Raw genomic sequence first — 115,012 nt, 5'->3', positions numbered from 1 at the left:
ACCGTTAGAATCAAAATGCCCCAATGTCAAACTTGTCTGAGGTCTTTCAGAGGTGATGTACACCAAGTTTCACTTGGTACATGCTGACCACATGGATGCGCGCATACACACATTCAAGATGTTCCTATACTTGGCCTGCTTTCGGTGATGCAAATAAGGGAAGAATCTCCTGAACGTGCAATTTATTTTAAAGAGATCCATAGTAAATTAAGATTGGAATCTCCAGCGTACTACCAAATGCAGTGATAATGATACTCCTGTATGATGCATGTCTGTATAGTTTGTCTTTAGCTGTAATTCTGTTACGACCACCACCGAATACATTTAATCTGTGTTGGGCCACAGGACAGAGGGCAGGCTTTTGGCTCTGTAGTGAATCAGTGTCTCCATATTGGGCAGCGCAGTCTCATTTGAGGGCGGGCGCTAAAGGGGTAAAATATGACACATATGACATACTTTCTGACATAATAATCACCGGCCTTGAATTACACCCTGCCTCGTTTAGTTCCTGTGTCTGAGCGCAGTTTGAAAAAAATAAACAGCCGGCCTTTTAATCAAGGAAACATGGTCCCATGTTCCTCGACTTGGCGAGTGTCAGTGCTAAACTTCATTTTGTACCTCTGTTACTGGGCATGTACAGACTGCTCTGTCCAATACACGCGATGGGTTTTTAATGGAGTACATTATGATGGGGCGGGGTGTTTTGTCCAATGTGAGTGAAAATCCATTAATACAAAATCTATTATATACGGTGTTTATTACATGGAAAACCATACAAAAGCATTGGGACCTTTGGGTTTTGTCTGGGTAGTGAATATTCGGTTTATACGATGACCGTCTAGGCTAGTTTTGCTGCATTGTTTGTCACTCAAAATATTTTTAACCTAGACAATTTGTTTTTAGATGTTTTTTGGGTTAAACTTTTCATTCTGGAGGATCGTGGTATGTGGGTGTGTTTTTTGTTGTTATTGTTTTTTTGTTTGTTTGTTTTTATAAATTGGCCCAGTAATGATTTTGAATGCAAACACTCACAAGCAAAATGGCTATACAGTGTAAGCTTATGGGGCAAGCTTAAAACTTTGTAGTAAAATGTTTTTGTTGCCATTAAGTAGATAACATCAGAAGTGTCTATTAGCATGGACAGAATCACAATGGTACACATTTGCATTTGCCTCCGTAAATGTTAAGAAATATTTTAAAACGACTTATCTTAGCTTGCGTCTGTTTTGGAAATGCCGTGTTGTAAAAGGCATCACAGGTTGATCGTTGAGGGGCACATTCTTCTGCTCCCAACAGGAATGAGCACCTCATTGACTGACTGTCCAATGAAAAGTTACAACCAAAAACATCTTTTCAAAATGGGATTTTGGGGGGGGGGGGGGGTGTCCAGGTTGAAAAAAAAAATCTTGATGTGCTCCTTTAAATCCTGAGATGGTAATATAGGCTTTTATTTTGGTAATTAAAGCCATAGATTTGCTCTCTGTAGATAATGGTTTCTAAAGAATGCTTAGCTGAATGAACCTTAACCTGTAAAAGAACTGATAAATTGTACATTTAGGTCTGTATGCATTTCAGCATTTAACATTATTTTAGCTATTTGAAATGAAATTGGTGAATAACACCTTTAAAATCAGCTATAGACTTTTTACCAGCTATAAAGTGATGTATGTTTATGTGATTTGGATGAAAAGATCCTTAAAGCTGGCAGTCTGAACTATGGTCTGATCTAAGAGTGTGCACCAGTGCTGCATAACCGTCCAAGTAGATCTGCAGTCCAGGTCTGTTTGCTTCAGTCAACTGTTACTTGTCCATTTGGCTTTGTTCAGTTTTTCAACAATTGCGCACCTATTTACTGGCTTGGGCTCAGGAAGACAAGCTCATAATTGCTATTTATTTTCAACTCTTAGTGTTGTGTGAACCTGTGTCTATGTTCACATGCATATTGACCTATCTGTATAAATAATCCTCCTGAGACCCAGACCATTCATTATGTCCTCTGTAGTGGGCAAAAAAAAACAAAAAAACATACTCTTTCTCTCCACCCAGTTCTCAGGAGGATATTGGTTTTGATGATGGTATGAAAGATTCAAAGATGAAAACAATTGTAATTCTATAAAATAAAATGGCTTATCTAAATGATAATCATTCAAGATGAGTGTAGTAAAATGGTCAAGGGAAATAAAATCCTTACTCATCTCGCTGCTTATACAACTAAGAGAACAAACAAAAAAAATTAACCCCCTGGTTTGTCAGTGGCGGCAAACTGAATTTCATTGTGCATTTTATTTTGAAGGAGTTGTTCAAAAGTAGTACTTGGCAGGTTTGTGATCATGATGCTGGTCAACCTCTTAGAAACTGAAAACATTCTATCGAATTTCTGGATTATTTCGTGACAAAGTGTTTAAGTTGTATTGCTAACAGGGTTTTAGTAGTAACATGTCACACTGGATGACAACCAAAACATGTCAATATACAAGATGAAAAGTAATGTTTTGTGTTTTTAAGAAATCGTTGGCCATTTCTGCAGACTTCCAGGACTTTTTTGTTGTTATTTAAATACATTTGATTTGCTTAAGAATTTCATCAAATCTCTTCATGAGTGATTTACTCCTGTTGGACCCTCCTTTCTAATGGTAGGAGGTGTATTTGAACATTAACTCAAAACTGTTTACTCAAGATAATTCGGTACAGAGACCACAGGAACATTACTGTAGTATGCAGTAATTTTATTTATTTATTTTTTTTATTATTTTTTTTAGTTATTCTTATAAATCAGTCAAGCTGCAGCTCCATCTTACATTGTTTACAATGTTGACTGAGTGTAAAATCAGAAAGAGGGGTCTGTTTTTAATCGGTTTGCTCAGCATTTTCAGCTGTATGAATCTCCAAATGTTGATAGTTTTCTATGGTCTGAAATTAAATTTATATTTTGATATCAGGATTGGATAGCTATTTAAACATCAACCTTTATTTCAATGAGTCCTAAGTCTTTTGTAGCCCAACCTTCTGTGAGGCTGAACAAAAAATGAATCAACCAAACTTCATTGTTAATGGGCTGTTTGTATTGAAGCAGTGCAGGAACATTTTAAGGGTCCTTCACTCTGGTGTGTGAAACAAGTCTGTTTTCTGTTTGATCCCTTGATGATAAACATAGGAGTTAGAGGTAGTCAGACTTTGACTGTATCTTCTTTCTTATCTTCAACTGTTCATTCTGTTTCTAGGCTAGAAAGTCTTTTTTGATGTTTGAGTCAATAACCAAATTTTGTGCAGTAGGTAGATAGATTTTTGTTTCTATTTTAGTAAATAATCAGTGTAAATACATTTGAAGATTTGATTTTAAAGTTGGAAATATTAACTGCTTTTTTTTTTTTCTTTTGAGTTTCTTTCTTTTTTCTTTTTTTTTATAAGTTTTCAAATGTTTGCTGCCAGTTTGTACATCAGTCACAGGTGCAACGTTTTGTGCTAAATCGCAGCTTTCTAACAACATGAATATGTACATTGCAAAGTGTTTGCCTTTATGTTCTGGCAGCCACATGTTTGATTAGCTCTTTATTTTTTTGTATAAACTGTTCAAAAAGAGTATTTGTGTGCCTGGGGTTTTTTGTTGAAGATGTTGACTCATACAATCTGCCAAAAATAGTAATACATTTTGAATAGTCCAGCAAAAATCCTCAGTGTGTTGACTCATTCAAACATTATTTTTAAAGCTGCTTTAAAAATAATGTCTGAACCCACAAACAAAACAAGTGGTATACAAAACAGAAGATAAACATAGTTTTGAATACTACTATGCTAAGTTGTACGCCCAAAATGAAAAATGACAATGAATCCCAAATAGAAATCTACCAAAAATAACAGAAGCAGAATAAAAAGTTAATGGCTAAAATAACAGGGGAAGAAAAATTCTGCCATTTCCAGACTCAAAACTAATACAAGTCCTGGCACCGATAATGGTGCAATTTGGTCCCCCAGACGCACCAACTCAATATAGCTAGCTTTCAAGCTCACCTCTCTTTTCAAAGAATTTGGTTAGCAGCTGTTTTCCCTCATTTAGTTTTCTTTCCCTGTCCTTTTTTCGCTTCTTTTTTGAAATCCGGATTTTGATTTTTTTAGGAAAGACATTTTATTTCAGCCTAAACACTAAGGCTGCAACTAACGATTATTTTATTAATCAGTTCACTGGTCGATTATTTTTTCGATTAATCGTTTTGTTTTTTTACTAACGTGAGTTTTGCCATTATTTCTTTAAGTGAGTTATTATTAAAAGGCCTTTATCACACATCAACATTTGATCTTGTAACAAAGTTATGATATATTCTCATCAAAAACATACCTGGAGTAGTGTTTGTTTTATTTTGCACATACATACATCACCAACACACCACAAAGAGATTTCCATCAGGTTTAGATGCCTACAGAAACTATCTCAACCACTGACAACATATTACAGCAAAAGTCCACAAAAGTATTTTAGAAGCCTGACAAAAGTGTAATATGTTATATTTAATAAGATATGTTCATGAAAAAAGACACAAATGTGCAGTTAATTGCATTTTATTTTTTCTTGTGTAAAAAAACGTGGTTTGACCAAAACAAATTGTCATTAAACTTAATAAAATGGATGAAGTGGAGGTTTAAGAGTCACTATGTGTTCACAGGAAACAGTTATTTCTATATTTATGTTCATTGTTAGTTGGTTTAATCTTTTCTGTTTTGTCTTATCAGATTCTTTTTGTCCGTTTCTCTAAAACTGTCTTGTGGCATTATTAGTCATAATTACTGTTATTGTTGCTTCTATTATTATTGATATAAGTAAAAAATAAATGAATAAAATATTACAATCTGTAATACGAGGTCTGTGAGAAAAGTATCGTACCTTTTTATTTTTTCCAAAAACTATTGATTTGAATCACGTGCGATTACATCAGCCAACCTTGAACCCTCATGCGCATGCCTGAGTTTTTTCACGCCTGTCGGTTGCGTCATTCCCCTGTGGGCAGGCTTTGAGTGAGCACTGGTCCACCCCTCCCGTTGGAATTCCTTTGTCTAAGAACTTGCTGAGAGACTGCCGCTTTGCTTGATCAAAATTTTTTCAGAAACTGAGAGACACATCCAAGTGGACACCATTCGAGAAATTCATATGGTTTTCGGTGAAAATTTTAACGGCTGATGAGAGATTAAGGAGTGTTGCACAGAGAAACACCTCCGTAATGATAACCATTCAAAAGATTCAGGCGGCTTTCGATGGCTTTCAGTCGAGTGAGTATCCGAGAAATTGTTTAACAGCTCGGCACGTTCCAACTTGTCCCGTAAGGCTTCCAACGGAGGTATTTTCCTGTGGCACCGCATCATGAGCGGCTGGGTGCCGACACGCTAATCCGTCCGCACGTCTTTCATTACAAAATCTCTCAACAGTGGAATGTCCGGATAAACTGCTGATCCGACCTCTTCTGAAACTTCTCGGCTCTCTCACGGCGTCCTGGGTCAACAGAGGCTTAAATTTTGAAGTTTTCAGCTTGAAACAGACTGACGACGGTGGCGTGGTGCGCCATCCGGCGCCGTGGGCTGTCCTTAAAGCGATAGTAACACTCCTTAATCTCTCATCAGCTGTTAAAATTTTCACCGAAAACCATATGAATTTCTCGAGTGGCGTCCACTTGGATGTGTCTCACAGTTTCTGAAAAAATTTAGATCAAGCAAAGCGGCAGTCTCTCAGCAAGTTATCAGACAAAGGAATTCCGACGGGAGGGGTGGACCAGTGCTCACTCAAAGCCTGCCCACAGGCGAATGACGCAACCGACAGGTGTGAAAAAACTCATGCATGCACACGAGGGTTCAAGGTTGGCTGATGTAATCGCACGTGATTCAAATCCATATAGTTTTTGAAAAAAATAAAAAGGTCCAATACTTTTCTCACAGACCTCGTACATTTGACTCTTTTACAACAAACGCTGAGCCCTGAATTATTATACAGAAAACAAATGTGCTGACATCTGCAACAGCTTAATGCTAACTTCAACATTGAAAATGCCATAGACATGCTAACGCATTAGCATCGGTCCAGTTTTTAAGTTATAAAATATATCAACTGTTTTAGAAGACCATAACAGGTCAGATTAACATAAAAAGGTAAATGTTACTCACAGACATATGCTCTTTGGGGTTTTAGTGGGGAAAAATTAAGATGAAATAAAACAATGTATCAACAAAGCACCAGATCGAAGCACTACTTCGATCTGCGAATCACTACTTCGATTGGTTCAAGGTTCAAAGCAAAGCCGCGCTGCAGAAACAGTTGATTTATATGGAAGAAACGAAACATTTGCGGTAAAAGTTATTTAATAACTAATTGATTAAATTAGTTGACAACTATTTTAATAATCCATTAAATCGATTAGTTGTTTCAGCACTACAAAACACCTCTTTCTGTCAAAGTATTCACAGCGCTTCACTTTTTCTACATTTTGTTACATAACAGTCTTTTTTGTTGTTGTTGGTTTATATATACGTGTGTGTATATATTTGCAAAAATCTCAAACTTTTTTCACATTGTTATTGTGGGATTGGATTGATTGCCACCACCATGCTTCACTGTGATGGTGCCTGGTTTCCTCCACACGATACCTGAATTCACACCAAACAGTTCAAGCTTTGTTTCATCAGACCAGAGAATTTTATTTCTCATGGTCTGAGAGTCCTTCAGATGCCTTTTGGCAAACTCCGAATGGGCTGCTGGTGGGCTGCCATGTGCCTTTTGCTAAGCAGTGGCTTCTGTCTGGCCACTCTACCATACAGGCTTGATTGGTGGGTTGCTGTAGAGGTGGTTGTCTTGCTGGAAGGTTCTCCTCTCTCCACAGAGGAATGCTGGAGTGCTGACAGAGTGGCCATTAGGTTCTTGGTCACCCTCCCTGACTAAGGCCTTCTCCACAATTGCTCAGTTTAGATGTGTGGCCAGCTCGAGGAAGGTCTGAACTTCCTCCATTTACGGATGATGGAGGCCATCTGCTCATGGGACCTTCAAAGCAGCAGAAATGTTTCTGTACCTTTCCCCAGATTTGTGTCTTGGGACAGTCCTGGTGTGGTTTTGTGCTCTGACATGCACTGTCAACTGTGGGACCTTATATGTAGACAGGCGTGTGCCTTTCCAAATCATGTCCACTCAACTGAATTTACCCCAGGTGGATAGAAACAACTCAAAGATGATCAGTGGAAACAGGATGCACCTGAGCTAAATTTTGAGCTTCATGACAAAGGCTGTGAGAATCTGGAGTGGCAGCTGCAGTTAGAATTACACAAATGTCAACATTTTAAGATATTCCAGTCATGTTCAAAACTATACCACTTGATTTGTCTGATTGTAAATATGCCAAATAGGTTTGTATTGTACAGCCTAACAGAGAGTTTAGGTTAAAAACTGCAGTTAAGTTAGGTTTAACAAATACGCAAGTTATTGGTTAAAAATGACCACTTTGAATATCTGGTTACCAAAGTAAAGGGCAAACTTGTCCATTGATCCTATAATTTATTTATTTTTTTTGCTATTTAAAGTGGTAACTAAGATAACAGATGGTGCCAGCGATTCCGTTTTCACTCCATTAGCTCGGCTAATAATTTGCATTGCTTGTTTCAACCAAAATTGGAGAAACTAATGTTTTGACCTTTTGTACAAACGGAATTTGGTATTTGTTTCCATTTTGTTGTTTCTCCCCAATAACTCAAAAATCACCAGCAGTAGATTGTACAAAATACCCCTTTTTGACAGTGATTTGATCAAATAATGTGGTATATGTAGTTTTACAACATGATCGGTGCTTTAAAAAAAAAAAAATCATTCCTGTCTAATCCTTCGTCTGGTTATTGTTGGCCACTCTTGACAGGTGATTGCATGTTTTTTGTGTAGTGCCGTGGTATACGGCGACTGGATTGTACAGTTGCTTTCCTGCCTTAGGTGATACTGAAAACTTACCTAACACATACAGTGTGAACAGTAACATGATAAAGCAGCACATCAGGCTTAAGATCAGTTGGAGTAATTTTCCAATTCCAGCAGAGTTAAACTGATGCCAACAGAGTCTATGATGAAACCCAATAACAAATGGAGGAGGGTGGAGGTTTTGCAGCAGTCTTCTTTTGAGAGATGAGCCAAAGGTGTGGACAGAGTGAATTAAATTGAAGCAAATTCACTGATCTTAAATTCATTATAATATCTGGCCACTAATTTGTCTTAAATCATTATTTTTGCTGGAAAAACAGCAAACAGATTGTTGTTGCTGAAAGACAAAATGACAATGAATCTGCAGGTGTGATTGTTGGATTGTGGTGATTGTGTTTTTCAGACGCTGTTGTCTACACAGGCACAACGAGATAACAGACAGGACATATGATTTCATTCATAAAAGCTCCTTTCTGTCACAGTGGCTTGAAACCAAACCACCATTAAATGGCAACTAGTGTGTTGCCTGTGGGGATCCACAGGCTCTAGATTGGGTAGTTTTTATAAAATAGGTAGCTGACATTTTTCAAGGGTGGTAATAAATTGTGCAAAGTTTCTATGAGTTGGAATGGTGTGTGAGTCTAGAAGGTTTTTAGAACCTTAGACCTCAATAGTTTTTTGAAGAAGAACTCAACCCTTTTATTTCCTGTTATCTACATATTTTTTAATGTTAATTTACTGTCTTAAATTATTTATAAATTGTTTAGGTTCTTATCATATACACACTATTATTATCATTATTATTATTTTATTATTACTTCTATTTTGTCATTTGATTTATAAATGGACCACAACAGAAACAAGTGTTTTCACTTTCTTGTGTCTTCCATGTATTTACAATTATATAATGTACTTTCATTGAACTTAATAAATAGTATCACGCATGCACTCATGCTTTTAATACAAAAGATGATTGACTGCCCCCTGTTGGATTGGCGTGTGAGTTCAGAATGTAAATATCAATGTCCATTGTTCAGTGTTGTTAGCTAATATATGTAGCTTCTCTAAAAATATTAATCCTATGTCAATGTTCAGTTTTGTTGCCATTCAGTCTTGACCTAAAATACATAAACACACCAAACGGTTCTCCACAGTTTGTGCGTGATCAAAATTGCACACATACACACACAGCTTTTTGTCTTTTCTGCAATCTACTGTAAGCAGGTGCTTTTAATGTGACAAACAGATGATGGCGGAAGACATTAAAAGCAATACACATTTCACCAATACACTTTGGTACCAACATGACACTTAAGTCACTCATGGTAACAGCACCAACACATAACTAAAGTGACTAAACCAAATGAACTACAAAAACACAATAACTCAGCAACACTAATGACACTGTTAAACTAACATGAACAAAACAACTACACTCAACAAAAATATAAACGCAACACTTTTGGTTGTGCTACCATTTTGTATGAGATGAATTCAAAGATCTAAAACTTTTTGCACATACACAATATCACCATTTCCCTCAAATATTGTTCACAAACCAGTCTAAATCTGTGATAGTGAGCACTTCTCTTTTGCTGAGATAATCCATCCCACCTCACAGGTGTGCCATATCAAGATGCTGATTAGACACCATGATTAGTGCACAGGTGTGCCTTAGACTGCCCACAATAAAAGGCCACTCTGAAAGGTGCAGTTTTATCACACAGCACAATGCCACAGATGTCGCAAGATTTGAGGGAGCGTGCAATTGACATGCTGACAGCAGGAATGTCAACCAGAGCTGTTGCTCGTGTATTGAATGTTCATTTCTCTACCATAAGCCGTCTCCAAAGGCGTTTCACAGAATTTGGCAGTACATCTAACCAGCCTCACAACCGCAGCCCACGTGGAACCACACCAGCCCAGGACCTCCACATCCAGCATGTTCACCTCCAAGATCGTCTGAGACCAGCCACTCGGACAGCTGCTGGAACAATCGGTTTGCATAACCAAAGAATTTCTGCACAAACTGTCAGAAACCGTCTCAGGGAAGCTCATTTGCATGCTCGTCGTCCTCATCGGGGTCTCGACCTGACTCCAGTTCGTCGTCGTAACCGACTTGAGTGGGCAAATGCTCACATTCACTGGTGTTTGGCACGTTGGAGAGGTGTTCTCTTCACGGATGATGCGAAGGAGATGTGTTGCACTGCATGAGGCAAATGGTGGTCACACCAGATACTGACTGGTATCCCCCCCCAATAAAACAAAACTGCACCTTTCAGAGTGGCCTTTTATTGTGGGCAGTCTAAGGCACACCTGTGCACTAATCATGGTGTCCAATCAGCATCTTGATATGGCACACCTGTGAGGTGAGATGGATTATCTCAGCAAAGGAGAAGTGCTCACTATCACAGATTTAGACTGGTTTGTGAACAATATTTGAGGGAAATGGGATATTGTGTATGTGGAAAAAGTTTTAGACCTTTGAGTTCATCTCATACAAAATGGGAGCAAAACCAAAAGTGTTGCGTTTATATTTTTGTTGAGTGTACGTACATTTAAAACCTCAAAACCCCAGACTTACATGGTGCGTTGTAGAACAACATCCATTGTTTACTGGTTAACTAAAATTGCTATTTTCTCAACAAAATATTTATCCTGTCAACTTCCCGTTTTCACAGGGTTCATCCTTGACCCAAAATACATAAGTATACCAAATGGCAAATGTCAGCTCTCCCCGGTTTCGCTGTGATCGAAGCCAAACACACGCACACACAGAGGCCACTTGGCTATTCTAATATAGATATGCTATATGTTAAAAGATCAGTACTATGTCAAAAAAAACTGGCATCCTATAAGTACAAAGGATAATAAGCACAAAAAAAAAGTTATATTCACGCATTTAATGGCAACACTTCATTTCAGACATTAACATTAACAGCTTCCTGCTGGGACATCCTGCTGGCATGAGACTGTCAGAGACTACGACCGCATAGCACAGCACCTGAAAAGGAACAGATTACAGGTCACTATATGTACCTTCACCTTTATGAATATATTTGAACTCACTGAGACATGCAGCCATACTTGCATTTTCCAATTAAAACATGCAACACACTGCTATAGACTTTTGTGTGTTATCAGCAAACATACTTGTATCTCCGGGGACAGCCATGATGACCAATGATGTACTCTTGTGCATAGCAGACCCGTCTGCAGAGTCCTCTGTGCCCACATGTCCAATAATGCATTTCTGCATCGTCTCCTAAGCATCATTATTAAAGAATCACAGATTGCTCAGCTTTCCATAATCTGCAATACATTATGTAATGTGCAAACTTTCTCTAAAGCACCAATTTGCTGTTTTTGAAGTTGTGCAAAGGAGGGATGGTGAGCAAGACATGTCAAAAAGGGGTGCATGGTTTTGTGTTGTCTTTATTATCAGTTACTTTATTGTCAGTTATTATCAGCCACGTTTTGTCCTTGAAAGGTCAAAGCCTTGGCCTTTGCCTGCGTCTGGAGTAATCAAAGCCTTGGTCTTTTGTGGTTAAAGCTTTGGCATGGGCATGTGTGTGTTGGATTTTACAAATAAATGTGTATTTGTAAAATGTATTTTTTTTTTATAAAAGGCATTTGCAAAATTGAAAATTCTGTTTGTTATTCAGAGCAATAACTGTGTGGTATTTAGGCGGGCGCTATTCACACTGCCAAGCAGTAGATGGCAGTGCTCTGTGAATAGCTCTGTGCATTTTGACCCATCTTTGTAAAGTTAACTTTTCAGTTAGCGGCAGTGGTGGGCACAGTTCCACTAATCCGCTAACCGCTAATTATCCAAGCTAATGTTTTCATTATCATATTAGCTTTTCAGATAACTTTGAAAACCATCGGCAGACTAATTATCTTCCGATAAATTTTGGTCCAATCAATTTTAGACTCCTAACATATTTTTGCAGGAGTGGTGAACAAACCTTAACATTTACAAAATTTATGAAGTTTGAAGCCCAAGACTTGAATACCTACATGTTAAATGTTTTTAGTTTTCTCTGGGCCCCTCCCCAATCGGACCGGGAGTGACATGTTTAGCCGCATGTTCTCCTTGAATTGCTGGCTGTCTGAGTGGTGTCCAAAAAATGAGGTGGGCTTCATAGATAATTGGCAAAGCTTCTGGGGAAAATCTGGTCTTGTTAGGAGAGACGGCATCCATCCCACTTTGGATGGAGCAGCGCTCATTTCTAGAAATCTGGCCAATTTTCTTAAATCCTCCAAACCGTGACTATCCAGGGTTGGGACCAGGAAGCAGAGTTGTAGTCTTACACACTCTCTGCAGCTTCTCTCCCCCTGCCATCCCTCATTACCCCATCCCCGTAGAGACGGTGTCTGCTCCCAGACCACCAATAACCAGCAAAAATCTATTTAAGCATAAAAATTCAAAAAAAAAAATATGGCACCTTCAACTGCACCACAGACTAAAACAGTTAAATGTGGTCTATTAAACATTAGGTCTCTCTTCTAAGTCCCTGTTGGTAAATGATATAATAATTGATCAACATATGATTTATTCTGCCTTACAGAAACCTGGTTACAGCAGGATGAATATGTTAGTTTAAATGAGTCAACACCCCGAGTCACACTAACTGTCAGAATGCTCGTAGCACGGGCCGAGGCGGAGGATTAGCAGCAATCTTCCATTCCAGCTTATTAATTAATCAAAAACCCAGACAGAGCTTTAATTCATTTGAAAGCTTGACTCTTAGTCTTGTCCATCCAAATTGGAAGTCCCAAAAACCAGTTTTATTTGTTATTATCTATCGTCCACCTGGTCGTTACTGTGAGTTTCTCTGTGGATTTTCAGACCTTTTGTCTGACTTAGTGCTTAGCTCAGATAAGATAATTATAGTGGGCGATTTTAACATCCACACAGATGCTGAGAATGACAGCCTCAACACTGCATTTAATCTATTATTAGACTCTTGGCTTTGCTCAAAATGTAAATGAGTCCACCCACCACTTTAATCATATCTTAGATCTTGTTCTGACTTATGGTATGGAAATAGAAGACTTAACAGTATTCCCTGAAAACTCCCTTTGTCTGATCATTTCTTAATAACATTTACATTTACTCTGATGGACTACCCAGCAGTGGGGAATAAGTTTCATTACACTAGAAGTCTTTCAGAAAGCGCTGTAACTAGGTTTAAGGATATGATTCCTTCTTTATGTTCTCTAATGCCATATAACAACACAGTGCACAGTAGCTACCTAAACTCTGTAAGTGAGATAGAGTATCTCGTCAATAGTTTTACATCCTCATTGAAGACAACTTTGGATGCTGTAGCTCCTCTGAAAAAGAGAGCTTTAAATCAGAAGTGCCTGACTCCGTGGTAGAACTCACAAACTCGTAGCTTAAAGCAGATAACCCGTAAGTTGGAGAGGAAATGGCGTCTCACTAATTTAGAAGATCTTCACTTAGCCTGGAAAAAGAGTCTGTTGCTCTATAAAAAAGCCCTCCGTAAAGCTAGGACATCTTTCTACTCATCACTAATTGAAGAAAATAAGAACAACCCAGGTTTCTTTTCAGCACTGTAGCCAGGCTGACAAAGAGTCAGAGCTCTTGAGCTGAGTATTCCATTAACTTTAACTAGTAATGACTTCATGACTTTCTTTGCTAACAAAATTTTAACTATTAGAGAAAAAATTACTCATAACCATCCCAAAGACGTATCGTTATCTTTGGCTGCTTTCAGTGATGCCGGTATTTGGTTAGACTCTTTCTCTCCGATTGTTCTGTCTGAGTTATTTTCATTAGTTACTTCATCCAAACCATCAACATGTCTATTAGACCCCATTCCTACCAGGCTGCTCAAGGAAGCCCTACCATTATTTAATGCTTCGATCTTAAATATGATCAATCTATCTTTGTTAGTTGGCTATGTGCCACAGGCTTTAAGGTGGCAGTAATTAAACCATTACTTAAAAAGCCATCACTTGACCCAGCTATCTTAGCTAATTATAGGCCAATCTCCAACCTTCCTTTTCTCTCAAAAATTCTTGAAAGGGTAGTTGTAAAACAGCTAACTGATCATCTGCAGAGGAATGGTCTATTTGAAGAGTTTGTCAGGTTTTAGAATTCATCATAGTACAAAAACAGCATTAGTGAAGGTTACAAATGATCTTCTTATGGCCTCGGACAGTGGACTCATCTCTGTGCTTGTTCTGTTAGACCTCAGTGCTGCTTTTGATACTGTTGACCATAAAATTTTATTACAGAGATTAGAGCATGCCATAGATATTAAAGGCACTGCGCTGCGGTGGTTTGAATCATATTTGTCTAATAGATTACAATTTGTTCATGTAATGGGGATCTTCTTCACAGACTAAAGTTAATTATGGAGTTCCACAAGGTTCTGTGCTAGGACCAATTTTATTCACTTATACATGCTTCCCTTAGGCATATTATTAGACGGTATTGCTTAAATTTCATTGTTACGCAGATGATACCCAGCTTTATCTATCCATGAAGCCAGAGGACACACACCAATTAGCTAAACTGCAGGATTGTTACAGACATAAAGACATGGATGACCTCTAATTTCCTGCTTTTAAACTCAGATAAAACTGAAGTTATTTTGTTGTGGCCCCACAAATCTTAGAAACATGGTGTCTAACCAGATCCTTACTCTGGGTGGCATTACCCTGACCTCTAGTAATACTGTGAGAAATCTTGGAGTTATTTTTGATCAGGATATGTCATTCAAAGCGCATATTAAACAAATATGTAGGACTGCTTTTTTGCATTTATGCAATATCTCTAAAATTAGAAAGGTCTTGTCTCAGAGTGATGCTGAAAAACTAATTCATGCATTTATTTCCTCTATGGCTGGACTATTGTAATTCATTATTATCAGGTTGTCCTAAAAGTTCCCTGAAAAGCCTTCAGTTAATTCAAAATGCTGCAGCTAGAGTACTGACGGGGACTAGAAGGAGAGAGCTATCTCACCCATATTGGCCTCTCTTCATTGGCTTCCTGTTAATTCTAGAATAGAATTTAAAATTCTTCTTCTTACTTATAAGGTTTTGAATAATCAGGTCCCATCTTATCTTAGGGACCTCGTAGTACCATATCCACCCCAATAGAGCGCTTCGCTCTCAGACTGCAGGCTTACTGTAGTTCCTAGGGTTTGTAAGAGTAGAATGGGAGGCAGAGCCTTCAGCTTTCAGGCTCCTCTCCTGTGAACCAGCTCCCAATTCAGATCAGGGAGACAGACACCCTCTCTACTTTTAAGATTAGGCTTAAAACTTTCCTTTTTGCTAAGCTTATAGTTAGGGCTGGATCAGGTGAACCTGAACCATCCCTTAGTTATGCTGCTATAGACTTAGACTGCTGGGGGGTTCCCATGATGCACTGTTTCTTTCTTTTTTTTTGCTCTGTATGCACCACTCTGCATTTAATCATTAGTGATCGATCTCTGCTTCCCTCCACAGCATGTCTTTTTCCTGGTTCTCTCCCTCAGCCCCAACCAGTCCCAGCAGAAGACTGCCCCTCCCTGAGCCTGGTTCTGCTGGAGGTTTCTTCCTGTTAAAAGGGAGTTTTTCCTTCCCACTGTAGCCAAGTGCTTGCTCACAGGGGGGTCGTTTTGAACCGTTGGGGTTTTACATAATTATTGTATGGCCTTGCCTTACAATATAAAGCACCTTGGGGCAACTGTTTGTTGTGATTTGGCGCTATATAAAAAAAATTGATTGATTGAATTGATTGATAGTATATGTACATTTCGGTCCGCTGCAAACAGACGAGAACTAGTTCCAGGAGGAAACTGCTCTATCCTCTGCAAGTAAAGGAGAACTGGTCACAGAAAAGAAAAAAAACCTAATTTCTTTTGACCCCATACTGATGCGCTGGCAATATCTTCCAAGTCATCCAGAGGCCTACAGTTTAACTTATGGTTAATATTTTAACCAAACTAATTTCAGACAAGTTATTTAAATTAACGTCACGTCTGAAGTTTTATAAAGTGAAAATATCAGATATATGTTTTAGTTTTAAAGTAATGCACTAATTTTGAAGGTTTTAGTGTGGACATGCTGTGTCCAGGTGCATTATGGGTAATCTCAGTACATTGACGACAGGAGAAATGCATTTGAGATGCTCTGATCAGGCTCCACATTGACAACAGCATTAAACCCTTTGTATATTGTGCCTAAACTCTTGTGAATATATTCTCTGGGTTTATAGACATTGTTATTGTTGTTTTATGTAAAAATGCCAGAAGAAGCCCAGGTTGCTTCTCCATTATTTTCAATTGGATTAATTGTGAGCTGCAATCGCTTCTTTTTGCTCTTTAGAATCCTGCTTATGTCAAACTCTGTCACCTTTGTTCCAGAGCCATATATAAGATGTCTGAAATTCAGTTTACGTTTATTAAATTCCACAAAAGTAGCAGACACGTATTATCTGGAATATTTGTTTTGGCACATTTTCACGGTCTCTACTGCCATCTACCGGCCAGTAGTGTTCATGGCAGTATGAGCATCTCGACGTCAGTAGAAGGCAGTGTTCTATTTATTTTGACCCTGGTTATATCAGACGGTTGTCTTATCACAACTTGACTTTTTGGCTCTTTTTTTTTAACAAATAAAAAAGGCATATTTTACAAAAGCACATTTATATGTAAACACCAACACACACCTCCATTAACGTGTTGGTTTTTACATAGAATGAATGAGTCAACCAATCAGTGTTCGTGGAGGCTCATTTACCCATAAACCCTTTGGCATCTGTCTGTGTTTGTTACAAAACTTCAGAATTAGTGCATTATTTAAAATCAAAAGATATGTGTTATATTTTAACTTTGTACAAATGACAGAATTGACATTAATGGAGTTATTCTATCCAGATTATTTTGATGATTATAAATCAAACCATAAGTCAAAACTGCTTTATTTTCCACAACCGCTGCCTCACTGCGGCACTGCTGTATTCTGTTAAGGAATAATGACTTGTTTTATGTGTGTAGAATTGAGCTAAGCTCCTCTCAATTGCTTCACTCCTACAAAATATGTAGTAAACAGGAGCTTCCAGCAGTGGGCAGGACACACAGACAGACTTGCTAACTCATTGTTTGGGTCTGTGGTCGCCTTTGATGCTACCAGAAGCAGTCATGGTGTTAAAACTCAAAATCAGCTTGTTTGTTGCAAGGGTACCAGAAGCAATACTGAAAGTTATTGGTTGGCTGTAGCTTCTGATAAATTTTGGGTGGTTTATCAGTTTAGCTTTATAAAAGATAACTTTTCAGTTAGCTGAATAGCTGTTATCGAAGCTAATTTTTTTTTGTTAGCTGTGCCCACCACTGGTTAGTGGGTTAGCGGTTATCAAAGCTAACTGTTTGGTTAGCTGTGCCCACTACTGTCCGTTACATATATATAACCGGTTTTTGTCCGTTTTATACATAATGGATTGTGTCCGTTTTATGATTATAATGGACAAAATTCGCTGGTCCACCCGAATCCATTATATGTGAGTTTTACTGTATTTGCATTGTCTGACAAATGTGTCCTTAATAGCAAACTGTCTGCAGGTGTCCTCCACGTCCATCTGCAGTTTTTGTTCCCAGGTAGGGATGGGTGTTAAAATGTTATCGATATCGATTCCACTTATCGATACCTCTTGTGAATTTTCTGTCAACATTTTAAATTGGTCACTGTATCCTTGACCTCTGGACATAAATAAAAATAAATAAAATCTGTAATGTCTGTCAAAAGCATTTCCTTTCAGACATTTTGACATGAATGTCACTCCATGCCTCCAAAACAGGGATGAAGTGGAGGTGTAAGAGTCACTTAGGTGTTCACAGGAAACAGTTATTTATTTCTATATTTATTTATGTTCATTGTTAGTTGGTTTTATGTTTTCCCAACTGCAATTGTTTTTTTCCCTCCCAAAATAAGACGTCCTGCGCTGACGTGCAGCAACCTGCTTAACTCAGCTCAGAGATATGGAGTGACATTCATGCCAAAATGTCTGAAAGGAAATGCTTTTGATGGTTGGTGGCCATCTTGGATATGCAAATTGGAGTATCTCACATCACTCACAGATCATTTACATAGTAACATTACATAATTTTGCAAATTAGCTAATTAAATATGCAAGATACAAAAATGGACATGGTTTTAATAAATTCTACAGAAAAAAATTGCCCTAGAAACAGCTGAGAAATCCTTGGGAGACTCTAATCGAATCGATAGAGGCTTTGCCCTGTCTGAAGTGGCATTGTTTCGCCAAAGTTGTGAATTGGTTGTACACATGTAAATGTGATGCTTTAATATTTATCCACTCTGCGACCTGAAAACGCCAGATAAAACATTGATACGACACAAAACTTTTGCAGATATGCCTGAATTCATTGCTGTGTAGATGGGCTCTTAGCTCATGCTGTTCCAGGTTTGTTTTGTTTTTTTTTCAGAAGTAGTTGGTGTTTTCTCTGCTGTTTGAGACATTGAACTTTCCATAGGATGCCCCCCCCCCCCCCGCCCCTTCAGTTGCACCCACTAAATTGGTCTCTGTTTATAAGCATGTACATGAATTATTTGCCATAAATAGGCTACAATCATTACATATTTGTAAGTCAAATGATTTCATATACATAATAGAATCGTCTTTATTGTCATTGTTGCAGGGTAACAATGAAATTGGGAAATGCATTGCACTTTGAGGAGAACATTGCAGGAACCTCCTCAATAATTTCTATTTATGGTCTCTTGCTCAGTGTTCACAGCAGCTGTCAAGTCATAGACTATTAATATTGTAATTGTCTCACAAAAGATGTCTGTCTGTCTGTGAGTTTTGATGACAGGTCTTATCCCTCAGTGATGGAATTTCTTCACCTCAGAGCCTTTATTCTTGTACAGCTGCAGCAGGCAGTGCCTTCAAAGTTTTTTTTGTGGAAGTCGAAGTGCTCAGCACAGCTCTTCTATCTTTCAGGCTAATTATGTGCTGATGAATGATGATCTTCTACTGACTCAGCAGCCAGAGTATGATGTGATCCTGTGCCTAAGTGTGACAAAGTGGGTTCACCTGAATTGGGGAGACTGTGGACTCAAGAGGCTCTTTCAGAGAGTCTACAGACATCTCCATCCTGGAGGACTGTTCATCCTGGAGCCACAGTCCTGGGAGTCATACACCAGGAGGAAGAAACTGACTGTAAGAAACTGTGATGTGGGCCATGACTTCAGAAACAACTTTGTGGTCCAAGTTGTTAAAGTAAAATTCAAAGCACTTTATTTGTCAAAGGTTATTGATGTACTGAAAATTATTGTATATAAAATTAGCAGAATTGTAACAGATACCTATTTTCTGTCTGACTTTGCAGGACAATATTCGCAAGAATTATCACAGTATTCACCTCAAACCTGATCAGTTTACAGAATACCTCATTAATGAGGTGGGCTTCACAAGTTTTCGGTGTCTTGAGGCCCCCAAGTGTTCAGTAAGAGGTAATTCATTGGTTTATCAGATCACATTCTACACTATTGTAGCTTCATACTGTGCTTCTCTCTCTTTCTTTCTCTCACCCCACCCCCACCCCACCCCAATCATTACAGGCTTCCAGAGGCCAATCTACTTATTTCACAAATAAACACTTCTGCTTCAAGTGTGGTTATGAGAAGCCTAAACCACCACCATGACCAATGTATAAACAATCCAGCCAGCTGCACCAGACTGCAAGGAATCATCTGATTGCAAACATTATTGCATCTTGAAGACCAGAACCAGAAAGTAAAGTTAACAAGGGCAATATTTGCCTTAAATTGTACCAGTGAACCCACACCTTAAACTTGTGTAAGATCTTCGTAAGGCACAATCTAGATAGCAATTTTGATCACAATTCACGAAGACCTCATCAAATTATCCGGGTTTCAGACACCCAGCTCCTTGGGGTCAAAATTAGAATGGGGGGCAGAGAATGTGCCCAAAATCAAACATATCCAAGTGATTAGTGAGATGACCTTGTGTACAAATTTTCACCTTCATGTAGCCTGTGTCCTTGCATATAAACAAGGTCGTCCATGACCACCGTTAGAATCAAAATGCCCCAATGTCAAACTTGTCTGAGGTCTTTCAGAGGTGATGTACACCAAGTTTCACTTGGTACATGCTGACCACATGGATGCGCGCATACACACATTCAAGATGTTCCTATACTTGGCCTGCTTTCGGTGATGCAAATAAGGGAAGAATCTCCTGAACGTGCAATTTATTTTAAAGAGATCCTAGTAAATTAAGATTGGAATCTCCAGCGTACTACCAAATGCAGTGATAATGATACTCCTGTATGATGCATGTCTGTATAGTTTGTCTTTAGCTGTAATTCTGTTACGACCACCACCGAATACATTTAATCTGTGTTGGGCCACAGGACAGAGGGCAGGCTTTTGGCTCTGTAGTGAATCAGTGTCTCCATATTGGGCAGCGCAGTCTCATTTGAGGGCGGGCGCTAAAGGGGTAAAATATGACACATATGACATACTTTCTGACATAATAATCACCGGCCTTGAATTACACCCTGCCTCGTTTAGTTCCTGTGTCTGAGCGCAGTTTGAAAAAAATAAACAGCCGGCCTTTTAATCAAGGAAACATGGTCCCATGTTCCTCGACTTGGCGAGTGTCAGTGCTAAACTTCATTTTGTACCTCTGTTACTGGGCATGTACAGACTGCTCTGTCCAATACACGCGATGGGTTTTTAATGGAGTACATTATGATGGGGCGGGGTGTTTTGTCCAATGTGAGTGAAAATCCATTAATACAAAATCTATTATATACGGTGTTTATTACATGGAAAACCATACAAAAGCATTGGGACCTTTGGGTTTTGTCTGGGTAGTGAATATTCGGTTTATACGATGACCGTCTAGGCTAGTTTTGCTGCATTTGTTTGTCACTCAAAATATTTTTAACCTAGACAATTTGTTTTTAGATGTTTTTTGGGTTAAACTTTTCATTCTGGAGGATCGTGGTATGTGGGTGTGTTTTTTGTTGTTATTGTTTTTTTTGTTTGTTTGTTTTTATAAATTGGCCCAGTAATGATTTTGAATGCAAACACTCACAAGCAAAATGGCTATACAGTGTAAGCTTATGGGGCAAGCTTAAAACTTTGTAGTAAAATGTTTTTGTTGCCATTAAGTAGATAACATCAGAAGTGTCTATTAGCATGGACAGAATCACAATGGTACACATTTGCATTTGCCTCCGTAAATGTTAAGAAATATTTTAAAACGACTTATCTTAGCTTGCGTCTGTTTTGGAAATGCCGTGTTGTAAAAGGCATCACAGGTTGATCGTTGAGGGGCACATTCTTCTGCTCCCAACAGGAATGAGCACCTCATTGACTGACTGTCCAATGAAAAGTTACAACCAAAAACATCTTTTCAAAATGGGATTTTGGGGGGGGGGGGGGGGTGTCCAGGTTGAAAAAAAAAATCTTGATGTGCTCCTTTAAATCCTGAGATGGTAATATAGGCTTTTATTTTGGTAATTAAAGCCATAGATTTGCTCTCTGTAGATAATGGTTTCTAAAGAATGCTTAGCTGAATGAACCTTAACCTGTAAAAGAACTGATAAATTGTACATTTAGGTCTGTATGCATTTCAGCATTTAACATTATTTTAGCTATTTGAAATGAAATTGGTGAATAACACCTTTAAAATCAGCTATAGACTTTTTACCAGCTATAAAGTGATGTATGTTTATGTGATTTGGATGAAAAGATCCTTAAAGCTGGCAGTCTGAACTATGGTCTGATCTAAGAGTGTGCACCAGTGCTGCATAACCGTCCAAGTAGATCTGCAGTCCAGGTCTGTTTGCTTCAGTCAGCTGTTACTTGTCCATTTGGCTTTGTTCAGTTTTTCAACAATTGCGCACCTATTACTGGCTTGGGCTCAGGAAGACAAGCTCATAATTGCTATTTATTTTCAACTCTTAGTGTTGTGTGAACCTGTGTCTATGTTCACATGCATATTGACCTATCTGTATAAATAATCCTCCTGAGACCCAGACCATTCATTATGTCCTCTGTAGTGGGCAAAAAAAAAAAAAAAAAACATACTCTTTCTCTCCACCCAGTTCTCAGGAGGATATTGGTTTTGATGATGGTATGAAAGATTCAAAGATGAAAACAATTGTAATTCTATAAATAAAATGGCTTATCTAAATGATAATCATTCAAGATGAGTGTAGTAAAATGGTCAAGGGAAATAAATCCTTACTCATCTCGCTGCTTATACAACTAAGAGAACAAACAAAAAAAATTAACCCCCTGGTTTGTCAGTGGCGGCAAACTGAATTTCATTGTGCATTTTATTTTGAAGGAGTTGTTCAAAAGTAGTACTTGGCAGGTTTGTGATCATGATGCTGGTCAACCTCTTAGAAACTGAAAACATTCTATCGAATTTCTGGATTATTTCGTGACAAAGTGTTTAAGTTGTATTGCTAACAGGGTTTTAGTAGTAACATGTCACACTGGATGACAACCAAAACATGTCAATATACAAGATGAAAAGTAATGTTTTGTGTTTTTAAGAAATCGTTGGCCATTTCTGCAGACTTCCAGGACTTTTTTGTTGTTATTTAAATACATTTTGATTTGCTTAAGAATTTCATCAAATCTCTTCATGAGTGATTTACTCCTGTTGGGACCCTCCTTTCTAATGGTAGGAGGTGTATTTGAACATTAACTCAAAACTGTTTACTCAAGATAATTCGGTACAGAGACCACAGGAACATTACTGTAGTATGCAGTAATTTTATTTATTTATTTTTTTATTATTTTTTTTAGTTATTCTTATAAATCAGTCAAGCTGCAGCTCCATCTTACATTGTTTACAATGTTGACTGAGTGTAAATCAGAAAGAGGGGTCTGTTTTTAATCGGTTTGCTCAGCATTTTCAGCTGTATGAATCTCCAAATGTTGATAGTTTTCTATGGTCTGAAATTAAATTTATATTTTGATATCAGGATTGGATAGCTATTTAAACATCAACCTTTATTTCAATGAGTCCTAAGTCTTTTGTAGCCCAACCTTCTGTGAGGCTGAACAAAAAATGAATCAACCAAACTTCATTGTTAATGGGCTGTTTGTATTGAAGCAGTGCAGGAACATTTTAAGGGTCCTTCACTCTGGTGTGTGAAACAAGTCTGTTTTCTGTTTGATCCCTTGATGATAAACATAGGAGTTAGAGGTAGTCAGACTTTGACTGTATCTTCTTTCTTATCTTCAACTGTTCATTCTGTTTCTAGGCTAGAAAGTCTTTTTTGATGTTTGAGTCAATAACCAAATTTTGTGCAGTAGGTAGATAGATTTTTGTTTCTATTTTAGTAAATAATCAGTGTAAATACATTTGAAGATTTGAGTTTTAAAGTTGGAAATATTAACTGCTTTTTTTTTTTTCTTTTGAGTTTCTTTCTTTTTTCTTTTTTTTTATAAGTTTTCAAATGTTTTCTGCCAGTTTGTACATCAGTCCAGGTGCAACGTTTTGTGCTAATCGCAGCTTTCTAACAACATGAATATGTACATTGCAAAGTGTTTGCCTTTATGTTCTGGCAGCCACATGTTTGATTAGCTCTTTATTTTTTTGTATAAACTGTTCAAAAAGAGTATTTTGTGTGCCTGGGGTTTTTGTTGAAGATGTTGACTCATACAATCTGCCAAAAATAGTAATACATTTTGAATAGTCCAGCAAAATCCTCAGTGTGTTGACTCATTCAAACATTATTTTTAAAGCTGCTTTAAAAATAATGTCTGAACCCACAAACAAAACAAGTGGTATACAAAACAGAAGATAAACATAGTTTTGAATACTACTATGCTAAGTTGTACGCCCAAAATGAAAAATGACAATGAATCCCAAATAGAAATCTACACAAACTAACAGAAGCAGAATAAAAAGTTAATGGCTAAAATAACAGGGGAAGACAACTTCTGCCATTTTCCAGGACCTCAAAAACTAATACAAGTCCTGGCACCGATAATGGTGCAATTTGGTCCCCCAGACGCACCAACTCAATTATAGCTAGCTTTCAAGCTCACCTCTCTTTTCAAGAATTTGGTTAGCAGCTGTTTTCCCTCATTTAGTTTTCTTTCCCTGTCCTTTTTTCGCTTCTTTTTTGAAATCCGGATTTTGATTTTTTTAGGAAAGACATTTTATTTCAGCCTAAACACTAAGGCTGCAACTAACGATTATTTTATTAATCAGTTCACTGGTCGATTATTTTTTCGATTAATCGTTTTGTTTTTTTACTAACGTGAGTTTTTGCCATTATTTCTTTAAGTGAGTTATTATTAAAAGGCCTTTAATCACACATCAACATTGATCTTGTAACAAAGTTATGATATATTCTCATCAAAAACATACCTGGAGTAGTGTTTGTTTTATTTTGCACATACATACATCACCAACACACCACAAAGAGATTTCCATCAGGTTTAGATGCCTACAGAAACTATCTCAACCACTGACAACATATTACAGCAAAAGTCCACAAAAGTATTTTAGAGCCTGACAAAAGTGTAATCTGTTATATTTAATAAGATATGTTCATGAAAAAAGACACAAATGTGCAGTTAATTGCATTTTATTTTTTCTTGTGTAAAAAAAACGTGGTTTGACCAAACAAATTGTCATTAAACTTAATAAAATGGATGAAGTGGAGGTTAAGAGTCACTATGTGTTCACAGGAAACAGTTATTTCTATATTTATGTTCATTGTTAGTTGGTTTAATCTTTTCTGTTTTGTCTTATCAGATTCTTTTGTCCGTTTCTCTAAAACTGTCTTGTGGCATTATTAGTCATAATACTGTTATTGTTGCTTCTATTATTATTGATATAAGTAAAAAATAAATGAATAAAAATATTACAATCTGTAATACGAGGTCTGTGAGAAAAGTATCGTACCTTTTATTTTTTCCAAAAACTATTGATTTGAATCATCGTGCGATTACATCAGCCAACCTTGAAACCCTCATGCGCATGACTGAGTTTTTTCACGCCTGTCGGTTGCGTCATTCCCCTGTGGGCAGGCTTTGAGTGAGCACTGGTCCACCCCTCCCGTTGGAATTCCTTTGTCTAAGAACTTGCTGAGAGACTGCCGCTTTGCTTGATCAAAATTTTTTCAGAAACTGAGAGACACATCCAAGTGGACACCATTCGAGAAATTCATAGGTTTTCGGTGAAAATTTTAACGGCTGATGAGAGATTAAGGAGTGTTGCACAGAGAAACACCTCGTATGATAACCATCAAAGATTCAGGGCGGCTTTCGATGGCTTTCAGTCGAGTGAGTATCCGAGAAATTGTTTAACAGCTCGGCACGTATCCAACTTGTCCCGTAAGGCTTCCAACGGAGGTATTTTCCTGTGGCACCGCATCATGAGCGGCTGGGTGCGACACGCTAATTCCGTCCGCACGTCTTTCATTACAAAATCTCTCAACAGTGGAAGGTACCGGATAAACTGCTGATCCGACCTCTTCTGAAATTCTCAGTGCTCTCTCACGGCGTCCTGGGTCAACAGAGGCTTAAATTTTGAAGTTTTCAGCTTGAACAGACTGACGACGGTGGCGTGGTGCGCCATCGGCGCCGTGGGCTGTCCTTAAGCGATAGTAACACTCCTTAATCTCTCATCAGCTGTTAAAATTTTCACCGAAAACCATATGAATTTCTCGAGTGGCGTCCACTTGGATGTGTCTCACAGTTTCTGAAAAAATTTAGATCAAGCAAAGCGGCAGTCTCTCAGCAAGTTATCAGACAAAGGAATTCCGACGGGAGGGGTGGACCAGTGCTCACTCAAAGCCTGCCCACAGGCGAATGACGCAACCGACAGGTGTGAAAAACTCATGCATGCACACGAGGGTTCAAGGTTGGCTGATGTAATCGCACGTGATTCAATCCATATAGTTTTTTGAAAAAATAAAAAGGTCCAATACTTTTCTCAAGACCTCGTACATTTGACTCTTTTACAACAAACGCTGAGCCCTGAATTATTATACAGAAACAAATGTGCTGACATCTGCAACAGCTTAATGCTAACTTCAACATTGAAATGCCATAGACATGCTAACGCATTAGCATCGGTCCAGTTTTTTAAGTTATAAAATATATCAACTGTTTTAGAAGACCATAACAGGTCAGATTAACATAAAAAGGTAAATGTTACTCACAGACATATGCTCTTTGGGGTTTTAGTGGGGAAAAATTAAGATGAATAAAAACAATGTATCAACAAAGCACCAGATCGAAGCACTACTTCGATCTGCGAATCACTACTTCGATTGGTTCAAGGTTCAAAGCAAAGCCGCGCTGCAGAAACAGTTGATTATATGGAAGAACGAAACATTTGCGGTAAAAGTTATTTAATAACTAATTGATTAAATTAGTTGACAACTATTTTAATAATCCATTAAATCGATTAGTTGTTCAGCACTACAAAACACCTCTTTCTGTCAAAGTATTCACAGCGCTTCACTTTTTCTACATTTTGTTACATAACAGTCTTTTTTTGTTGTTGTTGGTTATATATACGTGTGTGTATATATTTGCAAAATCTCACACTTTTTTCACAATTGTTATTGTGGGATTGGATTGATTGCCACCACCATGCTTCACTGTGATGGTGCCTGGTTTCCTCCACACGATACCTGAAATTCACACCAAACAGTTCAAGCTTTGTTTCATCAGACCAGAGAATTTTATTTCTCATGGTCTGAGAGTCCTTCAGATGCCTTTTGGCAAACTCCGAATGGGCTGCTGGTGGGCTGCCATGTGCCTTTTGCTAAGCAGTGGCTTCTGTCTGGCCACTCTACCATACAGGCTTGATTGGTGGGTTGCTGTAGAGGTGGTTGTCTTGCTGGAAGGTTCTCCTCTCTCCACAGAGGAATGCTGGAGTGCTGACAGAGTGGCCATTAGGTTCTTGGTCACCTCCCTGACTAAGGCCCTTCTCCACAATTGCTCAGTTTAGATGTGTGGCCAGCTCGAGGAAGAGTCTGAACTTCCTCCATTTACGGATGATGGAGGCCACTGCTCATTGGGACCTTCAAAGCAGCAGAAATGTTTTCTGTACCTTTCCCCAGATTTGTGTCTTGGGACAGTCCTGGTGTGGTTTGTGCTCTGACATGCACTGTCAACTGTGGGACCTTATATGTAGACAGGCGTGTGCCTTTCCAAATCATGTCCACTCAACTGAATTTACCCCAGGTGGATAGAAACAACTCAAAGATGATCAGTGGAAACAGGATGCACCTGAGCTAAATTTTGAGCTTCATGACAAAGGCTGTGAGAATCTGGAGTGGCAGCTGCAGTTAGAATTACACAAATGTCAACATTTTAAGATATTCCAGTCATGTTCAAAACTATCCACTTGATTTGTCTGATTGTAAATATGCCAAATAGGTTTGTATTGTACAGCCTAACAGAGAGTTTAGGTTAAAAACTGCAGTTAAGTTAGGTTTAACAAATACGCAAGTTATTGGTTAAAAATGACCACTTTGAATATCTGGTTACCAAAGTAAAGGGCAAACTTGTCCATTGATCCTATAATTTATTTATTTTTTTGCTATTTAAAGTGGTAACTAAGATAACAGATGGTGCCAGCGATTCCGTTTTCACTCCATTAGCTCGGCTAATAATTTGCATTGCTTGTTTCAACCAAAATTGGAGAAACTAATGTTTTGACTTTTGTACAAACTGGAATTTGGTATTTGTTTCCATTTTTGTTGTTTCTCCCCAATAACTCAAAAATCACCAGCAGTAGATTGTACAAAATACCCCTTTTTGACAGTGATTTGATCAAATAATGTGGTATATGTAGTTTTACAACATGATCGGTGCTTTAAAAAAAAAAAATCATTCCTGTCTAATCCTTCGTCTGGTTATTGTTGCCACTCTGGACAGGTGATTGCATGTTTTTGTGTAGTGCCGTGGTATACGGCGACTGGATTGTACAGTTGCTTTCCTGCCTTAGGTGATACTGAAAACTTACCTAACACATACAGTGTGAACAGTAACATGATAAAGCAGCACATCAGGCTTAAGATCAGTTGGAGTAATTTTCCAATTCCAGCAGAGTTAAACTGATGCCAACAGAGTCTATGATGAAACCCAATAACAAATGGAGGAGGGTGGAGGTTTTGCAGCAGTCTTCTTTTGAGAGATGAGCCAAAGGTGTGGACAGAGTGAATTAAATTGAAGCAAATTCACTGATCTTAAATTCATTATAATATCTGGCCACTAATTTGTCTTAAATCATTATTTTTGCTGGAAAAACAGCAAACAGATTGTTGTTGTTGCTGAAAGACAAAATGACAATGAATCTGCAGGTGTGATTGTTGGATTGTGGTGATTGTGTTTTTCAGACGCTGTTGTCTACACAGGCACAACGAGATAACAGACAGGACATATGATTTCATTCATAAAAGCTCCTTTCTGTCACAGTGGCTTGAAACCAAACCACCATTAAATGGCAACTAGTGTGTTGCCTGTGGGGATCCACAGGCTCTAGATTGGGTAGTTTTTATAAAATAGGTAGCTGACATTTTTCAAGGGTGGTAATAAATTGTGCAAAGTTTCTATGAGTTGGAATGGTGTGTGAGTCTAGAAGGTTTTTAGAACCTTAGACCTCAATAGTTTTTTGAAGAAGAACTCAACCCTTTTATTTCCTGTTATCTACATATTTTTTAATGTTAATTTACTGTCTTAAATTATTTATAAATTGTTTAGGTTCTTATCATATACACACTATTATTATCATTATTATTATTATTATTTTATTATTACTTCTATTTTGTCATTTGATTTATAAATGGACCACAACAGAAACAAGTGTTTTCACTTTCTTGTGTCTTCCATGTATTTACAATTATATAATGTACTTTCATTGAACTTAATAAATAGTATCACGCATGCACTCATGCTTTTAATACAAAAGATGATTGACTGCCCCCTGTTGGATTGGCGTGTGAGTTCAGAATGTAAATATCAATGTCCATTGTTCAGTGTTGTTAGCTAATATATGTAGCTTCTCTAAAAATATTAATCCTATGTCAATGTTCAGTTTTGTTGCCATTCAGCCTTGACCTAAAATACATAAACACACCAAACGGTTCTCCACAGTTTGTGCGTGATCAAAATTGCACACATACACACACAGCTTTTTGTCTTTTCTGCAATCTACTGTAAGCAGGTGCTTTTAATGTGACAAACAGATGATGGCGGAAGACATTAAAAGCAATACACATTTCACCAATACACATTTGGTACCAACATGACACTTAAGTCACTCATGGTAACAGCACCATAACACATAACTAAAGTGACTAAACCAAATGAACTACAAAAACACAATAACTCAGCAACACTAATGACACTGTTAAACTAACATGAACAACAACAACTACACTCAACAAAAATATAAACGCAACACTTTTGGTTGTGCTACCATTTTGTATGAGATGAATTCAAAGATCTAAAACTTTTTGCACATACACAATATCACCATTTCCCTCAAATATTGTTCACAAACCAGTCTAAATCTGTGATAGTGAGCACTTCTCTTTTGCTGAGATAATCCATCCCACCTCACAGGTGTGCCATATCAAGATGCTGATTAGACACCATGATTAGTGCACAGGTGTGCCTTAGACTGCCCACAATAAAAGGCCACTCTGAAAGGTGCAGTTTTATCACACAGCACAATGCCACAGATGTCGCAAGATTTGAGGGAGCGTGCAATTGACATGCTGACAGCAGGAATGTCAACCAGAGCTGTTGCTCGTGTATTGAATGTTCATTTCTCTACCATAAGCCGTCTCCAAAGGCGTTTCACAGAATTTGGCAGTACATCTAACCAGCCTCACAACCGCAGCCCACGTGGAACCACACCAGCCCAGGACCTCCACATCCAGCATGTTCACCTCCAAGATCGTCTGAGACCAGCCACTCGGACAGCTGCTGGAACAATCGGTTTGCATAACCAAAGAATTTCTGCACAAACTGTCAGAAACCGTCTCAGGGAAGCTCATTTGCATGCTCGTCGTCCTCATCGGGGTCTCGACCTGACTCCAGTTCGTCGTCGTAACCGACTTGAGTGGGCAAATGCTCACATTCACTGGTGTTTGGCACGTTGGAGAGGTGTTCTCTTCACGGATGATGCGAAGGAGATGTGTTGCACTGCATGAGGCAAATGGTGGTCACACCAGATACTGACTGGTATCCCCCCCCAATAAAACAAAACTGCACCTTTCAGAGTGGCCTTTTATTGTGGGCAGTCTAAGGCACACCTGTGCACTAATCATGGTGTCCAATCAGCATCTTGATATGGCACACCTGTGAGGTGAGATGGATTATCTCAGCAAAGGAGAAGTGCTCACTATCACAGATTTAGACTGGTTTGTGAACAATATTTGAGGGAAATGGTGATATTGTGTATGTGGAAAAAGTTTTAGACCTTTGAGTTCATCTCATACAAAATGGGAGCAAAACCAAAAGTGTTGCGTTTATATTTTTGTTGAGTGTACGTACATTTAAAACCTCAAAACCCCAGACTTACATGGTGCGTTGTAGAACAACATCCATTGTTTACTGGTTAACTAAAATTGCTATTTTCTCAACAAAATATTTATCCTGTCAACTTCCCGTTTTCACAGGGTTCATCCTTGACCCAAAATACATAAGTATACCAAATGGCAAATGTCAGCTCTCCCCGGTTTCGCTGTGATCGAAGCCAAACACACGCACACACAGAGGCCACTTGGCTATTCTAATATAGATATGCTATATGTTAAAAGATCAGTACTATGTCAAAAAAACTGGCATCCTATAAGTACAAAGGATAATAAGCACAAAAAAAAAAGTTATATTCACGCATTTAATGGCAACACTTCATTTCAGACATTAACATTAACAGCTTCCTGCTGGGACATCCTGCTGGCATGAGACTGTCAGAGACTACGACCGCATAGCACAGCACCTGAAAAGGAACAGATTACAGGTCACTATATGTACCTTCACCTTTATGAATATATTTGAACTCACTGAGACATGCAGCCATACTTGCATTTTCCAATTAAAACATGCAACACACTGCTATAGACTTTTGTGTGTTATCAGCAAACATACTTGTATCTCCGGGGACAGCCATGATGACCAATGATGTACTCTTGTGCATAGCAGACCCGTCTGCAGAGTCCTCTGTGCCCACATGTCCAATAATGCATTTCTGCATCGTCTCCTAAGCATCATTATTAAAGAATCACAGATTGCTCAGCTTTCCATAATCTGCAATACATTATGTAATGTGCAAACTTTCTCTAAAGCACCAATTTTGCTGTTTTTGAAGTTGTGCAAAGGAGGGATGGTGAGCAAGACATGTCAAAAAGGGGTGCATGGTTTTGTGTTGTCTTTATTATCAGTTACTTTATTGTCAGTTATTATCAGCCACGTTTTGTCCTTGAAAGGTCAAAGCCTTGGCCTTTGCCTGCGTCTGGAGTAATCAAAGCCTTGGTCTTTTGTGGTTAAAGCTTTGGCATGGGCCTTGACAGGTTAAAGCCATGGATGAGGACTTGAAGGTTCAAACCCTTGGCCTGGGCCTTGAGGGTTCAAAACGTTGGTCTGGACTTTGAAGGGTTAAAGAATTGACCTGGGCCTTGAGAGGTCAAAGTTATAGCCTGGGCCTTGAAAGGTCTAATCCTCTAATCCTCTGGCCTAAGCCTTGATGGGTCAAAGCCTTGGTTTGGGCCTTGAAAGATTAAAGGTGTGTGTGTGTGTGTGTGTGTGTGTGTGTGTGTGTGTGTGTGTGTGTGTGTGTGTGTGTGTGTGTGTGTGTGTGTGTGTGTGTGTGTGTGTGTGTGTGTGTGTTTGGGAGAGAGAGAACCTTTGAGTGATCGTTTATTTAGGTTTAGATTAATGAACCTCATCATCATGTCTTACATTGTTTGTCTTTATTGGTCTGTAATTTTTCAATGCCAAAATCCAACTTTTTTTAAAGTTTTGTGAGGTGCTTCTGTGATTAGGGAAGACATGACTAAATTAAGTATTTCTGTTTAGCTCTTCCTATAACATTAGACTGCCCCAATTTATGACATCACAAAGATCTTTAATTGCCACACTTCTTGACTGGTGTTCCCTAAGACACGATCCAGGAGAGATCTAAAGCTCAGAAACGGATATACCACATGCAGTCTGAATCCAAACTGTCCCAATCGTTCCACAATGTTGTAACTTGGTGTTTGCAGTACTATGGATAGTGCATTCAAATATCTATCTAATATCTATTACTGGTGAGAGGTATTTTATGCCCTTGATACAACATATTCCACTGGAACCTACAGTGTCATTATTGGGGACAATTCCTGGAGGGTAGGAGGGCAGGGCCACATAATATCTACTGAATATTCTTCACAGCTGCACTAAAATGTATAACCATTAGATGACTGAGACCAGATCCACGAACTTATAACATATGGATCCAAAAGTATGGGATCCCTTTTTCAAATGGAGCAAATTACATACACATTAAGACTCCAAAAATCTATTTTTGTTGGGCGATGGAGCCCTGTCATGGCTTTGATAATGCAGAGAGAGTTTCATGCTTGTCTCTCCATCTAACCTTTACTTTTTGCTCCCTTTATGCACATGACATATACCATCCTTTCTGTGATACATATACACCTTTTTTCTTCCTTTTGTTGCTGTAGTTGTAGGTTTTTCCTCTTTCCCTCCCTTTTCCCCGTTTTCTTTGTGTGTTTTGAAGTGGAAGTTTAAAATTTTGTCTAATTTTAAAAAATGTGTAAATGTAATAGATACAGAAATGTATACAGTACACTGTATTGTCGTTGACAAAAAGTAAATAAAAATTAAATGGAAAAAATATTTTTTGCAGAGGTAAATAATAACATAACTATTACTCTTTAAAAACTGATACAAGGCAGGTAAATAACCATTACTGCATTTTTTTTTATTAACTTCTGCTCCATTTTTCCTAATGTGGAATGTGGAGCTACTTTTCATCTGCAGAATTTCAAGTGGCTAAAAAAGTAGTTCCAGTGTAAACATTCCATGTGTTTATCTCATGTTTTTTAATGCATAAAAACAGGAGTGTGAGGTATTTGATATTATTTAACATAATCTGACAAATGCACAATTAAAAATCATGATGTCATTCACTATTTTATAACAATGTAATCTGAGAACAGCTAAAATAAGATATTCCTTTATTAGCACCACATGGGCAAATTTGCGCAAAAATGTCAGCATTGTCCTTTGATATTTTATCCCAAAAATCACTCAAACAGGCTTATTATTTGCACTTTGATAATGTGCCCCACAGTGTTGCCACAAATACTTTGAAAAGTTACTTTATTAGTTACTTCACACAGTTACTTTATACAGTCACCTCTTTAGAAGCTTTATGCAGTTACTTTATTAGGAGCTGCCAACAACTTGTAACTAATAAGTAATGTAACTAGTAATCTAACTTGGTTACTCTTAAGATTGAGTAATCAGCAAAGTAATTAATCAGCAAAGTAACTAATAGATACTTTTTTGAGTACTCAGTGTTAAAAACAGTGACAAAAACATTTCTACTCTTTTTTTTTTATTTAAACTCTTGAGCCGCTCTGTGTCCTCGCTAAAAACAGCTGAAGACCCACAGCATGTTAACATGGAAGCATATTGCATTCATTGGATTAAAAAAATTAGACCGCTAAGCTTGTAATTACGAGAAAAGATGTCATAATTACGAGATCAAGATCTCTCGTACGAAAGATCCTTTGCTGTCAACAGTTAGATATGAGGTCAAGAAAGGTGTCTTTTTTTATTTTTTATAAAACAAATATTTATGTTCATTGAAGTTAAGAAAGGGTAACTATAAAGTGAGTATTAGCAAAATGGGTTATCGTTTTCATGTTAAGGGGCAGGGGGTTGTTGTTGGCAGCTGCTGGAAGTAACTAATAAAGTAACTAAGTTGCTTTTTCAAGGAGTAATTAGTAATTGGATTACTTTTTCAAAATAACTGTGACAACACTGCTTAAAATAACCAAGTTAGATTACTAGTTACTTTATTAGTTATGTTCAGCAGATGTTGTCGCAGCTGCTAATGAAGTGACTGTATGAAGTAACTGTAAAATGTAACTTTTTTAAAGTAACTTTTCAAAGTTACTGTGGCAACACTGGTGCCCCATGATGATTTTCTTGGTTTGATTTGAAACAAAGCAGAAAATATCTGTATCCTTTGCTTACCTTCTCCAACTGACAGCATCAGGAGGAGCACAAGAACAATCAAGTGGAGTCTCTTCATGTTTGGTACCAGTGAGCTGTGCTGTTGGCAGGCTGATGATGCATTTATACAGCGTTTGACCCTCGGGGGGGTCTGACGGGCAACGTCCAGATCACAATAACAACTGAAAGATGGGAGCTCATCAGAAGCTTACACAGTTTACAGCTACAGTCTCTCTGAGCTCACTTCAATCATTTTACACTCATACTGGAATAGATACTTCTTATCTGTTATAGTCGCTGATCACTTTGTTTTGCAGTAAGTTCTTCCACTCCTGTTTCAGTGTTGTGAATATTATGGTTCATGTGATGTTGCTGATGCTGTAAAACAGAACACACAGCTGCACTGACGCAGGGAGAATTGTTAAGCAGAGCATAACAGTAGAAGCCATGTGTATGTGCACCAAGCTGACAGTTCCACCCACTTTGCTCAGGCAGCCAATAAAGTCTGCAAGCAATCCCTACAGTTCAATGGTTTCTGGTTTATTCTCTTCTCTATTCATGCTAATTTGTTCCCAAAATTGTTCCCAAAATTATTTAATGGTGCGTTTACACATAGGCAGCACGCATTGCGAATGTCATATTTGCGTCATTCTTGGCACATTCCTGACATTCTTAACGTAACTTAACGCATCTGAATAGGTTTCTTTATATTGTGTGTTGGTGCGTGATATTCGTGATTTTTGTGGAGCATGTTTTTGGCTGTCAAAAGGTCTTCCACGAATGTCTCGCACCACCCTCATTTCATCTCATGTCATGGAGGTCACAACGGAGTGTGTTGATCCGTCTTGATTAGTGGTGATCCTTAACAGAGCATGACAGCGTTCTACGTGCGCACAATTAAACCCTGACGTGCGCACAATTAAACCCTGCTGCACCGCATTCAGTTTCATTGCTGGAGTACGCTGAAGAAGGACAGTGACGCCAAGTTGGCTAAAAGTCTCGTTCCAGTGCTCCTCAGTGCGCTCCTGCAGGTGTTCCACCTGCTGCATGTGCCCGATGTTTGGGAAAACGAGCAAGACGAGAGCCATGTGAAGCCACACATTTGGCATCAGTCTCCTCCTTCTTTCTGCATCACTCCATGGCACAGAGCCCAACTAAGCATGCAGTCACAAAGTTCTTCTGCTGTGGATTTTGAGGAGCAAACTGGAGCGATCTGAATTGTTCAGCAACTGACGGTTGGATGAATATGGGGTGTATGTGGAGACAATTCGCCTCATTCACAACGTGACAGAACTTAACAATGCGCTGTTATGTGCGATAGCGCGCAACAATGTGGAACATTATTCTTGACCGCGCGTAATGGTTCCTGATAATTCTCCAGTAACGTGCCATTAATCGTAACGCGTGGTAACAGGTTGCAGCAGTTCCTGAGGACACCTGATGCCTCTGCCTTAAATCATCACATTCGTGATCAGGGGCTCAGAATGTATACTTTGTGGCATTCATGACGTGCTGTCGTTATGTGTAAATGCAGCTAAAAATGGTAGGAAGACAAAAAGAGGATCATTATTTAATGTGGGCAGCCAATGAAAGCACTTTATCAGTAGCTTATTTCCACAAGGGCCCATGGCACGTGTCTCTCATTCCTCCCCAGCACATCTGTTCAAGGTGCCAGTTGGGAGCTTGGCTACAATTGATACGCGAACCCAGATGCAAACTGTTATGCCACTACCTCCCTAAACTCTTTTAACCCAAACTCAGTACTTTTTTTTTGATCTGGCACATCATTACATCATTACTAACAAGTGTAATTATAGTACATCAAATCATAGACAGAGTGCTGATGCTTTAACACATAAAGTATTAGCATTTTACATAGTGTCCACTGGCCCATTGAGTTGACTTTAGGGGAATAACAGTGGGGGAAGCACTGAAAGCCCTGTGGATTCAGGCCGGCATGCTGTCCCAACACAAGACAATAATGGTCAAGTGACTGAGCCAGTTGCCGTGATGGAATAGAGCTTTTGTGAATGAAAGTGTTATGTCTGTTGTCTGTGTTTATGTTTTCTGACCGTTGTGTCTGCCTGGACAACAGGTGTCTGGAAAACACAAACGTCCACCAATCACCACAGCAAAGTAAATTCATTGTCACTCCATTCATTGCCACTGAAAATGTTTTTTTTTTGTTTTTTACCTTTGAGTTTGTCACTTATTGTGCTTAAATGGAGGTTTATTTTAGACCTGTTATTAATGGCCTTGGTTTTAAGGTGGACAGTGATTTTAAATTGGACAGCCAAATTAAAGCTGTGGTTAAGTCAGATTTTTATCATTTACGCCGGTTAGCAACTGTGAAATCTTTCTTGTCTAGACAGCACTTTGAAACAGTGATACATGCTTTTATTTAATCTCAGATGGATTATTGTAATGCACTTTATGTGGGAGTCAATACTGTCGCGTCTGCAGTTGGTTTGAAATGCTGCTGCACGACTTTTAACAGGAACTTGAAAGCGAGATCATATATCTCCTGTATTGGCCTCACTTCATTGGCTGCCTGTATGTTTTAGGGTACATATTAAAATTTTTATGTTTGTTTTTAAATATCTTCACATTGTTGCCCCGCCTTACCTCTCTGAGCTTCTTCATCCTTATGTACCATGTCATCTCTTAGGTCAGTTGACCAGCTGCTCCTGGAAGTACCAAGATCCAGAAGGAAGCTCAGAGAGGACAGGACCTTCTCTATTGCTGCTCCTAAATTATGGAACAGCTTGCCCTTGCCTGTGAGAGAGGCCCCTTCACTGTCCATTTTTAAAGGTTGTTTAAAAACCTATTTTTTTCTCCTTGGCTTTGGGCCCCAGTGAGACTTATACCCCTGTCACACATAGCCAGAATCACGCAGAATGGCATCAGAATGACTAATTGGTGCACATCTGAAAAGTGTCGGGTTTTAGTTCCTAAACGTTCTGTCAGCCATCTGCGAGAGTCCACACAGTTCTCTCTCTCTCGATCTACTGGTTTACTACTTTGTGACGAAAAGGGAGCTGAGCCAAAAGGTGAAGCTCTCAATCTACTTGTTACTACTTTGTTCCAACTCTCACCTATGGTCATGAGGGTTGGGTCATGACTGCAAGAACTACATTGTAGGTACAAGAGGCCAAAATGGGTTTCCTTAGGAGGGTGGCTGGTGTCTCCCTTAGAGATAGTGTGAGAAGCTCGGTCATCTGTGGGGAGCTCGGAGTAGAGCCACTGCTCCTTCGTGTTGAAAGGATCCAGCTGAGGTGGTTTGGGCATCTGGTAAGGATGCCACCTGGGTGCATGTTCAGCGAGAATTCAAAAGTTTGTGTATTATAATACTCATGGCAATAGTGGGGTAGCGATGTCTCAAAACCATTCAGATGATTGATTGATTGATTGAACTTATTTAGTACAATAATGCACAAAATACATACGTATTTGCCCATGAAAATACACGGATAGCACAAGAACGCGATAAACACTTGTTTCCATTGTGGTCCAGCATGTGTTTTAAACTACGCCGTTTTGATATACAGAAATTTGGTGCTCAAGTTTGCTATATGTTGTAGTGTAAAACATTGTTGACATTTCAAATTAAGACAAAAGTAATGAATGCTGTGCTGTTGTGCAGCATCTGATATGATGTCATTATATACAGTAGTCAAGACCAAAGATGAGACAAACCAGCAACCTGTCCAGGGTGTACCCCACTTCTTGTCCAATTACTGCTTGGATAGGCTCCATCCCCCTGTGACCTTTAACCTTAACTAGAAAAAGAGGGTTCAGAAAATGTTGGGATGGATAGACCAAAAGACATGAGAGCTCCACTGTGTTCTCAGTACCTTGATATTTTCATTCATTATCCTTCTATAGCAGGGTATTGTTTTCACTGATGTGTATGTGTGTGCGTGCGCACGCACCAATACAAGATAATTCAAAAAGGGCTGGACAGATTTCCTTCAAACCTGCTATTAATTGAATAGATACAAGGTCTATTAGAAAAGTATCTGACCTTATTATTTTTTTCAAAAACCATATGGATTTGAATCATGTGTGATTACATCAGACATGCTTGAACCCTCGTGGGCATGCTGTTGTGTGGGCCGCTGAAGAGGAGGTACTGCTGGCCCACCACCACCAGAGGGCGCCCTGTCTGGAGTGCGGGCTCCAGGCACCAGAGGGCGCTGCCGCCTCACAGGAGCAGCCGGGGTGACAGCTGTCACTTATTGCCTACAACAGCTGTCACCAATCATCTGATCAGCAGTGGTATATCAGCAGGACGACATCTCCACCTCTTTGCCGAGATATCGCTCTACCTAGAAGGTACCGTACTCAGCTGACTGTGTTGTCTTTTTTGACAGTAACCCTTTATTACTTTTGTGCGTTATAGCAGACATTCTTCCAACGAGAGGTGGAGGTGGTTTTCCCGCCATACGGGTTGCTGGGTGCAAACGCACCCACATTTAACTGTTTTTGTTCCTCGCCAGCAGTACCAGATCCGACACGCGGAGGCAGTGGCCACCTGGGAGTGCGGGACTTGGCGGCTCCAGTATTCCCGGGGTTCGGTGGCGGAGGAAATCGTGTGGTTCCGGTTCTGCTTTGGATAGACGTCTCTTATCTTCAAGACTGCCCACGTGACACATTTTTGTGAATTGACTTCTTTGTCTATTGTTGTAATCCGTTGTGTTTGTTGTGCTTATTCACAACAGTAAAGTGTTGTTATTTGACTTCCTCCATTGTCCGTTCATTTGCGCCCCCTGTTGTGGGTCCGTGTTCCTACACTTTCACAACAGGATATCTCGGCCAACGTCATGGACCCCGAGGGGCGTCAACCGGCTGTTGAACGGCCAATGGAAGAGCAGGGTGCACAGGCGTCTGCAGGAGGAATGATCGGTGAGTTGCAGCGAATCCTCACCGCTTTTACGGCTCGGTTGGATCTAATGACCGAGCAGAACGTCCTCCTTAACCGCAGGGGGAGGCTCTCGCCGCGCAGGTGGAAGCTGCTGCGGCTCCCCCTCCTGTCGATCCTGTGCGCAACAGTGACGTTCCACAGGTCGTTCAACGACCCCTCCCACCTTCCCCTGAAGCATACATAAGCCCTCCAGAGCCGTACGGGGGTTGTGTGGAGACATGCGCGGACTTTCTTATGCAGTGTTCGCTCGTCTTCGCACAACGTCCCGTCATGTACGCGACTGATGCTAGTAAGATAGCTTATGTAATTAATCTGCTTCGCGGCGAGGCACGCGCTTGGGCTACAGCGCTCTGGGAGCAAAATTCACGGCTCCTTCTGACATATGATGGGTTTGTGAGGGAGTTCAGAACAGTGTTCGATCACCCAAATAGAGGAGAGACCGCTTCAGCCGTGGGTATGTTTAGGTTCCTCGGTTCCTCCCGGTTCCCAGGCTAAGGAGGAGGTCAGAGTCCCGCCCAATCTTGGGACGGTGCCGGTGGAGTACCATGACCTTGTGGATGTGTTCAGTAAGGATCTGGCGCTCACCCTTCCCCCCCACCGTCCGTACGATTGTGCCATTGATTTGGTTCCAGGCGTTGAGTTCCCGTCCAGCAGGCTGTACAACCTCTCACGACCTGAGCGCGAATCAATGGAGACCTACATCCGGGACTCTTTAGCCGCCGGGTTGATCCGGAATTCCACCTCCCCGATGGGTGCAGGTTTCTTTTTTGTGGGTAAAAAAGACGGCGGACTTCGTCCATGCCTTGATTATAGGGGGCTGAACGAAATCACGGTTCGTAATCGATACCCGTTGCCCTTGTTGGATTCAGTGTTCATGCCCCTGCATGGAGCCCAGATATTCACTAAGCTAGATCTTAGAAATGCGTATCACCTGGTTCGGATCCGGAAGGGAGACGAGTGGAAGACGGCATTTAACACCCCCTTAGGTCACTTTGAGTACCTGGTCATGCCGTTTGGCCTCACAAACGCCCCTGCGACGTTCCAAGCATTAGTTAATGATGTCTTGCGGGATTTCCTGCACCGATTCGTCTTCGTATATCTAGACGATATACTCATCTTTTCTCCGGATCCTGAGACTCATGTCCGGCATGTACGTCAGGTCCTGCAGCGGTTGTTGGAGAACCGGCTGTTTGTGAAGGGCGAGAAGTGTGAGTTTCACCGCACCTCTTTGTCCTTCCTGGGGCTTATCATCTCCCCCAACTCCGTCGCTCCTGATCCGGCCAAGGTTGCGGCGGTGAGAGACTGGCCCCAACCCACCAGCCGTAGGAAGCTGCAACAGTTCCTCGGCTTTGTGAATTTCTACAGGAGGTTCATTAAGGGCTACAGTCAGGTAGTTAGCCCCCTGACAGCCCTGACCTCTCCAAAAGTTCCCTTCACCTGGTCGGATCGGTGCAATGCCGCGTTCAAGGAGTTGAAACGGCGCTTCTCGTCTGCACCTGTTCTGGTGCAGCCCGATCCTAGTCGCCAGTTTGTGGTTGAAGTGGACGACTCGGACTCAGGGATAGGAGCTGTGCTATCTCAGAGCGGAAAGGCCGATAAGGTCCTTCACCCGTGTGCCTATTTTTCCCGCAGGTTGACCCCGGCCGAACGGAACTATGACGTCGGCAATTGAGAACTCCTTGCGGTGAAAGAGGCTCTTGAAGAGTGGAGACATCTGTTGGAGGGAACGTCCGTGCCATTCACGGTTTTCACTGACCACCAGAACCTGGAGTATATCAGGACCGCCAAGCGGCTGAACCCCAGGCAAGCCCGCTGGTCACTGTTCTTCGGCCGTTTTGACTTCCGGATCACCTACCGTCCCGGGACCAAAAACCAGAGATCGGATGCCTTGTCCCGGGTGCATGAAGACGAAGTCAAAACGGAGTTGTCGGATCCACCGGAACCTATCATCCCGGAGTCCACTATCGTGGCCACCCTCACCTGGGACGTAGAGAAAACCATCCGGGAGGCCCTGGCATGGAGCCCGTATCCCGGAACTGGGCCGAAGAACAGACTTTATGTCCCACCAGAGGCCAGGGCTGCAGTCCTGGACTTCTGTCACGGCTCCAAGTTCTCCTGTCATCCAGGGGTGCGTAGGACCGTGGCAGTTGTCCGGCAGCGCTTCTGGTGCGCGTCCCTGGAGGCCGACGTCCGGGATTATATCCAGGCCTGCACCACCTGCGCCAGGGGCAAGTCATCCTCAGACCAACGGGCAAGCAGAACGGGTAAATCAGGAGGTGGAACAGGCCCTGCGCTGCGTGACGGCCACGCACCCGGCGGCCTGGAGTACCCATTTGGCCTGGATCGAGTATGCCCATAACAGCCAGGTGTCTTCAGCCACCGGCCTCTCCCCTTTTGAGGTGTGTCTGGGGTATCAGCCCCCGTTGTTTCCGGTGGTTGAGGGAGAGGTCGGTGTGCTCTCGGTCCAGGCCCACCTGCGGAAGTGCTGTCGGGTGTGGCGCGCCGCCCGTTCTGCTTTGCTAAAGGCCCGGACAAGGGCAAAAGCCCATGCAGACCGTCGGCGGACCCCGGCCCCTGCGTATCGGCCAGGGCAGGAGGTGTGGTTGTCCACGAAGGACATTCCCCTGAAAGTGGACTCCCCCAAACTACAGGACCGTTACATCGGCCCCTTCAAAATCCTTAAGGTCATCAGTCCAGCCGCAGTGAGGCTTCAGCTTCCGGCCTCACTGCGGATCCATCCTGTTTTCCATGTGTCCCGGATAAAGCCGCATCACACCTCACCCCTCTGTGCTCCGGGTCCGGCGCCGCCTCCTGCCCGGATCATCGATGGCGAGCCGGCTTGGACTGTGCGCCGGCTCTTGGATGTCCGTAGGATTGGCCGGGGCTTCCAGTATTTGGTGGACTGGGAGGGGTACGGACCCGAAGAACGCTCCTGGGTGAAGAGGAGCTTCATCCTGGACCCGGCCCTCCTGGCCGATTTCTACCGCCGCCACCCGGACAAGCCTGGTCGGGCGCCAGGAGGCGCCCGTTGAGGGGGGGGTCCTGTTGTGTGGGCCGCTGAAGAGGAGGTACTGCTGGCCCACCACCACCAGAGGGCGCCCTGTCTGGAGTGCGGGCTCCAGGCACCAGAGGGCGCTGCCGCCTCACAGGAGCAGCCGGGGTGACAGCTGTCACTTATCGCCTACAACAGCTGTCACCAATCATCTGATCAGCAGTGGTATATCAGCAGGACGACATCTCCTCCTCTTTGCCGAGATATCGCTCTACCTAGAAGGTACCGTACTCAGCTGACTGTGTTGTCTTTTTTGACAGTAACCCTTTATTACTTTTGTGCGTTATAGCAGACATTCTTCCAACGAGAGGTGGAGGTGGTTTTCCCGCCATACGGGTTGCTGGGTGCAAACGCACCCACATTTAACTGTTTTTGTTCCTCGCCAGCAGTACCAGATCCGACACGCGGAGGCAGTGGCCACCTGGGAGTTCGGGACTTGGCGGCTCCAGTATTCCCGGGGTTCGGTGGCGGAGCGAATCGTGTGGTTCCGGTTCTGCTTTGGACAGATGTCTCTTATCTTCGAGCCTTGTTGAAAGCCATCAAAAGCCGCCTGAATTTTACAAATGGTTTTCAACACGGAGGTGTTTTTCCTGTCGCGGCGCACACAGATTTGCGTCGTCATCACGGAAACGACTCGGCGAATTTGCGCACATGTTCTTTCATTACAAAATGACCTTTAACAGTGGAATGTCCGCATAAACTCCTCATGCCGGCCTCTTCTGAATCTTCTCTGTTCTCTCACGACGTCCTGGGTGAATTAAGCCTTAAATTAGGATGATTTCAGCTCGAAACAGCCACACGACGTCGCCTGGGAGCGCTGCGCGACGTCCTGCTCTGTGGGAAGTCCTTAAAGCGACAGAAACACCCCATAATCTCTCATCAGCCGTTAAACTTTTCACCGAAAACCAGCTGAATTTCTCGAATAGTGTCCACTCGGATATTCCTCACAGGTCCTGAAAAAAGTTTGATAAAGCAACGTGCACCATCTCGAGCAGCGTCTCAAACAAAGGAATTCAGCCGAGAGGGCTGGACCAGTGCTCACTCAAAGCCTGCCCACAGGGAAATGACGTCACCGACACGCGTGAAAAAAACTCACGTATGCGCACGAGGGTTCAAGCATGATTGGTGTAATCGCATGTCATTCAAATCCATATAGTTTTTTTTATATATATATAAAACTGATTGTTAGTTTTATAAGATACCTTGTACATATATAGAAGGAAATAGATTTTGGAGTAGTGGAGTCATAGGTCCAAGTCAGGGAAAAACATGGTCCCAAAACACCTTTTAGCACATCTCAACAACCAGGAAGCCTAGATGGATCAACTTTTGTGAGAATATTATTTGGATCAATATCTAGAAGTGATTGGATTTTGGAGTAATTTTGTCAAAGGTCAAGGAAAGCATGATCTAGCATGATCTGAAAAGGTGTTTTTTTTAACATCTCAGCAACCAAGAAGTCTAGATGATCTATATATTGATCAGCAAAATATTTGTGATTGATCAATATGAATGACTTCATAATGAATTTGTCAAAAACACCCTTTCAGGCATATATCTATTTACTTGTACATTTGTATAGTGGTGTGCAGAGCGCAGAGGGTATGAATCAGCCCTCTGACACCTTTAATTGAAAGATACTGTTAAATCTTTCAGCTCAGGTTAATATTCTTACCACTGCATTCATAAACATACATTATGTATACAAATCAATCCCCTTTTCCCACCTTCATCATGGAACACACTGAGGTCGAAGGATGATTTTTTTTTTCCTTGCACATGATTTTCCCATAACCACCGACAGATGGCGATAGAGGCGCTGGGGTTTCAGTATTACACGCATGCGCAGTCCGTACAGCTGCACTGCTTCCCCGTACAAGATGGCGGACCTCCTGGGTTCGATCTTAAACTCGATGGAAAAACCTCCAACAGTCGGCGACCAGGAAAGCCGACGTAAAGCCCGAGGTACCGAGTGCGCTGGTTGTATATCAGCCCGTTTTCATTTTAGTGTCAAACAGGGGCAACTACAACAATAAGGACAGAGGGAGGGAATATTTGTGGCGTTGTTATTGGTCGTTGCTGTTTTAGCTCCGCATCGGTGAAACGCACGTTCTGTGGGCTGCTGCTGTCGTCCGCAGACAGCTCCTTCTTTTACTGTGCCATTGTCATGCTCAAAGCACTATTAAACGTCTCCATGCTTCAGTATCCTCGCCAGTAAACCAAATGACCGTGCACGAGCGATTTTAAAGTTCGTAGTTAAAGTTTGCGCCGAGATATTTGCCTGGGTTTGGTTGCACCAGAAAATGTATAGTTGCAAACAAAAAACAAATGTGTGCGCGCTCTTAGTTTTATTTGGAGTAATGGTTACATGACAGTTTGTCTTGGCGTACAAGTGTTTGGTCCGTATCGTGTCGAGGTACCGAAGCTTGTGTCGATACCAGAGTCGATGGTCCAGAGTTCATTTGGAAACGAAGCTCCGTATCGTTTTCGCTGGAGTGAAGTGACGATACGAGCTGAGGTGTCGTTGTTGCCGAACACTTCACATGTCTGCTAAGAGGAGAGTCACAGGAGGATTTTGCACCGCACGTTTGAGTCTGCTAAAAATAGAGCACTAATGTGTGGGACATTTTGATCTTAATGTTTGCCTGCACATGTGATTTTACGACTGCAGTACTATTGGTGTCTCCCTCCCGTCTGCACAGTTAAGCTAATTTAAACTTGACCTGTTTGCACTTCTTGAAAACAAATCAGCCCCACCAGTAATTAATCCTCTTCAGCCCAGGCAAAATTATAATTTTTTTTTTTTTTTTTTTTTTTTTTTACACATTTTACGGACTTCATGTCTTGACAGTATCAAGGCTCTCATTTTGACTTAAATGGGAATTGGTCGGTAATTCATGCAGATCCAGTTTGTCCACAGTAGGTTCTGTGATGAATGATATGTGCACAACTTAATCATTGTTCTTATCAGACGGTTTCACCATGCAGCAAAATACAGAAGAGTTGGGAGGGAGAGGATTAATGACGTGCGGTGATTTTGATGTCTGGTGAGGCACTGACTTCATCATAATCAGATTTACAAACATGAACCCCACAAAGTAGCTCATTCACCGTTTGATTGGCAGCAGTTAACTGGCTATGTTTAAAATCGACATTCTTTACACATACAAACTGTAGCACACAAAAAAATGCACATTTAATTAAAAAAACATTATTATGCACTTACCTTTACTTATAAATGAAGTCTACGTAGCACTCTTTCTGAACAAAACCATCAATGACTTATTTGTGGAAGTCTCCTTATCTTCCTTCAGTTTTAAAAGTCTCTTTGTCTCAGTGGAGATCACTGCCGGGGAAGAACGTTGTCCTTCATTAGTCCTGTTCGACTCTGTTTTGAGCCTTTTCTGGCTTTGAATGTGAGTAGTGGTCCGCTCGTGTTTGATGAGATTTCTTTGCAAATTCTTTAGGTCACAGTATCCCATCTGAGTTCAGACATTGTCACAAGTTGAGAAAGTAAGGCAAGAAAAGCAGATAAGGCAGTTTCTTGCTCGACATCCGCACAGCTAGCTTTTTAGTGTGTCCCACTCCGTCTGAAAAGAGAGTGGGTCTTCTGTTGTCTGAAGCAAACCTTTAGCTGTGGCATTGGTCTTCCTTGAGGGCCCCTTCACACATAGTATGAATAAGTACAAATCAGGGTGAATCACGGCGGAACAGCTCGTATGAGCGAACCACAAAAACATTGAGCCGACGGGCAGGCGTGAAGGATCATGCTGCAACGGTTTTGTGCACACGAAGGTGTCGTGCACGAGCATGCAAAAAACGGCACAGCGGGAACACACTGCCAGCACCTGGAGCATGTGTAACCACATTGCGCAGCTGCTGTGGAAAAAAAAAAGAAAAATACATGCCACCCACGGGATTCGAACCTGCAAATTACAAAAGCTCTGATTACCAGATGGAAACTTTACCACTGCGCTGCAATAACTGTCTTATAACAGGAGTGTGAAATGGCTAAAATCAGCAGCGATAAACGTTAGTGATGCTCAAATGAACGAATAAAGCAGTATTGAACCACTTTGCCAATTGTATTGAACATGGGTTCATTCATTCAAAGTTTCATTTCAGTGACATCTAGTGGTGAAATAGTAGACAACACTGTCAAAATATGTTCACCTGATTCAGTATTGTATGTATGTTGATTAGTATCTGGGATTGAGAGAAGGTGTGCTTTAGGAAACAAAGTATGTGCAGGGAAGGTGGGCTGTGCTTGTGTAACTCAGAACAGTCATGAATTTTGGGGATGGGAATTCAGAGATTGTTATTTAGGACACAAAATAGGTGCAGGGAAAGTGGGTTGTGCCTGTGTAACAGACTGTCATGAAATTTGAGGATAGGAATTCAGAGGTTTTTTTTTTTATTGAGGAATAAGAGTTTTTCCACTGTTTGTGGACTCAGGCGATTTATTTTTTTGCTGACAACTTCTCCAGCTTTTGAAAAAACACAAGAGCTCACAGGAATTATACATCGGATGCCACTATTGAAGTTCAGAGATACATGACTGAACCTCCCTTGCAAAGATCAGAGGATCCTTTGGTGTACTGAAATGACCACAGAAATGTTTATCCACATTTATTCTTGTTGGCTGAACAATATTTATGCGGCCTTTACAACCGCACATGCAACTGTACCTAACTTACAAACTGCTACATTATTACCTTTTAAGTTGCCTGTTTAGTAATAAAGTACTCACCTTATTAGGACTGATCAGCTCAAAGTGTTCCCACATTTGAGAACGGCTTCTCTTCCTGGTTGGCTCCATGTTGCTCCAAAAGCAGTGATAATGATAACAACAACCCCGACAACAAACTCACATGTTGTTTGTTGTGACGGGTGCCTTTAAGGTGTGTTTTGGAGTGCAGAAGCTTCCTGAAGCAAGTCTCGCGTCAATGAATTATCTCGCTATATGAAGCGATTCATTCGGGACTGAAGCAGTCATTGCTACATACTAGGGCTGCAACAACAAATCGATAAAAATCGATTACAACAGGTGTTGACAACACATTGCGTCATTGATGCGTTGTGTCGAGCGATTATGGCGCCAGAAGGTGCTGGCCGCTTCTGACGGCGACCAGTGCACAGAGCAGATCAGATGCTGTTTCGTACAACTATACAGTTAGAATATGGCAGATGCAAGTAGACGAAAGAAAGTTAAGACTTTAAAAGTGTGGGAGCACTTTACATTAAACAATGCAAAGACGTTTGTTAACTGCAACATTTGCAAGTCGGACCTCGCATGGCACGGGAGGCTCAGGCTGTCTGCGCGTCTCCCAGAGCAGCAAGGTGAGGGGCAGAGAGGGAAAGAAAAAGAAAGAATAGTAACAGCACCGACAGTTTTTTATTAATGTTGTCAAAGTCCTACCATTAACATTAACGCCTGGCCGATTGTCCAGGACAAGTGTGAAATGCGATTGGACAAGTAAAAGTTCTAAATCGTTGTTCGACTGGACAAGTCGCATTTTTTTTTTCCTTGGTTTAAAATGTTTAAATCCTTCTCGCACCTCGCGAGAAAGCGTCTTCGGTTTTTCCTGCCACACTCCACGCAGCGGACAATCGGAAAACATGATAACACCGAGTTCTCCCCAGACAGTGGAACAACGACACCTCGCCATCAGTGCTCTGACAGCGCTGTCACACTCTGCCGTGCTCTCAAGTAGTTTTTAAAAATTCAGCCAGGCTGTTTGTGCAGAAGTGCCACCCCCCGCAGACACTGCAGCGGAACAAAACTCCGACAGTCTTCACATAAAACGAGGTCCTTCTGGATGTATAGCTCCAGAAATTCATTTATAGGCTTTATTTTACTGTTGAAAGTCTTCATGTTTCCAAAGTTTGCTCAAGTACAGAGAGAGAGAGAGAGAGAGACGTATATGTGGGATTGCGAAATGACCACATAGAGTCACATGTGTCATTGTGAAATGACCACATAGTTTACAAGTTATCCAGAGAATGTTGCACATATAGTGAGTCAGGCTACAGTTTTCGATTTAGGTTTTATGGTTAACTGGTTATGCTAATTACTTATTTGCAGCAATAAAATACCTCTTTTTTCACCATATACGTATTTTATAACATTTATATGTTTCAGTGTTGTTTTATGGCAACTCAGCACTTTGATAAAGCAATGCCATTTGAAATAATTATTTTTGTTCTTTATTATAAACTGTTTTATTCTTTATTATTTTATATTTCAACAACCAAGGGACATTTGACATTTGTTGATTTTCAAGTATTTTAAGTTTTCAATGTTCTGTTGTTAAATAAAGTGATGAAGGGGGTGGTGGCCAAGTGGTTAATGCGCTTGGTTTCAGTGCAGAAGGTTCCGGGTTCAAATCCAACCCCCGCCACCTTTCTCCATGTAATGTGGAGTTGCATCAGTGGAGTTACGTAAAACCTGTGCCAATTCAACATGCAGATCCACCTTGGATTTGCTGTGGTGACCCCGAGTGCAAACAAGGGAGTAGCCGAAGGGACTTACTGTTAAATAAAGTGATGGAAAGAGAGAAAAATTGTTTCCCTGGCACATTTTTTTAAAAAATTCCCCGCTAATCCGATTAATCGATTAACCGTGTCGAAACCCCATCAGATTAATCGATTACCCAAATAATCGTTTGTTGCAGCCCTACTTCATACGTTCTTGCTTGTGTCATTTGCTCTGCCGCAAAGCAAGTTTTAAAGCAGTGGTTCAAAGAGAACGCAACTTCAAGTTTGAAGCAAGGATCGGAGCTTTGGTGTCAGACTGACATCACTAATAAATGTATTTAAAAAAAAAAGAGAAAAAAGTGCCGTGATAACTGACCAAACAGCTTATTTCTGTTTATAAGTGACTGAAAGTGGCATATTTGTTGCACTGTTGGCTTGTCATATAGTCCTGCGGCACACCGCTCGCAGGACACGTGTGTCCTGTGAAACAGACATGACATGCACATCTTCTGCTGCGTGTCCACATGAACTAACGGTCCGCTTCAGCTGGGACAGCCTGTCAGTGTGCGCGCTCTCCAGCCCGTCGCAAAAGCGATATTTTTTTTTTAATGTATTTCCACGTGAGGACAGCAAGCACACACATGCGAGTGTCCGTCAGAACATGCTACGTGTTCTGCAGCTGTGGCATCCAGGACCAGAGATGTCAACCGCCAGCCATGCCCCCTGTCCTTTCAGTGCACAATCCAAGGTGTCACTCTGTGATCAGAAGAGAGGTGCCTCGCCTGCGGGTGGGGGGGGGGGGGTGTTCCAGTTTACATACATATAAAAATCAGGTTGCTATTGGCCCTTATCTGTGTGCAGACTGGAGCTGTGTTGCTGTATTTATTTATTTATTTGTTCAGCTTCACAATAATGTTATTTATAGCTCCTTGCACTTTGAGTGAAGGTTATGTTGAAAGGTTCTAACAGTTAAACATACTAGCTCATTGCCCGTGGGGATATTTCTTCTTTAAGAGCAAGCAGCAAGACTCAGGAAGATGGAGGAAGAAGAGAAACGGAAGAAAGCAGATTTCAGGAAAATGGTGAGTGATTAACAAGTGAATATTGATTGGATACATTCAGAATATATCAAAGGTGCTTTTTTTATACTCCCTTCAAACAAAAACTTTGGCTGGGTATGGGTATATACTCGTCTCTCTGGCTGTTTGTCCATGCATCTCATACGCTTAAGTTCACCTATACTGTGTTTAATGAAACTTCACCCAGTGGTTGTAAACCATATGAAGATGTGCATGAAGGAAAATACTAAAGTGCAGCATCATAAAAGGGAGATAACTGGACATTTGTGTTTTCCAACTAAACGGCTTAATGGATTTCATTGAAACTTTACCCAGTGGTAACACACCACATGAAGATTTACATGCTCGGTGCTCAGCTCACCACCTTACCGGCTGTAGTGACCCCCCCCACCCCCAACAGAAACATCATTTTTACAGTGATAGGGTTTGAGATCAAGAGTTCCTGCAGTAATTGATGCTTCAACTGAAACCCATAAACTACTAAAACTGAAAATATATATATTATGAATGATATTCAAGTTTTGTGAGACCTGCTTTCACGTTTTGGGAGATATTTTTTCAGTATTCACGTTTTTCAGTTAACGGTCTGGGGATAATTCACGATTTGCAGCTGATTCACGTTTTGGGGCTTAACACAGGCCCTTTTAATTTGTGCATGTATAAGATTGTAGCATTTATTGCTTTTGAGTTATCCTTTTAAATCGTAGTGGATGGACTTTGTCATGTATCTTCCTTCACTGCATTTTTCAACATGAAGAAATCATTTTAAAAATAGGGGATCAAAAACAGGTTGATTGTTCCCAGATTGAACCCATTTGAACTGAAATGTGTTGAGAAGGTTTTGCTAGTTACCAGGTGCCCAGACAAGTGGGACTTCAAAATGACAGCTCTCGGTAGAGGTGATAAGGATTCTTAATGTGCTCTGTGTTTGTAGTTTTTCAGTTTGAACTTACAGAATAGAGTTCATGAGACCATACCTGTGCTGGTGCTCATCACATGAAAAATTAATTAGACTGCGGTTTCCCCTCTCTGGTTTAGATGGAGAAAGAGGTGTCAGATTTTATCCAGGACAGTGCACAGCAGAAAAGAAAGTACAAACCTATGGGGAAGATCGAACGGAGTATACTGTGAGTACTGCAGTATGGAGGAAATTTGGTGTCAAACACTTTACACACTTTTTTTGGGGAGGGTAAGTCCCTGTTCTGGGGTAGGTACTTCTGAGCGGGGCTGAAAAACCATTGTGCAGCAACCCAGTCTCACAGCAAGTCGTGATTCAGCAGCACGAAATATACATTAATCTTTCCATCCATCCATTTTCTTCCACTTTATCCGGAGTCGGGTCACGGGGGCAGCAGCTCAAGCAAAGCCGCCCAGACCTCCCGATCCACACACACCTCCCCCAGCTCCTCCGGGGGAACCCCAAGGCGTTCCCAAGCCAGCCGAGAGATGTAGTCCCTCCAGCGTGTCCTGGGTCTTCCCCGGGGCCTCCTTCCAGTGGGACGTGCCCGGAACACCTCTCCAGCGAGGCGTCCAGGGGGCATCCGGAAAAGATGCCCGAGCCACCTCAACTGACTCCTTTCGACGTGGAGGAGCAGCGGCTCGACTCCGTGCTCCTCCCGAGTGACTGAGCTCCTCACCCTATCTCTAAGGGAGTGCCCAGCCACCCTGCGGAGGAAACTCATCTCGGCCGCTTGTACTCGCGATCTCGTTCTTTTGGTCATGAGCCAAATCTCATGACCATAGGTGAGGATCGGAACGTAGATCGATCGGTAAATCGAGAGCTTTGCCCCCCTACTCAGCTCTCTCTTCACCACGACGGTCCGATACAGCGACCGCATCAGATGCAGATGCTGCACCGATCCGTCTATCGATCTCACGCTCCATCCGTCCCTCATTTGTGAACAAGACCCCAAGATACTTAAACTCCTCCACTTGAGGCAAGGACACTCCACCGACCTGAAGAGGGCAAAGCACCTTTTTCCGGTCGAGAACCATGGCCTCGGATTTGGAGGTGCTGATTTTCATCCCGGACGCTTCACACTTGGCTGCAAACCGCCCCAGTGCACGCTGAAGGTCCTGATTTGACAAAGCCAACAGAACCACATCGTCCGCAAACAGCAGAGATGAGATTCTGTGGTTCCCAAACCAAACCCCCTCTACACCCTGGCTGCGCCTAGAAATTCTGTCCATAAAAATAATGAACAGAACTGGTGACAAAGGGCAGCCCTGGCGGAGGCCAACGTGCACTGGAAACAGGTTTGACTTACTACCGGCAATGCGAACCAAGCTCCTGCTGCGGTCGTACAGGGACCGGATAGCCCTTAGCAAAGGACCCCGGACCCCGTACTCCTGGAGCACTCCCCACAGGGTGCGCCGAGGGACACGGTCGAATGCCTTCTCCAGATCCACAAAACACATGTGGACTGGTTGGGCAAACTCCCATGAACCCTCGAGCACCCGATGGAGCATGTAGAGCTGGTCCAGTGTGCCGCGACCAGGACGAAAACCACACTGCTCCTCCTGAATCCGAGGTTCGACCATCGGTCGAATTCTCCTCTCCAGTACTCTGGAATAGACCTTACCGGGGAGGCTGAGGAGTGTGATCCCCATATAGTTGGAACACACCCTCTGGTCCCCCTTCTAAAACAGAGGGACCACCACCCCAGTCTGCCAATCCAGAGGCACTGTCCCTGATCGCCACGTGATGTTGCAGAGGCGTGTCAGCCAAGACAGCCCCACAACATCCAGAGACTTAAGGTACTCAGGACGGATTTCACCCCAGGAGCCTTGCCACCGAGGAGCTTTCTAACCACCTCGGTGACTTCGGTCTGGGTAATGGATGAGTCCGCCTCTGAGTCCCCAGTCTCTGCTTCCTCTTTGGAACACGTGACGATGGGATTGAGGAGATCCTTGAAGTACTCCTTCCACCGCCCGACAACATCCCCAGTCAGTGTCAACAGCTCCCCACCTGCACCGTAAACAGTGCTGGTGGAGAGCTGCTTCCGCCCCCTGAGGCGTCGGACGGTTTGCCAGAATCTCTTCGAGGCCGACTGATAGTCCTCCTCCATAGCCTCCCCGGACTCCTCTCAGACCCGGGTTTTTGCCTCTGCGACCGCACGGGCTGCGGCACGCTTGGCCTGCCGGTACCTGTCAGCTGCCTCTGGGGTCCCACCTACCAACAAAGATAAGTAGGACTCCTTCTTCAGCTTGACGGCATCCCTTACTTCCGGTGTCCACCACCGGGTTCGGGGATTGCCGCCGCGACAGGCACCAGAGACCTTGCGACCAGAGCTACGAGCAGCCGCATCAACAATGGAGGTGGAGAACATGGTCCTCTCGGACTCCATGTCTCCAACCTCCCCCGGGATCTGGGAGAACCTCTCCCGGAGGTGGGAGTTGAAGACCTTGCTGACAGAGGGTTCCGCCAGTCGTTCCCAGCCGACCCTCACGATACGTTTGGGCCTGCCAGGTCTGACTGGCTTCCTACCCTCCCAGCGGATCCAACTCACCACCAGGTGGTGATCAGTTGACAGCTCTGCCCCTCTCTTCACTCGAGTGTCCAAGACACGTGGCCGAAGGTCAGATGATACGACTACAAAGTCGATCATCGACCTCCGGCTCAGGGTGTCGTGGTGTCACGTGCACTTACGGACACCCTTGTGCTCGAACATGGTGTTCGTGATGGACAAACTGTGACTAGCACAGAAGTCCAACAACTGAACACCACTCGGGTTCAGATCGGGGAAGCTGTGCTTCCCGATCACCCCCCTCCAGGTCTCACTGTCGCCGCCCACGTGGGCATTGAAATCCCCCAGGAGAACAATGGAGTCCCCAGTCGGAGCGCTATCTAGTACCCCTCCCAGGGACTCCAGGAAGGTCGGGTACTCTGCACTGCCGCTCGGCCCGTAGGCCGAGACAACAGAGAGAGACCTGTCCCCGACCCGAAGGCGTAGGGACGAGACCCTCTTGTTCACCGGAGTGAACTCCAGCACTTGGCGACTGAGCTGGGGAGCAATAAGCAATGCGACCCCAGCTCTCCGCCTCTCCCCGTGGGCGACGCCAGAAAAATGAAGCGTCCAGCCCCTCTCCAGTTGTTGGGTACCAGAGCCCAAGCTGTGCGTGGAGGTGAGCCCAACTATCTCTAGTCGGTATCTCTCAACCTCCCACACAAGCTCAGGCTCCTTCCCCCCTAGCGAGGTGACATTCCACGTCCCAACAGCCAGGGGCTGTGAGCATGGACCGGGTCGCCGGGCCACCCGCCCTCGACCGCCACCCAATCCTCTCTGCACCTGACCCCCATGGCCCCCTCTGCAGGTGGTGAACCCACAGGAGGGCGGGCCCACGTCACTCTTTCGGGCTGAGCCCAGCCGGGCCTCATGGGTTAAGGCCCAACCACCAGGCGCTCGCGCGCAAGCCCCAACCCCAGGCCTGGCTCCAGGGTGGGACCCCGGCTCCGCCATACCGGGTGACGTCTCGGTCCTTCATCTTTTACTGGTCATGGAGGTTCTGAACTGCCCTTAGTCTGACCCGTCACCTAGGACCTGTTTGCCTTGGGAGACCCTACAGGGAGCACAAAGCCCCCGACAACATAGCTCCTAGGATCATCCGGGTATGCAAACTCCTCCACCAATCAATCAATCAATCAATTTTTTTTATATAGCGCCAAATCACAACAAACAGTTGCCCCAAGGCGCTTTATATTGTAAGGCAAGGCCATAAAATAATTATGTAAAACCCCAACGGTCAAAACGACCCCCTGTGAGCAAGCACTTGGCTACAGTGGGAAGGAAAAACTCCCTTTTAACAGGAAGAAACCTCCAGCAGAACCAGGCTCAGGGAGGGGCAGTCTTCTGCTGGGACTGGTTGGGGCTGAGGGAGAGAACCAGGAAAAAGACATGCTGTGGAGGGGAGCAGAGATCGATCACTAATGATTAAATGCAGAGTGGTGCATACAGAGCAAAAAGAGAAAGAAACAGTGCATCATGGGAACCCCCCAGCAGTCTACGTCTATAGCAGCATAACTAAGGGATGGTTCAGGGTCACCTGATCCAGCCCTAACTATAAGCTTTAGCAAAAAGGAAAGTTTTTAAGCCTAATCTATCTCATGATCTTATCTCATGATAAGGTGGCAGCTAGAGGGGGACATTAATCTATTGGTTTGTGATATTGTGACAAAAAGCGCCTCATTTTTGTCACAACAGCACAAATTCATTCTAATACATTCCGTGATAGCTGCATGAAATTAAAAGTGAAGCAGAGGGGTTGGGGTGGTTATGGTTAGGGTTGGGGGAAGGAGTAGGGTTAGTAATAGTGAGTTAAAAAAACCCTGTCATGAAAATTTGACTCATTTCGTGACGGGAGCACGAAAAAAAAACGTGAGACTGGGCTGTGTGCAGGGCTCATCTGTGATTGGTCATTACCTGACACTGGAGAAAATGACAACAAGCGCCAAGCCAGACTAGTGACACAAGAGCTAGTGCAGAAGAACCAAAACACAATAGCAGAGGCCACAGATAGCCCAAAGAGGAGGTACAGGTATTGCTATAATTCCTTTTGATGGACAAGGTCGAGTAAGGATTTGAGTCCTCAAGACAGAATGTGAAAATCTATGTTGCAACCACAACACTTGTAGAATTATTACATCACTGCGTATGTAGCTACATGAGCGTAGAAACACAATGGAGACTCAATGGCTGCAACAATTTACAGGGCGTTCTTATAAACATTTGTGACATCTGGGAAGTAGGCAGAGTACTGGCTTCAAAAAATGGACATTCGAGGTCTATTAGAAAAGTATCCGACCTTATTATTTTTTCAAAAACCATATGGATTTGAATCACGTGTGATTACATCAGACATGCTTGAACCCTCGTGGGCATGCAAGAGTTTTTTCACGCCTGTCGGTTACATCATTCGCCTGTGGGCAGGCTTTGAGTGAGGAGTCGTCCACCTGCTCGTCGATTTTTTTCATTGTTTAGGAATGGCTCAGAGACTGTTGCTTTGTTTGATAAAAATTTTTTCAAAACTGTAAGGCACAACTGAGTGGACACCATTCAATAAATTCAGCTGGTTTTCGGTAAAAATTTTAACGGCTGATGAGAGATTTTGGTCTGGTAGTGTCGCTTTAAGGACGGTCCACGGCGCCTGACGGCGATCTGCGCTTCGAGGCGGCAGCGTCTCGCCGTTTCAAGTTGAAAACTTCCACATTTCAGGCTCTGTTGACGCAGTAAGTCATCAGAGAACAGAGAACTTTCAGAAGAAGTCGGCATGAGGAGTTTATTCGGACATTCCATTAACGGTCATTTTGTAATGAAAGAACGTGCGGGCAGAGTCGCATGTCGGGCTGGACCCGACCGCGGGGGGTCGCGGCAGGAAAAACACCTCCGTTGGAAATCTTAACGGGCAAGTTGGAACATGCCCAAGCTGTTAAACAATTTCTCAGTTACTCACTTGTTGAAAGCCATTAAAAGCCGCCTGAATTCTACAAATGGTTTTCAACACGGAGGTGTTTTTCCTGTCGCGGCGCACACAGATTTGCCGAGTCGTCACGGAAACGACTCGGCGAATTTGCGCGTACGTCTTTCATTAAAAAAATGTCCTTAAACAGTGGAATGTCCGCATAAATTCCTCATGCCGGCCTCTTCTGAATCTTCTCTGTTCTCTCACGATGTCCTGGGTGAATTAAGCCTTAAATTAGGATGTTTTAAGTTCGAAACAGGCCGACGACAGCGCCTGGAAGCGCTGCAGGACGTCCCGCTCCGTGGGAAGTCCTTACACCGACAGAAGCACCCCATAATCTCTCATCAGCCGTTAAACTTTTCACAGAAAACCATCTTAATTTCTCGAATAGTGTCCACTCGGATATTCCTCACAGGTCCAGAAAAAATTTTGATAAAGCAACGCGCGCCGTCTCGAGCAGCGTGTGAAACAAAGGAATTCAGCCGAGAGGGCGGGACCACATCTCACTCAAGGCCTGCCCACAGGGAAATGACGTCACCGACACGCGTGAAAAAACTCACGCATGCGCACGAGGGTTCAAGCATGATTGGTGTAATCGCATGTCATTCAAATCCATATAGTTAAAAAAAAAAATAAAAGGGTCGGTTTATTATCTAAGAGACCTCGTATTATGGTGTTGAAACATTTCAATAAGAATTTTATACTTTGCTACACCTCGTAATCCTTTATTTCATTTCTACTGAAGGCATGATGTCGCTGAAGTGGCTGGTTTGACGTCTTTTTCTTTCGGGGAGGCTGAGGACAGCCGATACGTCATGCTTTTCAAGAAGGTCTGGATATTTTTCTAATGCCCCTTGTACATTTGCTCTTAAATTATGACGGAACTAATATACCTCAGTCTGACTGTTTTTCATTGTGTATTGTGGCAGGAGTTTGCACCTTCAGATGAGGAGCTGGAAGCTTATCGCAAAGGAAAGGAGTGGGATCCCCAACTGGCAGAACAAAGGCGCAGAGTACGAGTAAGCCTGAAGGCTTACTGGACTCTCTGGGCCTAGCTTACTGTCTAACTCCAATACAGAGATTGCAGCAGCAGCTCAGCCAGGGAGAGAAAAGTGTCTCCATAGCATTTTTTTTTTTATTCTGTTTATTTGATTTAGATCTTGGGTGATATGGGGGTTCAGATACTATGCCTTTGTAGTGTTGGTAGTGAAAACTGCTATTTATTCAGGCATCATGTTAGTGACACACCTACATATGTAAACAAATGTGTGTGAACAAAATGGTCAGTATCATGGTCAAATTATTGAGCTCATGTTCATGTATTGTTCCAGAGGTTGATATAGTAATTATCAAATTTTCTTTAGCAACAAATGTCACTATGTATAGTAGGTAACTTACTGATAGCTGCAGCAGGTGGCAGCTTCCTAAAGGGATATTACAGCACACTTTTCAATTAAAAGTTTGTCTAGGGTGTATAGATTGTAACACTCTTACCCACAATCATGTACACAAAACCCTTAATTTAATAAAAGATAAAATTGTAGGTGAGGCAGGTTGAGGGAAAGTAGACATGTAGAAGAACTATAGACCATATCTTGATAATCTGTAACACACGTTCTACAGCACACATGCATTTGGAGAGTGTCCAGCTACAATTCTCTATTTACATTATGTGTAACCTGAGCACAAAGAAAGGGGTCAGGCATAAAGGAGTTATATTTAGTCTGAATTAACCAGGTTTGTGTTTTTTCGCAAAACTGAATTACACCAACCAGGTTGTCTTGTGTCACTGTCTTTAAGACTGGTGTGTGCTAGAGTCTGGTGGGTTGCTGTCTCACTTGTGGAGTCAGTAGGGGACAGAAGTGAGAGGTTTTCTGGTGGTACCCAAAATGTCATTGTGCGTAGCAGAGCATTTAAGTGAGCAACATCCACCACAGGTCCCTGAGGAGAAGCAATTGAATCCCTCATTCCTGCAACCCCTCGTTAACTCAGTCTCCTCCATACCATTTTATTTATTTATTTTTTTCCATTTCTGCAAAATATCTTACTTCTCATTATTGTCATCACGGCAGGAGCAGGCTGCTTTGGAAAAAGCAGCCGACAGTCAGACAACAAAGTTGGAAACGTGTCCCAACTCCAACTACAGAGACAAATACAGTCACCTCATCGGCACATCATCTGCAAAAGATGCAGCACGCACGCTAGAGGCCAACAGAGCTTATGGCTGTGGTGAGTACACGATGCTGAACACATCCAAGTTGTTCTTTTTGTTTCTGTGGTTAACATAGTAGAGAAGCTTGAATCTTCGACTGGACTGGGTTGCTTGACGCGAGGACATTTCGCTTCAAATCGCAGAAGCTTCCTCAGCTAAAATTCTTGCTCTGGTAGTCTGACTTCTGTCTTGACTCTTATAGAGAAGGATAAACAGAAGCCACAAAAGCTGGAGTTTTAAATCTAACCAGACCCCTCCTACCGAGAGGCAGACTGCTATAGGCTAGTGACTAAACAATAGCTCTAATTAGCACCTATTGTGCTCTAGTTAGCACCCTCCTAATGACAGGGCAGCTGTCCCTCCTAATGTTGGAATGGACGCCTCTCCTGACGGCTCCCTTGACGACTCTCCTGATGATGTGAATGACTCATTACCATGAACAAAAGACTGAAACTGCTTTGAACTGAGTACCCCATTGTAAACAGGGGACAAAGCGTGTCTCAGACCCCCTCCCCGGTTAAGGCTGGGTTTCAACTGTTTCACATAAAATGCCTCCTTCACTCCTCTCTCAAACCATTTCCTTTCTCTGGCTAAGATTTTAACTTCCTTGTCCTCAAACGTGTGGTTAGTGTCTTTAAGGTGGAGATGAACTGCAGACTGAGGTCCACCGGTGCCCTCTCTGGGGTGCTGGTATAGCCTTTTGTGTAACGGCTGCTTAGTCTCACTTATGTAGTGTTTGTTACAGTTTTCCTGACATCTGATAGAATACACTACATTGCTCTGTTTGTAACTAGGGATCCTGTCCTTAGGGTGAACTAATTTCTGTCTCAAGGTGTTAACAGGTTTAAAGTAAACTGAGATTTTGTACTATCTGAAGATCCTCTGTAGTTTTTCCCCTACTCCTGCTAAATAAGGGAGAGACACTCCTCTTCTTCTTGGCTCCGTCTCCTGTCTGTCTGGTCTCTTTGTTCTTTGAGACTTTTGCACTTTATCCAGGGACCATCGTGGGTAACCACATACTGTGAGGGCTTTCCGGACACGTTGTTGTTCTTTAGCCCTTCCCTCTGTAGTTATGGGCACCTGTAGGGTGTCTTCAACACGTTACACACGTTATTCTTCTCTACAAGAGTCAAGACAGAAGTCAGACTACCAGAGCAAGTATTTTAGCTGAGGAAGCTTCTGCGATTTGAAGCGAAATGTCCTCGCGTCAAGCAACCCAGTCCAGTCGAAGATTCAAGCTTCTTTACTATGGAAACCACCTGGACAACTGAGAGCCTTCACAGAAACTTTCTGTGGTTAAAAAATAAATAAAATTCTGTCCCAGTGCCAGTGGAAAACAAGAGGGACACCCGCTCCATAGAAGAAGCCATGAATGAGATCAGAGCAAAGAAGCGGCAGAAGCGAGATGATGACACAGGAGCATGCGGTAGCACTTCCTGAGCCAGCCGCTGTTCTATTCCTCTCTACTACTGTGTTTGTGTGAGTGTGCAGGTTTGTGTGTGTGTGTGTGTGTGTGTGTGTGTGTGTGTGTGTGTGTGTGTGTGTGTGTGTGTGTGTGTGTGTGTGTGTGTACACACTATGTCTCAGTCGTGCTATACACTGCAGCATCCTGTAATTCAGGTGTTTATCAGCATAATTATGGCAGATTTTATATACAACCCCTGGCAAAAATTATGGAATCACCGGCCTCAGAGGATGTTCATTCAGTTGTTTAATTTTGTAGAAAAAAAGCAGATCACAGACATGACACAAAACTAAAGTCATTTCAAATGGCAACTTTCTGGCTTTAAGAAACACTATAAGAAATCAAGAAAAAAGATTGTGGCAGTCAGTAACGGTTACTTTTTTAGACCAAGCAGAGGAAAAAAATATGGAATCACTCAATTCTGAGGAAAAAATTATGGAATCACCCTGTAAATTTTCATCCCCCAAATTAACACCTGCATCAAATCAGATCTGCTCATTGACATTGACCCTATGCCATGACATTGACCCTATGTGTCTTTTTGCAAGGAATGTTTTTGCAGTTTTTGCTCTATGGCAAGATGCATTATCATCTTGAAAAATGATTTCATCATCCCCAAACATCCTTTCAGTTGTCCAAAATATCAACATAAACTTGTGCATTTATTGATGATGTAATGACAGCCATCTCCCCAGTGCCTTTACCTGACATGCAGCCCCATATCATCAATGACTGTGGAAATTTACATGTTCTCTACAGGCAGTCATCTTTATAAATCTCATTGGAAAGGCACCAAACAAAGGTTCCAGCATCATCACCTTGCCCAATGCAGATTCGAGATTCATCACTGAATATGACTTTCATCCAGTCATCCACAGTCCACAATTGCTTTTCCTTAGCCCATTGTAACCTTGTTTTTTTCTGTTTAGGTGTTAATGATGCCTTTCGTTTAGCTTTTCTGTATGTAAATCCCATTTCCTTTAGGCGGTTTCTTACAGTTCGGTCACAGACGTTGACTCCAGTTTCCTCCCATTCGTTCCTCATTTGTTTTGTTGTACATTTTCTGATTTTTGAGACATATTGCTTTAAGTTTTCTGTCTTGACGCTTTGATGTCTTCCTTGGTCTACCAGTATGTTTGCCTTTAACAACCTTCCCATGTTGTTTGTATTTGGTCCAGAGTTTAGACACAGCTGACTGTGAACAACCAACATCTTTTGCAACATTGCGTGATGATTTACTCTCTTTTAAGAGTTTGATAATCCTCTCCTTTGTTTCAATTGACATCTCTCGTGTTGGAGCCATGATTCATGTCAGTCCACTTGGTGCAACAGCTCTCCAAGGTGTGTTCACTCCTTTTTAGATGCAGACTAACGAGCAGATCTGATTTGATGCAGGTGTTAGTTTTGGGGATGAAAATTTACAGGGTGATTCCATAATTTTTTCCTCAGAATTGAGTGATTCCATATTTTTTTCCTCTGCTTGGTCTAAAAAAGTAACCGTTACTGACTGCCGCAATCTTTTTTTTCTTGATTTCTTATAGTGTTTCTTAAAGCCAGAAAGTTGCCATTTGAAATGACTTTAGTTTTGTGTCATGTCTGTGATGTGCTTTTTTTCTACAAAATTAAACAACTGAATGAACATCCTCTGAGGCCGGTGATTCCATAATTTTTGCCAGGGGTTGTATAACTTATGATGGTGTGTGAGATGCTTTGTCAAATACAATGTTTGACAGACTGTTGAGTAACTCAAACATCTCCTTATTTAGTTGTTTTTTTTTACACATTTTTGACATAGATTGATTTTAATTACATATACCGATGATCAAGTCCCTTTTTTTTGGCAGTTTAATCTGACCAGTATCCAGCGATAAACACACCTGTGCACTTTCTAAATGTTGAAGTGGAAATGTAATATATAACTGTCATTCCCAACATGTTTCCAAACATTGTAAACTTGAAATCATGCCAGTTTGTCCACTGAAAATTAAGGCTCATTTTAGTGTGAATTTTAAGTCTGAGATTTTACTGTACAACTGCAGTAACTGTGAATTATCTGTCCAAGGTAAATGTTACATTTTACAGCCATGTAATCAGATTCAGCAGTTAACAGCTGTTTTTTTTGTTGTTGTTTTTTTGAGTTCTGTTTGTGTGTGTGTTGGGGGGACTTTTTTCATATTGACAAGTGACTGGTTAAAGGTGTTATAACTGCCCAGTGTTATTCTTTGTGTGTTAATAAATGGGAACAGTGTACATTTCTCCATGTATTGGTGTTAAATGTTTTGTTGAGTACAGGCCTTTTACTGTATGCTGCTTTAGTATTGCGCACACACACTCCCTTGTATGTTGGTCTCCAGATGATTAGAATTTATTTGAAGCACTTTAGCGGCATTCCTGTGTAACCACCAGGGGGCGGCAGTCTGCTAGCAGTGCACCTTCTGCAGTGGACACACATAGGCCTTTCACAGTATTAAAAGTGGAGATTGAATCCACAATCTGTCTGAACCATACAGTAGTGTTCAGAATAATAGTAGTGCTATGTGACTAAAAAGATTAATCCAGGTTTTGAGTATATTTCTTACTGTTACATGGGAAACAAGGTACCAGTAGATTCAGCAGATTATCACAAATCAAACAAGACCAAGCATTCATGATATGTACACTCTTAAGGTTCTGGAATTGGGTTATTAGTATAAAAAAAGTAGAAAAGGGGTGTTCACAATAATAGTAGCATCTGCTGTTGACACTACAAACTCAAAAAACTATTGAGTTTGTAGCGTCAACAGGAATATTGTCTCATTACTGCTTTTTGCAGATGATGTGGTCCTGTTGGCTTCATCGGCTGGTGACCTCCAAGACTCACTGGATCGGTTCGCAGCCGAGTGTGAAGCGGCTGGGATGTAGATCAGCACCTCTAAATCTGAGGCCATGGTTTTCAGCAGGAAACCGATGGATTGCCTACTCGGTAGGGAATACGGCCTTGCCCCAAGTGAAGGAGTTCAAGTACCTCGGGGTCTTGTTCATGAGTGAAGGGATGATGGAGCATGATATTGGCCGGAGAATCGGCGCAGCAGGGGCGGTATTGCATTTGCTCTATCGTACTGTTGTGACGAAAAGGGAGCTGACCCAAAAGGCGAAGCTCTCGATCTACTGGTCAGTCTTCGTTCCTACTCTCACCTATGGTCATGAGTGTTGGGTCATGACCGAAAGAACTAAATTGCGGGTACAAGTGGCCGAAATGGGCTTCCTCAGGAGGGTGGCTAGTGTCTCCCTTAGAGATAGGGTGAGAAGTTCGGTCATCTGTGGGAGGCTCGGAGTAGAGCCGCTGCTCCTTCGCATTGAAAGGAGCTGGCTGAGGTGGTTCGGGCATCTGGTAAGGATGCCTCCTGGGTGTCTCCCAAGGGAGGTGTTCCAGGCACGTCCATCTGGGAGGAGACCCCGGGGAAGACCCAGGACTGGGTGGACTATCTCCACACTGGCCTGGGAACACCTCGGGATCCCCCAGTCAGAGGTGGTCAGTGTGGCACGGGAAAGGGAAGTCTGGGGTCCCCTGCTGGAGCTGTTGCCCCCACAACCCGAACCCAGAAAGGGGTTGAAGATGAGTGATGACCTTCTAAGAGGAGATAATTGGAATTTTTTGTTGTTGAATTAAAGCGGCACATGATATCTACTTCACAAGCACAATCTCTAAACTGGTTGGTGGATTCTGGTGAAACTCCAGACTTGTGTGTGGCTGATGCATTACATTCTGTCATACAGTACTCAAAAGCACAATTCTTCTGAAATTGGTGGATTCGATGCTTATATGGAGAGATACTTTGAGTGTTTTTTTTTTGTGTGTGTAATGCACAGTTACAATGTAAATCATCACCTTTCTTGTTCAAAATGTAGATATCTTCAGTTTGTGACCAACAGTCAAAACCAAGTTTAATTTATTACAATGAGAAGTGATTTTAAAGCTCTTTATAAATGCCTCTTATGAAACTGGTTAAAGTGGGATAAAAGTGTGATAACCCAGTTTATCCTTGTTTTTCAGACTGGGTGACTGGGAGGAAAAATATGCATTGTGACTGAATGTAAATATAGATCATTAATGTGGCACAATTATAAATCAACTACTTGTACAAAGTGATATACACTCTACTGAACAAGATATTCCAGTAAAATTACATTTACGTATTCTTTCAAAAATATTTTCTATCATTAATTCAAGGATGTTATTCGCTGTAACAGTATTAATATTGTATTAATACTGAGCTGATAAGAACCCACGGTTAGCCCTAAATTACTCTATGTTCTTGAGCATATCTCACCCATATTGGCCTCTCTTCATTGGCTTCCTGTTAATTCTAGAATAGAATTTAAAATTCTTCTTCTTACTTATAAGGTTTTGAATAATCAGGTCCCATCTTATCTTAGGGACCTCATAGTACCATATCACCCCAATAGAGTGCTTCGCTCTCAGACTGCAGGCTTACTTGTAGTTCCTAGGGTTTGTAAGAGTAGAATGGGAGGCAAAGCCTTCAGCTTTCAGGCTCCTCTCCTGTGGAACCAGCTCCCAATTCGGATCAGGGAGACAGACACCCTCTCTACTTTTAAGATTAGGCTTAAAACTTTCCTTTTTGCTAAAGCTTATAGTTGGGGCTGGATCAGGTGACCCTGAACCATCCCTTAGTTATGCTGCTATAGACTTAGACTGCTGGGGGGTTCCCATGATGCACTGTTTCTTTCTCTTTTTGCTCTGTATGCACCACTCTGCATTTAATCATTAGTGATTGATCTCTGCTCCCCTCCACAGCATGTCTTTTTCTTGGTTCTCTCCCTCAGCCTCAACCAGGCCCAGCAGAAGACTGCCCCTCCCTGAGCCTGGTTCTGCTGGAGGTTTCTTCCTGTTAAAGGGAGTTTTTCCTTCCCACTGTCGCCAAGTGCTTGCTCACAGGGGGTCGTTTTGACTGTTGGGGTTTTTACGTAATTATTGTATGGCCTTGCCTTGCAATATAAAGCGCCTTGGGGCAACTGTTTGTTGTGATTTGGCGCTATATAAATAAAATTGATGATTATTTGTTTCCTAATGGAGAACTTCATGTTGTGCAGTTTTCAATTCTGTCCACATTTCTTGAAGCTCCCTGTAGGATTTCATGTAGAAATATATTAGTTTTCAGCTCCATCAGCACCATTTCTCGTGCTTTTCAGTCATTTTTCATGCCGAGTGGTTTGCTCTTTCAAACACAAGACCTAAAGAAAGTTATCTGCACCGAATGACTTTGTGTTTGTGGTTTTGCCCTCTGGGTGCCACTTTAGTTTAAAATGTGAACAGTACCGCTGTGCAGGCATTTTGCATGATAATCCGACAACCGGCCCAGCTATGAATTGGGCCGATACTTGCCTCCATTTTGGAGTGAGATTTCCCCACTCCTAAACAACCAATAGGAGAGCAGCGCTCGCGCCCCATCAAAGTGAGGCTGACATCAGCGTCTCTCGGCCGCCAACCAATCACAGACTAGGAGAGAGAGGCCAGTATCTGGCCCAATTCAGGGCTGGTTGTCGGGCTACTTGCATGATAACTCCAAAGGGTTCCAGATAAGGATGCTGACGGAATTTAATCGTAAAGTTTGATGTGAAAGGAAAAGTGTGAGAATCACTGCTCTTTTAAATGAGTCCAAACTAGATTTTGCTGTTGGTTTAGAATTATTAACATACAGCTAAAAATAAAACATTCTCACATTGGAAAAGCTGCTGCAAGTTACAATACCGTCCAACGGTTTTATTTTATTTTTTATTTTGCATTAATTAATCGACAGCCAAATAGTTGCTATTTGATTTCCTGTTGGTGCAGTAATCGATGTTTTTGGGACAAATCTTCACCTAGCCCAACAACCGCCCTGCTATTCGGGGTTTTCACGTATCCCATAATCCCTTGCGTGCCAGAGAGTTGCTGCAGTCAAAACAACATAGAGAATCCACACGATGACAGTTGTAAATGAATATTATACTACAAAAATTTCATTTTTAAAATACTTTTCATCACGTTAATAAGAGACTGCTGCATGATACCCTGAAAACTTGCTAAAACAATTATAACAAAAAAAAAATCTGTGTCTGTTACGTTTAATCTGCGTGGCATTTAATAAGCGCAAACCGAATTTCAGACATATTATATATATTAGTCTGGAACAAAGAGGACAAACAATGTTGTAAAGAACAATAATCAAGACGTTAAAGAGCAAACTTCACTTTCCTCCAGAAAGACATGATCAGGAAGCGAGCGTAGCTCACAGCAGCTCCCATTGAAAATAACGGAGAGACAGCCTGTGATTCTCGCATGTTTACATAAAATAAACACAATAACAATGTCTAAAAACCCAGAGAATATATTCACAAGAGTTTTAGGCACAATATAAAAATAGTTTTATGTTGCGATGTTAATGCTGTTGTCCGTGTGCAGCGGTTAAAGTGAAACGTGATCAGAGCGTCTCAATGCAATTCTCAATGTTACTGAGATCTCGCAGCGCAGTGACCTCTGAGATTTTGCGGGATTTGAAACCTGAAAAGCCTCAATGAATTGGGCTGATACTGGCTTCCATTTTGGAGTGAGATTTCTCACTCCTAAATGACCAATAGCAGAGTAGCGCTGGAATTCCCTCTCCTAAAGGACCAATAGGAGAGCAGCACTGAAATTCCTTCTCCTAACTACCAATAGGAGAGCAGGGCTCGCGTCAGATCAACGTGAGGCTGAAGCATGAGCTGACGTCAGCGTCTCGGCCGCCAACCAATCACCGGTTAGGAGAGAGAGGCCAGTATCTGGTCCGATTCAGGGCAGGTGGTGTACGAAATTCAGTTCCCCTGAAATAATCTGTTTCCGTAGTGCCGGGAGCGCGCACAGCAGCCGTAGAGGCGTTTCCACAGTCTGCATATAATTTCTGATCGGTAAAATAACACAATCATTTATTGTGTCAACATTCTATTTCATCTTTGAACCTACTGTTTCCAGCATAAAAAAATAAAATGTGTTCTTTTTTCTGACGCGTTTCGTGTTTTGGGTCTTTGTTTTCTTGAGTCATGTTTACTTGAACGATTGCTTAACCGACAGATAAAGTCACACAAACACTGTCCAAGTAATTCAGTGGCTTTGCATGTTAAGAAACAGCGACATTGCCTTAATAAAATCTCTAAAACACATTCATTTGCTTGAGCTGGATACATCAAATGAAATGGCTGCTAACTATTAGTAAGTTTGTCATTGAAATAAATTAGCATTTGGTTAACAAATTACATTTTTGAAATATCCTTAATGTGTTTGGTAAATAACATTCAGAATACTCGGAAAGGACTCATTAAACTGATATATTTACCAAGATCACTTATATTTAAATGCTTTCACAGCTTTTCCATTTACTCAATATTTGCAAGTGTAAAAATGTTTCACCAAAAACACTGTGTAGAGCACAGTTACAGTTTTTAGAGCGATACAAACACGTGGTTTTTATTTATTTCTTATTACTGACAGAAATTGCTGGAAGCTGCTGTGCGCGCTCCCGACACTGGGGAAACAGATTATTTCAGGGGAACTGAATTCGTACAACACCGGTTGTTGGGCGAATCTTCACCTCACTCTGCAATTGAGTGTGAGTTCTGTCCTGAAGGTGGCGCCAAAGATCACCCAATACTTTTTTTTTAATTTATTTTTAATCGGTCTTTCTTACCGTCCTGCAGTCGGTGCCCTGCTGAAACTTATTTATTGCGCCTTGAAGACAGTCACGCACATGTAAAAAAAAAAATGAAGTCCCCATTTTGCTGCTGGTCATCATTTGGTGTGCAGATGCTCATCTCAAAGCCCGCAAAGGTAAGAACAGATTTATTACTGATACTGACTGCGTGGAAATCAAACGTGGTTTATCCTTCAAAAAAAAAAAAAAGCTGTAAACTAGAATCCAAGCAAAACTCTTTTTCTGAAAGAGGATTATATGTCATTTGCAGTTTTCTATTTTGTCCATATTTTTTGAAGCTCTCCATTTATAGGATTTCATGTAGAAATATATTAGTTTTTAACCATTTCTCACAGTCGTCACTGTTATTTTTCTCACCCAGCGTCCGGAGTGATTTGCACTTTCAAAGACAAGACCTACAGGCCAGGAGACACCTGGCATCCTTATCTAGAGCCCTTTGGATTTATCTTCTGCATGCGATGTGCCTGCACAGAGGTACTGTTCACATTTTAAACTAAAGTGGCACTGCAGAGCTGCAGAGGTGAGCCATGGCTATTCGCACGGCCACCGTGTCCATAACTGTCATTTCACTATTCGCATGGCAAGACTCTGGTGGTAAAACTACTTGTACTACTTGTATAAATAAATGTAGCGGGTTGAAGGTCTCAGATCCTGATTGAAAAGACGTTCCCGCTAGCTTGGCTATCAGGAAATTCCCATTTGGCTGACCTGGTGGAGGAATGGTCTTTAGTGCGAGCTGTCCGGGTTCCATCCCACGACCGCCGCGGTCACACAAACATACTGCATTAAATGCGAGTTATGGACATGGCCGCTGTTCGAATAGGGTCTCGGCCTTTTGCCACCAGAGTCTTGCCATGCGAATAGTGAAATGAGAGTTATGGACACAGCTGGAAAAAAAAAAAAATCAAAATTGAAAAATATTAAAGGAGTTATGACATCTTGAATGCAGTATGTTTGTTTATACAAGTAGTTCCAAGTTTTGCCACCAGTCTTGTCATGCGAATATACGTACCAGAGTCTTGCCGTGCGAATAGCCAAATGAGAGTTATGGACACGGCCGCCGTGCGAATAGCCACGGCCTTGGGGCAAACAATATGTGTGCAGTCCTGTTTGGGGGGGAAATCAAATTTTCACCACTAAGTACTGCTGGTTCACGTGAAATACTTTCACAAATTTTACTATGCGAAGTACAATATTGTAAGTAAAATGTAGGCAAATTGTGCACATTTGCAGATTATACCATCTGTCACGCACATGTGAAAGCTCTTTGCTCTTTGAGATAAGCCCAGTGACAGTTTGTGTCGGTGAACACAACCTCTATTGTTGGGATTTGCAAAAGATGCACAGTGGCAAGTTAGCACGGGAAATGTTTTGCGTTGAGCCTCGCTGCACCCGTATTCATAGCCGTTTCCCTTTCAGACTGCAAAATTTGGGAGAGGGAAATATTTATATGAATCATGCAGCATGATTTCTTTTGTGGTCATCATTTTACTGCTAAATGTTCCAGTATTTACTTACAAAAGGCATGTCGTGGCTCTTTTACACCTGACATGGTGCTGCTGTCAGGAGGCACTGCTGAGAACAGACAGTGTGCTGGAGAAAGGAGAGAATGTTCTTCATCTGGATTAATTTATTTGACTGCCATGGCACGTTACTCTTAATTTAATGTAAGAAATCTTAATGCTAATAATTTGTAATTATGGTCAAAGCATTTACATCGACACCTCACATTCATCCTGGTCACTCACACACACATGCACACATGCGCACACGCACGCACTGATGTCAGCATGTTGCCATGCAAGGCATGCAATATAATGACAGACACATCACATAATAACGCACAGCTATTATCATTCATCCAGTGGTTAATGGGTGGGAGGAGTGGTGCACACTGGGTAAACCAGCAGTCTGTCACAGGGCCAATGTACAACCCCAATTCCAGTGAAGTTGGGATGTTGTGTAAAATGTAAATAAAACAGAATACATCCATCCATCCATCCATCCATCCATCCATCCATTTTCTTCCGCTTTATCCGGAGTCAGGTCGCGGGGGCAGCAGCTCAAGGAAAGCCGCCCAGACCTCCCGATCCACACACACCTCCTCCAGCTCCTCCGGGGGAACCCCAAGGTGTTCCCAAGCCAGCCAAGAGATGTAGTCCCTCCAGCGTGTCCTGGGTCTTCCCCGGGGCCTCCTCCCAGTGGGACGTGCCCGGAACACCTCTCCAGCGAGGCGTCCAGGGGGCATCTGGAAAAGATGCCCGAGCCACCTCAACTGACTCCTTTCGACGTGGAGGAGCAGCGGCTCGACTTTGAGCTCCTCCCGAGTGACCGAGCTCCTCACCCTATCTCTAAGGGAGCGCCCAGCCACCCTGCGGAGGAAACTCATCTCGGCCGCTTGTACTCGCGATCTCGTTCTTTCGGTCATGAGCCAAATCTCATGACCATAGGTGAGGATCGGAACGTAGATCGATCGGTAAATCGAGAGCTTTGCCCCCCTACTCAGCTCTCTCTTCACCATGACGGTCCGATACAGCGACCGCATCACTGCAGATGCTGCACCGATCTGTCTATCGATCTCACGCTTCATCCGTCCCTCACTCGTGAACAAGACCCCGAGATACTTAAACTCCTCCACTTGAGGCAAGGACACTCCACCGACCTGAAGAGGGCAAAGCACCTTTTTCGGTCGAGAAACCATGGCCTCGGATTTGGAGGTGCTGATTTTCATCCCGGACGCTTCACACTCGGCTGCAAACCGCCCCAGTGCACGCTGAAGGTCCTGATTTGACCACATGGTCCGCAAACAGCAGAGACAAGATTCTGTGGTTCCCAAACCAAACCCCCTCTACACCCTGGCTGCGCCTAGAAATTCTGTCCATAAAAATAATGAACAGAACCGGTGACAAAGGGCAGCCCTGGCGGAGGCCAACGTGCACTGGAAACAGGTTTGACTTACTACCGGCAATGCGAACCAAGCTCCTGCTGCGGTCTTACAGGGAATGGATAGCCCTTAGCAAAGGACCCCGGACCCCGTACTCTGGAGCACTCCCCCACAGGGTGCGCCGAGGGACACGGTCGAATGCCTTCTCCAGATCCACAAAACACATGTGGACTGGTTGGGCAACTCCCATGAACCCTCGAGCACCCGATGGAGCGTGTAGAGCTGGTCCAGTGTGCCGCGACCAGGACGAAAATCACACTGCTCCTCCTGAATCCGAGGTTTGACAATCGTCGAATTCTCCTCTCCAGTACTCTGGAATAGACCTTACCAGGGAGGCTGAGGAGTGTGATCCCCCTATAGTTGGAACACACCCTCCGGTCCCCCTTCTTAAACAGAGGGACCACCACCCCCGGTCTGCCAATCCAGAGGCACTGTCCCTGATCGCCACGTGATTGTTGCAGAGGCGTGTCAGCCAAGACAGCCCCACAACATCCAGAGACTTAAGGTACTCAGGACGGATTTCATCCACCCCAGGAGCCTTGCCACCCGAGGAGCTTTCTAACCACCTCCGTGACTTCGGCCTGGGTAATAGATGAGTTCCGCCTCCGAGTCCCCAGTCTCTGCTTCCTCTTCGGAAGACGTGACGATGGGATTGAGGAGATCCTCGAAGTACTCCTTCCACCGCCCGACAACATCCCCAGTCAGTGTCAACAGCCCCCCACCCGCACCGTAAACAGTGCTGGTGGAGAGCTGCTTCCGCCTACTGAGGCATCGGACGGTTTGCCAGAATCTCTTCGAGGCCGACCGATAGTCCTCCTCCATAGCCTCCCCGAACTCCTCTCAGACCCGGGTTTTGCCTCTGCGACCGCACGGGCTGCAGCACGCTTGGCCTGCCGGTACCTGTCAGCTGCCTCTGGGGTCCCACCTACCAACAAAGATAAGTAGGACTCCTTCTTCAGCTTGATGGTATCCCTTACTTTCCGGTGTCCACCACCGGTTCGGGGATTGCCGCCGCGACAGGCACCAGAGACCTTGCGACCAGAGCTACGAGCAGCCGCATCGACAATGGAGGTGGAGAACATGGTCCACTCCTACACCATGTCTCCAACCTCCCCCGGGATCTGGGAGAAGCTCTCCCGGAGGTGGGAGTTGAAGACCTCGCTGACAGAGGGTTCCGCCAGTCGTTCCCAGCAGACCCTCACGATACCTTTGGGCCTGCCAGGTCTTATTGGCTTCCTACCCTCCCAGCGGATCCAACTCACCACCAGGTGGTGATCAGTCGACAGCTCTGCCCCTCTCTTCACTCGAGTGTCCGAGACACGTGGCCGAAGGTCAGATGATACGACTACAAAGTCGATCATCGACCTCCGTCTCAGGGTGTCCTGGTGCCACGTGCACTTATGGACACCCTTGTGCTCGAACATGGTGTTCGTGATGGACAAACTGTGACTAGCACAGAAGTCCAACAACTGAACACCACTCGGGTTCAGATCGGGGAGGCTGTGCTTCCCGATCACCCCCCTCCAGGTCTCACTGTCGCCGCCCACGTGGGCATTGAAATCCCCCAGGAGAACAATGGAGTCCCCAGTCGGAGCGCTATCTAGTACCCCTCCCAGGGACTCCAGGAAGGTCGGGTACTCTGCACTGCTGCTCGGCCCGTAGGCCGAGACAACGGTGAGAGACCTGTCCCCGATCCGAAGGCGTAGGGACGCGACCCTCTCGTTCACTGGAGTGAACTCCAACACTTGGCGACTGAGCTGGGGAGCAATAAGCAATGCGACCCCAGCTCTCTGCCTCTCCCCGTGGGCGATGCCAGAAAAATGAAGCGTCCAGCCCCTCTCCAGGAGTTGGGTACCAGAGCCCAAGCTGTGCGTGGAGGTGAGCCCGACTATCTCTAGTTGGTATCTCTCAACCTCCAGCACAAACTCAGGCTCCTTCCCCCCTAGCGAGGTGACATTCCACGTCCCAACAGCCAGGGGCTGTGAACATGGACCGGGCCGCCGGGCCACCCGCCCTCGACCGCCACCCAATCCTCTCTGCACCCGACCCCCATGGCTCCCTCTGCAGGTGGTGAACCCACAGGAGGGCAGGCCCACGCCACTCTTTCGGGCTGAGCCCGGCCGGGCCCCATGGGCTAAGGCCCAACCACCAGGCACTCGCGCGCGAGCCCCAACCCCAGGCCTGGCTCCAGGGTGGGACCCCGGCTCCGCCATACCGGGCGACGTCACGGTCCTTGATCTTTTACTGGTCATGGAGGTTCTGAACTGCCCTTAGTCTGAACAGAATACAGAAATACAATACAGAATACAATGATTTGCAAATCCTCTTCAACCTATATTCAATTGAATACACCACAAAGACAAGATATTTAATGTTCAAACTGATAAACTTTATTGTTTTTGTGCAAATATTTGCTCAATTTGAAATGGATGCCTGCAACACATTTCAAAAAAGCTGCAACAGTGGTATGTTTACCACTGTGTTACATCACCTTTCCTTCTAACAACAATCAATAAGCGTTTGGGAACTGAGGACACTAATTGTTGAAGCTTTGTAGGTGGAATTCTTTCCCATTCTTGCTTGATGTACGACTTCAGTTGTTCAACAGTTCGGCTCCCTGTTATCGTATTTTGCCCTTGATAATGCGCCACACATTTTCAATGGGTGACAGGTCTGGACGGTCAGTCTAGTACCCGCACTCTTTTACTACGAAGCCACGCTGTTGTAACATGTACAGAATGTGGCTTGGCATTGTCTTGCTGAAATAAGCAGGGACGTCCCTGAAAAAGACGTTGCTTAGATGGCAGCATGTGTTGCTCCAAAACCTGGATGTACCATTCAGCATTGATGGTGCCATTACAGATGTGTAAGTTGCCCATGCCATGGGCACTAACACACCCCCATACCATTACAGATGCTGGCTTTTGAACTTTGCACTGGTATCAATCTGGATGGTCTTTTTCCTCTTTTGCGGACACCACGTCCATGATTTCCAAAAACAATTTGAAATGTGTACTCATCAGACCACAGCACACTTTTCCACTTTGCCTCTGACCATTTCAAATTAGCTCGGGCCCAGAGAAGGCGAGGACGTTTCTGGATGTTGTTGATGTATGGCTTTCTCTTCACATGGTAGAGTTTTAACTTGCAATTGTAGATGTAGCAATGAACTGTGTTAAGTAACAATGGTTTTCTGAAGTGTTCCTGAGCCCACGCAGTAAGATCCTTTACACAATGATGTTTTTAATGCAGTGCCACCTAAGGGATCGAAGGCCACAGGCATTCAGTGTTGATTTTCAGCCTTGCCGCTTACGTGTTGAAAGTTCTCCAGATTCTCTGAATCTTCTGATTATATTATGGACTGTAGATGATGGAATCCCTAAATTCCTTGCAATCGAACATTGAGAAACATTGTTCTTACATTGTTGAAGGAAAGGTGATGTAACACAGTGCTAAACATACCACTGTCCCAGTTTTTTTTAAATGTGTTGCAGGCATCCATTTCAAAATGAGCAAATATTTGCACAAAAACAATAACGTTTATCAGTTTGAACATTAAATATCTTGTCTTTGTGGTGTATTCAATTGAATATAGGTTGAAGAGGATTTGCAAATCATTGTATTCTGTTTTTATTTACATTTTACACAAGGTCCAAACTTCACTTGAATTGGGGTTGTATGTAGACAGACAAACACATTCACACTCACACCTACGCTCAGTTTAGAGTTACCAATTCACCTAATCTGCATGTCTTTGGAAGTAGGAGGAAGCCAGAGCACCCGGAGGGAGCCCAAACGAACACAGGGAGAACATACAAACTCTGCACAGAAAGAACCAGGTCAGAAGAGAACCTGGGACCTGCAGGCTGTGAGGCAACAGTGCTGTAACCACTATTATTATTATTATTGCAAACTCTATTACATTATTTTATATTATGTATAATAATATAAATGTGTAATAATGCAAAAAAAAAAAAAAAAAAATGCCACCAAGTCTTCTTAAGATCTCAACTGCTCAGGGGTTTGATAGTGAAATAGTCAATCATATAAGTATTTAGGAATCATAAGCAGAACTTGTCATTCTGGTCGCATATTGATAATGTTGTCTCAAAGTTGCAACTTTAATTCTCTTCTTTAGAAACAAATCCTGTTTTTGCTTGAAGGGAAAGAAACACAAAATCTCTGCAGCATTTTGTCCTTTGTTGGACTGTGGGGACCTGTTTCTTATGAATGCATCTGATCAGTGCCTGAAGACGTTGGATACTGTGTGCTATTGTGAGCTGCGTTTCATTACTGGTCTTATAAATCGTGTACATCACTGTAGTTTGTATGCTGCCGCTTCTTTGCTTGCTCTGTATGTTTGCGGATTTACTCATTGGATGACTTTTGTCTATAAAGCTCTTCTTTATTTGATGTCTTCATAACGGCATTCATATATGGTTCCGAACCTAAATCCTCATGACCTGTGTGCACAAGTTATTGTTCAAATGTTCGTCCCTAGAGTCAGAAATGAACTTGGCAAAAAAAAAACCTTTTAACTACGCTGCTCCTTTCTGTTGGAATAATTTACAGAAGGACATGAAAATGTCAGAGTTGATCACAGTGGGGGAATTTAATTGAGAGAAGAAAAAAAACACCCTTGGTCAGTGTATGTTTTTAGAGTTTTCTTGTAATCACTTTTTAAAACTTTGTCCTTTTAAAAAAAGTCTTGATCTTTTATTGTATATTAACTGGATATTTGTGTTTTTATTCTTTTAAGGTGTGTAGTGTTTGTCTTTATGCTGCTTTCTTGGCCAAGTCTCTCTTATAAATGAGATTTTAATCTCAGTGAGACCATACCCGGTTAAATAAAGCATATAATAATAATAATCATAATAATAATGATATGAATGTATTATATAAAAGTAAGCCCTTTCGGCTGCTCCCATGTTTCATTCGGGTAACCACAGCAGATCCAAGGTGGATCTGCATGTTGATTTGGCACAACTTTTTAAACGGGATGCCCTTCCTGATGCAACTCCACGTAATATGAAGAATGGGCAAGAGAGGGTTTGAACTGGGAACCTTCCACACTGCAAACAAGCACAATTAACCACTTAATTAATGACATAATAATGATATTAGTGTATTATATGCTATATATAATGTGGCATAATAATGTTTTATTCTTATGAATGGTTATTATAATACAGTATTATTACATTGTTATATTATGCAAATTAATTATAATATTAATATGTGATGTTGTTATCCATTTATTATATTGTTGTATGCTATTTTATAATAATGAAAGCTTATTATATGAAACATTGTTATTACACCATTATATTATTAATAAGATTAATATATATTACATAATATTAATCTCAACTCAGCCACATGGGGTGTGCAGCCAGTACATTCTGAGTGCCGGTCCCAAGCCCGGATAAATGAGGAGGGTTGCGTCAGGAAGGGCATCCGGCGTAAAACAAGCCAACCCAACTATGCAGACTCAGAATCAAATTCCCATACCGGATCGGTCGCAGCCCGGGTTAACAACATCCGCCACCGGTGCTGTTGCCCAACAGGGTGCCGGTGGAAATTGGGCTACTGCTGGGCGAAGACGACGAAGAAGAGGAGGAAAACGCTGCCACGAACAGCGGGAGAAGAGGAAAACTAGAAGAGTGGAAATGAGAGTGGGGACTTTGAATGTTGGTAGTATGACTGGTAAAGGGAGAGAGCTGGCTGATATGATGGAGAGGAGAAAGGTAGACATATTGTGTGTGCAAGAGACCAAGTGGAAGGGAAGTAAGAGCAGGAGCATCGGCAGTGGGTACAAGTTGTTGTACCATGGTGAGGACAGGAAGAGAAATGGTGTTGGGGTCATTTTAAAGGAAGAGTATGTTAAAAGTGTGTTGGAGGTTAAGCGAGTGTCTGACAGGGTGATGAGTGTGAAGCTGGAAATTGAAGGGGTGATGATGAATATCATCACTGCATATGCCCCACAGGTAGGTTGTGAGATGAAGGAGAAAGAAGATTTCTGGAGTGTATTAGATGAGGTGGTGGAGAGTGTGCCCAAGCATGAAAGAGTGGTGATAGGAGCAGACGTCAATGGGCATGTTGGTGAAGGGAACAGAGGTGATGAGGAAGTAATGGGTAGATATGGTATCAAGGATAGGAATGGGGAAGGACAGATGGTAGTTGATTTTGCAAAAAGAATGGAAATGGCTGTGGTGAATACCTACTTTAAGAAAAGGGAGGAGCACAGGGTAACATATAAGAGTGGAGGAAGGTGCACACAGGTGGACTACATTCTTTATAGGAGATGCAAGCTAAAAGAAATCACAGACTGTAAGGTGGTAGCAGGAGAGAGTGTCACTAGACAGCATAGGATGGTTGTTTGTAGGATGACTTTAGAGGTAAAGAAGAAAAAGAGAGTGAGAGCTCAACAAAGGATCAGATGGTGGAAGCTGAAGGAGGAAGACTGTTGTGTGAAATTTAGCGAGCAGGTGAGAGAAGCACTAGTTGGAGGGGAAGCAGTTTTGGACAAGTGGAAAAGTACTGCAGATGTGGTGAGGGAGACAGCTAGGGCAGTACTGGGTATGACATCTGGACAGTGGAAGGAAGACAAGGAGACTTGGTGGTGGGATGAAGAGGTCCAGGAAAGCATAAGGAGAAAGAGGTTGGCGAAAAAGTTTTGGGATAGTTGGAGAGATGAAGAAAGTAGACAGGAGTACAAGGAGATGCGGCGTAAGGCGAGAAGAGAAGTGGCAAAAGCAAAGGAAAAGGCATATTGCAAGCTACAAAAGAAGTTGAATAGTAAGGAAGGAGAAAAGGACTTGTACTGATTGGCCAGACAAAGGGACAGAGCTGGAAAGGATGTGCAGCAGGTTAGAGTGGTAAAAGATGCACATGGTAATGTGCTGACAAGTGAGGAGTGTGTGCTGAGAAGGTGGAGGGAATATTTTCAAGAGTTGATGAATAAAGAAAATGAGTGAGAGAAAAGGCTGGATGATGTGGCGAGAGTAAATCAGGAAGTAAAAGAGATTAGCAAGGAAGAAGTGAGGGCTGTTATGAAGAGGATGAAGAGTGGAAAGGCAGTTGGTCCAGATGACATTCCAATGGAGGCATGGAAATGTCTAGGAGAGATGGCAGTAGAGTTTCTAACCAGATTGTTTAATAAAATCTTGGAAAGTGAGAGGATGCCTGAGGAGTGGAGACAAAGTGTTCTGGTTCCTATTTTCAAGAACAAGGGTGATGTGCAGAGCTGCAGTAACTACAGAGGCATAAAGCTGATCAGCCACAGCATGAAGTTATGGGAAAGAGTAGTAGAAGCTAGGCTTAGAAAACAGGTGAAGATCTGTGAGCAGCAATATGGTTTCATCCCGAGAAAGAGCACTACAGATGCAATGTTTGCTATGAGAATACTGTTGGAAAAGTACAGAGAAGGACAGAAAGAGTTACATTGTGTTTTTGTGGACTTAGAAAAAGCTTATGATAGGGTGCCAAGAGAAGAGTTGTGGCATTGTATGAGGAAGTCTGGAGTGGCAGAGAAGTATGTTAGGGTAGTGCAGGACATGTACAAGAATAGTGTGACAGCGGTGAGATGCGCAGTCGGAATGACAGACTCATTCAAGGTGGAGGTGGGATTACACCAAGGATCAGCTCTGAGTCCTTTCTTGTTTGCAGTGGTGATGGACAGGTTGACAGATGAGATCAGACAGGAGTCCCCATGGACCATGATGTTTGCAGATGACATTGTGATCTGTAGTGAGAGTAGAGAGCAAGTTGAGTCTAGTCTGGAGAAGTGGAGATATGCTTTGGAGAGAAGGGGAATGAAAGTCAGTAGAAGCAAGACTGAGTACATGTGTGTGAACGAGAGGGAGCCCAGTGGAATAGTGCAGTTACAAGGAGTAGAAGTCGTGAAAGTAGATGAGTTTAAATATTTGGGGTCAACTGTTCAAAGTAATGGAGAGAGTGGTAGAGAGGTGAAGAAGAGAGTGCAGGCAGGGTGGAGTGGGTGGAGAAAGGTGGCAGGAGTGATTTGTGACCGAAGAATATCAGCAAGAGTGAAGGGGAAAGTTTACAAAACAGTAGTGAGACCAGCTATGTTGTATGGTTTAAAGACAGTGGCACTAACAAAAAGACAGGAGGCAGAGCTGGAGGTGGCAGAGCTGAAGATGTTGAGATTCTCTTTGGTAGTGACAAGAATGGACAAGATTAGGAATGAACATATCAGAGAGACAGCTCAGGTGGGACGATTTGGAGACAAAGTCAGAGAGGCGAGATTGAGGTGGTTTGGACATGTGCAGAGGAGGGACCCAGGGTATATAGGGAGAAGGATGCTGAGGATGGAGCCACCAGGCAGGAGGAGAAGAGGGAGACCAAAGAGGAGGTTCATGGATATGCTGAGAGAGGACATGCAGGTGGTTGGTGTGACAGAGGAAGATACAGAGGACAGGGTGAGATGGAAACAATTGATCTGCTGTGGCGACCCCTAACGGGAACAGCCGAAAGACAAAGAAGACATAATATTAATCTCATTACTGTGTTATATGTTGTGAAGAAAATGACAGCTGAAATTCTATGCAACAAAAATTGTCGAATCTCTCCTGTTTCTGGGTTTAATGTCTTCTGAAAGTGCACCTGGCTCCATGTGTGAAAGATGCTTGACACTGAATGTGCACTCAGTAAGGATGTGGGGCACTGATGTCCTGTGGCGGTGTAAGGACAAAGGTGTAAATGTGTTTCTAGAGCATGTGCACCGTCATCAGTTGCATGTATTTGACACTAATTTGCACTGCTCTTGGTACAAGTCACTTTTATTACAATGTACTTATTTTTCTAAGCAGCTTAAGGTTCAGTTATGCTCCATGGAGTCCGACAGCCTCAGTCGGACTCAGAGGAGAAAGACAACCTTTATCCCCAGGGCTGTCCAGCTCCTAAACGCTGAACTTTAACCCCCTCATGGCTTGAAACTGATGTTTGAAGCACATTTTAATTGCACCTTATTTAAACGCACTTTATAATCCAGCACATATAACCTTTGTAGCTGTTGAATGTGGTTGCATGGTCTGTGTATTGCTGATGGTTGTGTATTGTGTATATGTTTAATTTTAATTTAATTTAATTTAATTAGCTTATAATGCGCCAAATCACAGCAAAAGCCATCTCAAGGCACCTTACATAAAACAAGTCAACATAAAATTGAATAAATAATTAAAAATGAATAAAAAATTCAAATACATAAATAAAAACAGAAGTAAAAGAATAAAACAAATAAAAATAAAAACTATCAATAAGAAAGAGAATAAAAATAGGTTATGCTATAGGTATGTTAATAGACATATAGGTAACAATAGATATAGGTAACATACCTATTTGTTACCTGTTACATACAGGTAACAAATAGGTATGTTATTTATTTATTATTTTTTAAAGTCTTCCAAGCTACTGTCATGCCTTTTTAAAATTGCCCCTCGGGGATAAATAAAGTGATTTGATTGATTGATTGATTGATTTATGAATCTGTGCGTTTCAAATGATGTAGCTTTCTTTGCCCACACTCCATATATCATTTACATTGCTACAGATATTAGAGAATATAAACAGTAGAGGGCGCTGTATGGCTCAGATGTTTTTGATAATATCAATTGTTGGTCAGGCGATGGTTAAATACATTGTAATGATGTATCTACTGCAAAAGAGATGAATGTGTAGGCAGTGGTGTCAACAGGGGTGGTTTGTGCAGACATCAGGGGTGCCATTGATCACAAAACTCACGGTTCAGGTCACAGATTGGGTAATTGTTTTTAGTCACAGGTTGGATCATTTTTCAAGCAGGGGTGGTGGCCAAGTGGTTAATGTGCTTGGTTTCAGTTCAGAAGGCTCCGGGTTCAAATCCCACCCCTGCCACATTTCTCCATGTAATGTGGAGTTGCTTCAGGAAGGGCATCCGGTGTAAAACCTCTGTCAGTTCAACATGCAGATCCACCTTGGATTTGCTGTGGCGACCCCGAGTGCAAACAAGGGAGCAGCCGAAGGGACTTACTTTTTTGGATCACTCTGCTTTCAAGTGGTGCAGTAGTTGTGAAAAGTCCAGTGTGTGTGTGTGGGGGTGGGGGTGTTCTGGTGCTTAGTGGATACCCAGGCACCTTGGCTCTGCCCACATGGAGCTCAGGACTACACAGGAAATGAAGCACACACTCCTTCCTCACCTGGTATTTTGATGTGATTCTTTCCGTGCTTGGACCCTCGAAGTATGTCTAAGATTGAAGGCTCCATCTGAAACCGTATTTAACATTTAACAGATTCTCAGTAATTTGCCTGGTTGAATAAATTTGGCCCCTGGGCTGCACTAGTCAGTGCACTTACTTACAAAACAGAAGGTGCAAGTTCAAGACCACCCATGCCACTTCTCCATGTAATGTGGAGTTGCATCAAGAAGGGCATCCATTGTAAAATTTGTGCCAAATCAACATGCAGATCCATACTAGATCTGCTTTGGTGAAAGAATTTGCTAAATCTGGTTCCTGGTAATCTCAGCCCAGTCTCACTTTTTTTTTTCATGCCACTGTCACAAAAAGTGCCCCATTTTCATGAGTTTTTTTTTTAATTTGCTTTTTATAATCCTTCCCCTTCTCCTAACTCTAACCATAAACATAACGTAAGTGGCTCTCCTTTCCTAACCCTAACCATAACTCCCTGAGACCCCCCCCCCCATCACCACACATTTTGTGCCCCCATTACAAAATGAACTTGTGCCCCCGTCACGGAAAATGCCCCATTTTCGTGCTCCCGTCACAAATCAAAAGATTCATGTATTTTTCGTAATGCCATCACAAACTGTTGTGACACTGGGCTGGACTTGCTGAAAAGGTGCATAATATGATCGTTTTAATGTCACCTTTATATTAATGTGTACGGCACTGTAACAGATCGTAGTAACGGACGGGAAGGCACACAAATCCCGCTGCTCACCTCCTCCGTGGTGGTATAAACTGTGCCGTAGCCTCGTAAAAACACATTATAGTGGATATTATGAATAGAACTGGGCCATGTTGTGTTGAGATGCTTGTGGCTGACAGGTTGGGCGTTCATGGTGTCTCATGGTTGTAAACATTCTTTTGTTTTTAGATCGGTCATGTGAAATGTAACACAATAAAGTGTCCCGCTCTGCCCTGTGAAAATCCAGTGTCCGAGCCTCAGCAGTGTTGCCCGAGATGCACGGGTAGGCTGCCTTCTCATCGCACCACGTCAGCTGCCGAATTTTACACCTGTGAGTTTAAAACCCACTGTCCCGTGTGACATGTCCTCCTCAGATCAACCCAAGATCCCAGCAGGGCTGCGAGCATCAGTGAAATCTTGCAGACACAATGGAAGCATTTATCAGCCCGGGGAGATTTTCACAAAGCACAACCTCTTCCCATCCAAGCAAAGCAATCAGTGCGCAATGTGCACGTGTTCCGTAAGTTACTGTGCCTTCAATTTTCTTCATGCCGTGTTTAGTTTGGCAGAGCTCGTCTTTCCTGCATTATCTGTCTGCAAATAGTACATGTCAATAAAAATATGTTGATGTTCAAATATTAACACAAATTTTAGTCTTCTGTATTTTTTGTTATAGTTAAGTGCAAAAGATTTTATCTCCTTTGTTCGTTTTTTGTCACATCAAAATATAAAAAAGCAAGAGAATTCTTATGCAGAGACTGAAATATTAGGCTCCGTAATCTCAAAGTAAATAAAAAAATCTTTGCAACATGATCTAAATTAAACAAACAAACAAACAAACAAAGAAAATAATTCATACACCCTTTAATAGGAGAAGGGCACTCTCTAGAGGGCATACCTCCGCCAAGGCCCCTCAGTCCCCTTTACGTCCCAAACCAAATTTACCTCATGTTGTATAATTTAGTTAAAATTTTCAGATTTAAGGGCAGAATTATTAAAAATTGGTGTATAAAAAGCCTGAATGTTTGTATTTGTCATGCTAATAATAATAAAAACACTTTCAAAATTCCTCCAGAATTCAACTTTCTAATCTTGCTTTAAAAAAAGTAACCAGCATCTAAAAGCCACTTTGAAGGAAAAAATAAATAAATAAATAAATAAATAAAAAAGGAAAAAAAAATATCAATGAATGCATTTATTAATATCGTCACAAAAGAGGTTTTGACACACATATTTTTGGGGTGTTTGGAAGGATTACTTTTAATGAATTTCATGATCTTTGCAGAGAAGGCTGTTTCTGACCTGGAATAGTTTCCTTTAAGTTTTGCAGTGGATCTGAATAAAGATATGAAGCATGGAGTGAAACAAAAGTACATTTTGAACAAAACAAGATGGAGCATTTTAATATAAACAACTCATTTTCATAGTAAGTTGTTTGGTTCAACCTTTAACAGGCATTATTACAGCTTTTGGTTGAACTCCGAAATTCATGGAGGTAGGAAATTATACCGATTTTTTTTTTTAAACACTGCTCGATGAGATGACTTGATATTACAGAAGGATTCAAATTGGGATCATTCTAGTAATGCATTATTTTCTGCACATTAAAAAAAAAAAAAAAAAAAAAAAAATATATATATATATATATATATATATATATATATACACACGAGGGCTGTCAATAAAGTATAGGTCCGTTTTATTTTTTTCAAAAACTATATGGATTTCATTCATATGTTTTTACGTCAGACATGCTTGAACCCTCGTGTGCATGCGTGAGTTTTTCCACGCCTGTCGGTGACGTCATTCGCCTGTGAGCACTCCTTGTGGGAGGAGTCGAGTCGTCCAGCCCCTCGTCGGAATTCCTTTGTCTGAGAAGTTGCTGAGAGACTGGCGCTTTGTTTGATCAAAATTTTTTCTAAACCTGTGAGACACATCGAAGTGGACACGGTTCGAAAAATTAAGCTGGTTTTCGGTGAAAATTTTAACGGCTGATGAGAGATTTTGAGGTGATACTGTCGCTTTAAGGACTTCCAACACAGCGGGACATCATGCAGCGGTCCCAGGCGCCGTCGTCAGCCTGTTTCCAGCTGAAAACCTCCACATTTCAGGCTCTATTGATCCAGGACATCATGAGAGAACAGAGAAGTTTCAGAAGAAGTCGGTTTCAGCTTTTTATCCGGATATTCCACTGTTGAAGGAGATTTTTTTAATGAAAGACGTGCGGACGGGTCCGCGTGTCGGGACGCAGCCGGCGCGGTGCGGCGGCACAGGAAAAACACCTCCGTGTTGATAACTATTTGTAAAATCCAGGCGGCTTTAGATGGCTTTCAGTGGAGTGAGTATATGAGAAATTGTTTAACAGCTGGACATGTTCCAACTTGTCCTTAAGGCTTCCAACGGAGGTGTTTTTCCTGTGGCGGAGCGTCGCGGCGGCTGCGAGCCGACGCTGCAATCCGCCCGCATGTCTTTCATTAAAAAATCTCCTTTAACAGTGGAATATCCGGATAAAATGCTGACACCATGATTAGTGCACAGGTGTACCTTAGACTGCCCACAATAAAAGGCCACTCTGAAAGGTGCAGTTTTATCACACAGCACAATGCCACAGATGTCGCAAGATTTGAGGGAGCGTGCAATTGGCATACTGACAGCAGGAATGTCAGCCAGAGCTGTTGCTCGTGTATTGAATGTTCATTTCTCTACCATAAGCTGTCTCCAAAGGCGTTTCAGAGAATTTGGCAGTACATCCAACCAGCCTCACAACCGCAGACCACATGTAACCACACCAACCCAGGACCTCCACATCCAGCATGTTCACCTCCAAGATCGTCTCAGACCAGCCACTTGGACAGCTGCTGAAACAATCGGTTTGCATAACCAAAGAATTTCTGCACAAACTGTCAGAAACCATCTCAGGGAAGCTCATCTGCATGCTCGTCGTCCTCATCGGGGTCTCGACCTGACTCCAGTTCGTCGTCGTAACCGACTTGAGTGGGCAAATGCTCACATTCGCTGGCATTTGGCACGTTGGAGAGGTGTTCTCTTCACGGATGAATCCCGGTTCACACTGTTCAGAGCAGATGGCAGACAGCGTGTGTGGCGTCGTGTGGGTGAGCAGTTTTCTGATGTCAATGTTGTGGATCGAGTGGCCCATGGTGGCGGTGGGGTTATGGTATGGGCAGGTGTCTGTTATGGACGAAGATCACAGGTGCATTTTATTGATGGCATTTTGAATGCACAGAGATACCGTGACGAGATCCTGAGGCCCATTGTTGTGCCATACATCCAAGAACATCACCTCATGTTGCAGCAGGATAATGCACGGCCCCATGTTGCAAGGATCTGTACACAATTCTTGGAAGCTGAAAATGTCCCAGTTCTTGCATCGCCGGCATACTCACCGGACATGTCACCCATTGAGCATGTTTGGGATGCTCTGGACCGGCGTATATGACAGCGTGTACCAGTTCCTGCCAATATCCAGCAACTTCGCACAGCCATTGAAGAGGAGTGGACCAACATTCCACAGGCCACAATTGACAACCTGATCAACTCTATGTGAAGGAGATGTGTTACACTGCATGAGGCAAATGGTGGTCACACCAGATACTGACTGGTATCCCCCCCAATAAAACAAAACTGCACCTTTCAGAGTGGCCTTTTATTGTGGGCAGTCTAAGGCACACCTGTGCACTAATCATGGTGTCTAATCAGGATCTTGGTATGGCACACCTGTGAGGTGGGATGAATTATCAGCAGATATTGTGTATGTGGAAAAAGTTTTAGATCTTTGAGTTCATTTCATACAAAATGGGAGCAAAACCAAAAGTGTTGCGTTTATATTTTTGTTGAGTATATATATATATATATATATATATATATATATATATATATATATATAAATCATTTATTTTTCCTAGAATATGGGTAAGATTTCTGTTTTTTGAGGTCATGTCATAACATTTTAGCCATACTGGTAATGTTACATACAGTTTTGAAGACATCTTGCTTGGTTTATCTGTTGCCTTGGTTTCATTTTGATCAACATAAGCATCTTATTATCTTAAAAAAGAAAAGGTTAGCTAACTGGCAAAAAGGCAAGGAAACATGGGGAAATACTAAAAAAAAAATGACAGAAGATGAATGGTATTTGTACGCGTTTGTTTGGGAGTTTCCAAGGTGACAGTATTGTTGTATGGCTGGGGGGCCTGGCTGCCTTTTTGTTTCTGTCTTTTGTTTTTCCTTCCAGGTGGCTTGCATTTGGGACTGAGTGGCTGTGTTGCTGAGGTTATCAGGACCTCACCCTGATCACCTGCGGCTCGTCAGGACTCACAGCTGTGGTGCATCTATATGGATTGGAACATGGTGGCATTTAAGACTGGAGTATACAGTGTGTATTTGCCAGAGACTCAACCTTGTGACCAGACGGGTGAGATCGTCGTCTCGGGAGCCATCTCATCATCAGTGGATGCAGAGAACGTCCAGGGTTTGATGCACGGTCTGTGAAAGAGGAGGGGGTGAGGTCTCACGCTCGTCAGCACACTTCCTGAGGTACGTTAGATTTTGTGACTAACGTTTATACAGTCAGTAAATGTGGTGTCCCTCACACCTTATTGTATTGAGCTGTACGTTAGTCATGTATCGGCTTCCACTGCAGTGGAGTTTTGTGAACTGGATGTTCCATGCCTGCAGGTTGGGAAGCTGATTAGTAATTAAGCCAGGAAGTGTTTGCTGTTTATGTACACCTTTGAGTGGTCTCTCTGTGTGTAGAGTGTGGACTCACATAATGGTTCCTTCTTTCACAGACTCGGTTTGTTGCGGCCACCTGGGGGGTGTCGGCGGGGTCCTTGGGTCCGAACGGCTTCTGGCTCCGGACCGTTAGCGCTGCTGGGAGCGCACCGTATCACCACCACGCCAGACCGCACACTCTTTTGTTGTTTTGTATCACATCACTGTTATGTATTAAATTCAGTTAGCCTTTGTACCGTGCTCTACTTATTTCATACTGGGTCCTTCAAACGCTGGTCGGTTCTCTGAGCTGCGTCCGACACATAACAGTAGTCTCTGGCCAAACATCACGGACCCAGCGGTAGCAGAGACGGTAACGCACCGGGAAGGCGGCAGCAGACGTTCAGTAGTTATCCGGATCAGTTGCGGGTGCTCTCCGCCCGGATGGTGCGTGTTTGAGACCCATTGCTGAATACTGATTTGTGCTCTCTTGCAGCCGTGTTCCTGTGTTGTGCCTTATCCGTGGGTCGTGGTGGAGTGTGACTGGCGACGGCTTCGCGTCACGCTCCGACCGGATAAGAGGTTTAAACGGGAGCTGCAAGAGTGTGTCTGTGATGGGTGCACGCGCACGGCGGAGCTCTGTGGCACGAGTGGCCGAGCTTCCTGTGTTACAGTTGTAGCCCCGTTTCCCCGGATAAAGATAACTACTGCGTCTGTTGTATCAGCTCCGGCGTTATTTAGTTGAGCACATTTTGGTTGTGTGTTGCACACAGCTGCGCACGGAGATGCAGCTCGTTTGTTTTCTGTCACCAAAGGGTTTTTTTTTTTCATTTTTAGCACTTTGGCTCCCTCTTTTGGTGACTTAGTCACATTACCGTTAAGCTCTTAAGTTAGAACAGGTGTGTTCGATTTGTTTGAGCTTAACGGTATACGTCACTGATTTGTTTTGTGTTAGCTCATTTCGTGTGGGTGTTTTTTGAGTTGGTTTTTGTGTGGGATTTATTTATTTTTTTCCACTGTTTGTGTCTGGGGTTGTGACCCTGCAGCCTGTCTAAGAAGAAAAAAAAAAAAAAAAAAGGACCCAAACAACTGTATGTTGGTCTGTTAGTCTTTCTTTTTATTTCTTTTTGTTTCACCTCCCCAGGGTTTGATGGGACGGTCACCTGGGGGGTGATGGGGTGGTACTTGGGTTTTTTTTTTCTTTTTTTTTTTGTTTGTTTTTGTTATGCCCTCTCTTCTCCTCTGACTCCAGCCGGGTGAGCCGTAGTGTCGGCGTTGCTGGAGGGGTGCAGTTTGGTTGTGCTGGGCATTTCCCAGGTAGCCTCTGCACCCGGGAGGGGGGGGGGGGGGGGGGGGTTGGGGTATTTTCTTTTTCTTCCCTCTCTTCTCCTCTGGCTCCAGCCGGGTGAGCCGTAGTGTCGGTGTTGCTGGAGTGGTGCAGTTTGGTTATACTGGGCGTTTCCCGGGTAACCTCTGCACCTGGGGGGGGGGGGGGGGGGTGTTTTTGATTCCCTGTTCCACCTCCGGCTTCAGCACGCCTTTGGCCGTCTGCCATCGGCGTGGCTGAGGTTTGGGGCAGTGGGATATACCCGCAGCTAGTGGCTGGTGTAGAAGTCGGAGGAGTGGCGCCGTTTGCCATAACCGCTGTTCCACTCCTCCCGGTTGGCTTCTGGGGTATAGTCACGGTTGGTGACACTGGACGTGCTTCCAGTTTCCACTGCGCCAAGGGGGTGGGGTTGGGGTTGTTTTGTTTGTATGTTTTTTTTTTCTCTCTTCTTGTTTTTCCCCCCAGTTTGCGCCCTCAGGGTTTGACTGTGGTGTCCTCTGGGGGGGAAAGGGCTGTGGGTCCATCTAGCCATAGACGGCCGGGGCTGGGTCCGTTGGTCATGAGGGGAGGCGTCTCCTGGGGTTGACGAGTGGTCCTCTGGGAGGCGCTGGGAGTCCCCGTGGGTGACGTTGGATCCCAGAGGGACCTCGGCTGTGGTTATTACTCCTGGAGCTGGCGGGAAGTCCTCTGGGGGGTGTTGGTCCCTACATGTCGTTTGGGGGGGGGGGGGGGGGGGTGTTTTAGTGCTGTTATTTGTAAGCTTAAGTTTGGGGTTTTTTTTCTTTTCTCCTCATCCCGGAGTTTGATAGGACGGTCCCCTGGGGAGGGGTGGGGGTGGTTTGGTTGTTTGTGTTTGTCTTTTTTGTTTTATGACTAATGACCGCACATGGTTGGATAAAGGCTGACCGCACAGGTTTAAGAACTCCTGGCCACACCTGTGCTAAGTGACTGACTGAAACAAAGGCAAGGATGCAGCCAGAGGAGAGGACATCAACCATTCTGTTGGAAGACGAATGCAGATGCGGTTTCCAGCCATGGTCCCTGGAGGGGGGTGTTTCTCCTGGGCCAGGTTTGTGTGGTCGCCGGGAGGCTTCCCGTGAGGGTGGGGTACTGTTGTATGGCTGGGGGGCCTGGCTGCCTTTTTGTTTCTGTCTTTTGTTTTTTCCTTCCAGGTGGCTTGCATTTGGGACTGAGTGCTGTGTTGCTGAGGTTATCAGGACCTCACCCTGATCACCTGCGGCTCGTCAGGACTCACAGCTGTGGTGCATCTATATGGATTGGAACATGGTGGCATTTAAGACTGGAGTATACAGTGTGTATTTGCCAGAGACTCGACCTTGTGACCAGACGGGTGAGATCGTCATCTCGGGAGCCATCTCATCATCAGTGGATGCAGAGAATGTCCAGGGTTTGATGCACGGTCTGTGAAAGAGGAGGGGGTGAGGTCTCACGCTCGTCAGCACACTTCCTGAGGTACGTTAGATTTTGTGACTAACGTTTATACAGTCAGTAAATGTGGTGTCCCTCACACCTTATTGTATTAAGCTGTACGTTAGTCATGTATCGGCATCCACTGCAGTGGAGTTTTGTGAACTGGATGTTCCATGCCTGCAGGTTGGGAACCTGATTAGTAATTAAGCCAGGAAGTGTTTGCTGTTTATGTACACCTTTGAGTGGTCTCTCTGTGTGTAGAGTGTGGACTCACATAATGGTTCCTTCTTTCACAGACTCGGTTTGTTGCGGCCACCTGGGGGGTGTCGGCGGGGTCCTTGGGTCCGAACGGCTTCTGGCTCCGGACCGTTAGCGCTGCTGGGAGCGCACCGTATCACCACCACGCCAGACCGCACACTCTTTTGTTGTTTTGTATCACATCACTGTTATGTATTAGATTCAGTTAGCCTTTGTACCGTGCTCTGCTTATTTCATACTGGGTCCTTCAAACGCTGGTCGGTTCTCCGAGCTGCGTCCGACACATAAGTATATAACGATAAACCAAGCAAACTTATTCCTACAACTCATTTGTCATTTAAGTAATTTTTGCTGAATAGTTTTGTGCATTTCACAGGCAGCTCATTTCATTCTCATTTTTCGAGTGGTTGTTGTTGAAGCCAACAGCATCGTTTATTTCTCAGACATTATGTGTATATAAGAGAAAAGAGACGAGATGCCTTCAGGTGACTCTTCAGGTTTTTGTAATATAGTGAAGGAAAATATGAGAAGTCTTTATGTTGTTGAACTTCATCACTGTTATTTATATAATGTTCTGAAAAAAGCATAGATTTTTTTTCTCTTTTTATGTTCATGTCATACTACATTATTTCAGACAGTCAAACGAAATTAAAAGTTTAAAAAAGGCCCTTAGAGTAAACACAAAATGCTTTTTTTTATGATAACTTTGGTCAACAGAATTTTTTTTTCTTATGTTGACTTTGAGAACTGATTTAGGGTCATTTTGAGGTGCTGAGTCAGAATCTGGGCTCAGATTTCCTCTATCACATCATATTGTTTTGCAATCTGCATGTTCCTTATTAATGGATTACGCAAAAGTTGCTCATTCACTTACGAGTTTGACACCACTAATGCACAAAAGCAGCTTTAAAAGCATAGTTTTTAAACCAGATTTGCTAAATGTGAACAAGAGCCGTAATATCATTTATGGCACCGAAGAGGTGTGTGAGACTGCAGCTTTTACTTCAATGCTTGATAACGAGAAATATGTTTTCATATCTCAAAAACGTGATGTGATTGGGAAAAACTAACAACAGATTTGGATTCAGCGCCCCCAAATTACCCAAAATCCATTGAAAAAGTCCATGCAAGAAAAATCATGTTGACCAGTGTAATTCTATTTATTGAAGCAAAACTGTCTGAAGATGTATTTTCCTCATGAAGTTCACAGTTGATTGTGCCACCTTTACCAGCAACAACCATAACCAAACACTTATGCTAAGCGGAGGTGAGACTTTTGACATTGGTGTATATTAGAATTTTGGGTCAATCTTGTTTGGAGAACTACTTTACTTCGTCCATATATTGGAAGTTTTTCAAGCATGAAGCCTCCATTTAAAGTCCTAGCACAGCATCTCAGTGACTTTCATTTCTGGACTTTTTCTAGGTTACTCCAAACCTTTTCCTATGTGGAGTTTTAGGCCATTATCTTGCTCCATACCACAGGAATACTTCAACCCATGGACTTGTAGAGTCTTAGAAATACTTTTAGAAATACTTTTACAAACCTTCAGAGATTCATGCATTTCCATCACTGAATTCTGCAATTTATTTTCACTGTAGCGTAATGTTCATATTTTGTCAAACTTTACGCTGTTGGAATAGTTCTGTTTAACTGATGAGTTGACTGAACAGGACTGACAGTAATCAGCCCTCCAGTGTGTCTAGTTCAGCTAAGCCTAGACATCGGTGCTGTTTAGAACATTTTTGGATTTCATAGCTTTTTATACACATAAATCGCTCAACGTTTTATCACTCGGTGGTTTCCAGCATTCTCTCCTACACTGTAGTGTGCTGAGGCAGCAGGCTGAAGGCAGCTTATGTGAACAGACTCAACAAGCTCATCAGGAAAGCTGGCTCTGTCCTGGGGGATGGGCTGGAGTCTGTGGTGGAGGTGTTAGAGTGGAGGATGTTGAGGAAACTGCGCAGCATCTGGGACAATACCGCCCACCTCCTGCATGTCACACTGATGTCCTGTCAGAGCACCTTCAGCCATAGACTGAGACCACCGAGGTGCACCACAGAACGCCGCAGGAGGTCTTTCCTACCTGTGGCAATCAGACTCTATAATTCCTCCACCTTCTGGTGGAGAACAAAGTTATTGAGTTACTCAGTTTTGTGCAATATTGGTGAACACCTTGTGCAAATGTCTTCAGTCATTTCATGTGAATTTGTTGTACCTATTGTAAAAAAAAAAAGCTCACTGTTTATTGTTCGGTACTCTGGCAAAACAATTTCCTTCAGGATAAATAAAGTTGATCTTATTCTTAAATGCAGATGAAATCAACAGGGGGTAAAAACCTTTTTTGCTGTACGCTATATATTTAGGTGACTGAAAACTCAGAGGACTTACAGTGAGGAAAATAAGTATTTGAACACCCTGCGATTTTGCAAGTTCTCCCACTTAGAAATCATGGAGGGGTCTGAAATTTTCATCTTAGGTGCATGTCCACTGTGAGAGACATAATCTAAAAAAAATTCTGGAAATCACAATGTATGATTTTTTAATAATTTATTTGTATGTTACTGCTGCAAATAAGTATTTGAACACGTGTGAAAATCAATGTTAATATTTGGTACAGTAGCCTTTGTTTGCAATTACAGAGGTCAAATGTTTCCTATAGTATTTGACCAAGTTTTCAGACACTGCAGCAGGGATTTTGGTCCACTCCTCCATACAGATCTTCTCCAAATCCTTCATGTTTGGAGTTTCAGCTCACTCCAAAGATTTTCTATTGAGTTCAGGTCTGGAGACTGGCCAGGTCACTCCAGGACCTTGAAATGCTTCTTACAGAGCCCCTCCTTAGTTGCCCTGGCTGCGTTGTTTGGGGTCATTGTCATGCTGGAAGACCCAGCCATGATCCATCTTCAATGCTCTTACTGAGGGAAGGAGGTTGTTTGCCAAAATCTTGCAATACATGACCCCATCCATCCTCCGTTCAATACGGTGCAGTCGTCCTGTCCCCTTTGCAGAAGAGCACCCTCAGAGTATGATGTTTCCACCCCCATGCATCACAGTTGTGATGGTTTTCTTGGGGTTGTTCTCATCCTCTAAACATGGTAAGTGGAGTTGATTCCAAAAAGCTCTATTTTGGTCTCATCTGACCACATGACCTTCTCCCATGCCTCCTCTGGATCATCCAGATGGTCACTGGTGAACTTCAAACGGGCCTGGACATGTGCTGGCTTGAGCAGGGGGACCTTGCTGCCCTGCAGGATTTTAAACCATGACAACATCATGTGTTACTAATGTAATCTTTGTGACTGTGGTCCCAGCTCTCTTCAGGTCATTGACCAGGTCCTCCTGTGTAGTTCTTAGCTTTCTCAGAATCATCCTTACCCCACAAAGTGAGATCTTGCATGGAATCCCAGACCGAGGGAGATTGACAGTCATCTTGTGTTTCTTCCACTTTCTAATAAATAATCATAACAGTTGTTGTCTTTTACCAAGCTGCTTGCCTGTTGTCCTGTTGTCCATCCCAGCCTTGTGCAGCCTAGACAGCTCTTTGGTCTTGGCTGTGGTGGACAGGTTGGAGTGTGATTGATTGAGTGTGTGAACAGGTGTCTTTTATACAGGTAACAAGTTCAAACAGGTGCAATTAATCCAGGTAAAGAGTGCAGAATAAGAGGGCTCCTTAAAGAAAAATTAACAGGTCTGTGTGAGCCAGAATTCTTGCTGGTTGGTAGGTGTTTAAATACTTATTTGCAGGAGTAATATACAAATAAAATATTAAAAAAATCATACATTGTGATTTCCGGATTTTATTTTATTTTTTTTTTTTAGATTCTGTCTCTCACAGTGGACATGCACCTAAGATGAAAATTTCAGACCCCTCCATGATTTCTAAGTGGGAGAACGTGCAAAACCGCAGGGTGTTCAAATATTTATTTTCCTCACTGTATATACATTTTCTGGAGTAAATATTAAAAGTTTAACAAAAAGTGAATGTTTCATCTAAATGTTATTCTTTTTTTTCAGAATGGGAACATCTTCTGCGCTCTGAAAACATGCCACCCACTTACCTGTTCCTCACCGATCTCAGTTCCAGAAACTTGTTGTTTGGTGTGTAAAGGTAGTCAAACTACTCCAAGTTGAGACAGAACCTTTATTATGCTTATGAAACAGTCAAATTTAAAGCTACAGTGTGGAGGATTTCTTAACAGAAAGGGACTGTAGCATTGATAATATCCGTTCTGTACCTGCAACAGCTAGTTGAAGTGAGCTTAGAACGAACCCGGCCCCTTTATGGAGGCCGCCATGTCACCCCACCATGTAGATGGAGTAACCCAAAAGGGACATACGTACTTCTTCTATCACATTTTGCAGCATGGCTGAAAGACTGAAGAAAAAGAAGAGGAATCAGTGGTTGCTCCACACCATACAGTGTCTAATGGTTGCTAATGCAGGCTAACAAGCTTGAGAACCTGTTGGGAAAGTGTAGGAACACGGACCCACAACAGGGGGCGCAAATGAACGGACAATGGAGTAAGTCAAAATAACAACGCTTTACTGTTGTGAATGTGCACAACGAATACAACCAATTACAGAAATGGACAAAAGTCAATACACAAAGGTGTCGTGTGGGCAGGCTCGAAGATAGGAGACGCCTCTCCAAGGTAAGACCGGAACCACACGGCTTCCTCCGCCACAGGACCCCGGGAATACTGGAGCCGCCAAGTCCCGAACTCCCAGGTGGCCACTGCCTCCGCGTGTCGGACCTGGTACTGCTGGCGAGGGAAAAAGAACAGTTAGATGGGGGCGCGTTTGCACCCAGAACTCCGAACGGCAGGAAAGGTACCTCCACCTCTCGTTGGAACAGTAAACTAATAACTAGCTCAGTCAAAACTGTGTACTCAGTAGGCTTTGATATGTTACTTCTCTGGTAGAAACGATATCTCGGCAATGAGGTGGAGATGCCGTCCTGCTGATATACCCCACTGATGATTGCCGTCAGCTGTCTCAGGTGATGGGTGACAGCTGTCACCGAGGCTGCTCCCGTGAGGCGGCGGCGCCCTCTGGTGCCTGGAGCCCGCACTCCAGGCAGGGCGCCCTCTGATGATGGTGGGCCAGCAGTACCTCCTCTTCAGCGGCCCACACAACAGAACCCTCAGTTTTGTAAAATGGAGGATCATACACAGGGCTTAATTTGAGGGGGAGCAAGCCGGAGCGCGCTCCGGAACCTCAGACGCGCGCTCCGGAACCTCTGACGTTGGCTCCGCCAGCTATTTATCCCTTTATCTATGGCGATGGTGCCCACGCCATATTTTCCATATGCGTATTTTTTTTACCGTAACTCCGCCATAGTTTGTCCAATCCGAATGATTCAAAGGGCATTGTAAAGCTAACACCAAGGGCTTTCCAATGATGTATGGCGTATTACGGTAAACGCAGAGGAATAATGCAGAGGAAAAACATAGAAGTTTCACACTAGTGCGCCGCTGATTCTCATTACCGTAAGTTCTCATGTAAGCCCTCAATCTGAAAAATTTCAACACTGACAGCAAGCCAAGAACCCGTGCTCTCCAACAGTAGTGCGTTCGGTGACTTTTGAAACGAGGGAAAAGTATGAAAAAGAGCGCAAAAGTGGCAGAAAAGTACAGAGACAGACAGCAAACATAAATGTGCGTTCGGTGACTTTTGAAACGAGTGAAAAGTATGAAAAAGAGCGCAAAAGTGGCAGAAAAGTACAGAGACAGACAGCAAACATAAATGTAATAATTTTTGAGGAAAAGGCAGGGTGTTAGTGTCATTTGTGAAGGTGTGTGTGCGTGTTTGTGTGGGTGTGCAATTTATTTTAAGTGTGACGCACAGCATTGTTCACAAGCCCCCCCGCCCTTCTTTTTTTTTCCTGCACCTGAGCCACCCATCCTCTGCGCTCCGGGACCTCCCACTTTACAAATTAAGCACTGATCATACATATTACTTATCATAAGAAAATGCAAGGGAGCATGAAGCCCTGTGGTCAAAGAAGCAAAAATGGTGAAGGGAAACATAATTGTATCCAGCGATGGCATAATGCAATTTGTAACCTCACCATTAGATGACACCAAATCCTATACACTGTAGCTTTAAAATCATTTAATACATGCACAATTGTACTCAAGTTGCAGCCAAGCGGTGAGTGTGCTTGGTTTCAGTGTGGAAGGTTCCCAGTTCAGACCTCAACCCTGCCACGTTTCTCCATATAATTGTTGAGTTGCGTCAGGAAGGGCATCCGGTGTAAAATGTGTGCCAAATCAATTGAAAACAAGCTGTACTCAAGCTGCTATAGTTCATGTCGGATGCACGCTACATACAATTCATACTTTCTGCTTTTCTTTTAGATTACAGCACCAGCGGGTCTTCATCAACTGAGGATGGGAACCAACAGCTGAACCGGGGAGTTGTATGTCCTTGTTGTTTGAAATATGTCAATTAATAAATGTAGGATATCACTTTCATTATAAATGTTATCATCATCATTATTATAATTATTATCATCATCATTATTATTATTGCTATTATTTGAATAAATATGCAGAACCGAGCAGCTGTACTTTAATGAACAGATGTGCTTCGAAGTCTCATATGTGAACATGTTACATTTGACCTCTAAGTCAATTGTATAAGCAAAGTACAAATTCCTTTTGTAGGATTGTCAACAAGACCATAATATTCAGATTAACCTTACGGTACGTTGCTGTGAGTAATTAAAGATAAAGTCCTCCAAATTTCCCTGATGTTCCACAAATGTTCATACTTTAAAATGAGGATCCTATAATTACTGCCCAGGGGAAATGAAGCAAATCCATTCTGTGAAACGTAGGAGGATCACTGTTTTATCCCTTTTCAAAAGAGACATTCAGTGGACCAGTGTGCCGAGGAGCAGATCAGGGTGCGGCCCAATCATGCCACCCCACCCAGGGCCAGGACGTCTCCCAGAGGTCTGAGCCTCAGTAAACTCAACCTTAAAGGGGCTGCGAACACCACTGTGAAGATACTGTTGCAGAGGAAACACCAAAGAGGTTAGACTTAATCAAAACAACAAGCTTCAAAACTTGTAAGAAATATCCTTTATAGGTATTTGATTTTATGGACATGTTCTTCACAACTTTACGATGGTTTCCATATGTACCACAGTGCTCAGATGTTTTCCATTTCTTACAGCATGTTTATACAACGGCAGGACGTACTCTCACGGAGACATGTGGCACCCAGTTTTAGGAAAGGTCCTGGAATGCATCCTGTGCACTTGTACTGACGGCGTTCAGAACTGCAAACGCATCACGTGTCCCAGCCAATATCCATGCCAACATCCAATGAAACCAGCAGGAAAGTGCTGCAAGACGTGTCCAGGTGGCTGAAAAATGTCTCGTAGATTCATCGAGAGCTGAAACGTACATGAACCTGATTGGCTTTGAACATAACGTGCCTGTTTCTTTTCTGCAGAGAACAAAACTGAAAGCAACCAGACTCGGTGTTACCTTGGGTATAAAAACAACCTCTTGGTGTATAAAGTCGATTCATTGTTGAAAGTTGACTCACCCGGCACAGTCAGGATCATTGCTGTTGAAAGACAAAGCACGGCTGAGGTTGAAGTGCACGTGTGGAAGAATGTAGAAGGTAGTCTCCTAAATAAACATGTGAATCTACCCAAACATATTTCTGTACCACATGTGATTCTCATCATTTCTTCATTCACGTAGGTGTTTTACACTTAATGGAAATTGGAGATCTTCAGAGAAAAGATATTATGGATCATCCAGAAAATTACACATTACTCACGACCGTTGATGAAGGTTTGTTGGTCATTCATTTTGTTGTGATAATGATTGTAGCACAAGTGGAGACTCCTGACCACAAAACAACACTGATGAAAAGTTTAAACAGTCTTTATTGACGCCTGATGGAGCTGAAACATTAATAACACTCATTATAGTATACTGGACCTTATGCTGCCATGTTTGTGTGTGGTCACATAACAGAATACCAACACATTTAAGGCACTTGATACTTACACCATAGGTATGCCAGGGTGCGTGGATAAGCTGGTTACATTTTAGGGTTGTTTGATGCATATATTTCAATATAAACAAGGATGAAGTTTGCTCATGAACATAAATGCTAAATGGACTGCATTTATATAGTGCTTTTCCATCTGCATCAGACGCTCAAAGTGCTTTACAAATAATGCCTTACATTCACTGCTGCCATACATACATGCTGTCACTACACACCGGGAGCAATAGGGGATTAAAGACCTTGCCCAAGGGCCCTGAGTGATTTTCCAGTCAGGCTGGGATTTGAACCGAGGAACTTCTGGTCTCAAGCCCAACGCCTTAACCACTAGACCATCACCTCCCCTAAACATGGACATGATAACTCATTAGTCATACGTGGTAGACACTTAACACTTACCCCATAGGTAACCCTACACTCTAAAAAAGAAACACCTGGCTCAACGAGAAAAATTGATGTGACAGTTTGCATATGTTTTTAAAGCTATTTAAACTTTCAACTGAGTTAATGCCACAAGACATCTCAAAAATGTTAGTTTGTTGGGTTGCAAACCCATTTTTATTAATACGTTTACCATTTTTATAAATTTTGAAAGCAATAATTTACTAATGAGCTGTCTGACCCAGTTTTCACTTTTTGATCTGTACAGTATCTTCTGCTATAGTTTTCTTCATAACATGAACATCGAGAAATAAAAGAGAATGAGATCAGACTGCCACTTTGGAACACACCAAATAGTTTGATAGTAAGGAAATGTGTACTTCTGCCCTTCAGATCGAGACAAATATTTGAAATCTAGATGATTTCACGATCATGTTGTTTGATCTATAATCCAAAATAGTCTTTCTCTCAACTTTGAAAACCTATTATAAGTATTCACTAATCCAGATCCAAACCCTGGTAGAGAAAGTCCGCTTGATGCATAATCACCAGAGAGAAAGGCCAAACTCTCCAACACAATCCTCTCTCCCTGTTGTTGGCAATCTTTTACAGAATTCGAGCTGTTGAGTTTGAAGCCAAATGTATTTAATCTTTGAGCCATGGTTACATCTTGCCTTGTGCAAAAAAAAAAAAAAAAAAATCCAGTCAGTTGGAACAGTCATTTTTGTGAGTTGTGCAAGAAGACACTCAGGATAATTCAGTGTCCTGTTCCTTCAACCCTCTAAATACAATTTTAACTTTGCAAAAAGAGAGGGCAATCCTTCAGTAATTTCAACCAAATTACACACCTTATTATAGTTCTGATGGGCAAGAATCCACATCTGTAAAGTGTGCTTGCGCTTAAAGATACTGTGAATGATTTGTCACTTGATGTTACACAGGAACCACATTTCAGAATGTAAACAAAGCATTACTCCTCAGCCACTCCTCTCCAAACCTCCCTCTTCTGTACTGAGCAGGATGATCATCAGTTGGAATCTTTTAATAGGTTTAAAAGTTCTCTATTTTGGAAAGGTCAGATGTATCTGGACTGTAGTCTGACTGCATTCTTGGTCAGAGGCATTTAAATGTGATTTTTAGTATTTAAAGTTACTGCAATCTGCCGATTTGGAAAAAAAGTTGCACATCTGTGCTGTTAGTATTGAGCACTGGGGCTGGGGGGTGGGGGGAAGGCAAGGTTTCACAGGGCAGTACTCATGTTCAGTAAATGTACACATGCAAAGATCTCACGCACTAAACATACACGTGCATCCAGATGAAAATGTAAATGAGACAGAAAATCTCGGAGCACAGAGGGAGCGTCGCTTCTCTGCACAGGAAGCCAATAAGCCATTTAATATTTACATAGTAAATAACTGTTGTCGGTTATATTACTGTTTAAACTGCCATTCATAGCACGTTTAAAACAAATATACTTTTGTTGTATTTTTAGTTTTAATTCAAGACCCTGATATATTTTAGTAAAATGATCCCAGATTGTTTTGATTTTCACCTTACTTGATATTATTCTAATTTTACAGAGACGTGGAGAAAATTTAAAGAGGATGGAGAAAATCTGAGGAAAATTTCTCCAACCACACTATGTAAAGATGGCATTCGGGAGATGGTGACATTTCTAAATGCTAAACAGACTGAAGCCATGTGTTCTCCCTAAATGGTTTACTCTCTTTATATTTCCATTAAGTAGATGGTTAAAATACAGTGCATAGTTCACACATACATACTGCCCTACACTGTTCTCTGTTAATATTGCAATTACAGAGGAAATGGTCATTTTATAACATTTATTTTAATTGATTTATTGATACATTTTTGCACATACATGTTGTACTTGTGAAGATTTATGATACAAATGAAGGATTTTTCTTTTAACATATTTATTATTTCTGCAAAGGGTTTTTATGCTTTATTGTCCCTTATGGTTTTATTCCAAAACAATTTTAATTTTTTTTGGGGGGGAGCTATCTGGTGGACATATTGCTTGACGCAAGGGATTGTTAAATGTGTGTTTGTGGCGGTGGTCTGGATGTAGATCAAGGAGTTAACTGTCACTTTTTTGGATGGTTGAAATATTTTTGTCAGTGCATCCAAGAATAAGATATGTATGTTGATGGAAAAGGACATGCAGTGTCAAACATATTAACACTCCACAAATATAATTTTGACTGGATCTTGGCAGAGATCCATATCTGCTGCATTGTTGGCTCTTGTCTTAGTTGTAAATATAAAATGAGGGCTTGTCATATATTTTTAAAGCATTGTATCAGTTCTTAATGTAATTTCTACACTCACAAGACATTTCATTAGGTACACCTGTTCAACTGCTCATGAAAACTAATTTCGAATCAGGCAGTCATGTGACACAAACACAGTGGATTAAGGCATGTAGATATCCTGAAAAAGATCTGTTGAAGTTCAGACCAGAATGAGGAAGAAAGGTGATTTAACTGACTTTGAACGTGCCTGTTGGGGCCAGATAGTCTTTTTTTGAGTAATTCAGGAAGTCTTGATCTACTGGGATTATGACATAAAACCATCTCTAAGGTCTACAGAAAATGGCCAAAAAGACAACAATGGCCAGACTGATAGAAAGTTAACAGTAACTCAAATAACCACTTGTTAAAACCAAGATATTCAGAAGAGCTTCACCAAATGGATATAGCAGCAGGTGGCAACTAGTCAGTTGAGAACAGAAACCTAAGGCTACATTGGGCACAGGCTCACCAGACATTGATAGTGGAAGATGGGAAGAATGTTATCTGGTCTGATGAGTCAATTTCAATTCAATTTATTTTATTTGTATAGCGCAAAATCACAACAAAGTTGCCTCAAGGTGTGTCACATGTCTAAGGGCCCTGTCCCACTGGCGTTTAGGAGGATTTGCGGATGGAATGCGCACCGTGTAACATTCCTATATGAGTCGGCCGCCATCCGAACACGTCTGTGATCATCCGCAGAGGCACGCATGTCCGCAGCCAGGATTTTTGAGCGTCTCAAAAATCCTGCTGTGGATGAGATCCGCATCACTGCCTGAACACATACTGAAGACATACGCAGGACATACACAACCAACGCGCCGCGTATCCCCTGTCATCCGCTGATATCTGCAACCGACGGGTTGGCGCGGCTTGGCGGCGGACCGGGACAGCGTGCAAAACAGATATGACGCGTGCCCAGCACGGCCACATCACGGTCGCAAATGGTATGTCGCGCATGCAGACAGAGTGGGCACAGATGAAACGAGTGCATCACGGCTGCTGTGCCCCTCATGGGGGCGCCTCCGCAGTCGCCTTCGCTTCTGTTCCCTGTTATATCCGCTTTTCTTCCTCATGTATTCGCTGATCCACCCCAGGACATTTGTCATTTTCGCCCACCTTTGTTGCGGACGCTCAGCTTTTGTCTCCCTATTTCATGCGCAAATCCTCCTAAACTCCAGTGGGACAGGGCCCTAAGGTCTAACCTTACCAACTCCAATGAGCAAGTAACTGGAGACACTGATAAAGAAAAACTCCCTGTTAACCTCCAAAACGTGAATCAGATGCAAATCGTGAATTTTCTGCAAACCATTAATTGCAAAATGTGAATACTGAAAAATATCTCCCAAAACGTGAACGTGTGTCTCACAAAACGTGAATATCATTCATAATATAGTTTAAGTAGTTTCTGTATTTCAGTTTATGGATCAATTACTGCAGGAAATCTTGATTGCAAACCCTATCACCACAAAAATTATTATTATTTTTTTTTTTTTGGCGGTGGTCACTACGGCCTGAGGGGGTGATTGGAGCAGCTCTTGCTTCTGGTGTCAAGCGCCCGGCACCGCTGGGTGTGTCCTGCTCCGGGGACAGTGTCAGGTGAGGAGTTTGACTGGGACAGTCCATCTGTCAGAACGAGCAGGTGGCGGAGAAACAGAAGCGCAGGGACCGTCTCCAAAGTGCAAAAACAAGACACCAGAAAAATATTCAATAAATTATGGTGTGGTGTCACCAAATTCACCGAACACATCCATGGTCTCTTGCTGGTTATACAACAGCACTCAGTTTGGAAAAATGTGCAAAAAATTGAATTTTAGGGTTTTTGTTATCATTAAAATAAATCATAAAATGACCAATAAAATAAACTGATTCACTAAAATTAAATTTTTGCATTTTGAATTTCAGTATTCACTGAATTCACTTGAATTTCAATTTCATTATTCATTCAATTTCATTATTCACGTTTTGCAATTAATGGTTTATGGATAATTTATGATTTGCAACTGATTCACATTTTGGGGGTTAACACTCCCTCTGGTGATAATGAGGAAGAAACCCCAAGCAGACCAGACCCAGAGAGGTGACCCACTGCTTAAGCCATTCTAACAGTTTCAAGGTTTATACAGACTGTACAAGAGTTTCTGTACAAACAGAAGAAACAGAAGAACAACAAAAACTTAATTGAAAATAGTCCATCTTAGGTCACTAATACATACAGTAGTGTTCAGAATAATAGTAGTGCTATGTGGCTAAAAAGATTAATCCAGGCTTTGAGTATATTTCTTATTGTTACATGGGAAACAGCGTACCAGTAGATTCAGTAGATTCTCACAAATCCAACAAGACCAAGCATTCATGATATGCACACTCTTAAGGCTATGAAATTGGGCTATTAGTAAAAAAAAGTAGAAAAGAGGGTGTTCACAATAATAGTAGTGTGGCATTCAGTCAGTGAGTTTGTCAATTTTGTGGAACAAACAGGTGTGAATCAGGTGCCCCCTATTTAAGGATGAAGCCAGCACCTGTTGAACATGCTTTTCTCTTTGAAAGCCTGAGGAAAATGGGATGTTCAAGACATTGTTCAGAACAACAGCGTAGTTTGATTAAAAAGTTGATTAGAGAGGGAAAAACTTTTTAAAAAAATTATAGGCTGTTCATCTACAATGATCTCCAATGCTTTAAAATGGACAAAAACACCAGAGATGCATGGAAGAAAATGGAAAACAACCATCAAAATGGATAGAAGAATAACCAGAATGGCAAAGGCTCACCCATTGATCAGCTCCAGGATTATCAAAGACAGTCTGGAGTTACCTGTAAGTGCTGTGACAGTTAGAAGATGCCTGTGTGAAGCTAAAGAATCACCCGTACCTCTGTTAAATAAAAGACATGTGCAGAAGAGGTTACAATTTGCCAAAGAACACATCAACTGGCCTAAAGAGAAATGGAGAAATATTTTGTGGACTGATGAGAGTAAAATTGTTCTTTTTGGGTCCAAGGGCTGCAGACAGTTTGTGAGACGACCCCCAAACTCTGAATTCAAGCCACAGTTCACAGTGAAGACAGTGAAGCATGGTGGTGCAAGCATCATGATATGGGCATGTTTCTCCTACTATGGTGTTGGGCCTATATATCGCATACCAGGTATCATGGATCAGTTTGGATATGTCAGAATACTTGAAGAGGTCATGTTGCCTTATGCTGAAGAGGACATGCCCTTGAAATGGGTGTTTCAACAAGACAATGACCCCACGCACACTAGTAAATGAGCAAAATCTTGGTTCCAAACCAACAAAATGAATGCCTCGCAGATGTGAAGAAATCATGAAAAACTGTGGTTATACAACTAAATACTAGTTTAGGGATTCACAGGATTGCTAAAAAAAAGCAGTTTGAACATAATAGTTTTGAGTTTGTAGCATCAACAGCAGATGCTACTATTATTGTGAACACCCCCTTTTCTACTTTTTTTACTAATAGCCCAATTTCATAGCCTTAAGAGTGTGCATATCATGAATGCTTGGTCTTGTTGGATTTGTGAGAATCTACTGAATCTACTGGTACCTTGTTTCCCATGTAACAATAAGAAATATACTCAAAACCTGGATTAATCTTTTAGTCACATAGCACTACTATTATTCTGAACACTACTGTATGTGTCCATGTCCAGCACCAGTAGGCTGCAGGGCAGGACCTCCACTCAGTGTTGAAACAGGCATGGCATCCCAAGGTCAATTCGGTGCTTTGGGGTACAGGGCCAGGATCAGTCATTGGTGTTATCAGTGCCTCGGACATAGAGAAAATCAGAATCAGTCAGCTGGAAATAACTGCACCTGAGGCAATAGTTCACCAGCAGTAAATCAACAGGGAAGCAAAGAGATGGCTAAGGTGGTCGCTGGCAGCTAGCCCTGTGCTTCACTAACAGACCCAGAATTAAGAAGTAGTGAATCAGAAACTTGTTCCATTGCTATTAATATGAATTAAAAGGAGAGGAAGCATAGTTCCATACTACACTGGTATGCTAGCCATACAAGAGGGAGAATAGATGTGTCTTTCATCTGGACTTGAATGTCTCTATGGAATTTGACTTTTATCTCTGCAGGTAGATCATTCCACAAGGCAGGCGCATGATAAGAGAAGGCTCTGTGTCCTGCTGACTTTTTTTAATCTTAGGGACACAAAGTAGTTCTGCACGCTGAGAACGCAGAGCACGGACCAGTATGTAGGATGGAATTAGATCAGCTAGGTAGGGAGGTGCCAGTCTGTGAATAATCTATACTATTATAGCCAAGTGGCCTCTGTGTGCGTGCATGTGTGTGTATGGATTTGATCACGCCCGAGGGAGAAACTGGGAAGACATGACATTTGCCGTTTGGTATGCTTATGTATTTTGGGTCAAGTATGAATGCTGCAAAAATGGAAAGTTTTTAGAACAAATATTTTTGGAGTATTTAGCAATTTTAGCTAACCAGAAAATAATGAACGTTGTGGTGCAATGCACCATGGGAGTTCAGGATTTTGGTGTTTTAAATGTTGTTATTGTGGTTCATGTTAGCTTACCAGTGTTAGTGTTATTGAATTATTGTGTCATTGTAGTTCAATTTGTTTAGTCAGTTTACTTAAGTGTCATGTTGCTGTTACCATGACTGAAAAGTGTAGTGCGTTTGACATCTTTTGCCACCATCTCTGTTTCTGCATGATTAAAATTAGAAGCACCGGCTTGCGGCAGAATATGGAAAAGGCAAAAAGCTCTGCGTGTGTGCATGCATGCATGCGTGTGTGTGTAACTTTGAACACGGAGAAACTGTAGACAGCTGACATTTGTCGTTTGGTATGCTTATGTATTTTGGTTCGAAGATGAATGCCACCAAAATGAAACATTGATAGGACTAATATTTTTGGAGAAGCTACAGATATTAGCTAACAACACTGAACAATGGACATTGCTAACTACATTCTAGACTCACACGTCATTCCAGCAGGGGGTGGTAAATCATCTTTATATTAAAAGCGTGAGTGCGTGCATGCGTGATTTTATTTAGTAAGTTCAATGTAAGTACATAATGTAATTGTAAATACGTTAAAAATACATGGATGACACAAGAAAGTGAAAACACTTATTTCCGTTGTGGTCCATTTAAAAATCAAATGACAAAATAGAAGTAATAATAATAGTGTGTATATGATAACAAATACATTAAGACAGTAAATTAATGTTAAAAATTACATAATTCACAGGAAATGAAGGGATTGAGTTCCTCTTCTAAAAATTGTTGAAGTCTGATTCTAAAATCAATCTGGACTCACATGCCATTCCAACTCATTATACAAGCTTTGCTTAATTTATTACCAACCTTGAAAAATTTCAGCTACCTGTTTTATAAACACAACCCAATCTAGAGCCCGTGGCAACAGTGTAGGCAACATGCTATCACAGAGACAGGGAGCCAATGAAGGGAGGCCAAAATCGGTGTAATGTGGTCAAACTTTGTGCTTCTAGTCAAAATTATGGTAGCAGCATTTTGAATTAATTCGAGACCCCAAATGCTGGACTGTGGTAAACCAGAAAATACATTGCAGTAGCAATGTCAAGAAGAGACAAATGCATGGCTCAGTCTCTGCATCAGCCATAGGCAGGATGAGACGAATCTTTGCTATGTTACGAAGGTGGAAGTAAGCAGTTCTTGTGATGTCTCTGATGTGTAGGGCAAAAGACAACTTGGGATCAAAAATTACCCCAAGGTTCCTCAGTTTGTCAGGTGATGTGTGACGCATGAGTGTAAGTTAAGTGTTGGCTAGTCAAACTGATGTGAATGTCTCGCTGGACCAAGGACCATCATGTCAGTCTTCTCTGAATTTAAAAGTAAGAAATTACTAGACATCCAGCTTTTCACTGAAACAAGGCAATCCTCTAAAGTCTTGGTGTGTTTGAGATTGCCAGCAGTTATCATTATGTACAACTGAGTATCATCAGCATAGCAGTGAAAGGTATTCCCATAATGTCGCAGTATATACCCAAGGGATACTATGTAAAGGGAAAAAAGCAGGGGACCTAAGACAGATCCTCATGGAACTCCGTATTTCATCAGAACAAGGTTTGAAGTGACGGTATTGTACAGGACACAGTGAGAGTGACTGGTTGGGAAGGATGCCAACCATAAAAGGACATTCCCAGAAAACCCAAAGTGATTCTCCAACCTGTTGAGTAGTATACAATCCATGAGTGGTGGTGTCTGACTCCATAGCAAGCAGGATATCATTTACCACTTTAGTAAGAGCTGTCTCCATGTAATGGTGTGTTCTCAATGCAGACTGCAGTGGCTCAAAGAGGTTATTCTCAGTAAGATGGTCCACAAGCTGCTGCAAAACTACTTTTTCAAAGATTTTAGAACAGAAGGATAGGTTTGATATCGGCCTATAATTTTTCAGGAGACTGGGGTCAAGGTTGGATTTTTTAAAGTACTGGTTTACTCACTGCAGATTTAAAGCATTTTGCAACAGATCCCAAGGTTAGTGACAGATTAATTATTTCCAACACAGTAGGCCCAAGTATAAGCCACAAGTCCTTAAACTGTTTCGTTGGTAGAGGGTCAAAAAGACGTATTGTGCATTTAGCATAAATTACAAGTTTCTTCAGCACACCCAAGAAAATAATATTAAATTCAGTAAATCTAAGTGAGGTATCAGCAATAGTACCCACATCAGTAACAGGGTGCAGTGGCAGGACAAAGGCACGCTGAGATATATTAGACCTAATGTCATCTTATTTTCTTTTTAAAGTAAGAAATCTTGAGTAGTAAATGGAGAACGACTTACAGGTGGTTGTCCTTGAATAAGTGTTGCCACGTGTGGAACAAGAACTTTGAATTATACTTGTTTTTGTTGATCAAATCAGAGTAGTAGGCCTGTTTAGTAGCCAATAGTGCATGTTTACATTCCAAAATAGCATTCTGCCACGTAAAGTAGAGTACTTCTAGTTTTGAGCTGCACCATTTTCACTGTAGATCTCTAGACTTATGCTTGAGGTCACGAAAATGATCAGTGAACTGAGAAGAGTATGTTTTGGAGGAGGGGTGTGGTTTTAGTGTAGGCAGAGCGATCATGTCCAATGTGCTCTTGAGTGCAGCTGTCCACAAGACTATCTATTGAATAATCATGTTCCAAAAGTGACGCTAAGATATCAGGTAGTCGTGCTCCAAGTTCATTTATAGTTGAGGAGTTGATGTGTTCCTGTGATGATAAATAAGCATCTCGTCTCAGTGGACAAGGCAAAGAGACTGTAAATTTAATAAGTGAGTGATCTGAAACTACCGATACAAGAGTCACAATGCCAGTATTTGAGAGTAATACTACGAGCTCACTGTAAAAAGAAAATACTTGTGTCAATTGGTAACACCTGAATGAATTACGTTCTTTGAAATTAAGTCAATAAATTAGATTCACGTGCTAATCTAACTAGCAGAACCTTAAACCACTGAGCAAGCACACTGGCGATTTAGGTTTTACCACTTGAAACAATTCAGTTAAGTTGGTTCTTTTTCCAGTGTAGGACCAAATCCAGGGTGTTTCCGCGAATGTGAGTTGACCCCTGAATGCATTGCTGAAATCCAAAAGCATCTATAATGTCCATGAATAATTTGTATAGGGGGTCAGACGGCTTGTTTACATGAATGTTGAAGTTACCAACAAGAAGGTTATCTGCATGGGTTGCCCAATTTTAGAGATAAACTCACCAAATTCATCTAAGAATTCAGAGTTTGGGCCTGGGGGCCTATACACAGTGACAAAGTAACATGTCAGTCTTGATTTATACTGTGACATTCAGATGGATCAGAATGTAGCATAAACAACATGAAAGCTAGGTCTCTCTGGAGGGTCCTTGGGTACCACTGGAATAATTTTGTGCCAAGGGAAGAGATACTTTGAGTGACTTAGGTCAGATGTGCTGCAGTAGATGCCTTATGAGGGAACAACATACAACAACAACAACAACAACACGTGGTCTCAGACCTGACCTGAATATGAAAGCACTGATCTATCCTGCCTTGTGTCAACAATTAAAAGTGGTGGTTGTGTAATGGTGTGGCACCTGTGTGATGCCATCATGTCAGTATGGAACATTTCCCCAACATTTCCAGCAGCACTTTATTGACTATGCCACGAAGAATTGAGGCAGTTCCGAAGGCAAATCCTGTACTAGCAAGGTGGACCTGATAAAATGTCAAGTGAGTGTATATTATGTTCATACAGTACATTTGACTGTTTGAATGTTTTGACTTGCAGGATGTATCAACAAAATCTGCATCATGCAATGTGTGAGGAAGATCAGTTCCAGTAACTGAAACAGCTCATAGAGATTGGTTTATGGCTCAGTGGTACTGTTTTAAGGTGATTTTATGTGAAGTACAGCTGAAATATGAATAAATGCACTATGTATTTTACACTATAAAGTTTTGTCAGTGTTTTGTGTCCCTTATTACCTCCTGCTAAAGAAGTCATGGGTTCAGTGGTGTTTGCAGGATGTCTCAAAAAGTTAGAATTCAATCTGTAATCTGTGGAGAGGATGGTCTTGGGTTAAAGAAAAAATGATCAGATTCTGAGGTGGCTCCAGATTAAAGATTATTATTATTTTGTCTTACTCTGGCATCTCATATCCTAAATACAGTGGTGAGCATCGTTCAGCTAACCAGTTAACAGCTAAAACCATTAGCGGACCAATTAGCTTCCACTACATTTAGTTCCGCTAACTTTAAATTAGCTAATATTTCCTTGAATAAAGTTTAAAGGTCAAAAACATTTGTAAACCCTAAAATCAAACATGTTTGTTCCTGTTGGAGTATCAACACTAATCCAATAAGCAAAACTGAGATGTTGCACAAAGGCAGCAAGCATCACCTCTTAGATATTGCAGAGCAGGAGGTCAACTCTGAGGAAATGCATTAATTCATTAAAATTATTTTCCATGTATTTCTTAATATTTCTTATTTGTTTAATACTTTCTGTACTGTGAATAAAGTGTATGCTGAATGGAAGTTTCATTTGTTTTTTTTTAATTATTTATGTCTATCTTGATCATCATCTCATCTTGGCATGCTAAACCTTTTTTGGAACCACCATGTATATGCGTCAACATATTAAAATTTAAGCTCTTTAGAGCTGTTTTTCAGCAGTAACTAAAGTTAAATGTTTTAGCTGTTTTATCAGTTTTGTGTTGTCATAATTGTAGATTAGCAGTTATATAAGGTAACTTTTAGGTTAGCTTTGCCCATCACTGCCAAAATGGTCCTGGATCTGCAACTGAGTCCCAGTATACTTCCACAGTTAGCTGACTCTTCTCTGACCTAATGCTCAACTCAAACAGGATGGACGGTCAGTCTCTGCACAAGTATCCAAGAGTCTTCTTTTCTAAGATTTGTTTGAATGAATGATAACCTAGAAATGGGAAATAATTTGAAACAAGATATAGGAAGTCGATGTTGAGCTTGGGTTTATATCTCGTGCTAGAGACGTGTTTGAAGGCATTCTTTGAAATTTACTGATTCATCTGTGGTCTACATGCCGGCCACAGCAGCACGGTCCTAACTTCTTCGCCTCAAGGCTTCCATGAAATAAAACTCCGGAAGACCGGATAAACTGTGTTCCCACTGGAGATGAAATGGTATCAGTGACATGGAAATCAAAAACAGAAGTTCAAACCCGCTCCGTCCTCCACACACCCTAAGCTCCATACACTTTGTTCATTAATAGTTAATATAAAGATAATTGACATCCTCACAGAACTGTCAAATTATTCTAGTTTTTGTCAAAACTGTAGAGTGAGTATGTCATATTTTTACTGCCATAGGATTGCATCAACGTTTTTTGTTCAATCTGCCCTTTGATTTGCTGCAGTTTATTTGGATGGAATATATACATACTTGTGCAATATTGCCATGATTTGTACAGGAAAAAAATTATTTCTGAGCATTAAAATGTGATGTGAACTCGAATGATGCTAAGCTTGGAGCCTGACTCACACCTGTAGCCCACATGTCTCATAACATAGTCATTTCAGAGGGAAAATGAATGGTTTCCAAATACTCATTTATCAGTGGAGCAACCAAAATCCAACAGGCTAAATTGTAAAATTCAATTTCAAAAGGGACGTCTGAGGTCCCCTGCTGGAGCTGATGCCCCTGCAACCCGATCCTGGATCAGTGGATGAAGATGAGTGATGAATGAGTTTCAAAATAACCAGTAAACCCCAATAACTTCATGTTTGATCACAGGTATTAGTGAAGCATGCAAAAGATAATAAACCTCTCAGTTAGTCTATTCAGTTTTTTCAGTGATTGTACCTATGAAGTAGTGGATTGGGATTTCAATTTAAATAACAACATGAGTTACTCATTTGAGCTTCAGTAAATGCAGTTTGTTTCCATCCCAAAGTACATAAATAATGTGTTCTGTTGTTTGACAGTGGAAAAAGCATTAAACCAGTATTAGAGTGCCATTTAACTTCTTGGAATTCCTCCAGCAGTTCACTGCATTGAGTTATTGAATAAACTTTTTTAGTAAAAGCATATTTCATTAATAAAACATGTGATGTGGCATCACTTAGTAAGAGTACGTGATGCCACATTGTAAGAAAGAAAGCCAGGTTAGTGTGTAAGGTGCTTGGAATGCATTAAGACATCGGTTAAAATTTTGATAATGGGTAGTTGTTCCATTAAATAACTATGGAAACGTTAAACTGAAACTGCCCATGTCTGGCAGCAATCACAGGTAAAAGATACACGAAGAATACATCCAATCACAGTCCTTTAATGCAGCAGTGGTCAGCTGTTCAGCAGTACTGCAAATTCTATTCACATCCCTGTGTGATCAACAGGTGTCAGATTATCACTGCAGTTCCCATGCTTCAGTAGACTGAACCCTTCATAATAATATTTTTCTTCTCTGTGAACTCCCAACATGCTCTCTACTTCCCCTCGCCTTGTGGAGTGAGTCATTGTGTTTTTCCCCACATTATGCTAGAAAGCTCTGTCCGTCTCTGACTAAAGGCATGAAACAATATTTAGAAACACACACATTTTCCAAGTGGATCATATAGCAACAGCTTGTAGCTGTCCAAAGAGGGCAAGGCCGAAAAAGGGTGTTATGCTTTATTGTTGCCAGTTTGAACCGGTAATTTCAATGTTGCTGTTCTTCTGTGCAATCCAATGACTACAGTAACTCATGTTTAATTAGCTGTTTTTTTTTAAATTAAAACACTATTAGTCGAAGTGCAACCCCCAGTTCCACTGAACTTGGGACGTTGTGTGAAATGTAAATAAAAACAGAATACAATGATTTGCAAATCTGCTTCAATGTCAAGGTTTGAGTTTTGCTGGGTGTTCTGTTTTATTTTGTTCTGTTTGTTATTTTTTGCATTTCGTTGGATTTGGTTGGTTTCTTCTCTTGCTAGGGTTTTTCTGCTTGGGTCTGCCTATCTTTCTTTCTCTTGTCTCTCTCCCTTGGATCTTGGTGATGGGTGTTTCTCTCTCTCTGGCCACGCCCTAGTTCTGGTGCTTTCCATGCACACCTGTTCCTGATTTGCTGATTACCACCTGCAGTTACTTAAGCTCTCTGGGTGTGTTTGTTCCCCGCCAGTTTGTCATGCCTTGTGCCCTCATTCCAGCTCTGTTCCTGCGTTCCATAGTCCTGCCTGTCTCTTTGTGTGTACCTGACCTCCATCCTGTTGCTTCGACCACGCCTGATAGCCTGATGTTTTTTGTACTGCTGCTTCTTCTGGACTGCTTACTCGTGTACCGACCACTGCTATCGTCAATAGTAAAACCTTCTAAAAACCAGAGCTGTTTGTCTGAGCCGTGCATTTGTGTCCTGCTATTCCAGACCATCCAGCCTGATATTCAACCTATATTCAATTGAATACACCACAAAACAAGATATTTAATGTTGAAACTAATAAACGTTATTGTTTTTGTGCAAATATTTGCTCATTTTGAAATGGATGCCTGTAACACATTTCAAAAAAGTTGGGACAGTGGCAACAAAAGACTGGGAAAGTTGATGAATTCTCAAAGAACACCTGTATGGAACATTCCACAGGTGAACAGGTTATTTGGAAACAGGTGAGTGTCATGATTGGGAATAAAAGGAGCATCCCAAAAGTCTCAGCCGTTCACAAGCAAAGATGGGGTGAGGATCACCACTTTGTGAACAACTGTGTGAAAAAATAGTCCACCAGTTTAAGAACAATGTTTCTCAATGTTCAATTGCAAGGACTTTAGAGATTCCATCATCTACAGTCCATAATCAGAAGATTCAGAGAATCTGGAGAACTTTCTACACATAAGCGGCAAGGCCGAAAACCAACATTGAATGCCCCTGACCTTCGATCCCTCAGGCGGCACTGCATTAAAAACTGACATCACTGTGTTAAGGATCTTACCGCGTGGGCTCAGGAACACTTCAGAAAACCATTGTCAGTTAACACAGTTCATCGCTACATCTACAAGTGCAAGTTAAAACTCTATAATGCAAAGCGAAAGCCATACATCAACAACATCCAGAAACGCCGCTGCCTTCTCTGGGCCCGAGGTCATTTGAAATGGACAGACGCAAAGTCAAAAAGTGTGCTGTGGTCTGATGAGTCCACATTTCAAATTGTTTTTGGAAATAATGGATGTCGTGTCCTCCGGACAAAAGAGGAAAAAGACTGTCCAGATTGGTACCAGTGCAAAGTTCAAAAGCCAGCATCTGTAATGTATGGGGGTGTGTTAGTGCCCGTGGCATGGGCAACTTACACATCTTTGATGGCACCATCAATGCTGAAAGGTACATCCAGGTTTTGGAGCAACACAGGCTGCCATCCAAGCAACATCTTTTTCAGGGATGTCCCTGCTTATTTCAGCAAGACAACGTCAAGGCACATTCTGCACGTGTTACAATAGCGTGGCTTCATAGTAAAAGAGTGTGGGTACTAGACTGGCCTGCCTGCAGTCCAGGCCTGTCGCTCATTGAAAATGTGTGGTGCATTATGAAGTGCAAAATATGACAGAGACCCCAGACTGTTGAACAACTGAAGTCATACATCAAGCAAGAATGGAAAAGAATTCCACCTACAAAGCTTCAACAATTAGTGTCCTCAGTTCCCAAACGCTTACTGAGTGTTGTTAGAAGGAAAGGTTTTGTAACACAGTGGTAAACATACCACTGTCCCAGCTTTTTTGAAACGTGTTATAGGCATCCATTTCAAAATGAGCAAATATTTGCACAAAAACAATCAAGTTTATCAGTTTGAACATTAAATATCTTGTCTTTGTGGTGTATTCAATTGAATATAGGTTGAAGAGGATTTGCAAATCATTGTATTTTGTTATTTCCATTTTACACAATGTCCCAACTTCATTGGAATTGGGGTTGTACATATCTGAATACTCATACCATCTTACTATATATACGGTAGTGTGGCAGACATTCAACACTTAATGGAAATAATTCACCATACCGAGTGTGTTTCCTGTTGGCATGTGGTAACACGCCCAGATACCAAAGTGTCGCCACTAGTAGTTAGAGTGTGTCCTCTGTTCTGCAGCTGTTAACACGCCGAGGTGTGTTGATATTGACTGATGTTTCCTGTCTTTGTCCCTGCCTGGGTGACTGGCAGTGTGTATTGCTGCTGTGCATATTTCAAGCTGTCTTGCCCCCTGTGGTGCTTTTCTGTCAGAAATCATGTGAGAATAATCTGAGGGGCCAAGCTGTTATAAAAGGTCTGTCAATTGTGTGAAAAGGAAAATAAAGTGGCATGTCGATACATTGTCAAAATGGGAAATTGTTGCTCCTTCTTTCAGCTATTGCAATTTCCACACTGGTGACCCTGACATGTCTTTTGAGTGTTCTTGAAGGATATTCTGATGTGGGCATGAGGGTGAACGCAGTGCCTTTGAAGCTCCCCGAGTTTTGGCAGTCATCTGCTACAGCTTTGTTCACCCAAACAGAGGCACAGTTTGCACTACGGGAGATCACAGTGGATGACATGAAGTACTATTATGTCATGTCACCCCTCAGCAGTTTCACAGCAGCAAAGCTGGTTAGTCTCCTGCAAACTCCCCCCTGCAGAGAATAAACATGCAGCTCTCAAGGCTCATCTTTTAAAGATGTTTGAACTTTTTGATGCTGAGAGGGCCAGCAGGCTTTTTTCTCTGCACAGCTTAGGGAACACCAAACCCTCTGAGCTAATGGACAGAATGTTACAGCTCCTGGGGAGCACAGGCCTGATTTCCTCTTCGTCCACCTCTTCTTCAGGGAACTCCCCCTCAGGTGCATGCTGCTTTGGCCAGCACCACCATCACAGACTGCCGTGTGCTGGCAAGCAAAGCAGACAAGTTTTTTTCTGGGTGGTCAACACCGCGGCATGGCTGCTGTGGCACTCATCCCTGTCCACACCGCCACAACAGCCCCAACCCACACCTTTCACATGCCCGCACCACTCTCAAGTGATGCAACACTCATGGCAATGGCACCCATTTCCCCTTGGCAGCGTCCTGAACCCAGCTTGTGTTTCTACCATGCTAAATTTGGATCCAAAGCCAAGTGTTGCCGCCCACCCTGTGCTTTCAAATGAAAGGGAAACATTGGGGCGAGCGTTCAGTAGTGGCCATGGGCATCGACCATACCGACGCCATACTTCATCTAAGAGACTGTCTCTGGCCGTCATTTCCTGTGTGACACCGGTGCACAGATGAGCATTCTGCCCACTACCAGACTGGACATCCTGGCAGAAGGGTTTGGCACTCCCTCATAGCCGCCAACGGCGGCCCCATACACACTTATGGCACTCTACATATGGATTTGTGTTTTGGGGGCCAGATATTTAGCAGGGACTTCATTACAGCTGAAGTCACTGTCCCTCGCCTGGGTGCAGATTTTCTGTGTGCTTATGGACTGCTGGTGGATGTCAAAAACCGGCGCATGATTGACGTCACCACCTTTTTTACATATGGCTGCACCCTCAGTGGCGTGGACTTCATCAGACTGTCCAGCATGCTGTTGCAAGCTGACATGTTTCACCACTTCCTCTGGGAATTCTGTGTACT

General features: G+C 42.3%; 3 protein-coding genes across 3 annotated transcripts; all 3 read left to right on the top strand.

Annotated features, from left to right (window-relative positions):
* The first annotated feature begins 18,813 nt into the window (after positions 1–18,813).
* On the top strand, positions 18,814–19,694 carry LOC117517503 (7SK snRNA methylphosphate capping enzyme-like). Its single transcript, XM_034178531.1, has 3 exons — positions 18,814–19,130; positions 19,300–19,423; positions 19,532–19,694. Exons 1-3 carry the CDS (start codon positions 18,927–18,929, stop codon positions 19,564–19,566), a joined length of 363 nt encoding a protein of 120 aa, XP_034034422.1. The 5' UTR covers positions 18,814–18,926; the 3' UTR covers positions 19,567–19,694.
* A 24,301-nt stretch (positions 19,695–43,995) lies between these two features.
* On the top strand, positions 43,996–60,150 carry spag7 (sperm associated antigen 7). Its single transcript, XM_034178530.1, has 7 exons — positions 43,996–44,130; positions 49,657–49,724; positions 50,760–50,848; positions 56,926–57,010; positions 57,110–57,199; positions 58,253–58,409; positions 59,717–60,150. The coding sequence occupies exons 1-7, from the start codon at positions 44,007–44,009 to the stop codon at positions 59,830–59,832; spliced, it is 729 nt and encodes a 242-aa protein (XP_034034421.1). The 5' UTR covers positions 43,996–44,006; the 3' UTR covers positions 59,833–60,150.
* A 7,414-nt stretch (positions 60,151–67,564) lies between these two features.
* chrdl2 (chordin-like 2) lies at positions 67,565–99,369 on the top strand. Its single transcript, XM_034178529.1, has 11 exons — positions 67,565–67,697; positions 67,943–68,055; positions 81,641–81,734; positions 81,826–81,971; positions 93,217–93,310; positions 95,562–95,623; positions 96,074–96,242; positions 96,385–96,573; positions 96,667–96,840; positions 96,924–97,016; positions 99,198–99,369. Exons 2-11 carry the CDS (start codon positions 68,035–68,037, stop codon positions 99,329–99,331), a joined length of 1,176 nt encoding a protein of 391 aa, XP_034034420.1. The 5' UTR covers positions 67,565–67,697; positions 67,943–68,034; the 3' UTR covers positions 99,332–99,369.
* Positions 99,370–115,012: the final 15,643 nt, after the last annotated feature.

Source organism: Thalassophryne amazonica, chromosome 9 (genome assembly GCF_902500255.1).
Source record: "Thalassophryne amazonica chromosome 9, fThaAma1.1, whole genome shotgun sequence".
Taxonomy (NCBI): domain Eukaryota; kingdom Metazoa; phylum Chordata; class Actinopteri; order Batrachoidiformes; family Batrachoididae; genus Thalassophryne; species Thalassophryne amazonica.
Note: the sequence above shows the minus strand (reverse complement) of the source record. Positions and strands in the feature narration are given on the sequence as shown.

Excerpts from the sequence above, each read along its gene's own strand:
- LOC117517503 (XM_034178531.1), top strand. The coding sequence starts at position 18,927 with ATGAATGATGATCTTCTACTGACTCAGCAGCCAGAGTATGATGTGATC. Across the intron at positions 19,131-19,299 it reads CCAGGAGGAAGAAACTGACT|GACAATATTCGCAAGAATTA; the intron begins GTAAGAAACTGT and ends CTGACTTTGCAG. Across the intron at positions 19,424-19,531 it reads CCCCAAGTGTTCAGTAAGAG|GCTTCCAGAGGCCAATCTAC; the intron begins GTAATTCATTGG and ends CAATCATTACAG.
- spag7 (XM_034178530.1), top strand. The coding sequence starts at position 44,007 with ATGCGCAGTCCGTACAGCTGCACTGCTTCCCCGTACAAGATGGCGGAC. Across the intron at positions 57,011-57,109 it reads ACGTCATGCTTTTCAAGAAG|GAGTTTGCACCTTCAGATGA; the intron begins GTCTGGATATTT and ends GTATTGTGGCAG. Across the intron at positions 58,410-59,716 it reads CAACAGAGCTTATGGCTGTG|TGCCAGTGGAAAACAAGAGG; the intron begins GTGAGTACACGA and ends ATTCTGTCCCAG.
- chrdl2 (XM_034178529.1), top strand. The coding sequence starts at position 68,035 with ATGCGATGTGCCTGCACAGAG. Across the intron at positions 68,056-81,640 it reads TGCGATGTGCCTGCACAGAG|ATCGGTCATGTGAAATGTAA; the intron begins GTACTGTTCACA and ends TTTTGTTTTTAG. Across the intron at positions 95,624-96,073 it reads AACAGCTGAACCGGGGAGTT|AGACATTCAGTGGACCAGTG; the intron begins GTATGTCCTTGT and ends CCTTTTCAAAAG.